Consider the following 134440-nt stretch of genomic DNA (forward strand, 5'->3'; position numbering starts at 1 on the left):
AGCACATGTTGTCTGTCTTTCTCTCTGATGAGAATGTAAGCTTTTCCATCTATCCGGGCACCTAGTACAATGCCAGTGCCCTAGCAGGCCGTTCGAGAAATGTCCATTAATAAATGTCATTCAGAGTCTTGAAAAGTAGTAAATTGATCTGACCAAATAAAAGTAGTTGCTTCGAGAGCTCCCGATAGCAAGTATTGACGGTGCAAAGCTTTTCAGTGATCATGAAAAGAGGAAAAAAATTAAGAAGCACTGTTGAGTTTTCTTTCAGTTTCTTCTCTCCAAAAGCCCAGTAAGAATTCACTATGGCTTTCTCCTTATACTCAGAAAAAATCTAAAAATGAGGATGATCACCTTTCTTTCCGTTTTCAGCAAGGGCTCTTGTTGTGTGGCAAGGAAGATGCCAGGCAGGGATGGCTCTGGAGAACCTGGACCCTTACCTTCTCTTCCAGGTTCAGGATGGCACATTCCCAACTCCCTCCTGACCACAAAAAGTAAGAATCTAGCCTCAAATCTGCAACACCTATCACTAATGAGGAAAACTGTTCTCAAATTTCCATTTGACAGAAATACGACAAAACCACCGGTCTTTGATCAACCTGGCTAATCACAGAAGCTGTAACAGATCCCGGGAGGGAATCCGAGGAGAATATTTGGTTCTACGGGCCAAGCAACCTCGAAATGGAGCTGGAAGCTTTACCATACAATCGAGCGACAGATTTTTTAGTTTTTAGTCCAATCTTTTTAATCAATTGTAAAAGATGGCATGTACTTTTCTTGGAATATTTTAGACAGGGCCTTTTATAAGTATTATTTGTCCCGAAGTCAGGGAGATCTTCCTTCATCCCTAACCCACATTTTACATTTCAGAAAAGAAAGCAGGAAATTACTTCAAGAAAATCCCTGGCAGAAAATCAAATATTTTCAAACCATTCAGAGGAATGGAATCTTTTTAAATTAAAACTTGCCAAGGTGGGGTTGAGGGGAGCAAGTAATGTCCAATCCTTTTTTTTTTTTTTAAGATTTCATTTATTTATTTTTAAGAGAGAGAGAGCACAAGCACAAGCAGGGGGAGCTTCAGGCAGAGGGAGAGGGAGAAACAGGCTCCCCACTGAGCAGGGAGCCTGATACGGGACTCCATCACTGAACCCTGGGATCATGACCTGAGCCGAAGGCAAACTTAACTGACCGAGCCATCAAGCATCCTAATTCTTAATGTCCCAAAGGAGGCGGGTGGGGGACTGTCATTCTGCTATCTATCCATCATAATCAGACACAATTTATCATTTCTATCTGGGAACACATTGGGACCCACTCTGACCTCCTATGTCCCAGCAGTCCAAACGAGGTAAAAAGGCAGCTTTTTGTCTGCATTTTCGGGCCATGGAGAGCGCTCTGGCTGTCACCTGCATCTCCGCTTCTAAGTCTTTAGTGACTGGGGAGGTGCTTAGCTGGTTGCATCTTTTCTGAGTGTGGAAGCTGCAGTAGAGAACCAGAAACACCTTCCAGAAAATGCCATTTATTTGTGCAGTCTGGGTATTTCCTTTCTGGAGGCAGAAAAGAATTCTATGACTTTTACTAAGTCCTAAGATTTTGAGAGGTAGTGAATCTCATTCTCATTTTAATGGAATGAATTCTTATTACTGTATTTCTTTTCTATGTTAAATATATTCACGCTCCTTGAAAATTAGAATTACCGAAGTAATTACTGAAGTCAGTGCAGTGAGTGGTTAACTTTCAGGAAGGTTTAGAGTACCAGTAGAGAGGACTCCTGGGTGGCCCAGTCGGTTGAGCACCTGCCTTTGGCTCAGATTGCGATCCCAACTTCCTGGGATCGAGACCAGCAACAGGCTCCTTACTCAGCGGGGAGCCTGCTTCTCCCTCTGCCTGTCCCTTCCCCCTGCTGTGCTCTATCTCACTATCTCTCTCTCTCAAATAAATAAATAAATAAGATATTTTTAAAAATTCTCCTATGTGGCTTTCCCCTATTTCATTTCTCTCCCTCCTCAGAGGTAACCGCATATTCTAAGATCATATGCATCCTGTGTATGCATATATTTACACTTTTATACATGGGTATCTATAAATAACAGAATCTTTTTCTTATTTTTAAGTATATGGTATCACACATTATGTACCACTCACGTTTTCCACTCGACGAATTTTTGAGATTTATCCATGTTAATAAGTGTCGTTCTAGTTCCTTCATTTTCACTGCTATATACTGTTCCCATTCTTTGCCCCCCCCACTGCTTTTCTGCTTATACAAATATAAATATATAAACCTCCAATTTTTTTATTCATTATTGATTACAAGAAAACTTGAAATAACGGGTCCTAAATTTCTTTCTTTTTTTAATAGAGTATTTATTTATTTATTTTGAGAGAGAGTACGCGCGCACGAAGGGAGGAGGGACAGAAGGACAGGGAGAAAGAGAATCCCGAGCAGGCTTCATGCTCCGCTTGGAGCTTGAGGCAGAGTCTGATTCGGGGCTCAATGTCACAACCCAGAGAACATGACCCCAGCCAAGATCAAGTCTAGCACTTAACCAACAGCGCCACCCAGGTGCCCCTAGGTCCTAAATTTCAATAGCACTTAATGAAAAAGCAGCAGTAAGCTGTTGAAACAGATTTTGAGAACTCCAAGCACAATTCTCTTTTCTTTAGAAAGAAATGTAAGGGTGAATATTATATTTGCATATCAGTTACCAAAAATTTAAAGAAATCTATGTACTTGTTCTATCTTGTCACCAGAAAATTGGTTTTCTTTTTTTTTTTTTTTTTTTTTTTTTAAAGATTTTATTTATTTATTTGACAGAGAGAGAGACAGCCAGCGAGAGAGGGAACACAAGTAGGGGGAGTGGGAGAGAAAGAAGCAGGCTCACAGCGGAGGAGCCTGATGTGGGGCTCGATCCCATAACCCCAGGATCACGCCCTGAGCCGAAGGCAGACGCTTAACCGCTGTGCCACCCAGGCGCCCCAGAAAATTGGTTTTCTAAGTTTGTTTACTGAAAATGGCAAAAAAAACCCACAACAAACCCACACCAAAAAAACCCACAACCCACCTTTCCTGTAACATTTACAGTTTTATTTTAATAGGTAATTGCGTTGGTTAAAATGTGTGCTGTAGAAAACTTAGTTTTCTTTAAATTATAAATAATGTTTGCATAGGAGGTAGATTTTGTTCAATAATTTTGTCATATTTAACCAATTATCACTGATAATCACAACTGATAATGTAAAACAAGCTTTTTCTTATCAATCTGAATATATAATTGATATATAATATATATATAATATGTAGGGGTATTCTTCTTTATAAATAAGTTTTTTGCCTAGAAAAATAAATTACTTGAACAGATTAATTTTAATATCCATGCAGAATCTCAATTTTCTAGGATAAAATTATATCAACAAATCATACTTTATTTTTCATTTCCTTTTTTTAAAATTTTTCAAATGTTTAAAAATTTTAAATTTTTTTAACTAAGTTCTAGGCCCAATGTGGGGCCTGAACTCATGAGCCCAAGATGAAGAGTCACATGCTCTACCAATTGAGCCAGCCAGGAGCCCCAAATTAGTCAATCTTTTTATTCTGTTTTGTAATTTTGTGTCTGAGGTATCCTTCCCTGTTCTAAAGTCAAAGAAATATTTTCTCCCAAAAATATTAAATTTTTTCATCTCACTTGAACATTGTTCATCCATTTGGAATTTTCTGACTGCATATTGTAAGGTAATGGGCTAATTTTGTTTTATTTTTCCATTTGGATACCCAATAATCCCTGCACCACTTATTAAAGATTTCATCATTTCCTCACTAATTTCTTTATTTTTTTAAAGTTTTTTTTTTTTTTAAGTAATCTCTATACCTATGTGGGGCTCAAACTCACAGCCTCGAGATCAAGAGTTGCCTCCTCCACCAGCTGAGCCAGCCCCTCACCGGCACCCCCTCACTGATTTCTAATCAGCCATGATTCTTTCCATTTATGTGCAGGCTTATTCCTCAGCTCCCCATTCTTTTCCATTGGCTGTTACCATCTAGTTGCTATAGCTTTATAGCTCTTTATATCTAGTAGAGTAAGTTCCCATACACAACGTTCTCCATGTTTTAACCATCTATTTTTAGCCACAGATTGATAAAAGACTGCAAACAATGGGGATTTGACTCATCCACGTGATGACATTCCACAGAGTCCAGATGATGGCCAACTGTGAGCACGGACAAGAATATGAGAAATTCTGCTTCCCATTAATACTGAGTTATGAGGAAACAGGAAATTGACTTTCAGGGAGAAGCAGAAAATATGACTGTAACCAACATAGCCAATAGGTAAAAAAGAGTTAAGGTGGTCCTGGGAATCCCGCTTCGTGACCGCTGGATTCACTGGTAAATTTTTTTAAGTGTGTTATCATTGGACAAGAAATGTCTTTGCGAGAATTTATATAAGCTCTCATGTCAACTTTATTATACTGATTTGATTTTTGAATGATTTTTAAGAAATAATATGACGATACTTCTGGATATTTCTGTTCAGCTTTCAGCTGAGGAGAAAGCCAGGCACTGTCATGAAGAGTCATGTTTAACTACTTGGGAAACAATCTCTTCAGGAGCAGTGAAGCCAGAATAACGTGAAGTGGCACCTGTGATTGCACTGGAATCTGCCTGGGGCTCCAGTTCTCGTGTAAATTGATGTATGTGGTGATGCTTGTTCTAAAGCAGCAGAGGCTTCCCAGAGCACTGTTGAACCAAACCGCCACGCTTGTTCTCTCTAGATGACTAACAGAGATACGATGGGAAACGGTCTCCATACAAACCCGAGCAAGACATCTATAAATGGAATGCTTTGGGGGGGGGGGATACAAATGGAATGAAAATTCCATTCCGAATAACAAGTGGGCTTTGTACTATGAGAAGAAAAATATAGGCCAATTTCTTTATGGAAAAACACACATTTATATTTGAGAATATCTTCACTCAGGTTTCCATACAATCAGAGAAAATTTTGTATTTACCTTAGAAGCTATAATTATTTTAGTGAAATCAACAATCTGAACTTTTCTCAAGATTTACCTCTTGGAATATATTTATAAAATTGCTGTTTTGGGGGGGGCGCACCTGGGTGGCTCAGTTGGTTAAGCGTCTGACTTTGGCTCAGGTCATGATCTCAGGGTCCTGGGATCGAGCTCCACTTCAGGCTCCACACTCAGCGGGGAGTCTGTTTCTCTCACTCTGCCCTTCCCTTTTCTTGCTCTCTCTCTCAAATAAATAAGTTAATTTAAAAAAAAGAAATTGCTGGTTTTGTAGATCAAGATGGCCGAATATCAGCAGTAAGTAGCGGTCAATTCTATAGACCAGGCCATAACTCTCTAAGCCTCATAATTTCATTCAACAAACTATTGAGGGGCCTAATATGGTGTTTCTTCTCAGGCAACTTCCATTCTATTTAGAGATTCTAAAATGTAAACAAATAATTGAAAAACAGAACGATAAATACAATGATAGAGAAGGTTCAGAATGACACGAAGGAAGGTGTGGAAGATTCAGCTCAGTCCAATGAGGAAAGGTGTTGAGAAGCAGATGATGTTTGAGCTGAGTAACTAGACAGCTGTTGAGTGAGGAATTGGGAGTGTCTTTCCAGGTGGAGGGAACTACATGTACAAATCTTTGAGGCATAAAATAGGATGACAAGTTCAAGTAATGATGCTGTTAAGTCATTTAGGCTATTTGGATCAAGGATGAGGGAAAGTGGCTGGAAGCTGCAGGAAAACAGGAGCCAGGACAGAAAATACGAAAGGGGAGAGACTGAACGGGTGTGGTTTGTGGAGGGCCTCAGATGTCACACCACAGAATAAGAATTTTGACTGTAGTGTAATCACAAATTTAAATGTCCTCAACTGGATATTGGTGGGCTGGTGAAAGCTTTAAACTGGGAGGTAACATGTTCAACTTATCTTTTTAGAAGGATAACTCTGTAAATGGCATGGTAGGGAAACTCGCTATGCTACAGGTGTGAGGAACTGAGCTAAGGGAACAGTTTGGAGACAGTATGGGGATGGAGAGGACTGGGAGGAGTGAGAGGTGTGATGCTGGGAAGTTCAAAAGAGTTTGGTTTCAGGATATTTTCTACCATTTGAGTTCTTTTTAAAAATGTTACATTTTCCTTATTGAAAGTTTTAATTTGAGTAAAATAACTGGGTCAAGGCTTTGCAAATCTGCTTTGTAAATATCTTAACAAGAGGGGCGCCTGGGTGGCTCAGTTGTTAAGCGTCTGCCTTCGGCTCAGGGCGTGATCCCGGGGTCCTGGAATCGAGCCCAGCATTGGGCTCCTTGCTCTGCTGGGAGCCTGCTTCTTCCTTTCCCACTCCCCCAGCTTGTGTTCCCTCTCTCGCTGTCTCTCTCTCTCTCTCTGTCAAATAAATAGATAATATCTTTAAAAAAAATCTTAACAATAGAATAAAATCACTGCATGATTAATTCAATTATCATCTAATTGAAAAATTAATTTTCTTTCTTTCTTTCTTTTTTTTTTTTTAGACAGAGAGTGCGTGCACAAGCGGGGGTGGGTGGATGAGGGCCGAGAGAGAGAGGGAGAGGGAGAGAATCTTAAGCAGGCTCCAAGCTCAGCACAGAGCCCCACTGGGGGCTTGATCTTAAGACCCTGAGATTACAACCTGAGCAGAAACCAAGATTCAGGCGCCCAACTGACTGAGTCATCCAGGCATCCCTGGAAAGATGAATTTTAAAAATCACTTTAAGGGAGCCTGGGTGGCTCAGTCAGTCAACCGTCTAACTTCGGGGCAGGTCGCGATCTCAGGACCCTGGGATCAAACCCCGTGCAGGGCTCTGCTGCATGCCCAGGGTAGAGTCTGCTTGTCCCTCTCCCTCTGCCCCTCCCCCTGCTCGTGCTCTCTCTCTCTCTCTCAAATAAATAAATAAAATCTTTCAAAAAATCAGTTTAATTGGTCATTCTATGTGGTTTCTGCTTGAGACATAATAGATAAAACCACAGTCTACAAATCTTCCACTCCGAAGGAACGTTCTTCCCCTAATCCTGAGGGAAAGCATTTCTTTTCTTTCTTTTTTTTAGGGGGGGGGGCATTTCTGTTATGTGAGAAGGGATTCTCATTCTTAAACGGGAGTAATAATGTCCACAATATTCTCATCTTCATGTCAACTGATAAAGGAAAAAGCTAATTTTCTCTTCATCCTCTTCCTCCACCCCAGAAAATCATTATCCATAAGAAATAATCTCAGAAAATAATTACCATAGTTTAATCATTAATTTGGACAATGATTACTTAAAATGATATATCGATGTGAAAAATTTAAATATTAATACTTAGCTGGCCAAATTCCTCCCATTTATTCGCTAAAACTTGCCCCAGAAATTAAGTAAAATGAATAAATCTTTTTCTAGATATTTCTTTACAGGTATTTTTAACTGAGGAAAAACCTTATACAATGTGCTTTAATATAATGGACACTGTTGCTTCTGGTCAACAGATGCTATCTGACAGGACAAATACTTGGCACAGAAATTACTAACACATTCAGAAACTAATCTTCGCTGAATTCAGCGTTGCCTCGAAGCTGGCTGTGGAATACATGGCATTGGAAAATTCACGTTTAAAAAAAATGGACAGAGTAGTTATTTCAGGTATGTCAAGACTACTCCATACATTTCTTTCAATAGTAAAAATAATGTTTAAATTTCAGGGGCATGTCATTGATTAAAACGTATGTTGTGTCTTTATAAATTCAGTCCTCTTTTATATCCCTGTCTTCATCAAAAAGAACGTGGTTATCTTATTCTGCTGCCATTTTTTTTTTTTTATTCGACAGAGACAGCCAGCGAGAGAGGGAACACAAGCAGGGGGAGTGGGAGAGGAAGAAGCAGGCTCATAGCGGAGGAGCCTGACGTGGGGCTCGATCCCATAACGCCGGGATCACACCCTGAGCCGAAGGCAGACACTTAACCGCTGTGCCACCCAGGCGCCCCTCTGCTGCCATTTTTAATCTTCCATAATTGGTTTCATATTCTAAGCCCCGCACTCTGTCCCATTTTGATTTTTTTAAGGTATATTTTTAATTTTATTAAAATCAGCCAATGGGGCACCTGGGTGGCTCAGTTGGTTAAGCATCTGCCTTCGGCTTAGGTCATGATCCCAGGGTCCTGGGATCGAGTCCTGAGTCAGGCTCCCTGCTCAGCGGGAAGTCTGCTTGTCCCTCACCCTCTGCTCTCCTGGTGCTGTGTCTGTCTCTCTCTCAAATAATAAAATCTTTAAAAATCAATCAATCAATCAATCAGCTAGTGGTCTAATAATAAAAATGTTCTTTATGAAATACTGTTGTTAAACTTTCATTACATTGCTTGTTAAAGTCTAAAAAAGGCTAATAAAATATAGATTGTTTTTGGACTTGATAGCTGCTTTTTCAAAAGGTTGTTCTAAATAAATACTGGATTTTATTTTTTTTTTTTTTTGAAGATTTTATTTATTTATTTGAGGGTTAGCGCTAGCTCTGGTGGGGCCTCTCTCTGCATAAGGTCTCTTATTCTGATGGAGACCACGTGGTGGTCTCAAGGTCCCAAGGAAGTGAGAGCTCTCACGAAAATCACTTCCACAGCATTCCATCAAAGCAAGCTCAAACTCAAGGAGATGGAAAAATAGTCTCCATCTCTTGATGGGAAGAGATGTAAACGCATACTTCACAAGACCGTATATGTGGAAAGAATATGTGACTGTTTTTTTCCAGTCTACCACACTAACGATGGCTCAAAATTCACAAATAATATGGAAAAAGGTTGATCAGTTTAATTATGCAAAAAGAAAAAAAATTAAAAAAACCTCTCGTACTACCAAAACACCATAAGTAAAGTAAGAAGATGAATGACAGACTTGGAAAATACTTGTAATTTATATCAGACAAAAGTTTGCTGTCTCTAGTACATAGAGAATTACTAAAAAATAGAAAAGTAAAGGACTAACAAGACTATAAAAAAATGCATTGGAGGGGCGCCTGAGTGGCTCATCCGACTCTTGGTTTCATGGCTCAGGTCATGATCTCAGGGTCCTGGGATTGAGCCGCAGGTGGGGTTCTGTGCTCAGTGGGGAGGCTGCTTGAGATTCTCTCTCCCTCTCTCTCTGCCCTTCCCCCCCCCATGCTTGCTCTCTCTAAAATAAATAAATACATCTTTAAAAAAAAGTAATGAGGACTATCTCTATGTACTACAATAGAGTGATCTCCAGGTGCATAGTTAAATGGAAAAAAAGCAAGGTGGAAAAAAAAATATATAGAATGTTACTGTTTATCTAAGAAGGAAGGGTAACTATATATATAGTTTATATATATTTACTATACTTTAATATATATATATATATATATATATATATATTTACTATACTTTAACCCAAAATATGGAAGGAAAAACCCCCCACAAAGTTTAATAGTTTCTTATAGCAGAATGGAAGGAATAAAAAGGTAGACTTCTCTGCATATATTTTGTTCTATAGATTTGACTTTAGAACCAAATAAGTAGTTTACATTGTTATTAAGAACTTTGGGGACGCCTGGGTGGCTCAGCCGATTAAGAGGCTGCCTTCAGCTCAGGTCATGATCCCAGGGTCCTGAGATCGAGCCCCGCATTGGGCTCCCTGCTCAGTGGAGAGCCTGCTTCTCCCTCTCCCTCTGTCCCTCCTCCTTGCTCGTGTTCACTCTCTCTCTCTCTCAAATAAATAAAATTAAAAAAAAAGAAATTTGATATAGGGGTACCGGTGGCTCACTTAGTTAGTTAAGTGTCCAACTCTTGATTTTGGCTCAGGTCATGATCTCAGGGTCATGGGATTGAGCCCTGTGGTGGACTCTGGGCTCAGCGTGGAGTCTGCTAGAGATTCTTTCCCCTTCTTTTCCCTCCCGCTCTGCTCCTCACTATCCCCACTCAGGCTCTTTCTCTCTCTAAAATAAATAAATAAATAAATAAAATCTTAAAAAAAAAAAGGAACTTAATCAAATAAGCAAATATTGACCAACTGCAATTTGCGGACTTTAATTGGATTTTAATTCAAAGAAGAAATTGAAGGAAAGAAAACCCTTTTGAGGCAGTTGAAGAAATTTAATCACTGACTAGAAAATTAGTCAATATAAAGGATTGTTACTGTTATCATTATTATTATTTTACATACAGGCAGTGGTGGTGATGAAAGATAAGTGGGTGGGACTAAAAATACAGGATTTGCCTAGAGTTGATAATTGGTAACTGGGATGCAGGGCATATGAAGGTTCCCTTATACTGTTCTCACTACTTTCATTTGAAATTTTCCACAATAAAATGTTAAAAAGAAAAAAAATGTATTTAAATTATTTTTTTAAGATGAGGAAATTCTTCTTGTTGAAAGACTTCTGGTGGGCATTGTTATGTCTGAATAAAATACTTGGAATTGTGGTGATTCATCCTGTGATTATGAGAAAAGCCTACCGAGGATAAAGCCAAAACACTTTTGATAGCAGAGCAGAATAATAGAAACAACCTGGTTCTTGATGACTGAACCACAGAATAAACCAAGCTCGGAGCAGCTCAACCTCTGGATACCTAGTTAGGTCATTACTGTCTTTGTTGTTCAACCCATTTTGAGCTGGTTTCTGTTCTTTGCAGCAGAAACCATCCCAAGCAAAACAGTGGAGAATAATGTGTTTTTGTGTGGATGTTGAAGTCATGAATGTGGTACTGGGTAGTGTTTCTGCTTTTATCTTGCAGAATGTTCGGTAAAACAGCATCCCTTAATTGTGCTGTAGGCCTTAGGCTTATGAGTCTAAGGCAGAGTTGACCCTGAGACAAATTCAAAACAAACACAAGGTACCGTCCTTATCTCAGGGTGAAACACTGTCCTGTGATGATTAAGTCCATATAGTTACTGTTTCTTTGTACTTCTCAAATTCCAGAGGCATTAAGCCAACAGTGTGTTACCTTCCACCTAAAGGCATACGTCGTTTTATTGTGCTTCATGGATATTACATTTTTTACAAACTGGAGGTTTGTTGGCAACCCCACAACGAGCAAGTCATTCACCATCACTTTTTTCATTTTTCTTTTGTAAGATTTTAAAATTTTATTTATTTATTTGAGGGAGAGAGGGACAGGTCACACATGAGCTGGGGGGAGGGGGAGGGGCAGTGGGAGAGGGAGTAGCAGACTCCCTGCTGAGCAGGGAGCCCAGTGAAGACCTCGATCCCAGGACCCTGGGATCATGACCTGAGCTGAAGGTAGATGCTTAACCATTGAGCCACCCAGGCTCCCGCCACCATTTTTTTCAACAGCATTTACTCCTTTTTGTGTGTCTGTTCACATATTGGTAATTCTTGCAATATTTCAAACTTCTTCATTATTATTAGATTCGTTATGTGATCTGTGATGAGTGATTACTACTTATTGAAAGCTCAGATGATGATTAGCATTTTTTTAGCAAAAAAAAAAAAAAGTATTTTTTTAAAGTAGGCTTCCCACCCAACATGGGGCTTGAACTCACAACTCGGAGATCAAGAGTCACATGCTCTACCAACTAAGCCAGCTTGATTTCATGACCCTGAGATGAAATCAAAAGTCAGACTTAACCAACTAAGCCACCCAGGCGCCCCCAGACACAACTTTATATGCACTGAAACGCCAAATATCCATTTGACTTGGTTTATTGCAAAACCCACTTTATTGCAGTGGTCTGGAACCAGACCCCCAGTATCTCCGAGGTATGCCCATATATTCCATCCTAGTTCACCATGGGTGAAAATCTCAGCAATCACATTGCACAGAATGCCAGGAACCAGCAATCTTCCACCGACCACCAGTTTATGAGGTCCTTGTTACCACCTAGCTGAAGAGTGACACAATTCCTGAATCCTTTTCTTAGTGTCTGCTCCCTAGGACCACATCTAGTACCAATTATCTTAGGTGGAGTTCCCTAGAAACAGAGCCAGAATTTGGGGGCAAGTCATCTATTGAAGAGGCGCTGTTGGGAGAATAATAGGGAGGAAAGCAGGATAGGACAGGAGAGAAGAGCTAAGCAAAGATCTAATCTAGATTGGAAACCAGCTTCAACCTGAGCCCCCGGGGAGCTCTGGAGCATGAGTTGTTGCACAGAGTTGGCCCCACCTTTTGTACCACTGTGGCAGTCAGTCATTGGTTGTGAGCTGCTGGGGTGAAGGAAGGTGTGTGCGTGTATACCACTCACAGAAGCTGGGACTAAAGGGCTCAGTAAGGGGACCCAGGCAGAGCATCAGCAGGATCCACTAGAACACCCCAACTTACTCCAAGTAACAGCCCAAATCGTATAAGACCCTGCATGATACGGCCCATCCCTGCAGAACCATTGAATTCTTTCTGAGATCATCTCCAATTACTCTCTCTCCTTTTCACTTCACTTTAGCCACTTGGCCACCTTACAATTCCTCAAATTCTCTAGCATGTTCATGCTTCATTCGGATCCTTTGCACGTCTCAATTCCCTCATCTGGAATGACTCTTCTTCCCCTATCCCCCCATGTCTTCATGACTAGGTCCCTTGTACATCCTTCAGGTTTTTACTCACTAGACAGCTTCTTAGTAAGGCTGTCTCTGGCCATCCCATCTAAAATTACACCTTCCACCCCCAGCCAACACTTATAAATCCCTTCCCATTCACTACCTCTCTTTTTAAACACCTATCAGTATCTAACATACTATATAGTTTTCTTATGTAGCTTGTTTATTATCTGATCGTATTCTAGAATATAAGCTGGGAAGGTAGGATTTTTTTGTCTTTTTTTTTTTAACCTCGACACTTAAAACAGTGCCTTGTTGGTTATAGGTGCTCACTTAGTATCTGCTGAATACTTGAATGAATGAATGAATGAATGATTCCTGGCACTAAGTATAAATCCTCAGTAAACATTGTTTGAACTGAAATAAACTGAAATCAAAGATGTTGGCACAGTCCCCCATGCAATGTAGACAGAACAGACATGTCCATTGCTATAGGCAGAGCTGTCCATAGACGATATGTTTTCTTTGTTCATGCGCTGCTGTATGTTAATCCATAATCAATACTATAACATATTTTATTATATTATACATGATCTTTAATATTATAGACTATATATATATATATATATTAGCAAATAAAAACAGAGGCACTACAGATTTTCCAATTTTATTTAAATGAGTTCAAAGCAAAACTCAAGAATCCAGATTACCATACACTAAGGTACAGGCGCAGCAAAATTAAAGTGAATGCAGATTGTACAGATAGCTCAATTCCTATGACATAAAACTTAAATGCAAAGATGGGACTCCGTAAGCTCTTTACCGCAAGGTCATAGTCTGACCTCAGAGAGCAGGAAACTATTGGGACATGTAAAACCTCAAGTCTCAATCCCCAAATCTATCTGTAGATACCAAAAATCTTCAAGGCACATTCAAGTTTTCTAGCAAAGAAGACCACTTTAAAACTACGATGACCGAAACTACAAAAGCACCTATGAGACACTCGATGGCATTTTTGCCTGAAGTGTCCATCAGCAAGACATTAGCCTTGGGCCGGGGTGGCGTCGGAAGCGGCGCTGGCTTCCTCCGGTAAAACACCGCCAGTAGAGGCTTCTGATTCCACGAGAGGATTCTTTTCTTCCCGTTCAGCGTTTTCACCAGGGCACTCCTCCTCCGCTGTCCCTTTGTCGTCATTTCCGGCAACAGCTTCAGCCAAAGCTGCATTCTGAGCCTCTGAGGGCATTTCAGGGCCCACGTCTGCGGCGGCGCCCAGCGCGGCCTGTGTCACCTCGGGCCCAACTTCAGCGCCCACGGCGTCGCTCTCGGCCGGGGCGGCCCCCGCATCCGCCGCACTGGCTGGAGCCTCTTCTCCCGCGGCCGCAACTGTAGCGACCGCAGTGTCTTCGGCATCGACCTCCGGAACTTCCGCGAAAGACACCGCGCAGACTTCGGAGGAACTTGCTTGCTCAGCTCCTGCCACGTTCTCTTTTTCACCTTTAAGATTTAGTCCATTAAGTAAAGGGTTAAAGAGCATGAGAATACAGTGGAAGTCTGCGCATTTTTAAAAAATGAGACAAATCTATCGGTACTGATACGAAATGGTCTTCAAGACAGCCTGTTAAGGGAAAAAAGCAAGGAAGAGAGCAACGTATGCCGTGTGGTCCTATTTGTGCTAGGACAAAAGGGGGTAAGATATACCTAGATACTTTTTATTTGCAAAGACTCCCTAGGAGGATACAAAGAAGCTGGAATTATTGATTGCCTCTGGCGAGGGAAAATGGGAATCTGCTTTTTCATAAATGCTTTTGAACCTGTTAAACTTAAAAAAAATTACAAATATTATTTATTTAAATGCAAGGAACATGAAAATAAACAGCCAACCTTGCATGTGAAATAGCATAGAAAAGAAGCCAACATACTAGTTGATGACTGAGCAATCACTAATCCTCTCGCAACCTCAGTTTTATCAACTGTAAAATGGGACTATTGATAATATCTGCCTCAAAGAGCTATTGTGAGGATTGATTAAAATCATGCGTGTGATAAGGGGTTTAAAACCAAAAGTGTGGGGCACCTGGGTGGCTCAGTAGGTTAAGCACCTGACTCTTGATTTTGGCTCAGGTCATGATCTCAGGGTTGTGAGATGGAGCCCCTCAGTGGGCTTGGGACTCCCTCTGCCCCCTCCACTCTAAATAAATACATACATACAAACATACATACATACATACATACATAGTGCTATGGAAATGTTGTATTTCGTTATTATTACAACCAGCCTTCTCATCATTATATTCAGTAATGTTTATTGATGGTATTCCATTTCTTACTATTGTCATGACTAAAAGGTTAAAATTGGTTCATAAGTAGCAAATATCTGTCCCTAAATAATGATCATAGTAATTGATAATAATGGCATTATAATTGAGATGGAAAAGCAAGCAGTTTAAGGCAAAAAACATACATTAGGGTGAAAATGTAAAGTTTCATGTCTAGTAGTTGCCATTTTATCAATCAGATCAACTGCGGGACTTAACAGACAGGATTGATTATGCTAATGTCAAGTGTGCTTTGGGCAAAGACACATGGGTGATCTTAGCCAAAACTGAAACAAAAATTAGTTTTATATGGGGTGCCTCGGTGGCTCAGTCATTAAGTGTCTGCCTTCGGCCCAGGGCGTGAGCCAGGGTCCCGGGATCGAGCCCCACATCGGGCTCCTCCCCTGGGAGTCTGCTTCTTCCTCTCCCACTTCCCCTGCCCGTGTTCCCTCTCTTGCTGGCTGTCTCTCTCTCCATCAAATAAATGAACAAAATCTTTAAAGAAAAAATAGTTTTATGATTTAAAAAAAATGAGGGAAATGAGAGGTGAAGCTGCTGAGAGAGACAAATACTAAATTACGCCCGCCTGAATGGAAGCCTGAGTAGGGGAAAAGTAATATTAGCACACAAAGACTTCAAAGCCACTGGTCAGCAGTACAAATGTAGAATGTTTCATTTATCTAAAGCACTCACCCAAAACATATAACAATGTTCTTTAGGTTTTGTTGGGCTTTCCCTTTCTGAGTGAACTCCTGCCCAGAGCCATTCTGTCAAGTTAGTAAAGAAGCCAAAAGCAAATAGTGTTCATTGCTAGGCTAAGATCGTGGAAATCAGTGCCGCAAGGGAAAAAAATAATAAATTCACTTTACCTTGAAGTGGATGTAACTCTGCTTTGGTTTTTTCTTTCAAATTTGTTCTATGTTCCGTGTGTTTGGCTTGCTCTGATGTGACCGTCTTGTAAGTCTGAAAGTAAATGTGTGCTTAAGTTTATTTCTTGAGCTCTAAGACTCATCATGCCAAGTTCAAAGGCATATACAATTCAGGGGCGCCTGGGTGGCACAGCGGTTAAGCATCTGCCTTCGGCTCAGGGCGTGATCCCGGGGTCCTGGGATCAAGCCCCACATCAGGCTCCTCCGCTGTGAGCCTGCTTCTTCCTCTCCCACTCCCCCTGCTTGTGTTCCTTCTCTCGCTGGCTGTCTCTGTCTCTGTCGAATAAATAAATAAAATCTTTAAAAAAAAATTTTTTTTTTAAAAAGGCATATACAATGCAAAGACGAGAAACCAATGTATACCAGCTATTCTTCTGCTTCCCCTTTGGAAACTTTTGCTATTAAGTAGAACACTTTAAAAAGGAAAGAAACAAATGCTCTAACAGGAGTCAAAGATAACAGAAAACACACAGTAGATACAAAGATGAAGACAAGGAAGAAAAAACAAATTATGCTAGAATCAAAATATTCTGACAGGCATTTGCAGATATCCTCTGGCATTTATCCCAGAGAAATAGGAACACAAGAGTTCATGGTTGCTTTATTTGTAGTAGCCAAAAGCTGGAATCAGGCTGGGTGTCCCACAACAGGTGAATGGTTAAGCAAACTGTGATGCATCCGAACACGGAACGCTACTCGGGATTAAAAAGGAATGAACTGTCAATACAGGTGTAACAATTTGGATGAGTCTCCAGGTAATTATGCTGAGTGAAAAAAGCCAGTCTCAAAAGATTATATACCTTATGATTCCATTTATGTAACATTCTTGAAATGGAAAGTTATAGAACTAGAGAACAGATCTGTGGTTCCCAGGGCAGGAGGAAGGGAGGAGAGGAAAAAGAGACTGAAGGCAGTTATAAAGGGCTACACAAGGGGTCCTGAGTCTTGGCAGTGGTGGTGAATACACAAATCTACATGTCACAGAACAACCTGGAACTAAACACACACACACACACACAAGTGCAAGTAAAAGTCGTGACATCTGAATAAGGACAATGGATTGTATCAATGTCCATTTCCTGGTTGTGATATTGGATTATCACTATATAGGGTGTTAATCACAGGGGGAAATGAAGCGAAGACTATATGAGATCTCTCTGTATTAGCTCTTACAACTGCATGTGAAACTCAATCATCTCATAATAAGTTTAGAAAAAATCTTCCAAAATAGCATATTTGTAGACCCTAATGAAGATTCCTTAAGTAAGCTAAGGTTATTCCTGCAGCACTATGACCTGACCATCGGTTATTTCAGAAACAGAATCGGGAATAAAGCTATCTTCATCACAGATCCAATGTGCAGGCTTCCTTTCATTTCATATTCAAGTAGTTGTCTCTGACCGATATGCATTTTAACCAATGATATCTTAAAAATGGAAATCTCACTAGTTAGATAATATTGTTTAAATTAGCTCAGCTTTAAAAAAAAATAGGTAGGGACTGATCTCTTAGTAGTAGGATTACAGATTTTTAAAATTTGTATATTTATATATAGTATTCTCTAAATTTGTAATAATCAAAACCCAAGCATCTTATTAAAAATTATACTTTGTAAATTATGAACCATTTTATACCATGTTAAAATTAAACTGTGAGGGGCGCCTGGATGGCTCAGTCGTTAAGTGTCTGCCTTTGGCTCAGGGCGTGATCCCAGAGTCCTGCTTCTTCCTCTCCCACTCCCCCTGCTTGTGTTCCCTCTCTCGCTGGCTTTCTCTCTCTCTGTGTCAAATAAATAAATAAAATCTTAAAAAAAAAAAAAAGAAATCTAATCTTAAAAAAAAAATTAAGCTGTGAAAATGGAAAATCTATAACCTCAGGGGTGGAAATGATAACGAAGCGGCCCTAACAAATCCCCCAGAGTTTGGTGAATTCAGACTTGAATCATCTGGGTTTGAAACCTGCAGAGCAAACAGAATCACCAGGAATGAAAGTCCCCATTTCTGAATAAGAGCAGGGAATACTTTTCTAGTAGGGTGGGAGCTCCTGATAGATTAAATCACTATGCTGAGTCGACCCCCTCCGTTCTCAGTACACGAAAGCTGAGTCTGGGCAGAGGTTCGCATTTCTGAAATGGCCATCCCAGCAGTGACATCCCAAAGAACGTTACTTTTTTTTTGTTCAAGGGGCTAAAACACAAGGTGAGAAGAAAGACTAGTTTAGGCAGAATCGAAGAGATGATATTAGAATGATTCATACTCGTGGCCGAAAGAGTCTAGCTTTTCCAAAGCTAACGTGGTCCAAACAGAGTAGAAAAAAAGGCCTATCAGAAAAGGCCTTTGGAAAGCCTCAAATCTAGACTTTGGAAGTTATTTCCAAATGATTTTCACTTATTATATTGTAAGCATTTTAAAATATCCCACAAATATCTCAGATCCTCAAAAAACTGACGTGACCTGGCTTCTCTTAGATTCTATGAGGCCCTCATAGTAGAAGATTTTACTTGGAAACGAAAAACTGGCTTATGAGCATCTGTGCATTCAATTCAGACAGATCTAGTGCAGGACTTATTTCAGTACAGGATAAGGAAGGGAAGGGGGGCTACTTGAATACAGGTTTTCAGGTGCCTCACATTCTGTATTTCGTCCTGACAAGAGCCTAAGATTCTTGGGAATTAAGGCTTCCACCATTCAAGAGTAAATCCACATATTCTTAGAGGTGGAAGTTTTGGAGATTATCGCCTTGTCTAACTTCCGCTCCCATGGTGAGACAACAAGGCCAGAAAGGGCTCGAAGGCACAGCCCATTTATAACCTTCCAGTTTACAATTGCTTTTGCAAAGAAAGATTTAGTGGACTGGAGAGGTTCATGTCTGGCAGTAATAAACATAATTATGGGTATAGTGAGTTCCAGATGAAATTCCATCTTCCAGCTCCCCACATAATCACTTGGCCCAGGCCAATCTCTGTTTCTCAAATGGCCTACATCCAACCATAGTAGCCCTGGGCCGTGAATTCAACATCAAGCAGTAGATGGTAGAAGGGAAGGAATCCGGGTATGAGTGAAAGCTGATGGATCAGTGGAGGACAATAATATAAGTGACATAGTTGAAGTTTCCTAGTTTCTTGAGGCTGTTGAAATTCTGAAGATTAGAATAAGTTATTTTGGTTTGGCCATCTTACATAGAAACTGCTCCTAGTTATGCCTAAAATCCCTTTATGCATATTTCTGTAGGGTCTAACCAAAACGTAGTGACTCTTGTGTACAAGATCTTAGGGTTTCCAAAGAATTTATATTTATTTTGCTTTTATTCACAATGAAGATTAAATTTTGATTTAGAAAGTTTATGACAGGGGCGCCTGGGTGGCTTAGTCGTTAAGCGTCTGCCTTCGGCTCAGGGCATGATCCCGGAGTCCTGGGATCGAGCCCCACATCAGGCTCCTCCTCTGGGAGCCTGCTTCTTCCTCTCCCACTCCCCCTGCCTGTGTTCCCTCTCTCGCTAGCTGTCTCTCTCTCTGTCAAATGAATAAATAAAATCTTTAAAAAAAAAAAAGAAAAGAAAGTTTATGACAAAATGGAGAATGATTTAATAGACTTATCTTATTTAATGCACAAATACGTCATCATTTTAGTCCCAAAATTATACTATCAAAAGCTTTGTTTTACAGTGATTACCCGGGAGGAATGGGTAAAGAGACCAGGAAAGAAAACATTCTTTTAATTTTGCATATGTCTATTTTGAATTTTTAAAAAATATATGAATAAATATTACCTTTTTAAAATAATGAAAGTAAATAAAGATATATAAAACTAGTAAAAACTACGGAGACAGTAAAGAGATTCGGGGAGGAAAGAATGAAGAGGTGGAACACAGGGAATTTTTAGGGCAGTGAAAATATTCTGTATGATACTATAATGGATAGATCATTGTACATTTGTCCAAACCCATAGAACGTAAAATACCAAAGGTGAGCCCTAATGTACACTATAGACTTCAGTTAGTAATAATGTATTGCTATTGAGTCATCAGTTGTAACAAATGTACCACACTAATACGAGATTGTTGATGGAGGGAATGTTGAGAGGAGGTATGAGAAGTCTGTACTTTCTGCTGATTCTTCTGTAAACCTAACATGCTCTAAAAAGAAATAGTCTATTGGGCACCTGAGTGGCTCAGTCAGTTAAGCATTTTCCTTCGGCTCAGGTCATGATCTCAGGGTCCTGGGATCTAGCCCCACATCAGGGTCCCTGCTCAGCAGAGAGCCTGCTTCTCCCTCTCCCTCTGCCCCTCCCCACTACTACTGCTCTCTTGCTCTCTCTCAAATAAATAAATAAAATCTTTTAAAAAATGGTTTATTAATTTAAGTTAATCTTTCAAAACAGTTCTTGTTAAATGTTAATAGTACCTACCGTACAGAATTGCTGTAATTATTAAATGAGCCATGAGTCTGTCATGTGATAAACACTCAAATGTCAACTATTATTATCAGTATTTATAATAACAGCATTTTTACTGAAAGTCACCTGTACTTGGCAGTGTATGTTGTATAAGAAATGCTGATTTTACTTAAAAAAAAAATCTTCATAGGGGCGCCTGGGTGGCACAACGGTTAAGCATCTGCCTTCGGCTCAGGGCGTGATCCCGGCGTTATGGGATCGAGCCCCACATCAGGCTCCTCTGCTATGAGCCTGCTTCTTCCTCTCCCACTCCCCCTGCTTGTGTTCCCTCTCTCGCTGGCTGTCTCTATCTCTGTCAAATAAATAAATAAAATCTTCAAAAAAAATCTTCATAATCTGGTATATTTAATTAATCCCATGTCCTGACCTTGATAATGTTGAATTTTACCATAGGTTGTAAATTATATGAATTCCTGGACATTATGGTTCCTTAAACACTTACATAATATCCACCAGCACTGACTGTGACACCCACAACCAGATAATAGATCATATTTGATCCAGGTGATCCAGGCAATTTGTTAGACGACATCCAGCGAAGAGATGCTAGGAAAACAAGTTGAAACACAGTTAGCTACACCACTTAAGCAAAACTATTTAAAATAATTATATCTTCAAACATTTTCCCCTTCAGTGAACTTAGAGTCTCTTAACATCAAGTGATTTTAGCCTAAGGGAATACGGTATCACAAGGTAGGGTAATAATTCCATTTGACATTTTCCCAATCTCATTTGATTACTTACGAAACCTGTCACCTTCGTGCTTTAGCACCACGCTTTTCTTGGAAAGAGTGCAGGCGTGGGTAGGGAGAAATGACAAAGGCACTGAACAATTTTTTTTTTTTAAAGATTTTATTTTTTATTTATTTATTTGACAGAGATAGAGACAGCCAGTGAGAGATGGAACACAAGCAGGGGGAGTGGTAGAGGAAGAAGCAGGCTTCCAGTGGAGGAGCCTGATGTGGGGCTCGATTCCAGAACACCGGGATCACGCCCTGAGCCGAAGGCAGACGCTTAACGACTGAGCCACCCAGGCGCCCCTCACTGAACAATTTTAATAGTCAAACAAGATGCATAAGAAATCCATTTGGTAGATGTACTCTACCACAGGATTCAGTGGAAAAGATTATTTTTTTTCCAAAAGTTGAATTAAATATATTTGTACTTAAAACTTACATGTTAAATAAAACGTGTTGAAATCCAACACATTTCTGTAAGTCTATAATACAAATGTATATGTAGGCAGGAATCTTAATTTTTCTAACAAAAGCCTTTAAAGATGGGCAGATATAAGCTTGTTTAAGACAAAATGTGACAACATGGTCATGTCTGAAACAGTACAATTCTGTACAGACTAATAGACATAGGTAAGAGTACTGTATTATTACATCTAAGTATATAAAACTTGTATATACCATATGCCCTGGAATTGAAATTTTTATAATAGACTCAGAGCTAGAAAGTGCTTAAAGTTCATATAGCTCAAATTCTTTATTTTAAAGATAAAAAAGTAGACACATTTATTTATTCAGTCAACAGAGTTGAGCACCTACTATGTGTCTGGCCTTGTTAGAATCATTAAGGATAGAACTATGAACAAGACATACAAGGTCTGTAGCCTCAAGTAGTTCACTGCCTAGAAGGTGGGAACAAATGTACAAATAATTGTAGACAAATTACCGCAACGCAGCGTGACAAATATTGGAACAGAAGCAAGTAGAAGTTGCAACAACAGCATGAAAATTCAGGGAAAAACCTCAGCTAGTTGGCCCAAGGGACCTGTCAGAATTGGAGAGACATGACCTGGGTTTTGAAGGAAAGTAGAGGAGACTGTCAGATAAATAAGGGGAGAGAAAACTGCACCGGAGGCAGAAGGCACAGCACTGCAAGAGCCGGAGAGCTGGACAAGTGCAAAGTAATTGGATGTGGCCTGACACAGAGGATGGGTGTGAGGACAAGGAAGACGTTTTGGCTTGCGGAGGGCAAATATCAAGACATTTGCACTGATTACAAACCTTTGTAGTAGCAATACTGGAAAGATTTCCTGTATGTGTTTCCAGTTTGGATATAAGGACCATCTCTGAGAAAAAATCTTTTTTCCCCATAAATGTACCCAAAGAGGCTATCGTAAGGGGGTATGGCTTTGACTTGTAGTGGGGCTTTTGTTGGTTTAAAAATACAGCCATTACTAAACAGGGAATATGTTCTGTAGTTGTCAACCAGACATAAATATCAAAAAGATTATTTTAAATAGGAAGCAAGAAAGAAAATCATCAGAGATTTAAGTAAAGACTTAAACACAAATACAATTATGATAGTTATTTAAAGGAGAAATGAAATGGGAAATAAATATTTAATAAAGATTAATTAGTTAAATTTGAGCATATCCACACAAAGTGAAATAGCTATTAGAAGTTTTGCAGGAGAATATTTACTTACGTGAGAAAATATTTACAATATATTAAATGCAAAGTTATAGCAGAATACTCTATACAGGACTATCTCAGTTTTTGGAAATAATGTGCATAAGAATAAAATCCAAGGGGGAAAAAGGTCTGGACCGTTACATACACTAAAACGTAAATGGTGGTACTCCCTGAGTGGTAGGATTACAGGTGACTTCTATTTTGCCTTTCTGCGTTCCTTCCAGTGATCTATTACGAACCCCAATTATGTACTCATAAAAAGCTAGCTTTAAAAGCAAAAGCCAGAGAACACAATGTGATGAGGCACAGCTAAAATTTTACCCTTCAATAAAACTGAAAGTTTTCTTTTTCGTCAAGACAGAAAGCACCAATAAGAAGGTCAATTAATGTCCATGACCAAAGCCAGATTCCCGGTCAATAATAGTTCTTAAAATACACAAACAAACCAATGCTACGAAAAAAGTAATTAGATGAAAACTAGAGAAAGAACAGTGCTGCAACAGCCAGTATTGCCAACTACCGATTGAGAATTTGTAACCTACTCTTCCCTTACCCCAAGCTGGGGAAGAAATTATCTGAAACGCGTCGCTACAAAAGAGGTGTGTGCGTTTGCGCCTGAAGACGGCGGTGCCTGCGGGAGATAACGCCCAAGGCCACGGTCGCGGGCTCATCTTTCTCCCCTCCCCACCCCCAATCACAACGGCCTCGTTATCTTCAGAACCTTAAAATTAATGGCTTCTCTCTATTTCGTCAGTGAAAAAAAAAAAAAAAACTGCTCTCACTTACTCAGTATAAAGATCAAGGAAAACGAAGATGCCTTATTCTGTTACTAGTGAGGCAAGCATTTTCAGAGAAAAATAAAGCTAGCTGGACAGACCTTCCTTCCCTCCCACCACCACCATCACCGCCACAGGCCTAATCAAAGTGAATTAAAAAATGGCCCATAGAATTTTCCGCATGAGTGTTTCCCTCTCGGCTCGAATGCACGCTCTGGGCGAAACTAACTCACAAGCCTCAGGAAATGAGGCGAAGTGCAGGGAGAACTGAGAACTTTCCAAGAGGCTGTCGAAGAGCCGCTGGGCTAAGCAGGATGGAAAAGACAGGGGCGCCGGAGGAGGTGTGGGAAGGAGCCCCCGGGAGGGAACCGCGCGGGAGCGCAAAGCCGGCCCGCGGGCCGCCGGCAGCAGGGAGGACAAACACGCGTGCCCACACCTGTGAAGCCCCTACGACGTTCCAGGCACTACAGCCGGCGCGTTCGTCTTCCTCAAGTTTTAGCTCAGTAGCTTCCAGCTCGCACTGCAACTTCCCCTTTAGGAAATTTCTGAATACTAGCTCTCTTTCCATGCCTCCCCAATCTGAAGGCGACAGACACCGGGACGGCTGCGTGGAACCGCTGGATAGCTCCAGGTTTCGGCGCGGCCCCAGGGAAAGTGCTTCGAAGCTCAAGGAGTTAGGCTGCCGAGCCCCGGGCAAGCCTTGAGTTTATTTACTCGGGAGCAATTTACCCAACATTTACTGGGCCCGCACTCCCTCCCGCGCCCTGCCTGGCTCCCTCGTGCCACCCGTTTCCTCTGCCTCCTCGTGAAGCTGGAGAGCGCACGGGTTCCTGTACTAATAAAGGAGTAGGCTACGCGGGCGTTAGCCAGGCACTTTTCTAAGCGCTTTTAACTGCGTATTAACTCATTAAAATTCACAACAATTTCTGTCCCCAGTTTCGAGATGAGGACACAGGCGAAAGCACTTGCCCAAGACCAAGATTCGAACCCAGGAAGCCTAGTTCGGATGCCGAAGCCGCGCTGCAAAGGTTCCCTACTTCCCAAGACTTCAAGAACTTCGGGGCGTCTTCCCTGCGACTTTCCTCCATTTCTCCCCCATCCTCAATCCCAGGCTTCTGCAGCTCGGGCCGGTTCGGCCCACCGGGTGCCGGCAGGTACCGGGGCACCGGCAAATCCGCGCGCGAGGCGCCAGTCCTCTCCAGACTTGGACGCCCGGGTCCGCGCGGCACTCACCGTCCTTCCGGAGCGGCGCGGGGCCGGAGGGCACCCTCAGCGGCAGCGCCAGCGTTTTGGACACCGCCCTGCGCAGATACATCGCGCCCGCTGCCCGCCGCCCGCCGCGCTGAAGACTCCGCAGCCCCGCGCGCACTCAGGCGCGGGGAGCCGGGGCGACCCCGCCCCGGGGAGGAGCGCTGACCCCCGCCCGGCCCCGCCCATGTGTCCCCCCCGGGGGGGGGGGCGTTAGTCGCTCGCTTCTTCCTCGCCTCACCCAATCTCCAGACTTTGTTGCTTTCTCCGCGGTCCGAGAAACTAGCTGATGGCGCCTTCTCAGAAAAGGAATCGGGAACCGAGAAGTCACCATCACCTGCCTGCCGCGTACTGTTCCACTGAGTGGAACTCCACCGAATAGGCCGGAATTCGCATCGTGATTCGCACCGTGAATTAGATAGATATGGTTCATGATGCTGGATGAAATCTGAACCCATTTTAAGTCGGACTCCCCGTTAGCTTTCCTGGGAGTGGAAAGGGTAGCTGGAAGTTTCTTGGAGGTGGAATGAAGAGAGCAGTAGCCTCAGCCTTTCATTAGCGCACTGGGTGATGTTCAGAAGCGTATGAAAATCCCCAGGAAGAGTTGAATCTCTAGGCAATTCCTGTTACGAAAACTTTAAAAATAAAAAATGCTGTATATTCTGTACGGGTTGTGAAATTAGTATTTTCACATGAACTGAGAATGCTGAATTAATAGTTTCTTCCCCCAGATTTCAATTTCTTGTTTCATTGTGGCTACAAGAATTTGTCATGATCCGAATATGGAAACCAATAATTTATGCTTATAGCATTTTCTAAATGATTAATTTTTGGAAGGCACATTTCCTCCTATAATAATCCCTCATATGTGTTTGGTACTTGATAGTTTATAAAGCACTTGCACATATATTATCTTCTTTAATTCTCATTTCAACCGTCTGAGGAAGAGGGTAATTATTACCTTTAGCAAATGGCTTGGTGGTAGGGAGGAATGTCCAAGGACTGATGGTCATGAATTAAAAAATAAAGGACATGATCATAGTTCTTCTAGTTTCAAGTTCTCTTGGCATGATACAGGCACATCTGCACATTTGCTATGTGAATAAACACTACTCGGAGGTTCTACTTCTGCGCCCAATTCTAGTAATATTTAACATACTCCCACTTGAAGAACCCAAAGTCAATGGTTAGAACTGGTTTTTTGAGGGGTGCCTAGAAGTTTAGTCAGTTAAGTGTCTGCCTTTGGCTCAGGTCATGGGCTCAGGGTCCTGGGATCGAGACCCGCATGGAGCCCTCTGCTCAGTGGGGAGTCTGCTTTTCCTTCTCACTCTCCCTTTGTGCTCTCTCTCTCTCAAATAAATAAATAAATAAATAAAACCTAAAAAAAAAAAAAGAACTGGTTTTTTGATATTCAGAGTAGCTAGCTATCTCTAGTGATTAAACACTTGAATAAGAGCAATTAGGTAATCTGTAGTTAATGAGCCATCAAATTTAGATTTCCAAGCAGTGCAAGAAGGGGCTAGGCCTGAAAGTAGTAAAATGTGGGTTAGTGCACTTACTACCTTGACCAGCATCAAGTATACATCTCTGGCAACTAGACATGGGCTATCTCCCTGGGGTGTAGAATTTTAATGAGCTGCTAGCAGCTAGGAGTAATGGACAAATCAAACCAAATCGGCCTTCCACTATGGCTCTTTCATTCCCTGGTGTACTTGGGGATGAATTTTTCCTTGGCTGCCAGGGAGAGGAAGTGAATGCATTTAAATGAATTAATGTATGAATTATACCGTTATTTAATGCGTTAGAAGCTCCCCTAAAAAGGATTTTTTCCAAGTAAATATTTGTAAATGATGGTGGCTCTTAGGACACTGTTCAAGGCTCCTTTTCGGAATCCAGTTGTATTCTCGTTCTGGGTGTAGTCTGAGTTCTTCCAGATCACCTCCAGGTTGCATAGTAGCCACCCAATCTCAGTCAGTTAAACTCTAAGTATCTGTCAAAATGCTTACAAGATGCTTGGGACCATGCTAGATGCCGGAGATTGTTATAATTTATTTCAAAAATATTTATCAAGTATCTATTATGTTAGGCACTGTTCCAAGGCATTCTCCAATGAACAAGATAAAATTTCTGCTATCATACGGTTGTTATACTTGCAGGTACATGAGACATGGGACCAACATCTTTTCTCAGAGGTAGGTACCAAGCCCACCATCAATGGGGCAAATGATCACAAACCTCTGATCAGATATTAATAATAAATGTAATCTAAGGCCTTTGGTTAAAACCAAACTAGTTTTAACAATGCAAACTGATTGGTTTAAACAATGCAAGCATAACACACATATACAGGCCTTTAAAAGCTTTTCCCAAAGTATTGTCTCATCTATTTTTATACTTTATCCTCTGAACAATCCCAAGGGATATTGGATAATGCTGATTACCCCTATAACACATATGAGAAAAACTGAGGTAGTATAGTACTATAGTTAAGAGCATGAATTTGGGAGCCAGATACCTGGTCTATTTAACTGGTCTGAGTAAAATACGGACAATTCCTTTATTTATAGGGTTGGTGTGAACTCTAAAGCACATTAGGTATGAAATGTGCTCCCCTAGTTGGAGGAGGCAGTGCAAGATTCTGACTTCCAGCCCAAGCTGGAGCTCAAGGTTCCTTTTACCATATTCTGCTGCCTTTCAATGCACACATGACAGGATCCATTGTATTCCAGTCTCTTATCATACGGTAAGATCTAGTGGGGAGCCTATCATGTCCTCTAGGTTGGATGTGGCCATGCCAGCTGGGAGAGGCAGGAACTGTGAGTTAAAGAGTGACACTTTCCAGGTCGTATTCGTCTTAGTTAAAAGCTCGAAGCATTTCTTTTTTCCTTTTTTTCACATAAGCTCCGTGTGCAATGTGGGGCTTGAACTCACAACCCTGAAATCAAGAGCCTTACGCTCCGCCAACGGAGCCAACCAGGCACCCCAAGCTCAATGTCTCTTGGATCAAAGAGAATTTTCTACCCATTCTACTGCTCCTGTAGAATATGGGACTTTTCATTTTGATGGCAAACTCTTCACATCTTGGTGAAACACTTCCCATAGGACATGGGAGGACATGCCCATGGGTTGTCAAATTCACTCTGTGGCAAGCTGTTTCTCCCAAATGCAAGAGAATTTTAACATAGGTCTTTGCTGTAGAAGACTGAGAAGCTCAGACAATAATTTCCCAGCTGTTGGTTACATTGTTTATAATACTGCCCTTGAGCACATCCTTGACATTTTTCTTGGTCTGGTTGGGAAAACAAGAATCAAGGGTCAGGGACAATTTGGCTTACCTAAGATGGACTCCACCTAATCGTGATTGCTGACAAAGAAGATATTAATCTTGAAAACATACTGTAAGGGTCCTCTACTGGCAATATTAATCATACTTACTCAAGGTTTAAGTGCTATAAATTAAAAGCAATTTTCAAAGACTAAGTGATTTTCTGGGCTCCAACAAAAGTTAGAAAAAGCTTTTTTTCTTTTTTAAGATTTTATTTATTTAAGAGAGGGAGAGAGAACACTAGTGGGGGGAGGAATAGAGGAGGAGGGAGCAGCAGACTCCCCGCTGAGCAGGTCCCAGGACCCTGAGATCATGACCTGAGCTGAAATCAGATTAACTGACTGAGCCATCCAGGCACCCTGTTGCTTTGTTTTTCTTAACACTAAATCCTTGGGGTATAATCTGTACAAATTTGGATGGCTTAGGACAACAGAAATAGATTCTCACAGTTTGGGGCACTCCAAGTGTGAAATCAAGCTGTCAGCAGGGCCACGCCCACTCTGAAACTTGTAGGGGAGAATCCTTCCTTGCCTTTTCCAGCTTCGGAGTTTGTCGGTAATCCTTGGCTTGTGGATGCATCACTCCAGTCTCTGCCTCTATCATTACATGGAGGTCATCTCCCTGTGTGTCTATCTTCTCATAAATATGCCAGTCATATTGGAGTAAGGATCCACTCTAGGCCTGTATGAGCTCATCTTAACTAATTACATCTGCAACTACCTTATTTCCAAATAAGGTCACATTCTGAGATACTGAGGGTTAGGACTACAACATATCTTTTGGGGGGACACAATTCAACCTATTACTTCCTATACTTGAAACTGAGTTTATATAGCCTGTTTTTTCCATGGCAACTTAAGAAAATAATTTAGGGGCACCTAGCTGACTCCGTCAGAAGATCATGCAACTCTTGATCTCAGGGTTGTGAGTTCAAGTTCCACATTGGGTGTACAGCTTACTGAACAATGAATGAATGAATGAATGAATGAATAACTAAATGACTATCTCACAGGTACTAAATCTGAAAAAAGGTCTACCTTTTAAAAAAAATTATTTATTTATTTATTTGAGAGAATGAGTGAGAGAACATTGTGGGGGGGGGGGAGTGGGGCAGAGGGAGAGGGAGAAGCTGACTCCAGGCTGAGCAGAGAGCCCAAACTGGGGCTTGACCCCAGGATCCCCGGATCGTGACATGAGCTGAGGGCAGATCCCAGGACCCTGGGACCATGACATGAGCTGAAGGCAGATGCTTAACCACTGAGCCACCCAGGCGCCCCTGATTTTGATCTGATAAAAATCTTGACTCTATTTGACAAAGGATTTTGTCTGCACCTTCTTTTTTTATGGAAACTCTCCTACATTATTACTAAAGAAACCATAATTTGGCCACAGTTCCTCTTTGGAATTTAGAGTCAGAATGATTCTTGTTCAGTCCAACTACACTCTTCAACTTAGATGTAAATCTAGGAACTATTGACTGTGGCCTCATACAATGTGGATTGGGTTAGAAAAGAAAATTGTGTAAAGAAAACAGTTAGAGGGGCGCCTGGGTGGCTCAGTTGTTAAGCGTCTGCCTTCGGCTCAGGGCGTGATCCCAGCATTCTGGGATCGAGTCCCATGTCAGGCTCCTTGCTGGGAGCCTGCTTCTTCCTCTCCCGCTCCCCGTTTGTGTTCCCTCTCTTGCTGGCTGTCTCTCTGTCAAATAAATAAAAAAGAAAGAAAGAAGAAAGAAAGAAAGAAAGAAAGAAAGAAAGAAAGAAAGAAAAGAAAAGAAAAGAAAGCAAGCAGTTAGGTAGCAGGGCTAAGAGCAAGAGTTTTGATAACATTTGAGTTCCAGACCCCTTATTACTGGGCTCAGGTGCATTCCTGTTCTTGGTGTCTGTGGGTCACTCTGTATGCTCACAACTTTTTTTTTTTTTAGCTTCACACAGTTTGAGTTAGGTTTCAGTATTTAACTTAGAAATCATTTCCACCAGTGCCACTATATGCACAACTCTAGGTTACTCAAAAAATAATCTTCATCTGTGCTATCCAATAAAGCAGCCACCAGCCTCATGCGGCTATTCAAACTAATGAAAATGAAATATTCAAAATGCGGTCACATTAATCACATTCCAAATGCTCAATATCCACATGGGACTAGTGGATAGCAGAACATTTCCACCAATACAGAAAAGTTCTTTTGGACAGCCCGGTCTTCAGGAATGGCTCCCCCTGGAGTCATACAGGCATAGTCAAGATGAAAGTCTGCACAGGGTAGCTATGTTTGCAAGGCCTGACATACAGTTGATATTGTTTATAATTTATTTTCAACTGAGGTTACCAGTTTCTGGAATTTCAAGTGTCTTGGAGTTTTCAATTCCCTTTTGGGAGCTGTATTTTTAAAAGTTTCTTTTAGTGGAATGTGCCTTGATTTGGGAGCTGATACCTGACTTCTTGTTTTTTGTTACCATGTGAGGACATTAGTCCCCTACTGCTGCTACAACAAACACTGTTTCAAAACAACACAAATTTATTATCTTACAAGTTTTGTTTTGTTTGTTTTTTTGGGTGAGAAAGCCAACACACTTCTCATTGGGCTAAAATCAAGGTGTCAGCAGGACTGTGTTCCTTTCTGGAGGCTCCAAGGGAGAATTTATTTGACTTTTCCATTCCTTGGCTCTTGGCCCCTTTCCACCTTCAAACCTAACAATGGCCAGCTGAGTCTTTCTCACATCACATCACTGACACACTCTTCTGCCTCCCCCTTCCACTTATAAGGATACTTGTGATTTCATTGGGCCCAACCAAATAATCCAGGATAATCTCACCCTCTAAATGTCAGACAGTGATTAGCAAACTTAATTCCATCTGTAACCTTAATTCCCCTTGGCCGTTTAATCTAACATGCACAGATTCCAAAGAGTAGGCGGCAGTCATCTTTGGAATCCAGCGTATCTACTACAGTGCTGGGGGGCAAATCATTCACCTCTGGTTTTTGCATTTGTATAATTGATGAGATTGGTCTGTATAACCCCTAAGGTCCTTTCCAACTCTATCAGCTACAGCTCCAAACTAACAAAAGTTCATAGTAACTATTATATCTCGCTTTTCACTGAATTTGCATTAAATAATTAATCTGAAATAATGTTAATTCTGAATTTATGTTCAGACGTGACTTCGAAAGTTATCAGGCCGTGAATCTCCCAGAGTAAGTGTTGGCCACAGGCCCAAACACACACAAAACCAATTCCAATGCTGTCTTTCCACTTAACATCAGAATGGAGACGTGAATAATGAATTTTCAAATGTGGGATACACTAAATGTTTAACTCACAAGTGAAGGAAGTGGCACATAAGTAAGTTCTAGCTGATACACAAGAAAGTTTCTTTTTCTCCCACAAGAAAGGATTTTAATCAGGGATAAATGAATTTTGTGCCTATTAACCCTCTCTCCCTTTTCTTAGGAGTTTGCCAAGTCGTATTTCAAAAAGGAATAACAAACTGGTGCTGTAACTGGAGAGTACAAAAGTCATCCAAACGACAATCCTTCAAAGTCAAGGAAATGGGGTCAGAACACACTAGAAATAAAAGTAAAGGATTCACCTTTCCTTTCTGACTTACCAGAACGGCTTCTCTAGAAGAAAACAGCATTTGGGTTCTTTAGTATTTTGAGTAATAAAGTTGTTCTATCACCCTGACACATTCAAGAATATTTGGAATAGAAATTAAACGTTGATACGAGGAGAAAAAAAAGTTGACATAAGGAGTAAATCCTTCAGCAGTGATTTTAAATCCATCTTCTTAACAAGTTTTCTTACCGATGTGTCCTGAATTACCAGTGACCCTGTTATCAGATGGTACTTTCTACATCAAAATACTTCTGGTGATGCACTTCAGAACTGACATTTTCTACATAGTCACAACACATACAATCTGAAGAATACAGAAGTATTATTTTTTCATTTAATGATGCAAAACACAAACGCTGATTTGACATACATTCACATATAATTTCTTCTCTCATTTTACAACTCAACAGATTGGTGAATCCAAAGGAACCAGTATCATCACTATATGGAGCATACCTACAATGAAGAGAAAAAAAACGAGAACTATAGCATTAACCAGCAGAAATAATATTAAAATTAGACCATTCTGAATAATTCACCTTAGAGAATCTGGGAAAGTCTAGAAAACAAATCCACAAAGAGTATCAAGCCTTCATTTTACTCAAGTTTTAGCAAAAAATACTTCATGTGACCTAGAAGATAGTAGCAAAAGCATATCTATTTCATGTTTATCTCTTGACTGGCTGACCAAAGTAGTGAGAGCAAGGTGATATTAATATGAAAAAAGAAATGAAAAATTTGGATAATTAAACCCTAAAGGGCTGAGTTTGAGAGTTGTTAAATATTTTTTAAAAAGTGTATGCTAGTGATTACTAATGTTACCTACTTTAATCAAACTAATCCATGAAAGCTAAGATTTATAAGTGATTTATTATTTTACAAAAGGATTAATATAGAATTTCTTTAAAAGGATTTTCAGAAATATACTATGTGTGCATATATATACATATATATATAAATATAAAATACACTCTTTCTTTTAAACCACAGAGCATGCAGAGTATAGTATCTTGTTCACAGCTAGACTTTACTAGGAATTATCCAATTGGGTGTTAGTTGTAGTGACAATCATAATGAAATGGTCATACAGTAAAAGATTTACCAATCTACTGCCCTTATACATTCATCCATTGTACAAATATTAAATTACCAGTAGGCCCAGGCACTGAGCAATTTGCTGAGTACATTATGATTAATAAAATAGACAGGGTTTCTGTTCTCTGGAATTTACACTCACTCAGGTGTCATTTATGACAAATTGATATTAAGAAATACATACACAAATAATGGTAACTTGTCTTCAGTGTTATAAAGTCACTGTGTAGAATACCATTAGATTTACAAAAATGATATGATTTTGGTTTCATTCTTTTTTTTTTTTTAAAGATTTTATTTGTCAGAGAGAAAGAGAGGGAGAGAGTGCGCACGCACACATGCACGCGCACATACAAGCAGGGGGAATGACAGGCAGAGGAAGAAGCAGGCCCCCCCACTGAGCGACAGACCCAATGCGGGACTCGATCCCAGGACCCTGGGATCACGCCCCGAGCCAAAGGCAGATGCTTAACTAACTGAGCCACCCAGGTGTCCCAATTTTAGTTTCATTCTTAAACACAACTTTTTTTGAACACGGTCAAAGCGTAATGATTAAAAATGATGCTAAAAGATGATTATGCTGAGAGATGCTTCAGATAAGATATTAAAATTCATAAATTTGTCACAGACAGGAATATCAGTGCTAACAAGTACAAGCTCAATAGGGGTGCCTGGGTGGCTCAGCTGGAGGAGCATGCAACTCAATCTCGGGGTTGAGTTTGAACCTGACATTGGGTGTAGAGATTAATTAAAAAAAAAAACAAAAACACCTTAAAAAAAGTATAAACCCAACAAAAAAAACCCCAAAATACATTATTTAAAAAGAAGTCAAATTAACTTGCATAATTAATTAATCCTATAAAATTGCATACTTACCATATTAGTATTTCAATAGTTTATTCCAACCCATTTCTTCTTTTATACTCTAAAACATCTTCATTATGCTGTTTGATGAGCTAGAAGTAGGTAACAATTAAAATTAGAAATGTAATCTTCCTGGCAACTTAAAGAGGCTAACCAATGAAATTATATTTGGTATTAAAGAGGTATACAAGAGGAATAAGCATAGATTAAAAGAATTACAACTATTCTAGAGGTGAGGGAGGGCATGGGGGCACTGGGACCTGGATTTGCTTTTCTTTTTGTTTTAAAGATTTATTTGTCAGAGAGAGCGAGCGAGAGCACAAGCAGGGGGAGCAGCACACAGAGGGAGAAGCTGACTCCCTGCTAAGGAAGGAGCCGGATATGGGACTCAATCCTAGCACTCTAGGATCATGACTTCAGCTGAAGGTAGACCCTTAACCAACTGAGCCACCCAGGTGTCCCTCTTTTCCTTTTCTTTTTTTTTTTTTTTAAGATTTTATTTATTTATTCATTTGACAGAGATAGACAGCCAGAGAGAGAGGGAACACAAGCTGGGGGAGTGGGAGAGGAAGAAGCAGGCTCATAGCGGAGGAGCCTAATGTGGGGCTCGATCCCAGAACGCCAGGATCACGCCCTGAGCCGAAGGCAGACACTCAACGACTGAGCCACCCAGGCGCCCCTCCTTTTCTTTTTTAAAGAGAGTTTTATTTTTTTTTTCAAGATTTTATTTATTCATTTGTCACAGAGAAAGAAAGAGAGAGAGCGCACACAGCAGGGGGAGCAGCAGGCAGAGGGAGAAGTAGGCTCCCTGCTGAGCAAGAAGCCTGACAGGGACTCATCCCAGGACCCTGGAATCATGACCTGAGCTGAACGCAGACACTTAACCGACTGAACCACTGAGATGTCCCTGGATTTGCTTTTCTAAACAAAGTTGGAAAAGCAAAAAAAAAAAAAAAAAAAAATTACAGCTATTCTAGTTAAAAATAAAAGGCTTAGAGGTGCAAGTCCAAAAACTATGAATGGTATATACTAGTTCATTTCAATCTAACATACTAAATTTGAGAAGGCAGCCCTTACGAGTTTAATTAATTAGCCAATTAGTTAATTAATTTTTAAAGATTTTATTTATTTATTTGACACAGAGAGAGACAGAGAGGGAACACGAGCAGTGGAAAGGGGGAGTGGGAGAAGGAGAGGCAGGCTCCCCGCCAAGCAGGGAGCCTGATGCGGGGCTCGATTCCAGGACCCTGGGATCATGACTTACACCCAAAGCAGACACTTAACTGAGCCACCCAGGCGCCCCCCCCCTTATAAGTTTAAATTCAACTTCTGCCACATAAATTATTTCATTCAGTGGGTAATTAATGTAATAGAATAACTTACCATGGAGGAGCTAAACCAACACAATCAACCAGAACTGAGTTATTAAATGAGGTCTAAGCTGGTTGCTGGGTGTGTTATACTTCTATCTTTATGATACTGTGAGTGACCAACCCCATCCTCCAACTATGTGTATCAATTAGATGTCACGGGAGATAGACACTTTCTTAGGACCACTGTCTGACAGAATATGCAACCAAAACAATGGTTGATATGGGGTGACATTTGCTGCAATCAAAGATCCAATTTCAGTAAGAGTTCTCAGTAGCAATCAAATTTTTTTGGGGAAAATTTTAAATTAAAACTTCATTATGACAAATATTATTTTAAAAAGGATTAGTTACTGTTGTTGTTATGCTGTAAATGACTTTCGACATCTCTTGCTCCTTATCAACAAGACTTTTTCTTTTTTAAAGATTTTATTTTATTTATTTGACAGAGACAGAGAGCACAAGCAGGGGGAGTGGCAGGCAGAGGGAGAGGGAGTAGTGGGCACCCCGATGCGCAGGGAGCCCAATTCAGGACTAGATCCCAGGACCCCGGGATCATGACCCAAGCCAAAAGCAGATGCTTAATGACTAAGCCACCCAGGTGCCCCATCAACAAGCCATTTTAATGGGAAAATCCAAAATAAGAGATCTAAGAATTAGAGGTGGGAGGCAGTGGAGAAAGCCTCTGACCCATTAGATACAAAACAAAATAAATACTAATATAGCACACAGACTTTGAGTCAACTTCAAGAAAATTTATCTACAGAGAGGCAGTATTTCACAATGGTCTATATTGTAATTCTTTAGTCAGGGAGAACTGGGTTTAGCAAACTAATTTCTCCAAGCATTTTCTTTATCTATAAAAAGTCAACAATAATAGTACCTACTACACAGTGTTGTTGAAAAGATTAAGTGAGTTTTTACATGTAAAGCATTTGGCATACTGTAAAGACAAAAAAAAAAAGCTGCTACATACTAAGTACAATTTCCAACAATGTATTTACGTAAACATTGATTAAAATCTTATGTTCTGGAAGTCTAGGGGACTTAATTTGTATAGCTTGTCCATTGATGGTTTGTCCCCTATGGCATTTGAAAAAAAGTGTCTTCATAAAACCCAACCAGCCTCCATCTTCATTAGCAAGTAAAGGACAATTAATAGTAAAATTGCCATTCATCACAAAACCATGCTCATTAACAATGAATGACGTAAGTTTAGGCCTCATCGTACTTTCTCGATGCTGCTGAAATCCTTAATATTTCTTTTTGTCTTTGGGATTTCCCTTATGTAATTAGCAATTACATAAATATCCAATTGGATGGGAGATTTGCTTAGCAACAATCTCACACTGACATTTCTCCTCCCCACGGTGTCGGGGTCGCACGACATCAAGGGAGTAAAAACTCACATAGATCCATAAGAAGACGGAGGTGCCCAAGGTCAGTCCAACTTTCAGCCAGTCAGGTCTGTCATGTGGTGGCTCCCGAACGTAGAATTTCGATCGCGCGGAAGCTGAAAGCGGACAGTGTCTGTAAATCGATAACGTATTCCTTGTACTGAAAAACTTAGCATTTACGTGTGTATTACTGCATTTAATTCTCCCTTCCATCCCTCCCTCCCCCCCTTAAACAGCTACGGAAACAGAGGTTCAGAGAGGTCAAGCTAACTCCCCCGGAGCCACCGGCACAGCCAGACCCAGCCGCCCCTGTCCTCCAGGACGCCCTCAAAGCCTCGTAAACTGGCTTTGCGGAGCCTCAGATGACTCCGGAGTCGGCGGGAAGCGGCCCCAAGCGGGTCTGCAGGACCCAGCCTGCAGCGGGTAGAGTCCATTCGTAGAGACCAAGGGCTGTCCGCACTAAGAGAAGGGTCGGCGGCGGGTGATGGGGAACCTAGAGTCAGGGCTGGGATCTGGGACGCAGGCCGGCGAAGGTCACTACAGGACGGGCCCGGGCCCAGACGCCCCCTGCCCCCTGCCCCCGCGGGCTGGATTCACCCTGGTAGTGGCAGACAGGAAGGTCGGGTCGGCCTGAGCGGAGAGGGACACTCACAGCCGCTTGAGAGCCTGGTAGGAGCCAACAGCTTGGAGAACGGGCGCAACAACGCGGGCGGCGCCATCTTGCTGAGCAAGGCTCCGCCTTTCCGCAACCGCGTCTCCCCTGAAGTCGGCGCGCAGCCGAGCGCCCCCTTGCGGAACGAAGTGCGGGATTCGCCAGCTACCCAGCCGCGCTGCTAAGAAAAGATGTTAACTCGAGAATCCTGGTTATTGCCTGGTACTCTAGCTCTCCTCGTCTCAGCCTTCTGTCTGTAAAATGGGGTTTGGGAGGAAATGATTAAAGGAGGAAAGAGGTAGTTTATCCACTTCACTGTCCCGTGAGAATTTCAGGCACCTCCCCCAAGGATACGCAAGAGATTTACTAAAATCTTGCTACATGAGCCAGAAAACTGAAAATATTGTGTTGAGTAACCACTAGAACTTTGAATTCTGCGTTCCAGACACTGTACACTATGTAGCATATGGTTTACATGCATCGACTCATTTCATCCTCACAACGACCGTTTGATATACCTTATTACCCTCAGTTTACAGATGAAGCTCAAAGGCAACTTACTCATCCAAGGTGAGATACCATATATTTGAAGAGACTTCTCAGAGTTCCCCAAGTCTGCTCACACACACTATCGTGGTAAATCTTCACATCGCCGTGAGGAAGAGAGAACCTTCGTGTTTTGGAAGTGCCCGGACCGGCTCACGCTCAGGATCCCACAGCTGGAGGAGGTGGGATTCAGACTGAGGTCTGCGGACCCCAGATCTAGTGATCCTCCTTAGCCCATCTAACAGACTTGGACAGTCCCCTGAGGCCATGAGCTTTATAACAGGGCACAAAGAGTCAAGTTTAAAACGCCATTCCTGTAGACCATCTTTCAGCTTTTGATTTTTAGGCAAATTACTTAATCTCTCTACACCTCAGTTTTATAGCTGTAACATAAAACCTATCTTTTTTTTGTTGTTTGTTTAAAGATTTTATTTATTTATTTGACAGAGAGAGAGAGAGAGAGAGAGAGACAGCCAGAGAGAGAAGGAACACAAGCAGGGAGAGTGGGAGAGGAAGAAGCAGGCTCCCAGTGGAACAGGGAGCCTGATGCAGGGCTCGATCCCAGCACCCTGGGATCACGCCCTGAGCTGAAGGCAGATGCCTAACGACTGAGCCACCCAGGCGCCCCCATAAAACCTACCCTATATGATCTTTGGGAAGCTTATAAATTGTCTGGTAGTTGTAAACAACTTGTTTTTGCCTACCAAAGACATTGTACTGACAATAGGTTTTATCTTTCGTAATTGAGCCAGATTTTGTGCCTTCACTTCTCAATTCAATCTGATGTCTAAGGACCATGTAAAAATATGTATATAAGTAAAAGAAATAATGAATTTTAATACTTTAATCCTTTAAACTTAATGCCATTTAGGATCATTTTAAAAGCACAATGAATGTTAGTAAATCTTTTTTCTCTATATATTTTCTTTTTCCTTAAAAAAAAGTTTCTTTTTTAAGTAAGCTCTATGCCCGGCGTGGGTCTTGAATTCACCACTCCATGATCAAGAGTCGCGTGCTCCACTAACCAAGCTAGCCAAGTGCCCATCTCTATATTTTCTTTAGCAATATTACTGGGGAAAAAAATTTAACCAAAAATTATTGTACTATGCTTTCTGGTTCATTTTTACATGCAACTGATGGCTAATTGGATTGCTAAACTGTGAGTCACATTATAGTTTGTAACCTAGTTTGAGCCTCCTGGACTCATGCTCAAGTAAGCAAACCACCCAACTAATATGCTGAGTCAGTTGCTGGTTCTCAACTTCTTGTCCACTCAGCAACCTGACAGTTGAATATTCTTTCTACATCATCCCTTGGAAGCTTGTCCTGACACAGCTTTTGCAAGTATACAAGTTGAAACAGAATCCATGTTTAGTCAGAGCATACAGAACCAGTAAGCAAATTACTAATTTCAGTACTGCTGTTGGAAAAAGGCTGTTTTGTTCTTTTGGTCCCTGTATCCTTTTACTAGTGTATATTTTTGGAAAGTGGTGAAATAAAAGCACATTTCTTTCAGCATGTTAGAGCTGATGGAACCCTACACTTAGGGTAGCCGGCTGTAGGTGAAACTGCATCTTGAGAAGAATCCTGATGAAGTAATTCTAGCCAGGAGCTAGTAATGATATTTTGGTAGAAGTTGCTATATGACATTCATTTAAGCATTTCCAGAATCTGAATGCTAAAACTTTATGATATGACCCAGGCAAAAGGAGAGAGGATTTGAGTTAGCAGCTAGAAAACCACAGTTCTGGTCCCAGGTTTTCCCATGAGGCAACATCTTACTCAACTCATACTTCTCATTCCTAGGGAGGGTTAAAGAAGAGCAAAAGTTGAAAACAGTATAAAATATAATGTCACTACATATATGTTTATTGATGTATGATGCATGAAAATATCATAAATCAAATTCAGGATCTGGAGAGGGATGTAGTTCCTGATACATCTGCAAAATTTTTTTTAAAGATTTTATTTATGTATTTGAGAGAGAGAGACAGACAGAGAATGAGTGGTGGGGAGGGTCAGAGGGAGAGGGAGAACTCCACGAAGAGCAGGGAGCCCGACACAGGGCTCATGTGGGGTTCAAACCCAGGACCCTGAGATCATGACCCAAGCCCAAGGTAAACGCTTGACTGAGTCACCCAGGCGCCCCAAGTATCTGCAAATTTTTATTTAAAAAAACAATCAGAAGCAATCACAAAATGTTAACATTTGTTAAATCTGGGTGACAAATATATAAATTTCTTTTATGTTATATTTCTATAAAATTTAAATACTTAATGATTAAGGCATAAACGTGTCAATAGAGAACATCTTACATATATGGAGAATGGAGAATTTTCACTCTACATATCCCTTTTGTAGAATTAAAGTTTGGAGGTTATTTATTTATATATTTATTTATGGTTAACTTTTTTTGGTGAAGAGGCACTTTGGCAATAGTTATATGCAAATACTGAGGGTAAGATGAATGAACTAACCATCATCATCATCATCACCATCATCCTCATCGTCTGTCATCATCCAGACTTGCATATGTTAACTTCCTGCATAGCTGTCATTCACAGCACACAGGTTAAACAGGATCTGTTTGTCAAACAGTGGAGATCTGTGAGAGCAGATATTTTATGATTGAGTTCAGGCTATTAAGTCACGGACTGTACGGTCCAACTGTTATCTATAGGGGCATTTTAACTAGGAAATGACTCATAAATGTTGATGCAAACTAGTATTCACTGAGTCTTAAAATTTTATTTGTTATCAGCCAAAAAGAAGGTAACATTTGCCAGATTATATTGTTGGCTCATCTATTCAGGTACTTGGACTTTGGTGGGGACTACTGTTTTGTTTCAAACATCAGAAATTTTCTTCCCTCAAGGGGGAAATAGTATATTATTCAAAAGCGAAATTAAGAAAACCTTAGCAAATAATATTACTGTAGGAACTTTTGTATATGAAGCCAGAGATCTGGAAACCAAAGTTAGTAGTGAAGCTAAAATTATCACTGTAAGTAAGATAACTTTTCTACTTAATTGCTGAGATGGTTGAAAGAAAGACTTCTTGGGGGCAAGTGAAGTTCAAAGGTTATCATTGAATGACAACTGTTTTTACGAATTTTGTTTGTTCTTAGTTTTATTTAAAAAAAAAGTTAAGGTTAAAAAACTGGCCGTATTCCAAAACTCAAACATGGTTTCCTGTAGATACAACGTTTTTCAATGAAACTTTTGAACAAAGATAACAGAATTTGAAGGAATTGCAGGATTTGATTCATAAAACCTTACTTATGACCCAGGCAAAAGAGCGCATTTGAGATAGCAGCTAGAAAACCCAAGCATTAGTCCCAGATTTTTACAATGGGAAACATCTCACTCACCTTACACCTTCTAGGAAGGGTTAAAGAAGAACAAGCTGAAACAGTAAAATATCTGGGTAAATACATTTAAAAGAGCTAAGTTACTGCACATACAATGCAATGATTCGTGATGCAGAGAATGCTACGGATGGAACTCAGCATCTGGAGAGAGATCATCAAAAATAATCAAGTGTAAAAGTGGCTCATATGAGGGAAAAATTGTAGATCATCAATGGAATGCCAGCTTTAAAATAGGTTTACTGTATATTTTAAATATTTTTAAAAAAATATTTTTTAAAGTAGACTCCATGCCCAACTTGGGGCTTAAACTCACCACTCTGATATCAAGAGTCACATGCTCTACTGACTGAGCCAGCCAGGCGCCCCTTTACTGTCAATTGTTAATGAAATTTTATATCTATACCTATATCTATATCTCCTTATGTGGAAAAGGTCCACTTCGGTATCTAGTTTGATCTACTGCAGCAGTTCTCTGGTATCCTTGCCTGATACTCTGGTGTTTAAGATTTGAGGATTTCTGGTGATGGGAGTTCAACACTCACAATATTAAGCACTAACTTTTAGCCAACTCCAGGGGAGTCAATGTCCCTGAACTCTACTCCAAGATGACTCGAACAGTCATGAACCCTTCATTGTATGGACTCAACAATGAAATAAAACACATTTAACTTTCAGATGCTTCTTTGGCAGGGCAAACATGGCACTTAGGATCTGGCTCTTTCCAGGCTCACCTTAAGTAATAAACCAAATCACCCATACTCCAGCCAGTCCATTTAATTGGTCAAACTCGTGCACGGTTTTCAGACTCCATTAAGCCTCTGCTTTCCGTATTGGTTTACAAGTCCTCCCTGCGGTGAAGTCTTCATTTCCCTTCCGCCTCTGCTGCTTAATTAGGCACTTCATCCACGATCAAACGAAGAACTTCTTGAACACCTGCACTTAAGCACTTCGGGCTCGAAACTGGGAGAATCTACCCAATGAATGAAAGGCCACTTTGGCAGCAAAGAGCAGAAAGGCTACTCCTGAGCAGGAGACCGCCGGAATCGCAGTTAGCGACCCTAACCCGGCGCCTCCAAGACGCTCTGCGACCGAGGGATGGGCGGGGCCTGCCGCGACCCTCGCGGCCTCCGCCCACCCGCTGGCCTCCAGGTTTCCCAGCAAGCTCTAGGACAGAGGAGGTGGGGAAAGGAGGTCATCGCGCCTGCGTGCTAGGAAGTGTGACCCGGGTGGGAAAGCCCTCTGCGTCCGCCATTTTGGCTGCCTCTGTCGGTCTGTTCAGTTACCACGTGAACCGCCGACGGAGACCCGTGGGGGGGGGGAGGCGGCGGCAGGGTTAAGTGAGAAAGGAAAAAAGACAACGAGGGGAAGGGGGTGTCGGGGTTGGGCGACGCGGTGACATTCGAGGCCTGGTGGCGGCGGTGGATCGGGGCAATCAAGGCTGAAGCAGCCCGGGGACGGCGGCGGCGGCGGCGGCGGCGGTCAGACAAACAGACTGACCGAGCCGGGCGGTGGCGGGAGCAGCGGGAGGAGCCGGAACGATGCCGGCCGTGAGCCTCCCGCCCAAGGAGAACGCTCTCTTCAAGCGGATCTTGGTAAGTGTGAGACTCTGGGCAAGCAGTGGGGAGGATTTAGCCGGTACACGGGCCTGTCACCCCTAACCTCGGCCCGGCGGGCACCGGGCCACCTCCGCCAGGAACCCCGCCTTCGTACTCCTAGTCAAGCCGAATGCGCCCCCCCCCGTTCCCTCCCTGTGGTTCCCACTTCACCCCGCGCGCCCCGGGCTTCCTCCTCCTGTCTCCACGCTTCGGAGGCCGTGGTTCCGGAGTAGGCCCCGTTTTCCTAGCTTCTAGACTGCGGGTTTTCATCCGGCCCGAGTGAAGGGAGGACAGGCCCGGCCTTTAGCAGGGAAGGGGGCAACACGGCAGGAGTCGCGGCGGGGGTGGTGCGGGAACACTGCCGGCAGGTCGGGGTGGCACCCTTGGAAGGAACAGGTGGTGCGGATGCGGCACAGCTCATTCATTGCCCAAGCGCGGCTCTCCCTCCATCGTCCGTCCCTCCCTCTTCCTCTCTTGATATTCACCTGTCCCCGCCCGTCCCGGGGTCACTGAATGACCTGGAGGGAGGGAAGGAAGGGGGTCAGAAGAGGAAAGGAAGCTTTCTTAACGACTACCTCCTTGTAGTTAGTTTCATACTTGAGACTGCAGATTCTCGGCCTCTCTTTTTCCCTCGTTTCTGGATGGAGTAGGGAAGGGACCTTTATTTCTTAGTTTCCAAGCGGGAAACAGCCCCACCCCATACCCTGCTCGGGAGGTGGGGCCCACTGCGAGGGGGCGGTCCGGTTGGAAGTGAAAAGTTTATACAGTTTCTGGTTGAGACGTTCTTGACACGGATTTTCTCAGAGACTGAAGTGTATTAACACTGATGCGAAAATTGAGCAGCAAAGACAACTTAAGAACTTTTGAGATGGATCTTATTGACACTAGCTCAAACTCATTTCCTACAGTTCAAACGTGTGCTGTTTGCATTTTTTTAAATACCATAAAATACAGTGATGTTTGGAGGGACTGTTTACATTGTAAAATATATCTTGTGGCCTTGGCGCTATTACTGATACATCATGGCACATTTTTGGTTTGGCATTTAGTGTGTGGGTTGCCCCTTCATGCAAATACTTCTTTATGAAAGAATTAACTGTTTGCCAAACTTAAAACTTTAAAAATTTTTTAAATTTGGAGTGTGTGCATGAAAGTGTTAGCTGTTGCAATTTTAATTTGCTTCACTTACTTGAAAAGTAGAACAATTTTGGGGATCCAGTCTTCTAGGAATAGGAAAGAGTAATCCAAGTTGAACTATGATTTTACAAAAATATCCATATGCCTTACAGATTTAGTCAATTTATGTTGAAAAACTCATGAGAACGTCACATCCAATACCACGTAACTCTTTTCCTTTGAAATCCTTATTGCCATTTTTTTGGTTTAAGAATAATGAGTGTAGATGGGACTATCACATAGTTTTAATAGAACAATTTGTTTACTTTTAAATCCTTTATTTATTTATTTATAAAGATTTTATTTATTTACTGACAGAGAGAGTGCGCATGCGCACAAGCAGGGGGAGTGGGTGACAGAGGGAGAGGGAGAAGCAGGCTCCCGCTGAGCAGGGAGCTGGGACATGGGACTCACACAGGACTCGGTCCCAGGACCCCCGGGATCATGACCTGAGCTGGGCAGGGACCCAACCGACTGAGCCACCCAGGCATTCCTACTTTTAAGTCTTTTAAAAGACTAACTGGTGCGTAGGTTCGACTGTAACATAGTTTTAGGATAAAAACGTGTCTTAAATCTTACTCCTTAACTTTTTTTTGAAAAAAATGCAAGCAGAAAAGTTGAGGAAGAGTACAAGGAGCACGCAAATCCTTTACCTTAATTTAGTATGTAACATTTTGCCAGATTTGCTTTCTCTGTCTTGCCATACACATAAGAGTAAGTTACAGACATAATATTTCATCCATAAATGGTCCAGCAAGCATTTTCTGAGTATAAGGATATTGTCCTGTATATCTATAATACTGTTAACAGTCATTCCCTAATACTGTGGAATATCCAGTTCATATTCAAATTATCCCAGTTGTTAGGGTAGCAGTTTTTTAAAAATCAAACTTTTTATTTTGGATAACTGTAGATTCACATGTAGTTTTAAGGAATAATACAGAGATCCCTTGTACCCTTTACCCAGTTTCCCAGTGCTAACGCCTTGCAGAACTGTAGTTCAGTATCATAACATTGATACACTCTACCAATCTTACTCAGATTTCTTCAGTTTGCTTGTACTAATTTGTGTGTGTATTTAGTTCTGTGCAGTGTTAATCGCAATTGTAATTACATAACCACCAGTACAGTCAGTATACAGAACGGTTCCATCAGCACAAGGATCCTTCTGTTGCCCTTTTAGAACCACACCTTTCCCCTGCTTTCCATCCCCTCTACCCCCAAACTCTGGCAGCCGCTACTGTTCTGTTCTCTATTTCTATAATTTTATCATTTTATGAGTGTTTACTGAAAAGAGTCATACAGCATATAACTTTTTAGGATTGGCCTTGTTTTAATGCAATATAATTTCCTTGATATTCATCCAAGTTGTTGGGTGTATCAATACTAGTTCCTTTTTTACTGTTGAGTAGAATTCTGTGATATGGATGTACCACAGTTCAACCATTCATAGAATAGCGTTTTTTGATTAATCGTTTTACACATTTTTTTTTCTGGTTGTGATAGTGGGGCAGAACCTTTAAGTTCATTGCTAAAGTGGAAGTGCTAAAGGATTTATTGTGATATATATGCAGAAGAAATGTGAAAATTACTAAAGAGAAGGGGATAGAATGTTCTTGTTGTTCTGTTACATTAGGAATGAAGAAAACTTTGCTAACCAAAGTATAGTTAGTATTTGCTTTTTCAAAATTGCTTCTACTTCCCCAGTTTTTATGGTATGTAAACTCTTTTGATTTTAAGCCTCCTAACTCCGAAAAGTTGGGCATACTTTAATGCCTGTAACCAAATTGTTGATGGGTTGGTAACTGTTAAATCATTCCAGTAGTAGTCACTTTTTGAGCTGCTACTTTGTTAGTTGTACCATACTCCTTTGTAGTAAATTCCTTTAGGAAATGAAGTTAGTTTGTATTTTTAAAATATTTGAAACCTCAATTTTAAAGTAATGAAATATGTTTTTGCCTTAATTTTTCAAAGGAAACCCAGAAAGTTTCAGTAGTGGATTTGCCTGGCTTGTTGTGGTTTAGTTGATATCTAAAATTCAGTTTTGGGGGCGCCTGGGTGGCTTAGTCGGTTGGTTAAGCGTCTGTCTTCGGCTCAGGTCATGATCCCAGGGTCCTGGGATCGAGCCCTGCATTGGGCTCTCTGCTCAGCGGGGAGACTGCTTCTCCCTCTCCGTCTGCCTGCCACTCCCCCGGCTTGTGCATGTGCTCTCTCTCTGTCAAATGAATAAATAAATCTTCAAAAAAATAAAATTCAGTTTTGTTGCATATTGGGCCCTTTTTTTTCATATATTACTTAACTTTTCTGACTAAAGAATTGTTATAAGTTGGTCAAAATGTCTACAGAATGTGTCTTGTCTATAATTTGTCTAGAGAAAGGGCAGGGCATGAATTTCATGTAACATATATTATGTAGGAGTTTAGTTTAAAGAAGAGTTATGTGTGTTTAACAGAAGTGGTTTCTCTGCGGGATTTTTGTTGTAATTATACACCATTTTAACAATTTGGAAAACTAAGTCATTAGAAAATTGTGATTTTGCCTACTCTTTTTTTTTTTTTTAAAGATTTTATTTATTTGACAGAGATAGAGACAGCCAGCGAGAGAGGGAACACAAGCAGGGGGAGTGGGAGAGGAAGAAGCAGGCTCACAGCGGAGGAGCCTGATGTGGGGCTCGATCCCATAACGCCGGGATCACGCCCTGAGCCGAAGGCAGACGCTTAACCGCTGTGCCACCCAGGCGCCCCGATTTTGCCTACTCTTGATGCTATTTGTTTAAATAGTTTGAGGACATTACCAGATCTTTACACCACTGTTTTAGGATCTAGGTTAAGGGTAGGAAAAATGAGTTGCTGGAGTGGAATGAAATTCACACCTTTTTAGATTTTAGCCCACTTGCAGAAGTGGATATACCCTAATGCCTTGCAGTCAAGAGTTGCCAGGTTGGTCACTCTTGCTGCTCTTCTCTTCTTAGGTGGTAATGTGAGCTAAAAGGGCAAAAAACCTATGTTGGGAGTACTTAAAATATTTTACATCATTAATCTATTTTTGGACTTTTGCCTGACTGAATGTTTTATGTTGTTAGTTAAACGTGTAGATGGCAGAATTTTTCTTTCCTAGGAAAGTGGTAAGAGAAGTTGTTAGTATAGCATGGTTATAATGTTAGTGATTTACTGAAAACTTACCATTTGTACTATACAATAGAACTTTCTGTGATGATGGAAATGTCCTGTATCTGCTCTGTCCAATATGATAGCTGTTAGTCACATGTGGCTATTGTACACCTGAAATATGGCTAGTGTGATTGAGGAACTCAATTTATAAATTTAATTAAGTTTAAATTCAAATAGCGACATGTGGTGGTGTATGGTTGCAGTTCTGGACAGTGCACTTTGCAGATCCTTCTTTATTCTTAAAACTTCTCAGGGTGGGGACATTTTAATTAAGGAAACAGACTGAGATTAAAGTTAACAGCTCAGTGTTAGATTCGTTAGATTCAAGAATCAGTTTTTTTGTTTGTTAGCTCAGGGCATTTATACCGTACCTGCCTAGTGTTTATCTGTTCGGTGTTGGGGGGGAGGGGAAGCGGCAGCGGTTGTAGGGAGAGGGAGTTAGGTAAAGGTGTTGTAATAATTGTAGGTGGCTAGATGTATTGTAGGTAAATTATTTCATATGATTTATTGTGTTTGGGAAAAAAGTGCTCTTTTTACAGTTAGTGATACTTAGGTTTGATTTAGTTGCAGATGAAAGTAAGATTAAGAATTGTCAAGTAAATTTCCATATGTACATGAAAGCTCTGTTGACTTAAATTTCTATGTGACAATTCTAGTTTTGCAACTGAATGTGGACAGTAACCTTGAAATTGGTTTTAATATGCTTTTGCCTGCCCTGCATGTGTTCAGAATGTAACAAAAAATAAAGAAATGGAAACAAAGTTTTACCTGCTATGAAGTCCTTTTTCTTTCTTTCTTTTTTAAGATTATTTATTTGTGAAGAGAGAGAGGGTAGAGCGAGTGAAAGCATGAGTAGGGGGATAGAGGCACAGGGAGAGGGGCAGAAGGAGAGGGAGAAACAGGCTGAGCAGGGAGTCAGATGTGGGGCCCAATGCCAGGACCCTGGGATCAGGACTTGAGCCAAAGGCAGAAGCTCAACTGACTGAGCCACCCAGGCGCCCCTGAAGTCCTTTTCTTTGTACACTGTAGGTAATCAAATGTTTAAGCTAGAATAAATTTCTTCCTGAAAGTGTACCAGAAAAGGAAATGGAAATTTGCTGTAATGTAAATATACTACATTATAAAATACACAAAATACTTTTTTTTTGAAAGTCCGTAAAAATCTTAGGAGAAAAAACCTTTTGATAATGTGGCAAATTCACTATTTCGGTTTCCTTTATACTTCTGCCCGAAATCCTTTCCGTAGTATGAATGAACAAACTGAGATACGTTTTTATTTAAATTGAAGCGTGTGTGTGTGTGTGTGTGTGTGTGTGTGTGTGTATTTTTCCTTTCTTTTCTTTGCTTTTCTCTTTTCTTTTCTTTTCTTTTCTTTTCTTTTCTTTTCTTTTCTTTTCTTTTTGAGAGAGAGAATCTTACTCAAGCAGGCTCCATGCTGGACATGGAGCCATATGTGGGGCTCGATCTTAGGACCCTGAGATCATGACCTGAGCATGAAATCAAGAGTCGGTGGCCTAACTGCAACACCCAGGCGCCCCCAAATATTTTTTAAATCATTTATTGTATTAGAAACCTGAAATGTTTCAAAAGTGATTCTTTTGGATTGAGAGTAGGTTAAAGTACTTGTATGTACAGATTATTTGGAGAATAGAGTGCTTTGGTTAAAAAAAAAAAAAAGATTAGGGTGCCTGGGTGGCGCAGTCGTTAAGCATCTGCCTTTGGCTCAGGGTGTGATCCCAGCGTTCTGGGATCAAGCCCCACATCAGGCTCCTCCGCTGGGAGCCTGCTTCTTCCTCTCCCACTCCCCCTGCTTGTGTTCTCTCTTTCGCTGGCTGTCTCTCTGTCAAAGAAATAAATAAAATCTTAAAAAAAAAAAAAGATCGACCACAGTTTAGTTTTTAATAGTAGTAAACAACACCATATATTCAGAAAAGCATACAAAACTTTAACAGGGAATCGAATTTAATGTTCGATTCTGTGGGTATTTTAAAGGTTTGCAGTCCTGGGTCATTATTGGCGATTATTACAAACTAAGTTATTTGATAGTTATAGAATTGCTATCCCAACTATTACTTTGAAGCACTGGTTAAAAGACAGTTTCCACAGAGGGAGACATGGTGCCCTGTATGGCTGGAGGACTGGAGAACTACTGGCCAACCTGCTTCAGCTGAAGGGATCTCTTTGTTTAGTGTGCATTATTTCCTTTAATATTTGTGCTTCTGACAATGCAGTTCTCACAGAGCATTGATTCAAATATATATTCTTTGTTCATAAAAGTGGTTTTGGACATAAAAAGCTGGGTTATATAAGGGATCATATGCAAAGGACTGTTCAGAATTTTCTCCCCTATCAGATACCTGCATGGCACATTTCTTCTCTCAGAATTCTGTTCAGATGTGCTCCTCAGTTCAGCTTATTTTCTTCCTTACTTTATGTCTCTCTGTATCACTTTATTACCATATGACACATATGTGCAAGTAATTTATCACATGTCTTCTATAATTAAAATGTAGGTTTTATGATGATAGGGCCTTCTTTGTTAATTAGTGTACCCTCATTGGTTAGAATAATGTACCATAATAGACATTGAATAAGTACTTGTTGCATAAAATGAATGTATAAACAGTGACAAGAGAGAAAGCTCTTTGGATTATGTTCTTATATAAAGATTTTTGAAAAGGGGAGTTACTGGGCCTTTGCATTGTAGAGTACGTTGTTACATGAGGTAATGGTAGGATATCAGGCAGAACCTGTATTACTCGGTAAGACCTTAGAAGTTTCACTTACGAATGAATCATAGTATTAGTTTGTTTACATTGCCTTTCTCCAGTCACAGAAGCATAATAAGAGGAAATTTTATTGTTCTGTTTTGGTTGTTTTAGCACTGGAGGAAAAAATGGCATCTGGATTAAATGAGGATGTTTGTCGTGAGGAGCCTGCTGCTGAATCAGATAGTAACGCTCAGTCATCTGTAGTTTCATAAAGCTCTACGACTGATTACAACACAGATTTGAGGGTGAGGACCGGTGCATATGATACTATAAAACAGGAAGGGAAAATTTTGTAGATTAGAGTTGCTTCGTGAGTGTTTTACAGAAAATGTAAAGATCAAGTTGAATTTTTGGAATTGGAAAGGTATGCTGGGAAGCTGGTGTGGCAGAGCAAGCCACATAACTAATCATTGAGCCTAGCCAGCCATCAGCATTCACATCTAAATACAACTTTGCTGTCTATTTATAGGTAGTAGCCCTACCGAAGGGAGAAAAACTTAGATTCTTAGTGAAAAATAGTTTTGAAAAAATGTCAGTTGCCAGTGCTAATGGTGAGAAGAGCAAGTGAAAAGTTTTAAAAGAGTGATGATTCTTAATATAAATATTAGGGTTTGAAGAGGAGGGAATTTTATACTGTGATTGTATTCTTGACTTTTGGGAATTTCCCTGGAATATCAGCTGTATACCTAACATCTAAGCTGTTTTTTAATTCATGTTGTACAAACTTGTGTTGAAGTTTTAACTTTCAAAAAACTAGTTTAACTTGTTGCTTATGGTTTTTCCCCCTTAAGTAAGATAGGAATTATATTGTTCACTACTAATTCGGAATTAAAACAATTCTTTAAAATTTTAATTTAATAAAGCAATCTTTTTGACTATTTAAAAGTAAAATAAAAATTGTAGTATAGAAATAAATGATGGAGAACTTAATGTTTTTGTTGCCTGATGTAGTCTGTTCCACTGAAATTTTCTTTGGTTAGTATAATAGGAATACATTTTCAGTTGAGATAATTTGAAATTTCTGTCAAAGCCTACTGGGGAAATTATAATCTTACTTCAAGCCAATGATTTTTTTCTTTTTTCTTTTTTAAGTAAGCCCTAGGCCCAACATGGGGCTTGAACCCACGACCCCAAGATCAGGGGTTGCATGCTCTACCCACTGAGCCAGCCAGGCACCTCTAGCCAGTGATATTTTAAATCTTAAAGATTCCATTTGAGTTTTTTATGTAGGAGGTTATTTAAATATTCCTGTGTGTTATCTGTAAGGGTTGTTCTATCTACATATCTTGGTATAAAAGGAGAAATGAAAGTTTGCTTTTGAAAGTATAGACCTAGGAAAAAAACCCTTAAGGTTGGTTGTTTATTTCCACACATGGTTGTTCCAGTTAAAAAATTTCTTTTCTCCTTATAATAATGGCTTCCACTTAATATGGTACTCTATTTTTCAGAGAGATCTCATTGGAGATTACAAGATATCTTTGATTATCAGTGCTTTGGAACTGAGTCAGAATCTTTTAGAAGAGGGGAAATGAAGTAAACTGGCATTTATTGAGTATCTATTTTGAGCCAGATTTTAGGCTAAGCTTTTCTTACACATTAGCTGATGTAAACGTTGCATCTCTCCTTTAAGGAAATTGTAATAAGTATTGTCCATACTTATTATTAAAAGTAGATTTCTGATTGCTTTATATACAGTCAGTTGTGCTGTATCAGGACAGATGGGTTCCTAAAACTCACTGCACTATGCAAAATCATACAATAAAAACCACAGGGCTTTTTACTAGGCACAACACTCAAAAATTTTGTTAGTGAAGGGTACCTGGCTCTGTCAGTTAAGTGTCTGTCTTTGGCTCAGGTCATGATCCCGGAGATTGGGATTGAGCCCTGCATTGGGTTTCCTGTTCAGCGGGGAGTCCGCTGCTGCTTCTCTCTCTCACATAAATAAATAAAATCTTAAAAAAAAATTTTTTTCACTAGTGAAAAAAGCAAAGGTAAGAACCAAATTAAAATGATAGCACAATTTTTACATATGTTAAATGGTTAATAAATACTATAGAATAAATACTGCACTTTACCATGGAAAAGACCAGAAGTGAGTGTCAGAAGGATTGCAGTTTGTGAATTGTTTTGAAGTAATGGAAGGAAAGTTATCTAAAGTCTGAGGGAAAGTTGTAACACCGGAGAGAGATGGGTGTGGCTCTTAACACGGCCAGAACTGATGTAGCTGGTAGATGTTTGAGGTGTATGTCTGTCCTGTACATTGCCTGTGTGGTTTATTTTAGCTGAGTTCAGTTTGTTCACCTAGTACTTCTAGTGGACAAAATTCCACAGAAACAATCATGAAATTTGAAATTTAGTGTGTTTAAAATACTCCTTACTATATCAGTGATATTGGAACAAACATGTGTTTTCCAGACAAGCTTTATAGCAGAACTGACTGTACATTATCTAACTTTGTGTTGTAGTGATCACACAGCTGAGATTTGGGTAACTCTTCTTTACTCTGGCATGGGATTATGTAGATTACTAAACTAGAACTTCTTGAATTTAGGACCTGAGAGAGCGTCACGTTGTTTGCCATCTTAGTTGCCACTGCCGCTATGAAGACTTAAACTTCTTTCAGTGTTTTCCTTGTTAAAGAGAAGCTTTGTTCCAGACTACCAAAAGTTTCAGGCCAATTCATCTTAAAGATTTTTTGTGGGAAGACAGTATTTTAAAAACAGGAAACAAAATACTACACATTTCTTCAGTTTGTGTTTTGAAACAATTTCAATGTTGAGTGGAGGGAGCCTGGTGTGGAAAGAACAATAGAAAGATTCTGGGATTGAATCCTAGCTCTGCATTGTTTTATTCCTTACTCTTTTTAAGACTCAGTTTGCAAATCTGAGTAAAAAAGATAAAACAGTACTTTTCTGACACACTTCACTGGTCATGTAGTGAGATATGTATGAAAGTGCCTGGCAAACGGTAAATCATGTGAATTAGTACTTGTTTTGTTGTAGGTGTCATCTGTTAAGAACTTTACTTTTTTTATTGATCTCATTTTGTTTTGTTATCCTTATCACGTGTCTTATATTCTGTTTGATATTTTTATTTTGTTTTGTATATTTTTTGGTATTTAGAAAGGTTTATATCTTGTCAGTTACCTTTATGTTTTTACCTTTAAAAAGTTACCTTAGTTTTCTTTTTTTTTTCTTATTTAGGCTTTTGCTATTTGATTTGTTAGCTGTGAATTAAATCCACTGAGTCTCATTTTCTTATGTGTGAGGCAATTTATGAGCTTATTCTGCTTTACATTTTTTCCCACGTCTCTTTTCCTTTGACATTTTAAAATTCTTTTTACTTGGTTGAGAGTATGTAATTTATGTACTATTCTTTCATCCTTATCAATACCTTTGTTTTAGATTTAGTTCTATAATTAAATATAGTTTATATTCACAAGGAGACTGTTAGCTGAAGTTTTCCCAATCATCCCTTGGTTGGATGAAGCTCATTGTACGCTAGAGATTCCTCAGCAGTGCTTATGGAAATCTCTTAAATTCATACATGGTTAAACTGTTTTTCTATAGCCTTGATATTTGAAGGACAGTTTGGCTGAATGTAAAATCTTTGATGCATATCTTCTTAATTTTTTGAAAATACTGCCCTCTTGTTCTCTTGGTTGTATATTGCTGATGCCACCATGATTTTCTTTGTGGATGATTTGGTCTTTCTTTTTTATCTTTTCTGTTTTATATTTTCCTATTGTTTGTCCATTATTTAACATTTTTTAAAAAAGATTTTATTTATTTATTTGACAGAGAGAGAGACAGCCAGCGAGAGAGGGAGCACAAGCAGCAGGGGGAGTGGGAGAGGAAGAAGCAGGCTCCCAGCCGAGGAGCCCAATGCAGGGCTCGATCCCAAGACTCCGGGATCACGCAGTGAGCTGAAGGCAGACACTTAATGACTGAGCCACCCAGGCGCCCCCATATTTAAAATTTTGAACATCTGATTTGAGGTGTTCTTTTATGTCTTCATCTGGTATATAATTTTTTTCCAGTTATATTAAGAAATAATTGACATATCTCACTGTAAGTCATACAGCATTATTTATTTTTAATTTGTGATGGAGTTGTATTACATGTTTCTTTTTTATAGCTAGGCTTTTTGGGTGTCTTTTCATCTGCAACAAGGTCTTTTGCTTTTTTTGTTCCATGTAAGTAACCTGGTATAGATGCTGTGTTCTTTTTTTCTGTTCAGGTTGTGATGGATTTTACTAGACCAACACTATGGACCGTTTTATTTTTTATTTGTTTTTTATTTTTTAAAAGCTTTTATTTATTTGAGAGAGAACGGCCAGGGGGAGAGGGAGGGGGAGAAGCAGACTCTCCCCCCCCCCCCCCCGCCAAGCAGGGAGCCTGATGCGGGGCTCGATCCCAGGACCCCTAGACCATGACCCGAGCTGAAGGCAGATGCTTAACCAGCTGAGCCCCTCAGGCACCCCTAGACAGTTTTATTTTTGGTTTGAGGTTTGTGTGGCTTCCTCAACCTCTTAGTTCAAAAGAGCACCCTCTTTTGTTGCTACAGTGAATTGTTTTCAAATAATTATATCTCTTCTATCTCTTTCCAATTGTTCTATCATTATTTTAGTAGAGTCTTCATCTAAAGTGGCTTCTTTCTGTATCAGGCCTTCAAGTGTCAGTTCCTTCTTCTAAGGTGCCCCTTCTCCCTGAATGCTATGCCTTGCTAAAACTGCTATCTTTGGTCTTTTTTGTTTTTCAAGTTTTATTTAAATTCTACTTAACATACAGTGTAATATTAATTTCAGGTGTAAAAATATATCAATTCAGCACTTCCATACACCACCCTGTGCTCATCATAACAAGTACACTCCTTAATCTCCATCACCTTTTTCACACATCCCCCACCCACCTCCCCTCTGGTAACCATCAGTTTGTTTTCTATAGTAAGAGTCTGTTTCTTGGTTTGTCTCTCTCTCTCTTTTTCCCCTTTTCTCATTTGTTTCTTAAGTTCCACATGTGAGTGAAATCATATGGTATTTGTCTTTCCTTGACTTACTTCACTTAGCATAATACACTCTACCTCCATCCATGTCATTGCAGGTGGCAAGATTTCATTCTTTTTTATGGCTGAGTAATATCCCATTATGTATATATACCACATCTTGTCTATCCATTCATCAGTCAGTGGACGTTTGGGCTCTTTCTATAGCTTGGCTATTGTTGATAATGTTGCTATGAACATTGGAGTGCGTCTATCCCTTTGAATTAGTATTTTTGTATTCTTTGGGTAAATGCCTAGTAGTGTAATTGCTGGGTTATAAGGTAGTTCTCTTTGTAATTTTTAAACATTTTATTTTTAAGGGGTGCCTGAGTGGCTCAGTTGGTTAAGCGTCTGCTTTTGGCTGAGGTTATAATCTCAGGGTCCTGGAATCGTGCCCTGACATTGGGCTCTCTGCCCAGCAGGGAGTCTGCTTCTCCCTGTCCCTCTCCTTCTGCCCCTCCCCCATGCGCTCTCTCTCTCTCTCTCTCTCTCTCTCAAGTAAATATATAAAATCTTTAAAAAAACATAAAGATTTTATTTTTGAGTAATCTCTCTTTTTAAAGTAATTCCTACATGGGGCTTGAACCCACAACTCTGAGATCAAGAGTTGCATGCTCTAACAACTGAGCCAGCCAGGTGCCCCTATTTTTAACTTTTTTTTTTTCAAGTGGGCTCCACATGGAGCCCAGGATGGGGCTTGAACTCACAACCCTGATATCAAGAGTCAGATGCTTAACCAACTGAGCCACCCAGGCACCCCTATTTTAACTTTTTTTTTAAAGTATTTATTTATTTATTTATTTATTTATTTATTTATTTATTTGAGAGAAAGAGCATGCATGAGAGCGTGAGTTGGGAGGGCTTGCAGAGGGAGAAGCAGACTCCCCACCGAGCAGGGAGCCTGATGTGGGGCTCAATCGCAGGACCCTGGGATCATGACCTGAGCTGAGGGTAGATGCTTAACCAACTGACTGAGCCATCCAGACGCCCCTATTTTTAACTTTTTGAAGAATCTTCATATTGTTTTCTACAGTGGCTGAGCCAGTTTGTATTCCCACCGTAAGTGCAAAAGGGTTTCTCTTTCTCCACATCTGTGCCAGCACTTATTTCTTGTGTCATTGATTTTAACCATTTGGACTGGTGTGAGGTGGTGCTAGCTCATTGTAGTTTTGATTTGCACTTCCCTGATAAGTGATGTTGAGCATCTTTTCACGTGTCTGTTGGCCATCTGTATGTCTTCGAAGTGTCTTTTTGTGTCTTCTGCCCATTTTTTAATTGGATTATTTGTGTTTCGGGTGTTGAGTTTTGCAAATTATTTATGTATTTCGGATACTAACCCTTTATTGGTATGTCATTTGTAAATATCTTCTTCCATTCAATAGATTGCCTTTTTTGTTTTGTTGATTGTTTCCATCACTCTTCAGAAGCTTTTTATTTTGATGTAGTCCCAGTAGTTTTATTTTTGCTTTTGTTTCCCTTGCCTCAGGAGACATATCTAGAAGTTGCTACTGCTAATGTCAAAGAAACTATGGCCTGTGTTCTCTTCTAGTATTTTTAAGGTTTCATGTCTCACATTTAGGTTTTTCATCCATTTTGAATTTTTTGTATATGGTGTAAGAAAGTGGTTCAGTTTAATTCCTGTGCATGTTGCTGTCCAGTTTTCCCAGCACCATTTGTTGAAGAAGTGGTCTTCACAAGACTTTATAAGCCTCTTCTTCTTGACTCCCAGTAGGCATTAGTCTCATCCATCACGTCTCTTAAGTACTTCCTTTCGGAATGAGGCCTCTTCTGAGTAAATCCTAGTTAATATTACATGTATTCAGTCACAACTTCAACCCTGTTGTATTGCTCTTTTGGACAGTTCCCATTGGAGCTTCCGATCTTGGGTGTTTATGCACATATATGTAAGTTGGCATTTTTTGCTTACCTCATCTTCTTATGATGCTGGCTTTGAGTGATTTTGTTTGCTTTCTTTCTTGGCCTGTATGGTTTTTGTGAGGATTCGTGGAGTGTTTAGAAATTAGAAGGCAGCGATTATGCTATAAAGAATTTATTTTTAGTTTTGCAGCGATTATGCTATAAAGAATTTATTTTTGGTTTTATATGCTATGCTTGACAATAACGGTGTGTGTTTGTTTTTTTTTTATTGCAGTTCGGGTTTTATATATATAAATTGAGTAATTGGTTGTACTTCTGTTTCTGTGTCCTCATGGCCACTCCGTTGTTTCTTTTCAAACTCTCCTGGGAGTATTTATTATTGAAATAATTGAGGTTCTATTATATAATTGACTATCAAACGTGTATATACCTTGAGTTTTACTGAATTTTGTCCTACCCCTAGCATTAGAGCTCATAGCTAACAGCATTTCTTTAGCAGAGTTCTATTCGTATTAAGCAGAATCTGAAATCTTCAACTTTTTTCTCAAGTGACACAGTTTAATGCTGAAAAAAAAGTAAGATAAAACACATTTTACAATGCATTAACAGTGGTGTAGTATCCAGAAAGCAGATGGTGATTGTCACATTGAATTCTGCTTCTAGTAAGACCATGTCTAATTTTAACTTCTGGGTCCAAAACTTAGAGAGATACAGACCAGTGACTCCCACAGGCTGATATGCCACAAGGATATTGGTGTAAAATTCCCACAGACCTTTCTTTGTTTTATTCCGAGACTGTGTATTTGTTACTTTTAAAATACTGAAATGCCTTTTGTTTTGTGAAATATTAATAAGAGATTTTTAAAAAAATGGTTTATTTAGAAAAAAGAAAATTTAGCAATCTCATTTAAATGATCCTTTTTTTGGGGGGGGGAAATTTTACTAGTTTTGAGAAATTACACAGGTATGGAAACAATACTGTATCAACCTCAGAGAGTGGCCCAGGTTGTTAAAGGACGTAAAACCTTCCTATAAGGAACAGTTAAGGAACAAAAATGGTTAGCTTAAAAGAGAAAACTGAACTCTTACAGAGCTAAAATCAGTAAACAGAGGTTAGAGTGAGATAGAGTTTGGCTCAGTATATCTGAAAACATTTAACAGACTGAGCTGGCAGCACACATGAGCTGTGTGACCACTTGCACCAGATGATGTTTAAGGTCTCTTCCAACTAGAGACTATAAAATAGCCTTGACTTGCTAAGTCTTATCTCAGTGGGTCTTAGGTTTTTTTATTGTAGAAATAAGAGAAACATCAAAAAAAAATAGTATAAAACTAGGAGGAGAAAAGTCATCCTTAGGATTTTTCATGGTTTTTGTAGTTTGCCAAAAATTACATGATATGAGAAAGACAACAGATTGTCTGCAGATGGAAGTTCCAACTAAAATAATTTTGGGAAAGGGAGGATATAGGTAGAGATCCTATGTTTTTTGTTTTTTAGAGATTTATTTATTTATTTGAGAGAGACAGAGAGTGCAGCAGGGAGGGGCAGAAGGGGGAGGAGGGAGAATCTGAAGCAGACTCTGTGCTGAGCGCGGAGCCTGACTTGGGACTCAGTCTCATGACCCCGGGATCACAACCTGAGCTGAAACCAAGAGTTGGATGCCTAACTGACTTGCCCATACAGGTGTCCCTCTATGTTTTCTTTTTAAAAAATTTTTTTTCAAAAATTATTGTATAATTTACAGTAAAATGCACAGGTCTTGAGTATACTATTTTATTAGTTGTCTTGAGGGTACTACTGTTCCTTTCATTTTGACAATTGCATATACCCATGAAACCTATGCCCCTTTCAAGATGTAGAACATTTCCGTCATCTCAGACCCCTTTGATTATATAATTTAATTTAATTTCTGCTTTCATATTTCTCTGCATTCAGCCAAGCTGGGTTAGGTCTATATATTGTAAGCTGTAACTGATATCATTTATTTAAACTTAAAAAAAATTTTTTTAAAGTAAACTCTACCCCCAACGTGGGGCTGGAACTCACAACCCAGAGCTCAAGAGTCACATGCTCCACTGACTGAGCCAGCCAGGTGTCCCTATTTAAACATTTTTATTGAGTGCTTATTCAGGTTCTTTATACATGTTTGCATTCAGTTCTCACCTAAACCCTGCATGGTGGTTGATGATATATTTGAGGCTATAGTTAGGCCAGTGATACAAAGCTGTTTATTAAGTGGTTGCTAAGACTTGAACTCTAGACTGTTGTTGTCCAGTAGAATTTTTCATGATGGTGGATGTGTTCTATGTCTTGAGTTTCCAGGACATTAGCCAGTGTTCACATGTAGCTGTTGGACACCTGGGATATGGGCAGTGTGACTGAGGAGCTTTACTGAAGAATTTTAATTTTTTTTTTTAAAGGGAAAAGCAGGGAGGGGCAGAGGGAGAGGGAGAGAGAAAGAATCTTAAGCAGGCTCCACACCTAGCGTGAGCCCACTGTGGGGCTTGATCTCACAACCCTGAGATCATGACCTAAGCTGAAATCAGGGGTCAGATGCTTAAGTGACTGAGCCACCCAGGTGCCCCTAAAGAATTTTAATTTTTATTTAATTATTGATGAACTGAAATGTTAAATGGCTACAGCTCTAATCTCTGACTCCGGAGGCTTTATGCGCTCTTTCTCCATACCTTTCTACTCTACAGAAGTAGAACCACTAAAGTAGCTCCAGTACATTGGCACTAAGTGCCAGTCAGCCTCCTGGTAAGTGAGTAAACGCTTCTTGATTTGATTTTGGCATACCTAAGACTCGTTTTCTTTTTAACTTTTTAATTGTAAAGTTTTCAAACATGTGAAAATAAGGAAAATAATATAATGAACCTATTTCCTAATTTTGACAGTTACCAAATTTGGTTCATTCTTTTTCATCTGTGACCTCTACCCCCTAGACTATTTTGAAGAAATCCCAGATATCATTTCAACATGAGTGACTTTAAAAGCCAACTTTGACTTTTATCATTTAGCTTGATGTGAAGCTGCATTCTTTTTAATCATTTTCAAAGAATGAAATGTTTCTTGGCATTAGCTGAAGGAAAGCAGTGGAAGGATATATATAGTACTAAAGAAAATCATGTAATCTTAATGCCAAATCTAAATTGTATATACAGTTTTTGCCTAGTTTCTCTATTTGCCATGTCATAGTTCTCACTTCTAGGGAACTGTTTTTTTCTGTAACGAGGATTTGGAAAAGGATGATGAACTTTCTTTCTGCAATAGATAACCTTGTGTAGTTTATCTGGGCTTTTCACAGCTTGTCCAGCTATTCTATTCTACTCTATTTTTGTTTATTTACTTTTAAAGATATATTTTAGGGAGTACTTGTGTGAATGGGGGAGAGGCAGAGGGAGAGCATCTTCAAGCCAACTCCCCACTGAGCACCAAGCCCCATGTGGGGGCTCAGTCTCACAACCCATGAGACCATGGGACCTGATCCAAAACCAAGAGTCAGTCGCCCAACTGCCTGAGCCACCCAGGCACCCCCAGCTATTCTATTTATATAAACAGCCACCTGTTTTGGAGATTTCTTAACCGCCTTCATATTCATTTCATTTTATTTTATATATATGTATGTGTGTGTACATATAAATTTGAGAGAGCATGCAAGTGGGGGGGGTGCAGAGGGAGAGAGAGAGAACCCCAGGCAGGCTCCACGCCCAGCACAGAGCCCGACACAAGGCTTGATCCCACAACCCTGAGATCATGACCTGAGCCAAAATAGTCAGACACTTAACCAGTTGAGCCACCCAGGTGCCCCAGCCTCCTTCATATTAGTCAAATTAGAGATCATTTTTCTAGGAACAGCAGTAGAATAATTTTCAATATTATGACAAAAGTGCTGTTACTTAACATCATGAGATTCATTTGCTATAATCTCATGGTACCATAGTGCCTCACGTCAGGCATTGGTGCTGGGCCACTTAGAGAATCCCAGAGGATCCCCTCCTCTGGGATTCCTCTGGCACAAATGCCTAAGGCTATGTTCATTTTTTTTTTTTTTTTAAGATTTTATTTATTTATTTGACAGAGAGTGGCAGCGAGAGAGGGAACACAAGCAGGGTGAGTGGGAGAGGGAGAAGCAGGCTTCCCGCTGAGCAGGGAGCCTGATGCGGGGGCTCGATCCCAGAACGCTGGGATCATGACCTGAGCCGAAGGCAGACGCTCAACGACTGAGCCACCCAGGTGCCCCTATGTTCATTGTTTAAAACTCTCTTTTCTCTGTTCTTCAGATTGGATAAATTTTATTTATCAATTTACCAGTACACTGATTCTTTCCTGTTATCTCCATTCTGGTATTGAGCCCATATGATGAGTTTTCTTATCTTCCCAAAAAAAGTGTTGCAAAGTGTTCAGTAATTGCTTCTTCTGGTATTTTTATAATAGCTAATTTAAAGTCTTAAATTTCTCTCATCTCCACATTGGCATCTGTAAATTGTCTTTTTCATTGCAAGTTGAGATTTTTCCTGTTTCTTCACATGCCATATAATTTTGGATTTTATCCTGGACATTTTGAATATCAGCTTATCAGAGTCTGGGACTTGTTGAGATCCTGTGGAAAATGTTAATTTTGTTTTAGCAAATTTGGTTAGTTTCAAGCAGCAAGTCTCAACTCTTTTCTTTGGGCTGGGGTTCTAATATCAGTTCAGTTTTTAAAATCTTTGTAGTCAGTTTTAAAATCCTGTTGATATGCTACCCAGTAACTAGTCTGAGTCCTGGACAGTGTATATGTTAGTTCATTTCTCAGTCTTTGATGTCGTGAATAGGATCAGATCTATGCGTGTGCAGTTTAAGGGTGAACTGTGGAGTTCATAAATATGTGGTTGCTTTCTCTAGTTCCTCCTTCTCTGTGATATTCTTGGCACTGTTTTCCTGAGTCTTGTCTTTTCATCCTTTGGCTAGAAAGCTGGGATTCTAGTTATTTCACTGTACTTCGCACTTTTGTGATTATGCCTATGTCTGGCTAGAGCTTATCAAATTCATTGATCTCAAAGAACTAGCTTTTGGTTTCAGTGATTTCCTCAGTTTTTCTTTTTTTTTATTTCATTGATTTTGCTCTTAACCTTTTTTGTTTCCTTTCTCTTACTTGGAGTTTAATTTGCTCTTGTTTTTCTAATTTCTTAAGGTAGAAGCTGAGATAATTGGAGACCTTCTTTTATAATACGGGCTTTTTTCCTAACTAGTTCCATAATTTTCTCTTTTGTTACTTTTCAACAGTTGGATTGTGATGTGACTCTTCTCCTCCCATCTTCTTTCAGTTTAATCCTGCTTGGGGTTTGTTGACATTCTTGGCTCTGGGGATTTAGAGTTTTCATCAAATTTGCAGGTTTTTAAAAAAATTAATTTATTTGACAGAGGGAGAGAGTGCACGCGAGCGAGCATACAAGGGGAACGGGAGAGGGAGAAGCAGGCTCCCCACTGATCAGGGAGCCTGATCAGGGGCTCAATCCCAGGACCCTGAGATCATGACCTGAGCTGAAGGCAGATACTTAACCTACTGAGCCACCCAGGTGCCCCAAATTTGCAGTTTTTTGTATTTATCCCACTTAAGTTTTCATTTTCTTTTGATGCTCCTGTTACATGTATGTGTTACACTATTAGACTACTTGATATTGTTCCACAGGTCTTTGAGTTTCTCTGTTTTCTTTCCCTGTCACCCCCTTCATTTTCCTCTTTCAGCTTCCATTTTGGATCATTTCTGTAATATGTTCTCACATCCACTGCAGCCACTTTAAGTTCTCTCAGTGGTTTTATGTTCACTGCACTGGCCTCAAATTCACTGTGGTGTCTGATATTTTAAGCCTTTATGATTAACTCTTCACTTTTTGGTATTTTTTATTCTACAGTGTCCATTTTTTTAAGTTTCCATTTTTCTTTTTTTGTTTTTTAAATATATATTTTTAAATTTTATTTTTAAGTAACCTCTATACCCAACATATCCTTGAACCCACAACCCCAAGATCAAGAGTCACATGTTCCATGGACTGAACCAGCCAGGCGCCCCTCTTTTTTCTTTCTTTTTTCTTTTCTTTTCTTTTTTTTTTGTGTGTGTTCAGGTAAACGCTATCCCCAATGTGGGGTTTGAATTCATGACCCTAAGATCGAGTCACATGCTCTGTTGACTGAGGCCAGCCAGGTGCCTCCCCCCACCACCAAGTTTCCATTTTTCTATTGAGATTTTCTGTTTGTTTTCTGATTGGGTCCATGTTTTCCTTTCAGTCCTTTGATATTACCTAATAGTTAACTGTTTTAAAACCTTTGCTACTTCCATCATCATTATTTTTGTATTTCTGTTGATTTCTTTTTCCTATAGGTCATGGGTCACAATTTTTGCTTTTTTACCTTTCTAATTTTGTTTTTTCATAAGATTGGATATTATAGACACACGACATTGAACATCTGGATCTTATTGTCTTTCTTAATAGAGTTTTGTTTTGACAGACTGTTAATTTGCTTGTGTATCAGCTTCTCTCCAGGGCTTGTTTTAAGGCTTTAATAAAAGTGGGTCTAGATTAGCCTTATTCCCAAAGTGTTGGCTTTCTGGGTCTCTACTGAATCATGGAGTATTTAATGAAGTCTGTAAATGGATGTTAGGAACTCAGATGTCTCCTCCCATCCGTGTATGAATGAGCACCAATAGTTGTTCTGCCCATGCTAGTTGATAGTTGTTTTTGCCTAGCTTCTGTAGATTCTTTCAGTGAACCTGCTCAGCTTAATAATTGACAAAAGATTTCAAGGGCGCCTGGGTGGCTCAGTCGGTTAAGCATCCAACTCTTGATTTTGGTTCAGGTCATGATCTCAGGGTTGTGAGATCAAGCCTCATGTAGACTGCATGCTCCGTGCAGTGGCACTTGAGATTCTCTGCCTCTGCCCCTCCTTTCCTTGCCCGCGCATGCCGCTCTTTCTCCCTGGCTCTCAAATAAATAAATAAAATCTTAAAAAAATATATTTGAAGATTCCTATGCAGATTTCCAAAGCTTTGTCTTTGTACAATTCTCTTTGGTACCCTGCCTCATAAATTCTAGCTGTTGTATCCCTTTCTGACTCAGATTATCTGCTTGTATCAGTGAGACTGCCGTGTTCTGTTTGCCCTCCGCCTCCCATTCTACAGTCTGGAAAATGCCTCTAGGCAGAGAAAAGGATTTTCTTGGGATTTACCTTGATTCCCTTCTGAGATCACAGTCTTGTGTGTTGGCTCTCATCCGACATCTGAAAATAATTATTTCTTATTTACTTACTAGTTTTATGTTTGGCAGAAGTTTCATCTTTCTTTCTTTCTTGTTTTTCCAGAAGTATTATTTGTGTCAGTTATTCCTATACATTTGGAAGCAGGAATTTCAGAGTGTATGGTACCATCATTTAGCACATGGGGTTTTTTATCTATTAGGACAATTTATTCTATTTTAATTTTATCCTATTTTGCTTTACTATTTTTTTTTAAAGATCTATTTATTTATTTTTAGAGAGAGCTAGCACAAGTGGGAGGGGCAGAGGGAGAAGGAGAGAGAATATCAAGCGGACTCCATGCTCATCATGGAGCCCAACATAGGGCTCTTTCCCACGACCCTGAGACCACCATCTGAGTCAAAACCAAGAGTCAGAGGCTTAATCAGCTGTGCCACCCTCATGCCCCATGCTTTACCCTTTCTAGAACATAGTGTTAGTATTTTAAAATTTAACTCCTAATGGAAGGTAATCTACAATGTTCTAGTATTTTTGAAACTATTATGTCTAATTTTGAATTAACATATATCCATGTTATAGGCAAGAGAATAGAGCACTGTGGCATTCATCCCATACCAAGGGAAACCCTTGTAGTCCTGAAATTTCAAGAACTCCTAAATACAAGAGTTTTAGAGATAGAATTGTAGACTTCTACTTTTTTTTTTTTTAAAGCAGTCTCCACGTTGGGCTTGAACTCATGACCCTGAGGTCAAGACCTGAGCTGAGATCAAGAGTCAGAGATGCTCAACTGACTGAGCCACCCAGGCGCCTCTGTAGACTTGTTTTATTTAATTGGATGATTCCACTGTAGAGTACTTAATATGTCTGTCTACCATGTTGTTTTATAAAACCTGTTTTAAATGAATTGAATGTGAAGCTTTTCTTCAAAGTATACTATAAATAGTATTTTGCATCCTTCTTTTCCTAAGTAAAAGTCAGTTCTTTAAAAACTTACTTTTGGCCTATGGGATTGGTTAAGGCATTAAGAATCTTGTCATGATGCCTTCCTTTTATATAGTTCTGCAGAATTAACTTTAGTGTTAGTGTTATGTGGGATTTTGAAAAATAACCAAATCTATTTTTTTTCATTTTGTACATCTCTTTTTGAATGGTTCAAAAAAGGACTTTTTATATATTTTATATTTGTTGTTACTTTTTCTATTAAACTAGAAATACTACTCTCTTGTTGTAGAAGTGGTGCTCTTTTAGGAGAAAAAGAGATTGGGATCCATTTCCTTAAGTACACACTGATTCTTGAGTTGAAGAAATGAGTTCTTAGCAGCTTTTTGGAGGAGTATGCCATTTTGAATTATTTTTACAGGTCACATTGACAGGAGATAATTGGTTTAATGACATTGAGTATAATTTTAATACGGAAGACTGCCAGATTTCATTAATTGAGAACATAATCATTAGGAATTGAAACTTAATTATTATTGGTCTGAAATGTGATAAAAAGCTAAGTAGTATAGTATTATCACATTCAAAGAAAGTGGAGTTTGTTTTTTAATTTTCTTTTGGTAAACTCAATTATTTGGGGTAATTATCCAATTAGTTAATTATTCTGTGTGTTCATTTTTCTCACCTTACTTTTGGCATTTTTATTGCCTATTTATTTGACTATAATAGTAAGTAAGAAATAAGGTGAGGGGTGCCTGGGTGGCTTAGTTGGTTAAGCCTCCAACTGTTGGTTTCAGCTCAGGTCAGGATCTCAGGGTCCTGAGATCCAGCCCTGAGTTGGGCTCTGCGCTCAGAGGGGAGTCTTCTTGAGATTTTGTCTCTTCCTCTGCCTGTCCCTCCTACCCCCCACGCACCTCTCTCTGTCTAAAATAAATACGTCTTTAAAAAATAAAACAAGGTGAGATAATGTTTGAATTTGATTAGAAGATCTGTTAAAAGATTATAGGCTTTAAAAAAATTTTTTTTAAAGATTTTATTTACTTATTTGACAGAGAGAGAGAGAGAAAGTGTGTGCACAGCAGAGGGAGCAAGAGAGGCAGAGGGAGTAGTAGACTCCCCTGCTGAGTAGGGAGCCTAACGCGGGGCTTGATCCCAGGACGGTCCTGGGATTATGACCTGAGCCAAAGGCAGGCGCTCAACAACTGAGCCATCCAGGTGCCCCAGCTTTTTAAATTTTTATTTATTTTTTAAGTAGGCTCCATTTCCAGCATGGCACTTGAAATTATGACTCTGAGATTGAGAGAGTCTCATGCTGTACTGATGGAGCCAGCAGGCACCCCAAAACTATAGGCTTTTTTTTTTTTTTTTTAAAGAGAGGGAGTATGAGTGGGGGTTCGGGAGCAGGGGAAAGAGGGAGAGAGGGAATATTAAGCAGGCTCCACACCCAGCACAGAGCCCAGCATGGGGCTCAATCTCAGGACCTTGAGATCATGACCTGAGCTGAAATTAAGAGTCAGATGTTTAACTGATTGAAATACCCAGTGCCCCCCCCAAAAAACTATAGCCTTTAATAACATTTATGTTAATAAAATTTAATGAAATTTCTGTATATGATGGAAAGAGCTCTCACCTGGGCCTCAGAAGGCCTAGGATGTCTAAATTTTGCCACTAACTAGGTAAATTGCTTGTTTTCTAAATCTTACTTGTACAATAAGCATTGAACCTTTTATTCTTAGTTTACAGGAGTATCATGAAGATTAAATGAGATGCTAGTGTGCAATCCCTTTGAAAAATGTGGTGCTGTAAACAATGTAATGTATTTCCAGTAAGACCAAGAAAAAAACAACTGGAATCCTGAGTATTTTAAGTTCACCTATACAAAATAAAGTCACATTATGCATGTCAAGTAAGAATATAAATGTCTGTGATTTTCATGTGCTTGTTATCAATTATATTTATACAGGTTCACATTTATACTATGGAACAGTAGACTGTTCTGTAGTTTTTGGGTTAGACCTTGTTAAATAATCAGAATGTTAATAGCAATTGCCTCTGTAATGGGATATAGCTTAATTCTTTCTTTCTTTCTTTCTTTCTTTCTTTCTTTCTTTCTTTCTTTCTTTCTTGGCATTATATTTCTTCTGTTAGAGGTTTTCTTTTTTCCTATTTTTTTTTTTTTCTGTGCTACACTACTCAACTGTAGTAGAAAGGTAGTTATAATGGCTAAGTGTAATGGCTCTGAATCCAGATTGCCTGGTTTAAATCTTTTTTTTCATCACCTGGTAGCTGTGTGACCTTGACCAAATTATATAATTTCCATGGACCTCAGATATCTCATCTAAAACGAGGATAAAAAGAATACTTACTTCATACCATTGTTGAGATTAAACGAGTTTTCCCTGTAAAGCATTTAGCACAGTACCTGACATTCACTAAATGCTCAATAAGTATTAGCTGTTAGTATTGTTTTACATGTTTTTTCCTGGCAAGATATCTCTAGGATTTAAAGACTCTTTCTGATACTCAGCAAGGTACTTAAGACTATATAACTAGTTTGTTGTCCGAAGTTAGGGTTTAAAACCAGAGCTATTTGATTCCATAGGTAGCTTTTCACTATTTGACTAATTCCTTGAAGTAAATTTTTCCATTCATAATGTTACTAGTATGTAAAAATTACCTACAAATACAATGCTAGGATTATGTCATAGTGGTCACACTTTATATGATTTGTTTACTTTAGCAGAGAAGACCTACACTCCATTTGTACCATATTTATTGTATTGGCTTTGGTAAATTTAAGCCTTAGGTATCAAAGCAATTTTTAATCCAAAGTAAGTTAAAAGAGATACTAAGTTTTTGCTGACTTACTACTGTTAGTTCAGGTAGGTTATTAATTTTAGGTATTTTTTTTGGTTTCATGTATTTTTTTTGTAATCTCAGTTATTAATATTTTTTTTTCTGTCTTTCAGTGAATATATGTTTTTATTTCTGTTTATTTTGATGTAATTAAGCACCTCTAATGTGTTTATGGGCTGTTAGTATAACCTCTTTTGGGTTCAATTTTTTCAAGACCCCTCCCCAATTATTTTTTAAATTTTTTTAAAAGATTTATTTGCAAGAGAGAGAGAGAGTGCACAGAGGGAAAGGGAGAAGCAGACTCCCTGCTGAGCAGAGAGCACGATGCAGGCCTGATCCCAGGACCTGAGATAATGACCTGAGCCAAAGGCAGATGCTTAACCAACTGAGCCACCCAGGCACTCCTCCTTGCCTAATTTTTTTAATGACCTGTCTTTTTGATATTGACTTATAGAAGTTTTTTATATATTCTAGATGTAGGATCTTTGTTGGGCATTGCATGTCTTCTCTGGCTTGCCTTTTTTTTTTTTTTTTTTAAAGATTTTATTTATTTATTTGAGAGAGAGATAACATGAACAGGTGGAGAGGCACTTGGAGAGGGAGAGACAGATTCCTGCACTGACAGGGAGCCCAATGAGGGGCTTAATCCCAGGACCCTGGGATCATGACCTGAGCCAAAGGCAGATGCTTAACCAACTGAGCCACCCACCTGCCCCTGGCTTGCCTTTTTTTAATATTATCTTAAACATTTAAACTTTCCTGCTTAAGGAATAAGGGAGCTTATCAACCCAACATATAATGAAGATATTTTAAAATGGTTTTTTGGGAAGCTTTATTGTTTCACCTTTTTCATTTAGATTTGTGATGCTTTTGGAATTTTTCTTTTGTAAAGAAGGGTTGTTGTTTGGCCTCATGAAGTTTCACCCTACATATTTAAAACTTAGTACTCAACAATCTTTAGCAACAGATGCATGGGGACTCTGCTAATTTATTTTTCCATCTTTTTTCTCTATACTTCTATACTTTTTCTATACTTCAGTTTGTGTAGTTTCTATTGTCTGTGTTTCTATGTCTTCCGTTTCACTGATTTTTTCTTCTACAGTGTCAATACCTTTAATCTGATGACATTTTTTGTATATATTGTATTTTTCACCTCTAGAAGCACTATTTGGTTCTTTTTTATATGTTGTTTCTCTTTTCACATGTTTATTTTCCTTAAACTCTTGAGCATCTAGTTGTCTTGATATTTTGACCTCATTATTTCATCATTTCTCTAGTTCTCCTGGTTGTGGATCATGTTTTCTTGCCTCTTAGGTTATCTAATAATATCTTATTGGATGGTGGGTATTTATGAATTTTACATTGTTTTATGTGACTTAACTGTCTTTAAAGAGTGTTGGACTTTGTTAATAGCAGACAGTGAAGGTACTTGTATATCAGCCTAGGCCTTTGTTTAGATTGGGTCTAGAGTACACTTACTCTAGGGCTAGTTTTTGTCTTCTTCTGAGTAGACCTTTTTTGCAGTATTTACTCAATTCTGCAGGTGTTAATTGAAGACTTCATTCTGGCTATTTGGAATTCTCAGTACCATGTGAAAATTCTTGAACTTACTGCTTCCTGGTCATTCTTTTTTGGCCTCATGAAGTTTCCCTCTACATTTTCAAGACTTAGCACTCATAGTTTTCAGCAACCAATGCATTTGGACCCCCTGCAGATTTTTAAATTTCTTTCTCTGAATAGTTCCATCAGCATTTGCTTTATCATGTGGTTGGCCTCATTGAACTTCATTCAGTCTTTGTCTCTTCAATTCTCTGTGGACTGTTGTGCTCTGTGAGATCCTTCTCCCTGTACTATGATCTATAAAGTAGGGGCATTTCTAAGTCTGTCATTTTTTCCCCACCTCTCACGGTTCACAGCCCTGTGCTCCCTATTGTCCAATGTCTGACAATAGTTATTTCATATGTTTTGTCTATTTTTGTTGTTTACAGTAAGTAGAAGGGCAAGTTCAACTTTATTTATTCCATCATGGCCAAAAGTGGAAGTTCCTTTACTGTATTTTAAAGAAATAAATTTTCAGAGGTGCACTTGGGTGGCTCAGTCAGTTAAACATACCACTTTTGATCAGTTCTTGATCTCAAGCCCCATGTTGAGCTCCACACCAGGCATGAAGCCTACTTAGATACAAATAAAAAAAAAGTTTTCAGAAAGCTAATTGAGGATTTTAAGAACAATGCCCTTAAATTGTTCTTTGTATGTATATAGTTCCTGGAAAACATTGACACATACAGAGTGTCCCTCTTAACTAGTGTTTACATCATAGCTATACATAATTATTATAAGAAAAATATACTATAGTTAGGCTTTCTGCTGCGTAAATAGGAATATGAAATTTAATTACTTTGTTATGTTTCTTTGACTACATATGGTTAATGATAGCCCTAAGTTACTGCTGCTGCTTTCCCTTCCCTCTTATCCCCCAGATAACTGCCTGCCAAGTGTATAGTTGATTGTGGGGAAGGGAGGCAGGGAATTAGGAAGCTTTTGTAGAGAAATTGGGACTATTGTTACCTACTAGAGGATGGAAGTATGAGTGAAAGAAAGCACCAAAGATAAATAGTTTTGTTTTGTTTTGTTTTCCTTCACATCTGGTTGGGTGAGTTGAGGGGAAAGCATCTACTGAGATGATGAAGACTTGGTGCAGAACATTCTGGGGGAGGCAGATATTCAGTTGTGTTTGGGATACAATAAGTTTGATATGAGAAGCAGCAAAGTAGAGATGATGAGTACGTAGTTGGTTATAGAACAGTTCTGTAGTTGGCTCTAGCATTGAGCTTAAGCAGTTGATGTCTTTGATGCCAAATGTAAAATTTTATGTTTTCATTGTTTTGTTTCTATACATTTTTTTCTGCGGTGATTTTGTCATTTTTTTCATTAAGCCTCCCTCCCAGATTTTGAAAATACTGTTTCAAAAGTTGTGAGCAAAATTTGCTTAAATTTATGACAGTGAATTCTGGCATAGATTATTATATGTTCTAGATGTAGGCTTATTTCTGTAACAAATAGAATGGTTTAAAAATTAATTATTGGGGCACCTGGATGGCTCAGTCCGTTAGGCATCTGACTCTTGATTTTGGCTCAGGTCTTGTTCTCAGTGTGGTAAGTGAGTTCAAGCCTTGCATTGGGGTATGCTGGGCATGGAGCCTACTTAAAAAAAAATTAAAAAATAATTATTATTAGTGAAACCACACATTGATACCTGAAAGTCAAATAGCACTAGAATATTTATGATGAAAAAATATGTCCCCTTCACCCCTACCCCCTCACCCTCCACCTTCCCACTTCAGAATCACGCACTCTCTTAGCCATATTCTTTGGTATTTCCTTTCTTGTTGCTTAATAATATACCACTATTTTTTGGTGCATGACTTTGAGACATTTGTTGACTTCTGGTTATGGAAAAAAAGGACTTAGAAGTTCATCATTCACATATTTGTCCACTTTCCTTTTCCTCATCACCCTGTCATAGTTGTATCACAACATTTTGACAAACCAGCACTGAATATTTACATTTTTATAATTATGCATGTATTTTTCACTGTTAAGGTAAATATTACACTAATACCATACTTTCTGTCTTACACAAGCCTTTATTTCTCCTAGAGATAATACTTGTCTCATTCAGTTGCCTGGTTTTCTGTAGAGCTATTGCTCGTTTTTCCCAAATGTGTCTGAATTTCTGTCATTTGCTCATAAATAATAATTTCCGTATTATGAAATATATTAGTTCCATTTTTGCCCTTACTGGAAACCTATTCCATGGTGGCCTTTGGCTTCCTTTTTTATTTTGAAGTGGTTGTTCTCTAGATCTTTTTTCTGCATTAGATTTATTTACCAAGTGCCATATTGTCTTTTTTGGTTTGTTTTGATTCTTTTAATAGCTTCATAAGGAAAAGTGCATAGAGATAAATTTTTAGCTTTCTGAGAAGTCTCTAAGTCTCATTTTCACATACTTGATTGATAATTTGGCTGGGTATAGAATTCTAGGTTGAAACTTGATTTCATTTTGAATTTTTTTTTTTTAAGATTTTATTTATTTGACAGAGAGAGACAGCCAGCGAGAGAAGGAACACAAGCAGGGGGAGTGGGAGAGGAAGAAGCAGGCTCCCAGTGGAGGAGCCCAATGTGGGGCTCGATCCCGGAACGCTGGGATCACGCCCTGAGCCAAAGGCAGACGCTCAACGACTGCACCACCCAGGCACCCCTCACTTTGAATTTTGAACTGTGTATAGATGTTTTCTGGTTTTTAGCAGTATTCCATTATTACTTTGGAATAAAAGTTCAGTGACGTTCAAATTACAGATCCCTTTATGTGCCTTTCCCCCCCCCCTGGAAGTTTTTAAGGACCTTTTCTTTTTTTTTTTCTTTTTTAAAGATTTTATTTATTTATTTGACAGAGATAGAGACAGCCAGCGAGAGAGGGAACACAAGCAGGGGGAGTGGGAGAGGAAGAAGCAGGCTCATAGCAGAGGAGCCTGATGTGGGGCTCGATCCCATAATGCTGGGAACATGCCCTGAGCCCAAGGCAGACGCTTAACTGCTGTGCCACCCAGGTGCCCCTAAGGACCTTTTCTTTATTTTCAAGGCTTTGAAGTTTCATTATGATGTGCCATGGTAAAGATCTTTTTTTTCCTTCTTCATTATTTTGCATGTAGTTTTTTGTCCCTGTGGCTTGAGAGACTTCTTTCCTTCAGTAAGAAGAAAATATTATTTAAAAATATAATTTCCATACCTTTATTTTCTCTCAGTTTTCATTTTCTATAACACTTGCTGGACATTTTAGGAGTGAGCTGATGATTTCTTATTTTTCCTAATCTATAGTCTGTCTCTTTGTCTTGCTTTTACTTTTTGTATTTGAATCTTCTGTATTTTTTATTGGAATTTTAATGGGATTTAGGAGAATATGGACATAATATTTGATCATTCCGTTGTATTTAGCAATCAAAATTTTAGGATTGAATTTAAAATTGTTTGCATTTCTTGCTAAACTCGATTTTTTCTTTTTTGTTTTGACAGAGATGTTATGAACATAAACAGTATCGAAATGGGTTGAAATTTTGTAAACAAATCCTCTCTAATCCCAAATTTGCAGAGCATGGAGGTAAGTATAAATACCATATACTTGTCTGTATAAGTAAATAAGCTGCTAACTTGTCTGGCTTCACTTATTTCGGTTCTGTTACTCTCAGATGCCCTGTTTTTCAGAGAGAATGGACCTTCTTTGACTGTTGCGTGAAGCTCTTTTAATACTGTAATTTGAATTTCATGTCAAGAAAACTGTAACACTTTCTACTTGATTTCTGGTTTATTCCTGTTTTGAAGATTAGTGCTGTAGGAAAGGCAGAGGAGATTAGTGGGGACGGATTGTTTAAATTTAATAAATAAACTCATTTAAGATATTAGAAAATTTTGCTTTAGAACTCTGTTGAGCTGCAAAAATTTGATTTCTTACATTAAGCTTATTCAGAAAGTGCCTATTTGGTCCTTAGCTTATGAGCTAGCATCTTTTTATTCAACATTGTATCTTAGTTTTTCAAGACAGTCATGTTTAAGACTTGATCCGTATCATGTAATGTTCTGAAAATTTACATAGCTTTTGCTTATGTGAGGGTAGAAGATTGGACAGTGAGATGTTGGTAGGGTAAAAGGAGAGTGTGTGGCTAAACTTGTGAAGACGCATAGGAAAACTAAGCTTTTGCAAGTCTGATTTGTGCAGTTAGGAGACATGGCTCTTCAGTAATTAATTTGATAATCGCTTAGTATCGAAGAAGAGGGAGAGAGCAATAGTTCTCTTTTGGCTCTCTTTACTCCTACATATTTTTACTATAATAATAACATTGGAGGTGGAAAGCAGGGGACATAAAACCACCTAAATTTATCTCTCTTTTTTTTTTTCCTTGTTAAAAAATATTTTTTTTGTTAGGTGCATGGTATGTTGTAGGAAGTGCCATAATTTAATTGAAAGTATTTTAATGGTACATAAAGTGATGGTTTGTTTTCGACTCACTGGCAGTACAGAGTTTCATTAATTAAGGCACTTTAAGATGTTTGGTAAAACTTGCGTGAATAGATTTTACCTATTTGACAACAAAGAACTGTTTTACATGGTATAGTACCTTGCAAGTTTGGCTACTTGCCAAATATATTTTGTTAGCTTCCTTTTCCTTTAAAGTTATATATGATTTATAATGATTTGTACATGATTTTTTCCCCTCTCTTTTCTGTTTCTTTATCTGTATTTTTCTAATAAATGTTGATTTTTTTCCTCAGGGTAATACCTTTCTTTAATCCTTGCTTTTTATTATTAATTTTTCTATAAATTATAAATTTTAGCCCTAAAAGTTAAGTAAATCATAATGAATATTTTTTATTCCTGTGTGCTTTGTAACATGCACATTATAAAATTAGAAATCTTTTTTCTTTTCCTTTTCTGAGAACTTAGTATTTCCCTGAACTCTGTTAATCTTTTGATTGTGAATGACAGATACCTGACATTTTCTTTGTTGTGTGTTTGGTAATAATCCCAAAGAATCTTTTAAAAATTTATGAAAATCAGAAATGTTAGACAATTTATTTGGATGGTTTAACCATTGAACAGTGAATTTAATCTTAATGTAACTGGGGTTCACAGAAATAAAGTCTGTTTTAAGGTAAAGTTTTCCGTATTTTAAAGGGGGATTTTAAGGATTGATTATTAGAGGTGAATTTCCTTGAAGAACAGTAGTAGAGTCACTGTATCTTGTTAGCACATGAATTACCAGATATTCATGCACTTTTGTATCTTTTTATTTAGAAAAAAAAAATTCTGGGATGCCTAGACTATAGAAATGTGTGTTTCCTTGGTTTGTCAAATTTTAAAATATTTTAATTCTGTAGAAGTCCGAAAGTTTTCCAGATAATCTTCTTGAAAGTTTAAATTCTTAGAATAATGTGACATTTGTTTTTGAGATTATGATTACTTTTTTGTTAGCTGTTTTTAATGTTTAATTACTTTCTTTTTTCTTCCTTTTCTTTCTCTTCCCCCCCTCCTTTTTTAAAAATAGAAACCCTGGCTATGAAAGGATTAACATTGAACTGTTTGGGGAAAAAGGAAGAAGCTTATGAATTGGTTCGTAGAGGTTTGAGAAATGACTTGAAGAGTCATGTGTGTATCCTTTTTCAGATATGTTTAAGGATTGGATTGGGGTGTCTTAAGCTAAGACAGCAATTTGGGAGTCAGAAGTCTTAGATTCCTCTTACTGTGTAACTCCAGGGTTATAAATTGAATAACAGCTGTCTTCATGGAACATTTTTATGTACTTACCCTGTTCTAACATTACTTCTGTTCAGATAAATTGGACTTTGCCTTTTAAAATACCGTGGTCCCACCTTATCCGCAGTTTCACTTTCTGCAGTTTCAGTTACCCGAGGTCAACTTCAGTTTGGAAGCACGATCCTGACGCATTGTCAGGTCAGTAGTGGTATTACACTACATCACAGTGCCTGAGTCATTCACCTCACTTCATCTCATCACGTAGGCATTTTATCACCTCACATCACAAGGAAAAAGGGTGAGTACAGTATAATAAAATAGTTAAGAGAAAGAGAGACCACGTTCATATAACTTTTATTGCAGCGTATTATAGTTCTATTTTGTTATTACTTATTGTTGATAATCTCTTACCATGCCTAATTTGTAAATTAAACTTTATTGTAGGTTTGTGTATATAGGAAAAAACATAGTTATATATAGGTTTCAGGCAGTTGTTGGGAGTCTCGAAACCTATCCTTCACAGATAGGGGGATACTATATTTATGAAAGCCCTTCCCTCGATTACAAATAAAGAAGCACCCGGCAGATTTCATCATCATTATAAATTTAGAAAAAAATATACAATAGGAATAATAGGCAAATAGTATACTGACAAAGAACACAAGCTCTGGAGTATGCTTCCCTTAGGTTTGAATTTCACCTCTTCTTTTTGTGATCTTAGGACTTAGTTTCCTAGTGTATGAAATGACGATAACCATACCCATCTCACTGTGGTGTTGTGAGGATTTAACGATGAGGTGTCGTAGATGTTTAACATAGTTTCTGATAGTGCCAAGGTACTGTACCAGATAAATTTTAAGAGTCAGGTGAAGTTAGGAGCAAATACAAATGTCTGAAGGAAGATAGAGAAAAAAATATGGGTTGCTCTTTTTTAAACCGTTTTTAAACAAATATTTCTTATTTTGTGAGCTGACACAATTTTTAGTGCTGAGACACTTTGAATTTCAGGTGTTTACCAGACCTCTGGCATACTACAGATGAAGAAAAGTTAGGGATTTTGCTGTCGAGGAATTTACAGTCTGGTGAAGGAAGGTACTTAGTGGATGCATATACAGAAACGTGTTTGAGTATTACATAAAGCATTACAGCTTGTTCAGAAACTATCACTAATCTAGTGAAGCAGAATTGAGTTGGGAGTAAGTAGAAACGCTAGAGTAATCAAAGGACTAATTAGTAAGACTGTTGTAGATACCTTTTCATCATTTTTAATGATTGCATAGTGTTCTGTAAGTATTTACTTATGATTTATTTGTGTTCCTCTTGATGGACATATGTTTCTTTAAATTTTTAGCATTGTTAAACTCCTTAAGTATAGATTTTTAGGGGATGAAGTTTAGAGGCAGTTAAAAGATAGTTGCAGTGCTCATGAGAGGTGATGAAGTCCTGGTAATGGGGGCCAGATTATGAAGGGTAGTGTGTCTTAGGCTTTTAAAAACGTGTACCAGCCAAATGAGAAGACTGTGTTAAACTTTACTTTGTCATTTTAGTATGAAAGCAAGGATTTTTCAAATAAAATTTATGGTATTCAATAATGTATTTTCAGATTAACGTGTGCCATCCTGGGCATTATGTATTTAACTGACTCTGTTGAGGAGCCCTGACATTCATAGATTGAAAAGTTTATATCTGATCTGAGAGAGAAACACTACAAGTTTCTGGAAAGGGAAGTGAATTATTTTCTTTTGATTTTACGTATTTTTTTTTTTTAAGAAAGGTTACTCGGAAAGAATAAAAGCAGAGAGACTGTGAAGGTAGGAGGATGGGTGACTGTGCAGTACTCAAGATCTAAAGTGAAAAGGACTTGTATTAGGGGAGTGGGATTATTTATGTATTTTCCCCCCATTATAGCGTTTTTTTACAACAACTATAGTTTACTTCTCTGTGCTCTTACTAGACTTCAGATTTTTTGGATGCAGGAAACAATCCATTTTGGTCACCTACACCCTGATTATTAAGATATTTTAATAATTGCTAAATGAATTTTTATCTTATATGTGTTTTTCATCTTCTATGTATTGACTTTTAGGGACTTGTACTGCACTAAGCATTCTACACTAAGAATCTTGTTAGCTAAAGAAAATGTACATGATGTAAAATAATTATATGTTAAGTATATACTCATTCCCTCTTTTTTTCTTTTAAAAGTAAAGATAATTCCAGGGGCACCTGAGTGGCTCAGTCGGTTATGTATCCGACTCTTGATTTTGGCTCAGGTCTTGATCTCAGGGTCCTGAGACCCAGACCAGTGTTGCGGAGCCTGCTTGGGATTCTCCCTTTCCCTCTGTGCACTGTGCCCCACCCCCACCCCCAACTCATGTGCACTTGCATGTTGTCTCTCAATAAATAGATAGATAATTCGTAATATTTATTGAGCATTTATTTTGTACCGATCTTTTCCATTTACTTATGCAACTATGCTGTATAGACTTTCTATTTACATTTTATAATTGAGGAAACATATAAGACCAAGTAACTTACCAAGGTGACAGCTAATAAGACAGGTGAGACCCATTTTCTCTGGCTTAAAAAGCTGTGTTGTTTTCCAGTGTGTTAAACGTCTATCTTTATATTCTCTCCTTTTTTTAAAGCTTATAACTTTATAAATAGCTGTAGTTTTCTGAGTTTCTTGAGGAATGTTATTGGAATATTATTTCTTGACTTGTAGGTTGTGTCCTTAACAAAATCCTTTAGGTTGGCATGTTTATGGCCTTCTCCAGAGGTCAGACAAGAAATATGATGAAGCCATTAAGTGTTATAGGAATGCGTTAAAATGGGATAAAGACAATCTTCAAATCTTAAGGGACCTTTCTTTACTACAGATTCAAATGAGAGATCTTGAGGGTTACAGGGTAAGTAAAATAGCCAATTTTTTTATTCTAAGGGAAAAGTAGTATTAAAATATTTAAAACTTTTTTGAGTACTTACTAAAAACAAAATTTTCCATTCTTAAACAGAATTTAATTGAATCTTATTCATCTCCTCCTAGTAGTGATTGCGTATATGTTATGACTGGACTAATCAGATTTTTAAAATAAATTATTTTACTCTGAGGCAGAATTGGATTACTTTGTAGAATGGAGTTAATTCAGTGAAAATTAGCATTGAAGTTCCTCGAATAGACAATGTCTTTGTCTGCTATTAACATGTAAATACAACCTTTAGTTCTCACATTTTTCTGGAAAGCGTATTTGTTCTTCTTTTGACCTCCATTGTGACAATTCTTTGTACCTATCTTTTAACCCTTAAATTAGTCTATTAATTCAGATCTATAGAGTCCATGTAGTACCTCCTCAGTTGTTTTCTGTAGATCTTAACTCAGTAGTTGGGCCCTGTATTTTTAAAAAAGTTTTTCTTTTGTACTCTTTTCCATCCTGTCTCTCCTTTTTTTTTTTTAAAGTAGTTCAGGAAGTAATAAAGCATATCTGGTCTTAAGTTTTAAAAAAGTTACAATATTATTTTGGAGGCTTCATTGTACTTCTTACCAAATATTGTTTTGCTCCTATAAAGCTACGCAATATGGATGTCTGAAGCTATGTTCTATTATTATTCCCAGTATTATGTTGCAAATTGCTCATCATTGTTGGGTTAATTAATATGATCTTTTTAGGAGCATTTGCTTTCACCGTAAACCTAAGAAAGTTTTTTTTTCCCTTGAAAGGAAACGAGGTATCAATTACTTCAGCTTCGCCCTGCACAAAGAGCATCATGGATTGGTTATGCTATTGCTTACCACTTATTAGAAGATTATGAAATGGCAGCAAAGATTTTAGAAGAATTTAGGAAAACACAACAGGTAACAACCAGGAGCCAGACCTAGTAAACTGGGTCTAATTCTAAGTGTAATGATGAGAAAGAAGTGTATATAGACTTACAAACTTTTTATTTTGAAATAGTTCCAAACTTGAAGAAAAATTGCAAGGAACTCCATTAGGAGTTCAGTCACATTAACTGATTGTTCATACTTGACACATTACTTTACAAGTTCTGTTATCTATTTATCTTTTTAAATTTTTTTCCTGAAACATTTGAGAGTAGTGCAGACACCATGATCTTCTCTTAAATCTGTCAGTGTAATATTTTCTAAGACTAGCTCTATAGTTATTAACTCTATACACAGTACAATATAGATTATCAAAAATTAGGAAATTTAACATTGATAGACTGTTATTATCTAATCCACGACCTGTATTCAAAATGTGTTAATTATCCTATTTATATCCTTTCTAAGATCTTTTCCCCCATTACTGGAATCATACTTTGCATTTAGTTATCATTTCTTTCCAGTCTGATTTAATCCGGAAGTTTTGAAGGCTTTCTTTCTATTTCATGACATTGAAATTTTTGAAGAATACAGCAAGTGCTTTTGTAGAATGTCCATCAATTTGGATTTCTTTGATGCTTTCTCATTATTAGATATAGTTAAGAATTTTTGGCAGGAAACTACAGGAGTTACATTTAGCCCTTCTCCTCAGTTCATCACATTAGGAAGCGCATAAGGTCTGTTTGTTCCATTTAAATACTTGGTTAATGTGGTGTCTGCCAGGTTTCTTTACTAAAAAATTGTTGTTTTTTCCTCTTTGTATTTATTAAACAGTTTGAGATGTTATGAGTAGCCTGTTCTTCATCAAACTTACCACTGGTTTTAACATTCATTGTGATTCTTGCCTGAATCAACTGTTCTGTGATAGTTGCAAAGTGGTGATTCTCTAACTCTCTTATTTTTTCTAGATTTATTATTTGACATTCTACTGTTAAGTAAGAGCTTTCCTTTCTACCCTGTTTACTTATTATTATATGTAAGGACTTAGGGATTCTTACTTTATTCAGTGGGTTATAAGTTAATATTGTCATTTTTTACTTAGTTGCTCTCTAGACAGATATTTAAGAATGTTTAGAAAATGAATTTTGTCAGTCAGTTATTATCCTTTGATTTCTTGTATGTATTTTGAGTGTATAAACAGTTTTCTAAAATGAAAACAAAATTCTTACTGTTAGTATTCCTTATATCCATATATAGACATCTCCTGATAAAGTGGATTATGAATATAGTGAACTACTTTTATATCAGAACCAAGTTCTTCGGGAAGCAGGTCTCTATAGAGAAGCCCTAGAACATCTTTGTACCTATGAAAAGCAGATTTGTGATAAACTTGCTGTAGAAGAAACCAAAGGTACTTTTAAAAATTTTATTTATGTATGTATGTATATATGTATGTATTTTAAAGAGTTCATTTGTTAGAGAGCCTGCGCATGCACAAGTGTGGGGGGCAGAGGGAGAAGCTGACTTTCCGCTGAGTAGGGAGCCTGACAGTGGGCCTCTATGCCAGGACCCTAGGATCATGACCTGAGCCCAAACCAAGAGTTGGACATTTAACTGACTGAGCCGCCCAGGTGCCCCAAAGGTGTTTTTTGTTTGTTTGTTTGTTTTTTATTTGTATTTTATTTTTTGGTATTTATTTGTTCGTATTTTATTTTTATTTGTTTTATTGTTTTATTTTTTTATTATTCTAGTATTTAGTTATCGCAAAGAGCAAGACTAAAAAATCTAGTTGCTGCTGATAATTGCATATAATTCAGCTTTTTTGTGATAGAAAATCTGTTTCTTGCACATACACTGAATAATTTGTAATGTTGGAAAATACGCATTTAAACAATGGCTATTAATATAGGAAAGAATAATTGCAAAAAATAAAATCATTAAATGAAGTGACTCAGAATATTTTTCTTTAAATAAAATGTTCTTGGCTTGAAAATATTAATAGGGTTTGATCAAAACACAGGAGGTAATTGCTTAATTTTATAAGATAGGAATAAATTTCTTAGGAACAGCTTATTAGCAAAACTGAATGTGTTACTGAGTCTTTACTGAAGTATATATGGGGCAATCGTAAGGTCTTTCTAGTTTATCTGGACGTCTTTCTGGACATAGAAGGAATATGAATTGAAACCAGAGATTTGGCTTTATATGTGTGGATTGTGATAAGAGGGGTAGATCCCTAAATAAAGATCCCCAACGCTGCCATTTATTAGAAGGCTGAGAAAAAGGAGTTTCAATTTTAAAAGTTGAGGAACTGATTATGGAAAATGAAAGAAGAATAACAAGTAACTGAAAATAGAAGTACTTTTCTAAGAATTACCATCTGAAATGTCTCTTTGCCTGGGTTAGTCCAGGGAACTGATGTTTGCTGGTTTCAGATTCCTTTGGCTCCTGTTGAAGTTGAATACTAAAAAAGTGCAGTACTTGCTTGTATAGTGGATATAACCATTATTTGCCATATGAGCTTTCAGCAGAGGATAATGCTGCTGGCAAGAAAAAAAATGGAAGTCTCTACCCTGCTGGAGCTCATTTGTGAACTATAGATCCAGAACAGCCATCTTTCACTTGAATTGATCCTCCCTTAACCATCTGTTAGTTATAAAGGGAGGGGATTTCTGACTTAATGAAAGGATCACAAGATTGGAAAAAACTAGTTCAGGTTCTTTCATTGGCTACTATAAGTAGCTGTATGACCAGTCAGAAGGCTTGGACCTTTGTTTCTTTATCAAAATACATGATAGTTTTCAAAATACTCTTAAGTACATTATTTCATTTGATCTTTTTGATAACTGTATTAGCGATAAAGAATGACAGATCAAGTTAGGTGAGAATTCAGAATTGATCAGTGGATTTTAGGAATTTGGAAGTCATTGGAGAGACCTTAACAAAAGCATTTTCTGAACATTGGGAAGGAGGGTGACAAATCAAGTGGAATTAAATGACATTGGATGTCGAGGAATTAAAGATAGCATGCATGGATGACTCATAAAAGAATTTTTGTTGTCTAGGGAAACAGATAAGTGGGGTGGTGCTAGATGAAATGGAATACAGAATCAAAAGGTTTTTTTTTACAGTATGTACTTAATGCTCACTGGAGAATGATCCAGTAGAGACAGAATATTTGATACAACAGAGAAGCTGTGATCTAGTGGATAAGTTGAAAGATGAGCTTTAGATAACAATATGAATAGTTCACAGTAGCAAGTGAGGGTTGAATACATAGGTAAGTAGATATATAGATGTAGTAGATATCTGGGAGTTCTTCTAATTGCTTCCATTTTCTCAGTGAACTAGGAAAACAGCCATCAGTTCATTCCACAAAGTATGTATTGATAGTTACAGTGAATCAGGTGGTGGGGACAGCTTATATAAAGAAAATAGAAAGGAACTGAGAGTAGAACATTAATCGTTGGAAATTCTAGTAATAAAGGCATTGTTACTGGTCTGAATAATTTGCGAACTTCTGGAGTGCGTGAGTGGGCATAGTTAAGCAGGAAGTTTCATTGTTAGTTCTTTACACCACCAGTTCCTTCTACAAAAAAGAGGTGGGAGAAAATTAAGGAGAGGAAATGTTGGATGGGTGTAGTGTAGGGGAGAAAAGTTGCAGGATTTTTTTGTTCTCAGTGAAGTAGGCTTTTGATTAGTATAGAGCAGGTTTGTCAACCTTGGCACTGTTTTGGGACTGAGATGTTGGGGATGGAAGTTTCCTATATGTTGTAGTTCACTTAGCAGCATCCCTAGCTTTTACCTATCAGAATACCAGTAGCACTGCCCCATCCCTTATTGTGATAACCAAAAAATGTCTCCTGATATTGGCAAAAGTGCCCTTGGCTGAGAGCCACTGGCTGATACAGACGTTAAAAATATGGGCTTTTTAAAGCCAAATTACTTGGATTCAAATCCTGATTCCAACAACTAACTATCTTAAAGTTCCTCAGCAAGTTTACTTAAGTTCTCTCTGCTTTAAAATGATGAAAATAATAGTAAACTATCTCATAGAGTTTTGAGAACTGAATTGCCTAATGCATGTGAAATGTTTAAGTCACTGGCACACAGTGAAAACTCAGTAAGTGTCCTTTTTTTTTTTTTTTTCTGATGAGAGCAGAGGGTGACAAGGATGAAGTCATGGTTTGAAAATAATACCTTTGGTGGATGGAAGCCCATTAAGGATAAGGAAAAGTGTACCTGAGCAGTGCTTGAGGCTTATTTGATTTTGGAGCTCATAGATTTCTAGGGAAACCAGTGCCTCTGTCTGTTCATCTAATGACCTGCTTCTTTTTGTGAGAAGGTGTATAGCAAACAAACATTTGGGAGCCTTAGGTTTTGAGACTGATTTTGACATTGGGGCTGTTAATACCATTTAGGGATGAGATTGGCTATGTCACCCAGAGAAAATCAGCAGTGAGTCTGCGAGTTACCGAAGGGTCTGAAGAAAAGGGAATGGTTTTTCTCTAAGATTGAAGGCTAAGTTTAGTGAGACAAGAATAAGCTAGACAAGACAATTAAGCTTAAAGCAAGATAGCTGCCCTATTTGGTAGACTGAAGAGCTAGAAAAAGCAGGTTTTGGATGTGGTCATGACCGTGGGCTGCTATAGCAGAATCCTTTTATAATTGATTCGGAGATCATAAGGTTAGAGTGTTGGATTGGGTCAATAATTCAGATGTGAAATTGTCTGTGTTATGTCAGGAATAATTAAGTAGTAGGTGGTGGCTTGGTGACTGTGTTTAGTGAATTTGGGGAATAGCCTGGAGTTAGACAAATACCTGAATAAATTGAGGATGTAGAGAGGATGGCATTTCTACATAAGAACTTCAGAAAGAGAGACAATAACATGGTAGTCTTGCTGAAGGGTATTAGGAATTTAAGAGGATACCAAATCCACTTCCCAACATTGAAGAGATTTTAAGAGAAAATTCAAGGAAAAGTTAAAGTTATAATCAGAAGATATTTAGTTAATTTAATTTGTTTTTCATCAGGGGAACTTCTGTTGCAGTTAGGTCGTTTGGAAGATGCAGCTGATGTTTATAGAGGATTACAAGAGAGAAATCCTGAAAACTGGGCCTATTACAAAGGCCTGGAAAAGGCACTCAAACCAGGTAGTATTGTGTAAAACTTTTTAAGTTTTAATTGCTCCTTTTGTTGATAAATATTTTTTTAACTCTTTGAAAAGCTTAACTAGAAAAATAGTGGTTAAGAATTGGTTTCAAAATCTGAATACAAAAGTACAGTTGCAGACTTCCATTTAGTATGGCAGATTGAGCATTTTCTGAAACCTCTCTTTTACACATTTATAGAAATAGTTGAGAAAAGAATTTCATAAACAACTTTTAATAATTTGCAAATGGCATGGCAGCATCAAAAATTGAAAGGGAAATTCCTCCTGACAGAAATGTCTCCTTACTTACAGAGATGTCTCCCTAAAGGAAAGAAAGCTTAACTTCTGTGGCCACAGCTGCATGGCCTGCCAAGGGCACATGAATGCAGCCAAGCTGAAAGAGCAGCACTGTTTCCTGTGTGGGAAGAGGGACTAAATTTCCATCACTTAAATGAACTTGGGTCCAGAGACTTTCCCCACAACTCCCCTTCACCCTCTCCCATGAATGGGACTCAAAGAGAATAGTAGAGAAGACCCAGAAACATGTCATCTACAAATAGGGTCCTTAGCGAAGATGATTTGATTTGAGGCTGTGTCTCACTCAAGACTGGTAGTGAGCCAATACTGATACACTGATATATACAAGAGAAACCTTGTAACAAAGAATATTTTACTATTCTGAAACACTGTCACAGGAATGGTAATCATTAGTACAGCAAAAGGGAGTAAATGGAGGAATCTAAGGTGAAAAAGGGAATTGCAGCTATGAAATATGAAAAGTTATGAGAAAGTACTAATTAGGAATCTAGGAAAAGAAAAGCCTACTTACTGAAATAAAAATCTTAATAGATTGAATGGAAGAGAGTCCACAACTGAGGAGAAATTAGTGAACTGGAAGATTGAACTGAGGAGAGCTCTTAAGTGAGAGTGAAAGAAAATACAAAAGAAATATGGAGAAATGGAAGATTAGGGGATAGATCCAAAAGCTCTAAAATAAAGGATAGGCTGAAGAGAATAGTAGAGAAGCTGTGGAAACGTAATAACCAAGCTTTTCTTAGAACTAAACTGAGTCCTTAGATTCTGAAAGATACCTAAAGCAGAAAGGATAGAGAAAATTATATATTTTAGATGATTACAGGCATTTAAAATATGAAAATACTAGAAAAATATTCTAAAATGATTGTTGGTATATTTAGGTTATTAGATTATAAATTTTGTTTTCTCTAATTTTTCTGCTTAATAAGAATTTATATAGACTTTGAGAAATTTATAATTTGCTAGAAAAAACATACAAGTTAGGATTAAATATAAAAAGAATTTTTTTGTTTTGTTTTGTTTTGTTTGCAGCTAATATGTTAGAACGACTAAAAATTTATGAGGAGGCCTGGACTAAATATCCCAGGGGACTGGTGCCAAGAAGACTGCCATTGAACTTTTTATCTGGTGAGAGTAATTGCAAAGGAATGAAAGTGATGTTAGGATTTACAGTTTGTTTCCTTGGTTTTAGATATATGAGTGTGCATGTTAGTATTAAAGTATGTATTTTAGAGTTGTCTGGGTAAATGCAAATCAACAGATTTTTTTTCTTCCAAGGTGAGAAGTTTAAAGAATGTTTGGATAAGTTTCTAAGGATGAATTTCAGCAAGGGTTGCCCACCAGTCTTCAATACTTTGAGGTCATTATACAAAGATAAAGAAAAGGTAAAGCAAAATACCGTTTTTTCCCCACTATCATTTCTTCACTCAGTGTTTGAAATCATTGATTCTTGATTATCTGTGTACATAGTACATATTTTGTGAATCTGGTATCTGTTTTCCTGTCTTGTGGTTTAAATGCTTCTGTACCTCTTACTTTTCATCCCTTTCTCTTTTTAATCAAGTAACTTATTATTTCCTTATTTTCTCTTTTATTTCTGCTATTTACTTTGAGTCAGTGTAGGTATGAAAAGTTGGTAAGGTAGTGATTTCTTCAATATTTTCTCTAATCCTTGTTCATGGTGAAAGTCAGAAGTAATTTTTTAAACTAAGGTTTAGCTTAGTAGTCTTTCTCCTTTTTTATTTGGTAGGAAAAACTTCTGTCAGCAGTTTGTTTGCTGTCCCAGTAAGTTAACTTTTTGAGCTATGTATAATAATGCTCAAATTGCTTATTAAGAGGGTGGTTTTTTTTTTTTTAAAGATTTTATTTATTTATTTAACAGAGAGACAGCCAGCGAGAGAGGGAACACAGGCAGGGGGAGTGGGAGAGGAAGAAGCAGGCTCCCAGCGGAGAAGCCTGATGTGGGGCTCGATACCAGAACACTGGGATCACGCCCTGAGCCAAAGGCAGACGCTTGCCCTGAGCCGAAGGCAGACGCTTAACGACTGAGCCACCCAGGCGCCCCAAGAGGGTGTTTTAATACTAATTTAGATTATTTTGCTTGCAAGTACAGTGACATCAAGGCATGCTGGTTGGATAAAAATAAATCAGTTACAGTGAAGAATCAGAAAGGTGGGACAAATTAAACATGCTAAACACTTTAACCTAAAGCATAGAAGGTGTGCTTATTTTCCAGTCTTTTGTTGAGAGGCCCAAGGTATGGGCCTTATTGATGACTTTCACTCTTTTTTAAATTGCATAAATCAACATTCCTAAAATGTGGTCTGTTGTTTTCAGTATCAGTAGCATGGGAACTTGATGCTTACGAAGCAGTCTTGATTATAGAAGCCTATATATTACGATTTTCCCCCTTATCATTGAAACCTAAATTTGTTAGAAGTATATAATTTATCCTTGAGTCTCTCCATGGTATTCAACTTAAAACAGTTTTTTCTTTTGTTCTCATTTATTGAGTTTGCATAATATTGAATTAAATTCTGTAATGATGATAATAAATGCAACTGATTCAAACAGGTTTGGGAAAACAAAACTCTTAGTAAGCATGTAGCTCAACTTGTGGGAGCGGAAGAACATGGGCGCACCAGAATAACCTAGCTGTGACCATTCAGTCCTCACAATTTTCTGAGGTAATGGAGAGAGCTGGTGTTAATCTGTTGAGTCGGTTAAGTTGAGGTCATTCAGGAGAGCTTCTGTAGTAACAAATCCATTATAGATGGATTAAGTGAAGAAGGGAATTAATAAATTAAAGGTATTCACAGATCTCTTACAAAGCCAGGAGCAAGTGGTGTAGTCATGACTCAGGAGAAACCAGAACCCAGACATCCACTCACTATCCTGGATTTCAGAAACCCACCCACTGTTGTGTTTCAGTTTTACTAATGCTTTCCCTTTGATTCTAAAATTGAGAGTTGATGCTATTATGTACTTTTGGAATTTCTCTTTTCACATAGTTTTTAATTCTTGATTCCTGAAGGGCAGATGTTAATTGTGGATATTATTTATGTGAATTGAGATAAAAATGAACCAAGATAAGAGTCATCCACAATATCACCTCTTTTTATCTACTCTTTTCCTGATTTCTAGCTCAGCTTCATTCATATTCCCTCCTTTCTAGCAGGGAAAGGAGTTGCCAGTAAATTTTTAGAAAGTTGTATCTTTTTTTTTTTAACTTTATTTATTTATTTATTTATTTGAGAAAGCACGAGCAGGGGGAAGGGCAGGGGGACAGGGACAAGCAGACTTGCCACTGAGCACGGAGCCCAGTGTGCGGCTAAATCCCAGTACCCTGAAATCATGACCCTGAACCAAAATCAGGAGTCGGACACTTAACCGACTGAGCCACCCAGGCACCCCGAAAGTTATATTTTAATACCTCCAAAAATGTATGATTTATTTGCTTTTAAGTTTTTATCCATAGGTTAAGAGGTTTATAGAAGGGTGTGTGTGTCTGTGTGTGCGCGTGTCTTGGAATGTTGACGTAGCCTTTTAAAATAGTGAATAACATGTTTAGTACAAAAATGGTAACTGCATTTATATATATTAAAGTATGCTTGTGTGTTTGTACTCTAGGTGGCAATCATAGAAGAATTAGTAGTAGGTTATGAAACTTCTTTAAAAAGCTGCCGGTTATTTAACCCTAATGGTAAGTGCTCAAGTTTTATGTTTTAAAAATGTCTTGAAAATTTCTTAATCAGAAGGTCAATATTCATTACTTAGACAGTAAGCTTAGTATATTTAAATTTTTTTCTTTTTAAGGTGGAGATGCATTAATTTGCTCATTGTGTGAAAATATTTGGTTAAGAAGAGAATCATATTATCTTACTGGAAAAAAATGTAAAATTTAAAACATCTACAAAACTAGGCCTACTCATACAGTGATCCTCCATCATTTACCCAGCATCCATTTTCAGTAATTTTTAACTCATGGGAAAACATTTCATCTATATTCTTTCTTTCTTTTTTTTTTTTTAAGATTTTATTTATTTATTTGACAGAGATAGAGGCAGCCAGAGAGAGAGGAAACACAAGCAGGGGGAGTGGGGGAGGAAGAAGCAGGCTCATAGCAGAAGAGCCCGATGTGGGGCTCGATCCCGTAACGCCAGAATCACGCCCTGAGCCGAAGGCAGACGCTTAACCGCTGTGCCACTCAGGCGCCCCTATCTATATTCTTTCTTACTTCTCTCTTTTCCCATGTATTCTGAAGTAAATCCCAAACATCACATCATTTTATCCATGACTATTTCAGTATTCTAAAAATCATAACCATAATATCATCACCACACCTGAACATTAATACTTTATTAAGATCAAAGAAAAAAGTCCATGCTTACATTTCCAGTTATCTTAGAAATGTCATTTTTTTTCCCTCTTTGGCTTTGAAGTTTGTTTGAATGAGGCTCCATATGAAATCTGTACTTCAAGTTTGCTATGCCTCAGCTCTGTTACAAAGAATCTATAGGTTTTCTGTTTGCTCTGTTTCCTGCAGTTTATTTGTATAAAAAATTCGGGTTTTTTTCTTGAGTTTTTCTACAGTCCAGATTTTGCTGAATGGACGCTCATGGTGTTGCTTAACATGTTATTCCTCTGTCCTCTGAATTTGTTATAAATTGGTAGTTGGATGTAGAGCTGTGCTATCTAGTATAATAGCTATTAGCCACATATGACTATTAAAATTTTTTAAATTAAATGAAATTAAAAATTCAGTTCCTTAGTTGTAGTAGCCATAATTCAGGTGCTGCTTAGTAACCATGTAAAGCCAGTTCCCACTCCCATATTGGTCAGGGCAAATACAGAACATTTCCATCCTTGCAGAAGCTTCTAATGGACAGGTCTGAGTAGAGGATTAATGAGATTCATTATTTTGTTTGTTTGTTTCCTTTTAAATATAGGGGGTGAACATGGTTATTTCATGGCGGGGCTGGTAGTATATTCTTCTATCAGGAGTCATTTAGTGTTTGTTTTGTATGTTAGCAACTGTCAGTAATTACAAATTGATAATAGTCTATCATTCGTCTTCTATTATCTTATAAGAGAAATTTCCCTTCATCTGTTACCTGTTTATCCAGTATTTTGGTTTATATAGGAAAAGCAAGATAAATGCTGCTTCTTTCCCCATATGTCCTACTTTTTGTTGTTATTCTTTACCAGTTTTCAAAATAATGAATTCATATAGTAGCGTCCTTCAAAGGTGCCAGTGCACATTTTAAAGGTATTATGAATTCATGGGTTTAAACATATTTCATGTTTTAAATCATTGCAGTTTCAAATGGTTCCAGCCTTCACATACCATGGTGTAGTAGTTGATAGCTTTTTGGCAGTTTGTTAATGACAAGATACTCCAGTTCATCTGGTACACTGCCCATAGCAGACCTGGAATCAATTGTTTTTCCAAAGGAGCCCTGGTTCTTACAGTGGGAAAGCCCAGTATGGGACCTGGGGTGCTCATTGCTATTGGGTTGATCATTGTTTCTAGGTCTCAGATTAATTTTAATAATACTTTTTAGAAGGCGTTACCATGGTTTCATTGGTTAATCATCATGATGTTCCTTTGATTATCAGCATTTTCCTACATATTTTACAAATGTGGAAGAGGTTCAATGACATGCCCAAGAATATGCAGCACTTTAGTTGCAGATCTATCAGATCGGGAGTTGGTGAGTTCCACTCCTATTGTTTGTCCACTGAGCCATCCTGCTTTTACTAGGATAAAAATAAGCAATCTATTGCTTTCTTTGAAAGCAAATAACAGTTCTTAGATTTTAGATATTGGTATTTAAAAAAGTATTTTATAATGTGTGGGTTGTATATTTAACTTACACATTTTCTTGTGAGTGTATAAAAATTAAATTATGAACTAAAATGTAGAGTAAGCATTTTTACTTATTTCATTTTTTGGGTATAGTTTTTATTTACCCTAAATTAAGCATCATTGCATATCAGCATAATATTAGAATATATTAATATAATCACCCAAAACTCAACCACATCACAAGTATATTTATGTATAGTTTAGTACATTAGCTAGAAATCCAATTAAGCAGTCAGGCCTTTTTTTTTTTTTTTTTTAACCTCACATTAGTGGAAGATCAAAATTTCTTCTGATACCTTTTTTGCCCCTCATAAATAACATCCTGATCTTTACACTTTTGTAGTACTAGCACAACTTGTCTCTCCCCACCCCTATTCCTTTCAGTTTCTTTTTTTAAGTAATTTTTTATGTCTTTGATCTCATTTATCTGCCATATTTATTATATGAAGTTCTTACTAAATTCAAGGTATCGTGTTAGGGGCTATAATGATAAAGAACAGACAACAGGGTCCCTTCCAAAGATCTTATAAATTTAAGGATGGTTTTATAGCTAGATAAATAAATAAATGGTTCAAATTACTTTTCCTTATTAATAAAGATAAAGCCATTTGGAGGTGGGTACTCTCTTAATATATGTAATGACTAATCTTGGTTTATTTCCTCTCCCACCCACCTACCCCACTTTTTAAAGATGATGGAAAAGAGGAACCACCAACCACATTACTTTGGGTCCAGTACTACTTGGCACAACATTATGACAAAATTGGCCAGCCATCGATTGCTCTGGAATACATAAATACCGCTATTGAAAGTACACCTACATTGATAGAACTCTTTCTTGTGAAAGCTAAAATCTATAAGGTAAAATCTTCCCCCCCCTTTTTAATAAGGTAATGAGTCTTATAAAAACTTTTTTCTATAATTTGTAGATTCTGAAAGCTGTAATAAAAATGATACATTTGATGGCTCGTAAAACCTGGAATAAGTATGGAATATTTCTCAGTCTGGTTACTTTTAGATTTGTCATGGTCATAATTTTCTCACTTGTATCTCTCTATAAACACAGATATACATACATGCATATGGTTATTCAGATATGTGGTTATTCATATTACATATTCTTAAACATTCACACACGTATCTGGTTATTTTTTTGGTTTTAAGTAGTAACAGTATAGATACTCAAAAGTAATTTGCTGCGACATATTTGTTTCTATTAACATTTGAGTATGATCAGGATCAGTATCTGGTAATCTTAATGAAATGAGACTGCAGATTTTACTATTTTACTTGACTTCTTAACTTCTTGGTCTCACTTGAGAATCTCCAGTCATATGTTTTAGCATCATGTTAAAGTAAACTTGGCTCTTCTCTTTCTTAATACAAATACAAATTAGTAATAATAGGTCTTAGGGAAGAGACTGAAAACTTACAATTTATTTACCAAAATATAATGAAATTAAGTATTATTTTAAAGCACTTTTCAAAGTCAGGTTATGCTCATTAGTTTTGTGGCTTTGACAGATGGACTAGTAATGTAAATTAAAATGCAGCATGGCATGTCCAGTAAGAGGCAGTAATGGTTCCATGGTTGCTTTAAGGTAGAAATTTGGCCATACCTTTGCTTTTTTTTTTTTTTTTAACTCTTCAATGTTGAAGAATAATTTTTAAAATAAACATTTTTGTATGTTAACAGAATTTCCCTGATACTCAGCCATGATGCCTTTTTTGAACTTTATATTGTTCTGACTTAAAGATTTTAATTACTATTTATTCTTAAATTCAACTATTGTTTTTGAGTATTCATTATGTGCCAGACAGCTGATATAGTTGTATAGTGAGGTAATAAAGTTAACAATATTATTAAAACAAGTCTTTACTGTCAGAGAGCTATATTCTACATGGCCAGAAAAGTATCAGAATGTATATATCTACATTGATTAGGGTCTTAAGATCAGTCAGAAGAATACCTTTTTTTTCATTTGTGTTTTAAATATTTATCAATAGGTAACTAATTACTTGCATAGTAAAATTAGCATACTGACTGGTTTATTTTGCTTTTCTATAAGCATGCTGGAAATATTAGAGAAGCTGCGAGGTGGATGGATGAGGCCCAGGCCTTGGACACAGCAGACAGATTTATCAATTCCAAGTGTGCAAAGTACATGCTAAAAGCCAATCTGATTAAAGAGGCTGAAGAAATGTGCTCAAAGTTTACAAGGGTTTGTACAGCTAGTGTTCTTATGAATAAACAGTTTATACTTGTATACCTTGCTTATTTTTCAAAATTTGTTTCTAGTATTTTTAGTATCAAAATAGGATTTTAATTAAATTGTCTTAGGAGAAAGAAACGAATCAATATTAGTATAAAACATAATTTTCTTTTTAGTTGGTTGTACAGTGGGTTTTTAAACTCTGGTTTATACTGATGTATGTTCAGATGAATTTTTTTTAGGGGTGAAAGGAACTAATGTTAATGACTATCTGCTGTGTGCTAGTGTTGTCTTTCTTATGTTACTCTCCAACCCCAGTTACGTAGATCTTTTGATTATTTACAAAGGTACATTTTTTTTCAGTGATTAGAAATATAATTCAACTTCTTACACATAGTAACTGTTCCCTTTTATTCTGAAAGTTAAGTGATTTTGAAAAAATTTGAATCAGTTGACCATATTTTCCTTCTTAAATTCTATGGTGGAATGGCATATTTGGTAAGAAATGATCTTGAATGCATATAATTTTCATATAGGAAGGAACATCAGCAGTAGAGAATTTGAATGAAATGCAGTGCATGTGGTTCCAGACAGAATGTGCCCAAGCTTATAAGGCAATGAATAAATTTGGTGAAGCACTTAAGAAATGTCATGAGATTGAGAGAGTAAGTACCATATATATATATTTATATATGAGTTTCTCATTTTATTATATGTGGAAGGTTTTAGACAACTATAGTTTTTTTCTTTATAATTCACAGTAAGTGATTTCTAAATATCAGTGCTCACATTTTTTCAGTTTTTAATTGGAAATGTTATAGACTACATTTTCAGCAGACTTGATCCATTGTCTACTCTTTCAGCAAGAATTCATGTGAAAAACTTGATAGAAAGTTTATAGCTTGGCTGTTTTTATTGATTTTTGAATGTTTCAAATTGCTGCTCCATCTTCAGGAATACAAAGCTCATTAAGTTATCTTAGAAAGCTGTTTGTTAAGGGGTTGATTGGTGATGCAATATACCCTTGATAGTCATAAGGTACAAGCTTTGAATCCTTTTTACAGTATTTCTGTAGCCTATGTAATTCCTCATTTTCTGATACATTCATTGTTAGTCCTCTTCTGATTAATTTCTGTCACGACTGGTTAGCTTTCTTTTTTTGTGTTTTTCACAGATAAAGATAATTTATATAATTTCATGCTCTTCTCTTATCAAGTCCAGAACCCCAGAGCTTAGTTGAAATGTGTTAGGTTCTGGTTGCTTGACTTAAATGCTAATTGGTCTCTCCCACATACCAGCATAACATTGTGTAGAACTCAAATTTGTATTTTTAGAAAAATTACCAAAGACTACATATAGTCTTCTCAGGTCATTCTAAATATAAAAACTGAATGTTTAATATGTAAATGTACTACATCATTATGTATACTAATAAATTATGTTTGATTTGTCATGCTGGCTTTAAGTATGATTAAGGAAGGAATAAATACATATATTTCAAATCATGTGTTTCCTTTTCATTCAACAAATAACTCAGTACTTGGTGTATGCCATATACTGTGCTAGGGGATGGCCGATTGTATTTGATTATCTGATATGCAAAACATATGGGTGATTGTGATTTTTAATATCTTTATTTTACTAATTTTTTCACGCATAGGAAACAAGTAATTCTGAGTTTTCTTTGACATTATTACACTTCCATATAATAAAAAAGATAATTTTGTTAGCATTTTATAGAAATCACTGATGACCAGTTTGACTTTCATACATACTGTATGAGGAAGATTACCCTTAGATCATATGTGGACTTATTAAAACTAGAAGATGTACTTCGACAGCATCCATTTTACTTTAAAGCAGCAAGAATTGCTATAGAGATTTATTTGAAGCTTCATGACAACCCCCTTACAGATGAGAATAAAGAGCATGAAGCTGATACAGGTATAATATTCAAAGATTTCTTATTTGGTATGGTGTGTATGTGTGTCTTTGTATTTTTGTGTAGCATAGATTTTACTTGAGCTTTTTAGTAAGCACCTTGTGGGAAGATGTTATATGTGCTTAGAAAATGATGGACAATTTGTGGATTTCCCTAAGCAATAAAAGAAAAATACTGTGTATACTTTGAAAAGTTAAGCAGTAATTTAACGGATCGTTAGCTTTTAAGAAGTTGAATTTCATGAGTTTAACATTTAAAGTCTGGTTTACCCAGTACTGTAAATTACTATCATTAGCGTCGGGACTTTACATTAATGTTGACTGTCAGTATATCTAGTTATTCTTCTTTGTAATAGTTAACTTATAATTAACCTACTGAAAGGTGAATATTGCTTGAACATTAAAAGCCGGCTTGGAATTAAACTAGTAAAATTGCCTGGTGATTTATCATTTGGCCGGTTTTTAAAGTGCTATTTTTATACCATGATGACAAAATGTATAGTCTTCCTTAGATAATTATTTGGGAAAGGATCTCAGAATAAAAATGATACAGACATGTGGAAGGATATAAATACACATCCAAATATTTTGTGAGTTATTCATGGCAAAAATGTTACATGAGGTGGGTGGAAAAAGTGTGTCAGATTTTTTTATTCAGTCTGAGCTTATTCCTCTTCTGAAGTTATGGTTAGTTGTTTTCTGTATCCTTCTTCCTGATAAAGAGCTTTGGATCCTTTTGATAATTTTTATTAAAATTTAAAATCACACGTTGAAACCCTTGTATAGATTTTATTTGACCCTCTACCTGTTGTTGCTTCCTTAAGTAGAAAGAAAATGCCAGTAAGAATCTACAAAACAATTTATAGTTGAAGCTGAGAGCTGTGATCCTGTGGTTTCTTTTGTTTATCTTCCTGTTCACTCCTCCTGCCTTTCTCCACTTCTTCAAATTATTCAAATAATATATAATTAACTCTAATTATACAAAGTTAAAAAAATTCAGTAATACACTAGCAAATGTGAAAATCCCCTTTCACTATTCTCCATACCCATAGACGATCTTCTTTCAAGGTTCTTTGATAGACAATCTTCTTTCATAGGTTACCCTACAAAAGGTTCAGTTGCCTTTGTACACAATTACATATTTCAGTTTTATGTGTATGTAAACTCCACACACACATTTCAGGGCAGTTTTTTGAGGTTGTTTGGTTTTCATTTGTTTTATTTTTTTAGCCCCATAAATGAGTGATATTATCTTGAGTATTCTGCAACTTAGACTTGTTTTTTCATAGTGTTGCTTCATATCTGGACATGACTTACTACAATGATCAGTCATTTTTAAGGCTCTGTAGAAACCTATGTGGGTTTTTTTCCCTCACCATTACAGTGCTGTAGTAAATGTCCTTGTACGTCATTTTGTACTTGTTTATTCAGCATGGATTGTTAGAAGTGGAAATTACTGGGTTAAAGAATATGAGAATTTGAAATAGTGTCAAATTGACTTCCTTAAAAGGTTCATCAGTTTTTATTTCCACAAACACTTTTGAGCTTATCTTTTACTTCATTGCTAACATAAAAAATTACCCATCCTTTACATTTCCACTGTTTTGGGGAAAATACCTGATTTATAATTCCTAGATTATGTAAAAGTTTATTTATTTTGAGAGAGAGAGAACGTGTGTGCTCGCACATCTGGGGGGTAGGGCAGAGGAAGAGAAAGTCCCAAGCCAACTCAGCGCTGAGTGTGGTGCCTTATGCAGGGCTTGATCTCATGACCCAAGATATGACCCAAGCTGAAATCAAGAGTCAGATACAACTGGCTACACCACCCAGGTGCCCCCCTAATTCCTAGATTTTTAAGAATGGAACATCTGTATGTTTTCATGTGGCCTTTGGCTTTCTTGTATGAATTGCCTGTTCATGTCTTTTTCCCATTTTATTTTTCAACTTGGTTTGTAGAAGTTCTCTGCATGTTCAGGACTTTAATGCTTGTTTATGTATTGCAGAAAATTTCTTCCTCTTTTACTTTAGTCTTAACTTTATGGTAGGTATCTTTTATTATGAAAAAGTATTAATATTTATGAGATAAAATTTAGTCTTTTCTAAGTCTTGCATAGAAAGGCTTTTTTTACTTCAGAATTTAAAATATATTTTAGAGGTGCTTGGGTGGTGGCTCAGTCGTTAGCATCTGCCTTCAGCTCAGGTCATGATCCCAGGGTCCTGGGATCGAGCCCCACATCAGGGAGCCTGCTTCTCCCTCTCACACTCTCCCTGCTTGTGTGCCATCTCTTTGTCAAATAAATAAATAAAATCTTAAAAAATAAAATAGAATAAAATAAATTTATTTTAGAAGATATTTATCTTCTGTGTTTCCTTATAATATTCTGTTATGATTACAATCATCTGGAGTTAATTTTTTTAAAGGTTTATTTATTTATTTTGGGAGGGTGGGGGGAGGGGTAGAGAGGGAGAGAGAGAATCCCTAGCAGACATGGGGCTCCATCCCACCACCCCAAGATCATGACCCTAGCCAAAACCAAGAGTCGGATGCTCATCTGACTGTACCACCCAGGCATCCCTCATCTGGAGTTAACTGTTACATATTGATGTGAAGTTGAAGGTAGCTTTTTACCCCCAAATAGACTGCTGACTCCTCAACAGCATTTATTGGTAAGTTGTCGTATTCCCTGCTGATTTAAAAAGGGGTGCCTGGCTCGTTCAGTCTCTGGAGCATGTGACTCTTGATCTCTCGGTTGTGAGTTCAAGCCCCACATTGGGTGTAGAGATTACTTAAAAATAAAATCTTTAAAAATAAAAAAATAAATTGCCACCTTTATCATGAACTAAACTATGAAGTACAGCATAGGGAGATGTGGGTATGGTGTTTGGTTCTAACATACATCAAAACTTCCTGTAAAGACATTAAACTGTGGTATTGACATCAGTATATAGGTTTCTGTTCTTACGATCTCTTTGTCTCTTCTTAAAATCTAATGCTATGTCTTTAGAATTTTCTTGCTTTTATATGAACTTACTTTTATATTTGAACTGTAGAATTAGCTTGTCTGTTAGTAAGATTCTTTTGGAATTTTTAATTTGAATTGCATTTAAGATACAAATTACCATTTGGGGTGGGGATATCTTAATATCAAATCTTTGCATACTAGAATGCATTTTATGTCCTATTTATGTTTTAGTGTGATTGTCATATAACTTTGAATTTACTACTAGCATTATCTCTACATGCCTTTTTTTTCCATTATGATATTCTAAATGAATATTACTATAGTTTTTGTCAAGTTGGTATCCTTATTGAACTCTGATACTAGGTTTAGTACTTTTTTTCAGTTGATTTTTAAAAATTTTTCTATGTAAGCTGTTATATTAATCTGTAAACAGCAGTTTGTTTTCTTTCAGTATTTATACCTCTCTTTCTCATGCCTTATTGCATTGGTGAGGCTTGCTAAAACTGCTAATTACTGGAAACAGTAGTATGCTTGCTGCCTTTTTTAATCTTTAGACATAATGTTTCTAATGGTCCACCATAAAGCTTGTTATTTGTAGTAAATATCTGGTAGTTACCCTTTATTTGGTTGAGAAGTTATTTTTCGCTTCTTACGTTTTTATCTTTTCAGTGAACTTAAAGAGTCTTACTAGTGTGGCCAGATTTCTTTTATTTTGCCTTCCTAACGTGAATGTTGATTTGGCTGTATAGAGTAGTCTAGATTTAGGTGTTATTTGCTATGTATACACATATATGCATGCATACACATACGTATACACACAATTTTTTTTTTTTAAGATAGTGCAGTATTCTAGGATAGTAGAATTTTCCTCTGGCTCCTCCTAATTGAAAATTCTGAGCCTCTATTATGTTCGCACAAATAATAGGTAATTCATGTAAAGTTGAGACCATTCTTATCCAGGTAACTAGTGCTGATTAAGTTAACAGGATTCGAACTCTTAATTTCTGTATTAACTTCTAATGTAGTTATTCCTTTCTCCATTTTTGTATGGCAGCTCTGTTATTATGAACTAGGTGAGTCATTTCAAGGCAGTGGTAGATAATATGGAATAAGATCACAAAAGAGCCAGTGGGCCAAATCTGTACTGTGGTTTGATTTGATAAATGAAATTTTATTGGGACATAGCTGAGCCTCTTTGTTGATGTATTATTTATGGCTAATCTTGTGCTACAACAGCTGAGTTTAGTTGGGGCACCAGAGACTCATGGCTTTCAGAGCTGAAAATATTTAGTTATCTGGCCCATTACAGAAAAAGATTATTGACTCCTGGTGTAGCATAGTGGAAAGAAAGAGCCCAGACTTTGGAATCAGAATGAAGTGGACTTAAATCCTCGTTCTATCTTTTATTGTTACTTGAGTTAATAGTTTTCCTCTGAAACCTCAGTTTTCTCATACATAAAAATAGTATACTCTAATCCATGAGATTATTGAAGATATTAAATAAAATAATTATGCATGGTATCTAGTATGTAGTAAGGATGCAGGTGGTAGCAGTTATTTTACAAGTCATTAAAAGGTCAGAATTTTTGTGGTTACTCAATTTTAAATGTCTTGTATTTCCAGAATGTAATTTTTGGTCCTTGTTTCAAATTTTCTTTTTTAGTAGTAAGGCTACTAGGAAAAAGAGAAACAGGTGTGTATTTATTTTTGATGGTTGTTGTCTATTGACACATAATAAATTTCCCTAAATTTAGCAGCTTAAAACAACTATTTGCATAGTTCAGGAGTTTCGAAGCATCTAGGTTGTTCTAGCTCAAGGTCTCTTACAAAGTTGTAGTTAAGGCGGAGGCGGGGGGTGGGGAGACACTTGGGTGGCCCAGTTGGATAAGCATCTGCCCCTTCAGCTCAGGTCATGATACATGGTCCTGGGATCGAGCCCCACATCGGGCTCCCTGCTCAGCGGAGAGCCCACTTCTCTCTTTCCCTCTCCCACTCTGCCTGCTTGTGGGCTCTCTCTCTCTTTTAAATAAATAAATAAAATCTTACTAAAAAAATGTTGACTGGGGCTGCAGTCATCTGAAAGCTAAACTAGAACTAGAAGATCCATTTCCCAGATGGCTCACTCCATGGATTTTTGGCAGGTGGCCTTAATATGTTAGTCTCTCTAGAGGATTTCTTCAGTTCCTCAAGGCATAGTAGCTAGCCATGAGAGCAAGGAAGAAGCCACAACACTTTTAATGTTCTGTTCTCTTGACATAACACCCCATCACTTCCTACATGTTCTGTTTGGTAGAAGTGAGTCACCAAGTATAACCTATATTTGAGTGGGAGAAGAATCAATTTGTAGACATATTTTTAACTGCCATGTTCTGCATTCTGGACACAAATTTTTACAGTATTCTTTTTTTCATCTTTTTTAAAAAGATTTTATTTATTTATTGGAGAGAGATAGAGATAGCTAGAGAGCAGGAGCAGGGAGAAGAGAGAGAACGAGGTTCCCTGCTGAGCAGGGAGCCTGATGCAGGACTTGATCCCAGGACCCTGGGATCACGACCTGAGCCAAAGGCAGATATTTAACCGACTGAGCCACCCAGGCACTCTGTTTACATTATTCTTACATGCAAAATACACTTGCCCCTTCCAAGGCCTTCAAAAGTCTCATTCCATTACAGTATTAGCTCAGAGTCCAGAATGTTCGTTATATATGTATATGATGTGCTGGTGCTGATGAGATTTCTTTAATATGGTTCTTTAGTGTAGCTCTTCAAGTATATATAGTTCTTGATATGAAATCCTGTGCCAGGGGTACCTGGGTGGCTCAGTCTGTTAAGCATCTGCCTTAGGCTCAGGTCATGATCCCAGCATCCTGGGATTGAGCCCTGCATCACTCCCTGCCCAGTGGGGAGTCTGCTTCTCCCTATCACTCTTCCACTCTCCCTACTCTCTCTCTCTCTCTCATTGTCTCAAATAAACAAATAAAATCTTAAAAAAAAAAAAATCCTGTGCCCAGTGCATGTCCACTATAAATTGATAGCAGAGGAAAAGAGTACCCGTTGTCGATATTCTTGGTCAAAAGGGGGTGGTTAAGGGGAAATGGGAGGTGCACAGGAGTTACTGGTTATGTCGTTCTCAAGTCCAGTTGGGTACAGGATAGCAGTTCTTCGATTAGGACTCACGATTTAGGACTAATTCTCTAATGGTTCCTGGTTCTGTGCTCGCTTTCTTGGTTCCACCTTCTGCATCTTCTTTCCTTGTTCTTAAAAGTTAGCGTTCGTGGGGTGCCAGCCAGCTCAGTTGGAAGAGCTTGCAACTCTTTTTTTTTTTTTTTTTAAGATTTTATTTATTTATTCGACAGAGATAGAGACAGCCAGCGAGAGAGGGAACACAAGCAGGGGGAGTGGGAGAGGAAGAAGCAGGCTCATAGCGGAAGAGCCTGACGTGGGGCTTGATCCCATAACGTCGGGATCACGCCCTGAGCCTTAGGCAGACGCTTAACCGCTGTGCCACCCAGGCACCCCGAGCTTGCAACTCTTGATCTTGAGGTGTGGGTTCAAGCCCCATGTTGGCTGTAGTAATTACTAAAAAAATTAATTAATTAAAAAAAGTTAGCGTTTGTTTACACCAGAGTAGTTTTTCAGTCTGCTTCCAAAATTTGGGGGGTCTTTTATACGATCTCTGTTCCTTTCAGTCCAAATTTGCTGTTTCTGCCCATAGAATTCTTGTTTTTTTTGTTTTTTGGTTTTTTTTTTTAAGATTTTTAAAATTTATTTATCAGAGAGAAAGACAGCCAGCGAGAGAGGGAACACAAGCAGGGGAGTGGGAGAGGAAGAAGCAGGCTTCCCAGCAGAGCAGGGAGCCCAATGCGGGGCTCAATCCTAGGACCATGGGATCACGCCCTGAGCCGAAGGCAGATGCTTAACGACTGAGCCACCCAGGCGCCCCAGCCCATAGAATTCTCTTAAAACCTTTGTGGATCTTTTGTGAATCCAATTGGAAGCCACATGTACAAATATCTTTGTCTGCCTTGAGCTTTTGCTGAGAGGACAGCATCCTTGAGTTTCTTAGAAGCTCTGTTATTTGAAAGGATCAGTGAATCATACCCTGAAAATTTTTAACAGAAAAGAACCTTTTGGGTGACCAGTAACTGAGGCACCATCTTTCTGACTTCTGAGTTTAAAGGATTTTAAAACTCCGGTTTCCCTGTTGATGTATTTTCTTGGAAATTCTCTGAATTTGACCTTTGCTCAGCAGCCAAGAGGTTGAGAATTTTCAAAACTGTCAAGTCCTTGTTCCATTTGTTTTTTTCTCTTGCATTTTTATTATAAGCTACAAGAGGAATTATAAGCTACCTTAACTACCCCCCTTTTTTTTTTAGCTTGGAAATCCCTCCAGATTTCCATAGATCACTCATTTCATTTGATATGCCTCTACATGACTATAACATGTTTCACTTAAAGCCTCTTCAAAATCCAGACTCTATTAAATAGTATAGGGTCCTTCGAGCTTCCATTAATGCTTTTTTCCAAGTCTTCCCACCTTTTGCCATGCTTTGGAACCAAAGTCGGTCCTACATTTTAGATTTTTATTGCAGTGGCACCCCACTTCCAGGTACCATAATCTGCCTTATCTATTGCTGCATAACAGATTGCTTACACATAGCTTTAAATAATATTTATTATCTCAGAATTCCTATGGGCCAGGAATTCAGAAGTCACTTAGCTTAGCTGTATGATTTTGAAAGATGTGGGGTCTCTCAGGAGATTGAGGTCAAGATGGCAGCCAAAGGCTTCTGAAAGGTTGATTTGAGTTGGACAGTCTGCTTCCAAGATGGCTTACTCTCATGGCTGGAGGCCTTTTCTTGGCCACATAGGTCTTTCCATAAGGTTGTTTGTGTATGTTCACAACATGGCATTTGGTTTCTCGTGAGTGGTGCAAGAGAAAGTAGGGAGGAATCCACCATGCTTTATGTTCTGATCTTGGATGTCATACACTTTGAATTCTAGCATATTCCATTCGTTGGAAGTGAGTCAAGTATAGCCCGCAATTAAGGGAAGGGGAAATAGGCTCTACCTTTTGAAGGAAAGACTTTATGGGCATATTTGAAAATCACCACTGTGATGGTATATTTTAAAATGACCTTTTTCATTTCTCACTATCAATAAGTATACCCAAAGTTACAGTTGCACATGTAACTTTCAGATTTATTGCTTGAAGAGGAAACGATATAGATTTTTTACTTTATTATCTCATATTTGTGATTTCTGGTCTTTCTTTTGAGACATTCCATAGTTTGTACCAGAAGAGCTGTTGTTAATTTTCAGTGTCGAGCTTTTAATTTACCATATAGTTTTTTATTATTCCATCAACAAATATTTGAGTATTTTTTGTATATTCTGCTAGGCCCTGAGAATACATAAATTACAAATAAGACAGGGTCTCTTCCACCAAGGAGTTCACGGTCTTAAAAGAAAACCACATATATAAACAAAGTATTGCGACAAGCAAAACATATGTCATAGTGGCAGCACTGAGTAGAGAATGAATAACTGACAAGGTTAGAGAGGCATAACTAAGAAAAAACATAGTCTAAGGCCATAGAAATATCAAACAGCTTGTTATTTCTAGAACTGCAAGTATAATATTGCTGGAGGAACTCTTATGCTTTTATGTTTTGCTGTGGTTGTGGCACCAGGTCTCCACCTGGTTTCAGAACTTTTTTTTTTAAGAGATCACAGTGTTCTCTATTGAATGTGGAACCATTAAATGGCTAGGTACACATAGACACATGGACATGTATAACATGTAATATTTTTTATGGGAGTTTTAATGGGAATGTTAAATTAGTGATCATTACTAACCTGATTAATATGCTTTAAATTAATTAATCCATATTGTCTACAGCAAACATGTCTGACAAAGAACTAAAGAAGCTACGTAATAAACAAAGAAGAGCTCAAAAGAAAGCCCAGATAGAAGAGGAGAAAAAAAATGCAGAAAAAGAAAAGCAGCAGAGGAATCAGAAAAAGAAAAAGGATGATGATGATGAGGAAATTGGAGGTCCAAAAGAAGAACTTATCCCTGAGAAACTGGCCAAGGTACTTAATAATAGTGTTGAGCACAATTGAGTGAAATTTTGTGGCCTGTTATTGTCATTTTATACTGTCTTATTCGACCAATTTGATTATATATTTTAGAATGAAAAATCATTTTAAATCTTAGCATGTTATCCTTCCTTCTTTTGCCCTTTCTTTCTTTCTTTCTTTCTTTCTTTCTTCCTCTCTCTCTTTTTCTTTCTTTCTCCTGCTCATATTTCACATTTAAAACTTGGAATAATGATCCTGATCCAGAGTAATCTAGTATGGTATAGAGGAAAGTTTTGGCTTTTGAGTCATTCTGATCTGGGTCCACATATATCAGCGCTTATACTTCACTGTGTGTCTTGGACACTTCGTCTAACCTCTCTGATGGTTTTCTTATGAATAAAATGGGACTTGGAAAAAATCCCTACTAGGCAGGATTAAAGGAACTATATGTACAAAGAATGAAGCATCTGTTATAAGTGGTAACATGGAACTTTTTATATTTAGACCAAATTGAGCTTAATAAAGGAAATGTATGTGTATATCTCTCACCCATGTGTCAGTTTACAGTATTTCTTTATTGTACTTTGCTATTTTAACCTAATCTCTTTAAAAGTCCCTAAATATTTTCCCCCAAGCCAAAAATCATATCTGCTATTTTTAATCATTAAGCTAAAACCAAGGTATTGATTGTCAAATGAACCATTTTGATTAGTAACGTACTTGTGCACTTTTCTTCTGACCCTTGGTGTTCAGCTACTGCATGTGAAAATAATTTTATAGTTTATTACGTTAAAGCAGTAAATATAGTAAGCACATTGCCCTAGAGTTCAGTAGTAGCCTCCCTAGTAGCTAAAAAATCAAAATCAACTGCCTTATAACTAAGAAAAATTATAATACCTAATAAGTAGAGTTGGAAAATAGTTTTAGGATTATATCAGAGCAGATGGACAATAATATCTCATAGCAGTATTGCTATCTAAGAACCAGAGAAATCTCTCTTGGATTTCAAAGGATATATTGACATCTTTTCACAGATAATTGTATAACTTCTAGGAAGAAAGATACTACCTTTTTATTGTTGGGAGTTTATTGGAAGAATACGCAGAGTAGTGAAGAAGCACAGAAAATTGCCTTTTAGGCCTCATGGAAAATTGGAGTGTTTTTCAAGGATAGTATCAGCTTTAAGGGCCTTCCATCTTTATGCTTCAGCTTTATTACTACCACTTTTAATCACTGTCAGTGACTATCTGCCACTACCATTCTTTCTACATGCTTTCTCTATAGCCCATGACTTTTCTTAATGACTTTTTTCTTTGTAACACTTTGTACCTTCCATTATACTTCTTAAAGAGAGAATTTACCCCCACAGAGCAGAATTCTTATACCAGGCCTCCTTATGACTATTGGGTTTTTCTTGTGTCCAGCTTATCATGGCTTCCTTTGGGCCAGATGCCAAGTTATAGTCTAATTATTTATAGCTAGAGGTTTGTAGAGTCTCAGAAGAAAATAATGCCTACAGAAAGTGCTTTATTTGGAAAGAGCCCAGTGGAAGGTACCCACTTTCATAGGCTGCTATTTAATATATACTGTTCTTACCTGTTAGGCACATAACACACTTCTCTTCCTAGGGTAACTGCCTCCAGGATGCCCCCTTCTAATAGTATCAACCCTTACTTATAACCCCAGTGTGGTGGCAGCATTAGATTACTCCAAGCCATCATAATAAGGTATGACATTGTAGGCAGTTTTAAAAGTTGCCTGCCAAATCTGGATTTACAGTCTCTAGATTCTGATTTTTTGTGATCCTGTATTTTATCATTCTTAATGTTATAAATGGTATATTTAGTGTCACCGATTCAGGATTTTATATATGTAATATAAAATAAAAGCATTATTATGTTAGCAATAATTCCAGTTGAAAAAGGAAAATAGGAAGAGGTTTAGTGAGTTTAATATTCAGTTAACTGAGTATAAACCTGAAGTCTTTGTTTCTCCAACTTATAATGAGGCAGTAATTGGTATTTATGAGTTCCTTCATGTACCACCCATCCTATGTTCCTCCTTGCGTTCAGGTAGTATTCATCTCAGCTGGATTATTTTTTTCCTTCTGTATACCCATATGTTCCTCCTTACATTGTGTTCTTAGTATTCTGTCTGTATAGGGTTTAATAGTTTTAAACTCTCTGTTGCTATGCTGGGAGTATAGGGAAATGTATTCTTATACAACATATTGTAATACGGATTAGACTTCACATCAGTTTATAAATTTAAAAATTACATATGATCAAAACCACCCTTGTAAATCTCTTATATTGCCCATCAACACAATGCAGTCCCATTCTGCATCTCTTTAAACTTAAGTAAATTAAAATCTTCATGACTAGATGTAATTTTTTTTTTGAGAGACAGAAATGAATATGCATAATTCTGGCAATTTCATCCAGTACTCCACTCAGTGAACACAGGACCCCAACTGAGTATGAGACTGAGGAAGTATGATTACCATTTGTTTAGTCCATGTCAGTTCCTGTGTGCCTCTCCCAGTGTGAACATTTTGCTACTATGATTCTCATTTTGGTACTTAATATGGTTTTCATGCACAGAATGCAAACTAGTAATATATATTCATTTCTGTACGTCTATCTCTACAACTTTAGGGATTTTTCAAGGGTAGTTTTGATGATACTTTTTTCCTTTTTTTTTTTTTATCTTAAGCACTGATTTTAGAACTCATCCCTGTTGATATGCTTTTGTATATATAACTCCATACTTCATTATGTATATGAATAGAATGTAGTTAGCTTTATTGTGGTTATGTATATATGTTTAAACACTTAGATTTGGTGTGACAAAAATCTTACCTACACGAGGCACACAAATGTGGGGATAACAGATCCAGATTTTTTGTGGTGGCAAATGTTCTCATTTATTAGAATTGTAGGCAGAATTTCTCTTTTCTTTTTCCAAGTTTAAATACTTGATTTCAATTAAGTATAATGTTTGTATTGACTTAGCTTCCCTATATTCCTTGTTTCCATTTTGTAACAGCAGCCATATCTCCCTGGTAGTAAATTACCCTGGTCAATACAGTGATCCTCATTTCAGTCTGTACTCTGAAAGTCTTGAAAAACTTGATACAGTTCCATTACAGTTTCAGTTTGCAGTTCTTTACCTTTCCCTGGTAGACATTTCTCCCCTGTATAACACAAATCCCAACTCGATAGGACATAGAATCGTGGGAATAAGAAGCAAAATATTTACAAATGTGTGAGAAATGCATACTTAGGAGGGCCCCTCTCTCCCCTTTGTCTCTTGGTATCTACAGCTAGTAGAGTGACAGCACCATATATTGATTTCTTGTTTAGAGCATGTGTCCTTCAGAGTAATGCCAGCTCTTTTACATGCTAGTATAAGGTAGCTTTGCTTAAGGTTTTTCTTTTGTTTTGTTTTTTTTAATGCCGTGAAGTAATTTCCTTAGCCATAATCTGTGTTGGTAAAACCACAATTACCATATTAGCAGAGCCATGTTGGACAGCTGTGGCAAATCTAAATTCCATCAAGGATAAGTTGTTAACTGCCTCTGTGATGAGACAAGGTAAATACAGGCATGGATGTTCAGTGCCTTTCTGATAAATCTGATATTGCTCCCCACCCCGTCCCAGTCTACAGGGAAGAATTTTGTCCAGATACTCAGTGTAGGAATGTAACAATAACACAGTTGTGTAGTAAACGTGCCTGCCCAGGAATTAAAATAAATTTTTTTAAATGCCATCTCACCATTAGTATGGCATTGGAATAAATATGGATTCTATAGAATTTGTATTAGAACAAAGCAAGATAGAATGGATATTGTACTGCCTTTTTTTAATAGCTTGATTGTACTTCACTTTGAATTTAGAAAGAATGTTGACTCATTCTGTAGTATTCTCTCTCTTCCTTAACCCCTCTTCATCCTGTTTAACATCCTCCTCTGTCCTCCCCCTGCCCCACCCCTTGTCTGTCTTACCTGTTCATCTCACTGTCTTTTCCTGGTTCTGTTTTATCTTTCTCTTTACTTGTCAGATAGTTTCTCTACAGAGATAATGTAATATCTATGGTTAAAAACCAGTGAAGATTTCTAGAGTTCAAAATCCCCTTCCTTTAGATTATGGGAGGTTAAAATATGACGGTATTTCTGGGTAATGGGTAAGTGATTTTTACCAAAAAGAAAAAAAACCCAGAAAGGGAAGTGTTTTTAATAGAATAAGATCACATCCTTCCCCCTCCCCCACCTTGCTTCCATTTGTATAATATCTTTTATTTTTGTTAGGTTGAAACTCCATTGGAAGAAGCTATTAAATTTTTAACACCGTTGAAGAACTTGGTGAAGAACAAGATAGAAACGCATCTTTTTGCCTTTGAGATTTACTTTAGGAAAGGTAGGCAATTAGGGTATAGTGGCCCTGATAAAATTGATCACTGTATTTCTTAGATATAGTCACCCAAATCCAATAGTCTCACCACCGTAGGATTTTTCTCCCAATGCAGCTTCTCATAGAAATGCCTGCTACATGTACAAGATACTATGGGGAGGTATAATGATACTGTTAGCTCTCCTAAGACATTAAAATCAACAGTAGATACACATACGTAACTAAGATTAAGGTCAAATATAGTAGTTACCATGTATGGGTGTGAATAAAATTAATGATACAGAGCTTAGATTAGTGCCTGATACAAAGGGAGCATTGAATAAATGTTGGTTATTATTAGCTATTGTTAGAAGGTGTGGTGGTTAAGGTTTATCTTGAAAGATGGATCATATTTCTAAAAGAAAAGATGCATAGAAAGGAAGAGGATGCATTAAGAAAACACAAGTATGCTTAAATAATGTTGAGGTTGTCTGTCTTGCCTGAGTCAGGTAAAAGGTTAATGGAAGGTCTTGGTTGTCTTGTTTAGAATGCCTAGACTACATATAGATACTAAGACTTTGTGGTATTGAATTGCTGTAATCCAGGTGGTTCATTGGAAAAAAAAAAAAAGTATCATTAGGGTGATGCATATGAAGGAAAGAGAAATTAGTAAGATCTGAACAAAGGTTGTTGGCTCCAAGCAGTGTAACTGTTCTAAAAGAGATTGAATAAAATAGTATCTCTATAGAGTATCCATTAAAAAATCATGTTTGTCCAAAGTAATTAATAATGTTGGATAAAGGTTGCTGTATAGCATTGCTTGGAAATATGACACAAAACTATAGTTTGATTTTAATTTTTACTAAGATATTTACATGGGTATGTAAGACAGAAAAAGGGCCAGGAAGAAATACATAAAAAAATAACAGATGGTCTGTTAATGGATTTGAGTGATTACAATGGTTTCCATTGTATTTGTTTTTCAAAATGATTGTGTTATAATTTGTAAAAGAAGTTTATTAAATAGTCCAATAATTTAGAAACTTTTAAAGAAAAGTTAATACAACTTCCCTTTTCTTTTTTTCTTTCTTTCTTTTTTTTTTTTAGAGTGTGGAAGTAGTGGGGGTTTGGGGGGGGGGAGAGGGAGAGAATCTTAAGCAATGCATGGCTTGATCTCACGACCCTGAGATCATGACCTAAGCTGAAATCAAGAGTCAGACACTTAACTGACTGAGCCACCCAGGCGCCCCAATACAACAAATATTCTTAAATGTAATCCTGAAGTATAAAAAACCTGTTCTGCTTAAAGTGGGGAGGGCAATCTAAATTCCTTACAATTGGCTTCTTGGTTGTGTTCTAACCTCTGAAGGGCTCTTCAGCATTTGAAATTCACTGTAGTCATGTGAAATGGGTAGTAACAAAGGGTATGGCAGTATTTTTAGCTTTGTGAGTGTTGGAGTAAGGGGAAAAGACATGTTAGAGGAGCCTGGAGTTTTGAATTTTGTTATTTGGAGAATGGTACCAAATTAGGGAAGTCTTAAAGAGGTGATTTTAGATGGGACTTGGAAGTACAGTGAGTAATCAGGTGAAATTTCCATTCAACAGGTGGAAACACTACTGAAGCTTGGGAAACACGGGGGTGTGAGTGTGGGGATAGTATAGAAAGATATTAGAAATCACTGAAAACATAACCTTGGTGAATATTTTATCTTTCGAGGAGGAAGAGGAACCACAGATTGATTAGGAGAGGACACAAGTAGGAGGGAAACCATTTCACATGAATGTCACAGAACCCAAGAAGGGAGCTAGTTTGAAGTATAAACGATGAAGTTTTATAAGTAGTGCGAAAAATCCCTTTGTTTTGATTAAAGGAGGTTAAGAAATGAAATGGCTTCAAATTTTGTTTATATGGCATTAGTTCAAGTATTGTTGAATGCTGTCTAAATTTTTTGTACTTCACAAAACATTTTTTTCTTAAAAACATTTTTTCTTAAAGAATGTTGTGTGGAAAATATGAGCTAATATTGCTAAATCTGAGGAAATCCTTTGCTTCACTCCTGTTGCAGTTCAGTTTGATTGACTCTAAATTCGTTTCTCTATTTGTAATTCTCTAAATTAGTCCTCCAGAGGAGGGCAGCTTATTTTATCAAATGATCAAAATATATCTTACTTTTTCTTTTTATAGAAAAGTTTCTTTTGATGCTACAATCAGTAAAGAGGGCATTTGCTATTGATTCTAGTCATCCCTGGCTTCATGAGTGTATGATTCGACTCTTTAGTACTGGTATGTTTTGTTTTACATTACTTAAGTATTTGATTACAGTAGTTGATAGTGACTGTATAAGTGATCTATATAAGTTTGTCATAAACTCATTCATTTTAAAGCTTGCATTTTAAATTAGCTAAGGGGAAAAGCAAGGTTTTTTCTTTGTGATAAAGGTCTTCATTTTAAGGTAGAAATGTTACTTGATTCTGATATATAGAACTATTCAGTCTGAATATTTGAGAATCACTTCTGTTTCTAAAACGTTTCACGTAAGTTGGAATTTTGAATCATACTCGTGTAAAACTTTTTAATTGTTCTAAAATTGAAAAATCTCTGAAATTGTCTAGCTATCTCCTTGTCTGTCTTCAGAATTCTTGCAGTCATAAAATTTTTGCTAACTATAGATTTCAAAGAACTTTAAGGCAATCACTACTTTTCAAATATTTTCATTGTAAGATCCATATATTTTAATGTGAGGTAGAACTATAGAATTTTAGAGTGTAAAAGGTGGAATTTTATGCTAATTATTTTTCATTTTATAGTTGAGAAATCTAGGACCTTAAAAGCTTAAATAGGACTTATTTAAGGTCACACAAATAGTAATGAAGCAGGGATGAGAGCTTGGGTCTTTATATTGTTCTTTCTACTACAAAAGCTTTAAATTTAGAGTAAAGAACTCCTATAGTCAAGTGGTGGTTGTGGTTTGATTTTTAAGTGACTGGAGAAGGGAAATTGAATCTTTATAGAACAATCTGCAAATACAGTTAAATTATCTATCTCATTGCTGAATACTCAGCCACATATGAATCCATACATATCTAAATAATGAGGTTAAAACAGTCATCCCAGTCTTTTGAAAAATGCTAAATTGTCCTGATTAAGAACACTGTTTTGACTTCTAAGTAAAACCTTACTTAAATTATATTTATGCTTGCCAAAAAAAGTGATTCCTGTTATAGACACTGAATCATAGAGATGTTTTTCAATTTCTTAAATTATGATAGTAATAAATAACATAACCACCTTATAGAAAATAGAAGAAAGAATTGCTGTATTTAGAGAAAATTCAAAAATTTCTAGTCTCTCTTTTTGTATTAAAATTTTTTTGAAATCATGAGTCAGAAAATAAAGGCCAGGGCTAATGGCTTTTAAAACCATTCTTGGTTAGGATGGAGTGCATTTAAGCTGTTTTCAAAATTAATATACACATTTTGTATAATCAATTCTTTCCTAAAAGGTAGGAAAATAATACATGTAAATCCTATGGATTTAGAGATTTCTCTTTGAAATAGGAATTAAAAGTGGCATATCTAAATATATTTGTTCATAGTATGTGCATGGATTGATGAACATATGACTGTTTTCTTGAAACAGTTGTTTCAGGAGTTAAAATGCTCATGGACTTCAGAAGAACAAAGGCAGGATGGTCCTGATGTAAAAGTAGAATTATTTAGTGTCCCTGTTAGCTATGCCCATTGCTCCAAATGTTTAGCTGACAGCATTGTTAGGAAGAGAGTTACAAAGTAATTCTTATTTTGACTAAATTTAGGCAATAAAGTGGTAATTTGGAGTGATAAAGATGCACTGTCTCTTTAAAAAACCTTCAAGAAATTGGGTAGACCACTTATTACCTTTGTTAAGAACAGGTGTGTACTCTATAAAAATACTTGTGAGACTACAGAAACACAGAGTAGGGGCATCTTTGATATACCCCACAGGGTTCCTTTAGTATATTTGGTACTTAAAAAAAAAAAATTAACTTTGAAGTAAGTTTTCAAGAACACATTTGTCATGTCAAGTTATACTGTACTAACTCCTTCTTTACAAAGAAATTTTCACATAACTCTTTTCTGGGAAGCATGGGGTTAAAAGGTGCGTCGACACCTATTTTATTATGGAAACTTCTCTAAGTAAATATAGTTATATTAGCCTGGTTATCAGTACCCTCCAAATCTTCAGAATGTTGTTATACTACCAAAGTAATTAGTATCTGCTATATAAAGTAATTTCCCATATGGGTCATCTTCCTCTCCCCCTTTTAATTATGAAGATGATTTTCAGGTTTTTCTTCTTTCTTTCTTTCTTTCTTTCTTTCTTTCTTTCTTTCTTTCTTTCTTTCTTTCTTTTTAATTTATAGGATTTAGAGCAATTTAAAATACACTTCTGCTTGGTGCTAAGTAAAAGATAGGAGCTTAGACATTGAATTGTTCTGTTATTCGCTTACATGCTTTTAAAATCACTGGTCATCTTGTTCTACAGTGAATCTTTTGTCTTTTCCTCTCATTTGTACAAACTCCTTTCTTCTTTTATCTGCAGATTTTCTTCTGTACTTATGTATTTCTCTCCTAAAAACTTCGTTAATACTCTCATTTACCTATTCTCCTGTTTTGAGTGGTAATCCCTTAGTAGGTTGTGCTTTAACCTAGTAGTGAGTATACTGTCTTTATCTCACACAGAATATGAGCATTTTCCACCCAAATCATTACGAAAATGCCAGCTAGCCTAGGAACCCAGGGAAATTCTTTTTGCTAAGAATCCACCCCCTTTTCAGTGTGACTTTTAACCATTGATGATTACTAAATTTCTTTAATCTGCTAATAAGCTAATAGCATGAACCAAACATTATTTTAATTTTAAGATGTCAAAAGACTCAAATCAAAAGCCTCTTAGATAAGGTTTTATTACCCTTCCCTCATTCAAGTATTACTTTTCCGTGATTCACAAGACATTATCAGACGATAGGAAGATAAGTAGTCTGGGATTTTTTATTTTCCTGGGACTTCAGTATTTTTTTTGTTAGTTTTAATCACTTTCAAAGGATGTTTAGATTGATCCCGCAGCCCACTAGTCTTTAGCAATAAAAGCTTATCTAATAGATGTGTGACATTTGAGGTTGCCCCTTTCCTTAAAGATACAAGTAAAATTCCATTCTATAGAATTCCATATAGCATTCTAAGTTATACTGCAGCAGATTTTTTTTTTTTTTTTTTTGGTTATTAGTATCTTCCTGGAAATTACAGTTCCAATCTGCATAATGTAGGGGAGCAAACAGAGTCAGCCTCAAACATTTTGTGACTTAGTGAGGAAATGTTTTTGGAAATAGCTATTAATGGAAGTTGGGAGTTATATAAATATTTCTTCTTTATATATTCCGAGTATATGTATATTTGTTTTTAATTGTGTGGACTTTTTAAAAAATCAGTTTTGATTTTTCTGGGGACATCGTTTTAATCTGAGGAAAACAAATTTAATAAAGGTAGTAAAAAAACATGAAAAGCTTAGCTTCCACCTATAACCAGCTCTAATGTTGGTTACTTTCCCATCTGTATATGGTGTCTGGAAAGCACTTCATGCAAACCAACAAAGCCCATGGAAATAACATATTTTATAGAAAACCTGTGGTTTTGACATAATGTCCATTGTAATTGGCTATAATCTATTTTACCAACTTTCTTTTCAGTTCTCTCTGCACTCCTGCTTCCCCTGAAAAACAAATACTGATAAATTGCAAAAGCCAAGTTGAAAGTACAGCCATAATGGAGGTTAAGCTAAATTCTTTGTAACTCATTTAATTGAAAAAAAAAAAAAAGCCACATTTAATTGAACCACTAATTTCTGTAGAATGATAGAAGAGATGTTATTTAACCAACAAAGCGCATATCAATTATTCAGGTACTATTTATGTGTAAAACATTTCATACAGATGTTTACTACTCAAGAGTTCAGTGTTTTTTAATAAAGCTTACGGTAGTGATCCAGGGTAGTGATCCATTAGGGAGATAATGAAGGCAGTTTAGTGAGTCATTACTACCATTTGACTAAAATAGAATGGAATAGAAAATAGCAGATGCATAGCACAAAGTTAGGGTTAGTGTTCTGTGCAACTTTTGCTTCACATAATGAGCTATGTATATAGGGTACATATTCCTCAGTACAACATTTGAAAGTGACCACCATAGTTCCTAACCATAAGGAAAATATATTTTCAATCTATGACAAAAGTAATAACAGTTTATTGAATTATATATTTACCTATTATAAGTTCTTTTATATATAACTTTTCCTTACTGTGATCATTTTAGGTTGGGTATTTCCTTAATTTTACAGGTCAAGAAATAAGTTCAGAGAGGTTGTGACTTGTCCAAGCCTAGATCCATACCCAGGTCTGTCTGGCTCAAAGCTTCAGACTATCTCTCTATACCAAAATAATAATGAAGAATAAGCATACTGAAATTCAGTCAGAGAGGTTGGGGGGTCAGCTTTTCCATTTCTAAATTCCAAGCCCTGGGAATATGATTACTAGCATGTATTCATTACAGGAAAATACTTTGGTGGTCCTTTGGAATTTATTATACAGTGATAACTCAGTTTACATACATGAAGTGAACCACGTTTTCTTTTAAAATTGATAAATTTTGTAATGGCCTTATTTGGGTATGGAAGAAGGAGGTGAGGAAAATTCTGTTGTATTCAGCACTGCATAATTGCTGTGGCAGTATTTATCAGGTAGGTGTCATCAAAGCCCCTATTTGACAGACTTGATTTAAAGTTGAGGGGGGCAGCCCCTCGGGGCTTAGAAGGCTACAGAATTACATCCTTCATTTTCTATTTTGCTTTGTTTTTTTCTGAAAATGAATCATTTATCATAATGAAATGTCTTTGAATGCCATTAGAAAATCATATTATTCTGACACACATTCTTTACATTTATATAATCTCTTTAAATGTTGAATTATAAGTAGGTTCATCTAGTTTTTACATATAATTGCTTTATTTATTAGACTTTTGAGGTAGATAATTTTTTAACTTCTGCAAACTATATCGGAGTATCTATTAATTGAGTTTGTTTTTCATTTGTTCAGCAGTGTGTGAAAGTAAAGATTTATCTGATACAGTTAGAACAGTATTAAAACAAGAAATGAATCGTCTTTTTGGAGCAACGAATCCAAAGAATTTTAATGAAACTTTTCTGAAAAGGAATTCTGATTCATTGCCACACAGATTATCAGGTAATCACATTACTTTCTTTTTATCTTAGCCTCCTCCTTCTTCTTTTTTTTTTTTTAAGATTTATTTATTTGAGGGGCGCCTGGGTGGCACAGCGGTTAAGCGTCTGCCTTCGGCTCAGGGCGTGATCCCGGCGTTATGGGATCGAGCCCCACATCAGGCTCCTCCGCTGGGAGCCTGCTTCTTCCTCTCCCACTCCCCGTGCTTGTGTTCCCTCTCTCGCTGGCTGTCTCTATCTCTGTCAAATGAATAAATAAAATCTTTAAAAAAAAAAAAAAAGATTTATTTATTTGACAGACAGCCAGCAAGAGAGGGAACACAAGCAGGGGGAGTGGGAGAGGAGGAAGCAGGCTCCCAGCGGGGCTCGATCCCAGAACCCTGGGATCACGCCCTGAGCCAAAGGCAGATGCTTAACGACTGAGCCACCCACGCGCTCCATCTTTTTATCTTAGCCTTCTAAAACAATTTCAGTTTTTAGCTAATGGATTAGTGACCAGGTTACACATTTCTCACATGGAAGGGGCATTATGATTATCTCACATTTTAGTCTTATGAAAATAGGCAGCTCAAATATGCTTTCTATAGGGGCGCCTGGGTGGCTCAGTCGTTAAGCGTCTGCCTTCGGCTCAGGGCATGATCCCGGCGTTCTGGGATCGAGCCCCACATCAGGCTCCTCTGCTGGAAGCCTGCTTCTTCCTCTCCCACTACCCCTGCGTGTGTTCCCTCTCTCACTGACTGTCTCTCTGTCTATCAAATAAATAAATAAAGTCTTTAAAAAAAATTAAAAAATATGCTTTCTATAAATCTTCAAATTTTTTAGACAACGTTATTGTTGTGAATCAAGGTCAGTAGTTTCTCCTGGTTCAGCATAGTCTTTACAACAAAGCAAGTATATTGCTTTTATCTGTATATTACATATAATGAAGGAGGGTGGAGCTTTCTGGTTTTTTTTCTTTCTCCCTTCAACATGCTCTTAAAATTCACTTGGATGTGACCATCATCTTCTATTTCCCACGCTTGTGTAAAATATTAAACCGAACAATGCAAAACACCTGAAACCATTTCACAGGCAGTAGTCTGTGCTAGCAGTCCAAAGTCTGGACTTGATGGGACCATGTGGGTAGTGCTTTAGTAGGATGCTTTTAGAAAACCTGGCTAAGAAGCCCAGCAGCTTTGTATGCCTTTGTGGAATTCTGAATTCAGCTTTTTGGCTCATACCATCAAGGTTGGGTATCTCCCTCCTCCCACATCTGCAGCCCCACTTCATTAAGTGGTGTATTCCCCTCAGCCCCAAATTATGTTCATTTTAGAAAGAAGCAAACTATCCATAGTCCTCCTACACAGAGACAGCTATTATTAGAATATTTTATTTCTTCATAATTTTTTTTACTTTAATCTCAGGCTATTTTTGGTCTGTCCTCTCAGGTTTGTTTTTTTTTTTTTTTAATTTTAATTTTTATTTTATTTTTATTTTTTTTATTTTTAAAAAGATTTTATTTATTTATTCGACAGAGATAGAGACAGCCAGAGAGAGAGGGAACACAAGCAGGGGGAGTGAGAGAGGAAGAAGCAGGCTCATAGCGGAGGAGCCTGATGTGGGGCTCGATCCCATAACACCGGGATCACGCCCTGAGCCGAAGGCAGACGCCCAACCGCTGTGCCACCCAGGCGCCCTGTTTGTTTTTTTTTTTTTAAACAGTGTTTCAAATGGCTATTCCCATTTTTCTAATAAAGTGCCACACTCTGTGTGCCCATGTATGTTACATTTTATATTTGAAAGGATAGAGGATAAGATGCTGGTTTTACTTTGGAATAAAGCAGATTTCCTTTTTTCTTCTCTTTTAGCTGCCAAAATGGTATATTATTTAGATCCGTCTAGTCAGAAGCGAGCTATAGAGTTGGCAACAACACTTGATGAATCCCTCACGAACAGAAACCTCCAGGTAAGGAGTTTCTCATAATCTCTCTTTTTTTTCATAATCTCTGTTACAGTACCTGACTACTTTCTGTTTCTCTTTTCACAAAGAGAATAATTTTTACCAAATAATTGTTTTTTGTTATTTATGCATACTGTTTACCAAACCGTTATGAATCCACATCAGAAACTAACCTTATCTTGAATTTATTTAGGATTGTCTGTGTGCACACATACACAGCAGGCTACTTGGCATCCAAGAACTAGTTCCACATCTATTACTTAGAATAATTTTTTCTAGAAATGTGTTTTAGTAAAATCATATATATGTGTTATATATATATGTATTATATATATATGTCCGTAGTTAATTTTAGATTTCAGTTCATTCATATCTGTGCATTTTTTTTGAAGATTTATTTATTTTAGGGAGAGTGAGAGAGCGTGCGCATAAGTGGGAGAGAGGGGCAGAGGGGGAGGGAGAATCCAAGCGGACTCCTTGCACAGGGCAGCTCAGTCTCACCACTCCGACATCATGAACCAAGCCAAAATCAAGACTCAGATGCCCTTCTAACTGAGCCACCTAGGTGCCCCCATATCTGTGCATTTCTGAGCAAGCAATAGTCTCTGTGAGGATTTTTTTTTTTTAAGATTTATTTATTTACTGAGAGACCGCGTGCATGCATGCACGCAGGAGGGGTAGGGAGGAAGAAGAGAATCTTAAGCAGACTCATACTGAGCCCCATGCAGGGCTGGATGTCACCACCCTAAGATCACTACTTGAGCTGAAACCAAGAGTCAGTCACTTAACTGTGGCACCCCCTCACAGTGAAGATTCTGACATTTTGAAGATGTATGTGCCAGGGGTCAAATTAAAACACTCGTTTTATAACTTTTATTGTAACATGAGATTAAGTGGAATAAAAGATATATGGGTGTGTTGCAAAATACAGATTCTAGTTTCAACTAAAAACAAAGGATAGGGGGCGCCTGGGTGGCACAGCGGTTAAGCGTCTGCCTTCGGCTCAGGGCGTGATCCTGGTGTTATGGGATCGAGCCCCACATCAGGCTCTTTCACTATGAGCCTGCTTCTTCCTCTCCCACTCCCCGAATAAATAAATAAAATCTTTAAAAAAAAAAAAAAAGATAGTGCTACTTCCTGTGATAATTGGCCAGATAAAGTAAGCATTTGATATATTCCCTTAATAGCATATGAAGGAAATATCTTGAAGAAACATTTGAACTATTGATTGCTAATTAATACGTTATTTAGATTAGAACATCTCTAGACAGGCAAAGTTGTTGGATACTATGTATCTACAAACTACGTAATGTTTTCCAGGTGAAAAGATGAAGAAATAAAACATGGGAAATGCAAGTCAACATGAAATATTTTAAAATATAAGAAGATATACTAAGATATACTAAGGGGTTTGGTTGAAACAGTTACCAGTTTCATGAACAAATTTTTCTTGTGTATATGCTCCTTTGGTTTGAGACTTCTCCTGCTTAGTTAGTGGAGAAACTTACAATTTGATTACAGTGGTGAAAAGCAATGTTTGGTATTGCCAACTGTCTCTGAGCCTCTTTAAAAAAAAACAAAACTGTAAAAGTTGTAAGTAACCAACATTAGCATGGAAATTTTGACATTCATACACAGGGCTATCCTGGGCTGAGGCAGGGTTGCCGTCTGGGGTCAAGCACTTGTTAAGAGTGGGTGTGTCTTTAAATGCAGCCCCCTACACACTTTGCTTGCCCAACATTAGTCCTGGCTCTGTTTATAAATTCATCCTTTTGTATAAACCCTGCAACTCCAAAGAAATGAATTCTTACGGAATGTGTATGTGAGAGTAAAATGCTTTTGTGTATCTTAAATGTGTACATTTGCCCTTCATTGAGAAAATCTGTGGATAACGAAATGTCTAATGAATTCACAGTGAAAACTTCTTTTTTGACAAGTTATAACATGACCTTTTCTCTTTCTTTAGACATGTATGGAGGTATTAGAAGCCTTGTGTGATGGTAGCCTAGGAGACTGTAAAGAAGCTGCTGAAGTTTATAGAGCAAATTGTCATAAGCTTTTCCCTTATGCTTTGGCTTTCATGCCTCCTGGATATGAAGAGGATATGAAGATCACAGTTAATGGAGATAGTTCTGCAGAAACTGAAGAACTGGCCAATGAAATTTGAACATCATTAAACAAGCAAATGGAATGACTTTGGACCATATCTAGTGTATAATATTTTTGTCACGCACCTGCTGCATTGCTCTAACTTACACAGAATGAGAAGAGTAAATGTTCTTGCCTTCAAATAGTGTTTTACTTTTTTTATCCTGCTGAAAAAGTATATATAAAATATCTAACATATTACAGGATATAGGTTCAGTTTCTTAAAAAATTAAAAGCTGCTAAAATTGAGGGATTAAAAAAAGATACCTTATTCTATTCCTACCTACCCACCCATGTTTTTTAACTAATTTATATAAAATCTGGAGGCTGTTACAGCTAACAAAGCAGGTGTGTGGCAGAAATATTACTTTAAAATTTGTCTTGTGAGATTTTACTATATCTCAGACAGCATAAACGCTGTTTTAGCACTGGATTCTTTCACTGAGCACAAAGAGTTGTTGGGGCTTTAGCATCTGACTGATTTTGTTACGGGGTTGATTCTGACCATAGGAAGTATGCAATGTGAATCACTATTTACAGAGAAAACCTACAACAGATGCTTGATGTTGTAGAAGCTGGGACATATAGATACCAAGCAGAATTATAAGCAACCTAGAGGGTGTTCAATACGCTTGTTGTGTTTCCAAAATTCACTGTACATGATCAGTTTGGTGTTCTTGTACCACAGTTTTTAACTGAAGGAACCAGTTGGAACAATCTCAATTTTAACTAAAACTTGAAGAACTAAAATAGCAATGCAAACCTTTCAGCATTGTTTTGGCCAAACTTGTTAAAACTGTAATGCAAGAACCAAATGCACTGTGATGTGGCACCAACTAATTAGCACGCATGAATTTTTTCACCCAAGAGTGAAAAAAGAAAATCTACCATGGCTTGAAGTTAAAGAGCAGAACTCCTGACTACCATTCTATGACTGATCAAGAGACTAATAGTTAAAAACCTCAGCAGGCCTTGTTCACGATATGCAGAAAAAAAAGTGCTGCAGTTTAGATACCTCTGGAATTTTTCCACAGTGTCACAGGTTTGTAATACTTGAAGCCCTACATTTCTAAGAATATATTTCTTGCTCAGTTGTTTCAGGCAAGCCCAAGACTTTGTAATTTTTAAAGGGCCCAAGATTTTTTTTTCAATAACAGACCAGCTTCTTTTTCCTGCAGTTACAGATGTAATTTCCTTTTTGTTGTCAAACATAAGGTACCAAATATGATGCAATAAATTGTTTTGAAAAACAGTTGTGTGAATATTTCAACTAATCTGTGTTGGGCTTCTGTGAAAATACACAGGTGGAAACAGAGGTGCAAGCCAGAGGCAGTGTAATGTGCTGTACAACTAGTGCCGATGGGAGCGTTTAGAATGGGCCGAGTGCCGATGTCAGGGAACTCCGTAATGCAGGGGTAGTGCTGCTCCTGCATTCAGATTTCAGTGAGGGCCAGGATGGTGGCAGGTACTATGAATGTAATTCCTAACTTATCATTTGAAAGGAAAACTGAAAACTGCAATTTTGATGGAGAAAATGAGCCTTAAAATGTTAAACCTGTATACTGAGAACTGGCCTCGGGCTCAATATTCTCATTACATTTGCAAGATTTGAGCAAATTAAGTATAAAGTGAATCAATTGTATATATAATTGACCTTTTTGTGGTACTTTTAGTTTATAGGAAGTATATTCTAAAGGGAATTTTCAGGAGACCTTGTCCTTCTACTGATTGAACAGTTGTGCTAAACTCAACCTTTCATAGTACGTGACCTGCATTCCGCGTCCCAGTCTAACGATTTAGTGATGTAAAGAGAAGTACAAACTGAACTCCAGTGCTTTGTTATGTTTTCTTAACTGGCCCTGTCTCAGGAACATCTTAACAGATGGCAAAAAAAACAAACAAACAAAAAACAAACTTTTTTTCAACTTCTCCTATGAGTGGCAACTGAAGTTCTTATTGTTGGGAAAGAACACTAGTGCTACCTCTGCCACTACTGAGGTGTTGGGAGGAGGCACCAGCCATATAATAGGGGGTGTATGTGTGAATTATGTTTAAACTCTACTGTATATTGAAATGAAATTCATATATTTGTCTTGATAATGTTCAAATGATGTAGATTGTCTTAGAATGAAAATTCATAAATACTCAGAACTCTTGATGCAGATGCCACCCGTGAGGAGCTAAATTCCTAACATGTATATTGTACTCCAACCCAATTTTACTGGAACTATTGAATAAATATTTTATTTTCTTTCAGGTTTACTTGATAGTGGATACATTGTCTGGTGTCAGAGGACCTTGACAGGGTTCATTTTATGTCCAGACAGCACCCCTACAACATTGTACTGTACTGTCTTGCTCTGAGTAGTATCAACTGGATCATCTCACATTTGCCTCATTCACTCTATTAATTCCAAATGATACTGTGGGGGAAAACAGGGTTAGAAAAACAAGTGGGGAAAAAATGCAGTGATGTTGTATTCTAAACAAGTGCCTTATGTTTATTGCTGAGAACTGGTGTTATCAACCCTTTTCAGAAGAAAGGGTCCCTTGACCTGTATTAACATAGGAAAGTAAAGTTATTTTTGTTTTTCTTTATATTTACTACTCTTGTCATTTCTCATTTAAAAATTAAATTCTGACTAGGTTAGTTTATTCAGCTTTAATTAGATAGTTGAGTCCTACATTTTCAACATTTTTCTGTATTTATTATGCACAAAAATAAAGTGTGATCTATAATAGCATGGCTAAAAGTAGTCCCAATATTAGTGAATAGCTTTTCCATGGGTTTTATCAGTCCCTTGTTTTCCAGTGATGTTTGTACTCCATGGTGTGTTGCTGTTAGAGCTGTGAAATGAAAGCTGTGATTGTAAGAAGAGGCCAGAAAAGTGTGGTCTAGTTTCAGGTAGGTGGTGATAAATTCAGGGAAGTCTCCTGCACAATTTCTAGGAATATTCCAGTTGCCACGTGTAGCGTCTGTTTGGGAAAAGGTAAAAAATGAAGTGTTAAATTTTCTTACAAGATACATATATACGTAGTAATTACTAGCCTTAAATTTTAAACTAGCTGAAATGAGTTCAGAGAAAGACTGACCTGTCAGATGGAAGGTGTAGTCTTCCTCTTCTGGCTCATGCTCCACTTTAAGTTACAGGCAAGGTTTCTTGATGCCATCCAGCTACCATCTAAACTTTGTTGAATCCACTGATGAAACTAAATTAAAAAGTCACATGAAATGGCTGTATTGCCCCATAGGGAGCTGAAGCCTTAAGTTTTGTTTCAATTTTGATGATTAGAAATCTCACTACTTGTAGCAATAAAACATTTTTGGAAAAGGTTATTCTTTATTGAATTGCACTTTCACCTTTTTTAGTATGCAACCTACAGGGTTAAAAGTACTGGTAGTGTGCAGGAGGTTCTGGAGAAAATGCACATTTCAATAAAGCAGGAGAGTATCTTACATACGGTAGGTTATACAGCTGAATTAACACTGCTACCTCCGGCAAGACCTACTCCTTTTATGATGACATAAAGATGGGCAGGAGGAAAGGGAGCAGTATGTGGCAGAAGGCAGGTCTTCAAGGTTTCCAGCCTCAGTTTATCCAGTTGCCTTGGAAATGACACCATCTTGGGATTGTAGCCAGAAGAAAAAATTGGTACTGTTTAACATAGAACTCTTACTAAATTGTCAATGATAGTCAAGCTTGCAATATTAATGTTCAGTGCTCTTTATAGAGTTCTAGATGCCAAAAACAGAATATGGACTTTGTTTCAAGGTGGCTTGTAAAGTTGATGCTTGGCAGTCTAACAAAGACTGTAATGTAGTTCTTAAATTTTTATATTAGGCCTTGTGTCTATTTTAACGGTCTATTATTTCACCCAAGTGGTATAATTCTTAACAGATAATGATCTTGATCTTGAATATGTGATGAAAAATTTCCTGTGATATATAAAGACTCTGCTGTTGCTAAGTCAACTTCGTCTCAATAAGTACAAATTATCCTCTCGTTTAGAAACAACATAGCAAAGAGACTTTTGGAATATGATTTAGGTCCCCTGGCTTGCTTTCAGCTAATAATTACGTCTGCTTTCTATATCTAGTTTCTTGTGCATTGTCTAAACAAACAAGAAGCCTTTCTCCATGCATTTTATGTTATCTTTCTAGTCTACTATAATTTCCTAATGGGCTTTTATGAACTTGCCACTTGTTTACTTTTATCTGCAAGTTTATCAGGTCCATTGCCTAGTGCTTGATACTTTATCACAATTGAGATAGGTGCTGAGTTTCGAAAGTGTTCTTCCAAAACTCAGTGTTTCTTCATTAATAATGAATAATTAAATTAGCTACCACTTTTTGTCTTTCAAATTATTTTGCCAGACTGCTGGTTGATACCTTTAAAAGTGAAAAGGGAGCCCTTTAAAGAAGTAAATAATAAACATCTCCCAGATCCTTTAAGTTCTGAACTGTGGAATACAAAATACTAATTCTTCCCTTCATTAGCTTAATTAAAAATTTTACTATGCCTTAATAACAGTAATAGGTATTCAGAAACATGTATTCAGCCAGCATTGTTTACTGTTGGCATAACTTGCTTAGATCTGACTTAGAGTATTCCCGTTCACCTTCTTGTGCCTGTCTGTTGATCTTCTGCAACTTCCTCAAAATACCACAGATCCATTATATTTTGCCTAAATGTTGAATACATTTCTCACGTCTAATTTTTGTTTTTTTCCTATAGTTTGTCAATGGAATGGTTGTGACTGGCCTTGTAGGAAGCAGATGACTGGAGGACCATCCTCTAACTTTTTCAGTTGCCTGTTCATTGTCGCGTAAATTGGCAGTGAATCTACTCACCTTCATGTCTTTAGCAACCAGCCACCCAGGTAACATCACATCCAGTGGAATTAAGCCGCTACGGAGACTGTCATTCAGTAGTTGCTTCTCATCTAAAGAGCATGAGGGGATTGGTAACACACACACCAACCACGTACCTAGGAAGCTCTGTTGTCGGTAGCCTATCTCTAATTTTAATCAGTACGAGTAAGGAGACGCTGGGTAGGCTCTGCAATGGTTATTTCTAGACACATGACCTATAGCCAGTGTTCATCACAACCAGAAGCTGTGCTCTACAGTTGATCTTTACGTAGGCGATTGAATCCTTTTACGTCATTAACTTAACCCTGTTTATTAAAATCCCAGGGGAGCTATTTTAAAAAACAAACAACCTTCAAAACCTGGGCGTACCTGCAGAGATTCTGATTTGAATGATCTGAAGTCAGGCCTGGGCATGGGTGGTCATCTCCTCTTCCCCTGTACCCCCAGGGATTTTAAGGCTTATCCAAAGTTGAGACCCATTGTCCTTGATGAAATTTGAAATATTTTATAGTATTGACTTTTTTCCTTAGATTGAAGAAGCAAGCAACTATGTAAGTGCAAAAAGATTATCTTTCCCCCATCTTAACATTTGGGGGAAGAACTTAACGTTTGAACTTTCTGTCAAGACTTTCTGGTTATTTTCAAAGTCCATGCTTTTCCCTACTTAAATCATGCTGCTACTATACTATCGGATATGCTGGTGTTCAAAGAAAAAAAAAATCACTTCATAGATTGGTTGGATGTCATGATAACTTGTCTCCATTGAAGCAACTTTTCAAATAATATAATTGTCATGGATAGATAGATGCTCGAGTTTTTGAGTAGATGAGTACCAAAGCAGAGTATGGACTTTTAAATAAGAATGGGTGCTAGATAGTACTCCCTGGAAATCCATGCATACCTAACTCCGAAATACATGTTTTTTCTCCCTAAAGGACTGCATTTTACATAAACAAGTAGATTACTGTTACAGATCTCAGATGTGAAAGGAACCATGATTCTTGGACAGACAGAATTCAAAGCTTAATGTTGGCCTGTTAGTGTAGAACCTGGAAAGGAGATTTACATAATATACAGTCCTATATCAAGCTAAAACCTGCTTTGTGAGATCTGCTGAAGTAACATTCTGGGTAGATATCCCAAATCTATCCAGTCTGGTGTTTTTCTTTAGTAAAATAAGAGTTTTATAGACAAGCCTCTATTCTGTCTAGCTCGTTCTTGGCTGGTGAAAGGATTTAATCAATGAGTCTGGTTTTGATAGTGTTCTTACCTCACCTTGGCAAACTGGAAAATCTAAATTGTTTTAGTTTCTTCACATAGAAGCCTGGTTAGTTACTTTTCTCTGATCCTTGTGACTAAATGCCCACTTTGTGGCTTGGTTCAATAGTGTGATGTAGTTGAAAACATAAGCTTTTAGGTGACAGAACTAGGTTTAACTCCTGGTTCAGGTGCCTTAGGATAATAAGAATTTCTAGTTCATAGTTCTTGGAAGGATTAAGTAACGTATATACTGTATAGGAAGTGATTAGCACAAGGCCTGACACATAGTAAGCATTCATTATAAATACTAGTATTTGCAAAAGGATATTCTTTTCTGTTTGTCAGTATTCGACTTGGTTGTCTTTACTGACTGCAGTACAGTGGGCCAGCATATTCAGGAAATAGTTTATAATCTTTTCCTAGATACTAACAGCTCAGTGTTTTTCCCCCTAGTATTTTACTTCACACTTGTGAGAACTTTACATTGTTTTGTCTTTTCTCACGGTAGAGAAAACCACCTTTAATATATCCATCCTTCGTGATCATTTTTACATTCATGGAAACTTGTACTAGTGTTAGCGAACTTGACAGATTTCTTGCTGTTGCAGTTTATTTAGAAGATGTGAAATTAGGCCAGTCTCAGTGTCCATCCTTCTGTCCATCCAGTAGTTAATGAATGCGTGTTACCCCCAGGAACTGTGCTTCGTATTGGGAATAGATGACATAGTCCTTGCTCTCACATTTTTTACAGGCTAGTAAAGAAGACAGACAAATCAAGAAATGAGTGCAGCCGCAATTTATAAACCCCTAGAGTCAGTACTCGTTTCTTTTTGGATGGACTAGGAAAAGCTTGACAGAATATTCACTAGAGCTTGGAAAGATAAAGACCAGTTTCCTAGACAGACAGTAGGTAGCACGTACCTAAAGTCACAGATACATGGAACATATATCCAGGGACTATGTAAACCAATGAATCTAGGAAATGATGCTAGGGCTCAGATGCAAGTGTGTTAGATGACTTATTAAAAGACTGGACTTGGCTTTGTGTAGACAGAGGCCAGTTATTGAAGAAATAGGGAAGGGTGGGAGAATTCTGCTAGCAATGTAATCATGAGGGTGGGGAGCAAGATTGGAGGCACCAGAACTAATCACAAGACTCAAATTGAGCTAATGAAGAATAGCTATTACTGAGCTTTTACTGTGTGACAGGCAGTGTAGTGAGCACTTGGCATTTGCTAGCTCATTTAATCCTTGAAGAGACCACATGACGTAGGTATTGTTCCCATTTAACAGAAAATTTGAGGATCATAATTTGCTCATGGTCACACGGTTTATAAGTGATAAGAATCTGCATTCAAGCCCAGGTGTGTCTAACTCCAAAGTGCTTGCTTCTGATCAATATAACCTCTGGCAAAAAGTGGTAAGGACAACAACATTAAGTATGGGGAGGAGAGCAAGATACAAGAGATGTTAAGAAGGTGGGACCTAGAACAGCTGACTTGGAGGGGAGAGGTCAGTGCATGGAGAAGTAAAAGTTAACGATGTCCAGGGCTTGGGCATAAAACACTTGTCTTTGACAGTATCATTAAACAGTAAGAGTTGGGAAGAAGAAATTGAGGGAAAAGAGAGGTCTTTTCAGAATGAATTTTAGATGTTTGTAGGACATGTAAGTCCCATAAGATTAATAGGCAGCTAGGCATATGGGTCTGAAATTTAAAAGAGAGGTGACTAGTAGTTTTTGAAAAATTAGCTGTGAGTAGTGTAGCCTGGACAAGACTGCTCAAAAGGGAATAAAGTTGATGACTTGCAATGCCGAGAAAAGTGGGTAGAGGAAGAGAAGCTAGCAAGAGACCAAGAAATGATAGAAAGTTAGGAGAAGTAGAAGATAAAAATATTGGGGAATCTAAATTTTTCAACAATTAGGATCATTGGTCAAAATCAAGATAGAATTCACGTCAGTCAAGGTGGTAGGTAACATTTTAGCAGTTTGAATATCAGATGTTGGCAAGGATGTTGAAAAGCACCATAGGACTCTCAGGTACCGTCTTTGGGAGTATAAATTGGTATAATCATCATGAGGGCAATTTGGCAATATTTATTTGCTAAAATTAGATATATGCATACCCCTATGAACCAGCAATTCCACTAGGATATATATATGCCCTGTAAACGTTCCTACATATTTGCCAGAGAGACATGGAAGAATGTTCATCACAGTATTGTTTATAATAATGAAATTTGGAAATAAAGTGTCTGTGACATAAGAACGGATAAGTTGTGCGATATTCATTTAATGGAATGCTGTACAGTGAATAAGCCAGCAGTAAGTGAATCAAGAATTACCCTCCAAAACAGGGGTGATTTACAAAAAAGCTAAGTTAAATGGCATATTATATTTCTTGTATGTACATTTATTAATGTAAGACCATCTTGTGTGGTTTATGGATATATTCATTTAAAATAAAGGTTAAAAGGGGTGCGTGGCCAGCTCATTCAGTGGAGCATGTGACTCTCGATCTTGGGGTTGTGAGTTTGAGCCTCACGTTGGGTATAGAGATTACTTAAAATCTTTAAAAACAAAATGAAGGTTTAAAAACAGGTTTGGGAATTATTAAGATTCAGGACAGAGGTTCTCCTTATAGGAGGGAAAGGCACATAGGTAGCCTATAATTTTTATTTCTTGAAAAATAGTCTTAAATGTGGCAAAGTGTTAATTAAGATTTGATGTCTTTGTTAATTTGGGGTCTATATAGGTTACTTTTTAAAGTTAAATAAAACAATTTTATTTTTTTACCCCACTAAAAAGATAGATAAAAATGCATCTACAATTGAAACAAAATTTCCTTTATTTGTTTTTAGGGTGGGAGGGGTAGAAGGAAAGGGGGAGAGAATCTGAAGCAGGCTTATGCCCAACACAGAGCCTGACTTGGGGCTCGATCTCACAACCCTGAAATCATAACCTGAGCTGAAATCAAGAGTCTTAACTGACTGAGCCACCCAGATGCCCCAGATTTTGCTTTGGTATTTTTACTGAGTTACCAAGAATGATGAGAAAATGAAGGGAAGATCACCAGGATGTGTGACATAATTTTTCAGGAGGAAAAGTAGCTCCCATAATATCTAAAACATTATTACCCTTTGTAATTACTTATATGTAGGTATTATACCTTCTTTACAGATGAAGATACATGTCTCAGAGATGTTAAATGACTTGGTAAAGAGCACCCAGCTAGTAGTAGTGCGAGCACTGAGTTAGATGTTCAGATTACAGACCTGTAGATGTTAGAACCGGAACTTGAACCCAGGTTTTTTGTTTCAAGGCAAACTAAACTATGTATGGTGCGTTCCTGGGTCCTGCTGTTTTGCCCAGAGAGCAATTAGTGAAGTCTTGTGCTATTTAGAAACTCCCTTAGAAGAAAAAATTGTTGAAATGAAATATGGGTATTTTTCTAAACTATGCATTTGTATGTAGTATCTGTATATCCCCTTTGATATATACAACGTACTTCATGCTGACAGTGCTTTATGTTTCAAACTTCTCTCTTTTTTTTTTTCATAAGCCCCTGTTATGCTGGCGTTTGGATTTCCTTTTGCAGTGAGGAAGTGCATCTTTAAGATGGTAAAGATAAGTGTTTAAGATCACTTACCAATTCCATGAATTAGAACAACCTACCATCCCTGTATCCCTCAAGTGAAATAAAGTGTTCTCCAAAGGAAACCACTCTAGTGGATAAGATGCCAGTAGTAAAGTAGCCAAGAACTGTATGTTATAGATGTATTGATTATCAGAGATTGCCAGGTTTTCTTATCTTTGTACCTGGATCATGTTAACCCTTCAGATCTCAGTTTATTTCATCATTTTCTAGGAGATGTCAACATTCATGTGGGTGGTCTGTCAAATACCCAAGTATCACAGTTCCAAGGCCACTTCGACCCATCCCTTGGCCATACTTCCCACTTTGTTATAGAATAGTTCTGAGTGATTTCAGTACCCTTCTCCCATCCATATTACCCCCAGTATGCCTGATCCAGAATCTCATCAAGAGCTCTATTCCTGTAATATTGCCTTCCAGTTTGTTCTTGGTCCCACTTCCTTCCATATCTGGCCTTGAGCTTTTAATTGGTTACATGAGCTGTTCTCTCACCAGTGCTTTCCATCCCCTTCCATATTTTTCCTTTCCTGGTATCTCTCTCCCAAAGCACATTTCAAGGACAGCGCTATGTTCTGTCTGGCATCAGTGCCCTCAACTCCATCCTTTCTTTCTCCGCTGTCTGTCATCCAACTCACAATTCTGGATCAGTCCTATAATATGCCTGGTCCTATAAGCCGTTCAGCCAAGATACTAGAAATAATCATAAAACCGCCATACTTTCATGATTTCCAAACTCAGTTTAGTAGTTAACACCACAGTGAATGCCTTTGCCTTAGTCAGTGATCTATTTCAAACTGTCTTCATTCTCTTTAATGTCTGTTTTCACTTCCTCCTACTTCACAATAACATCAGTTATTACTTCCTACTTCACAAAAAATAATGAGGCCATATAGTAAAAAACCTCTCCTCTCACAGCTATAAATTTATTTATAACCATTCCCTTACTCCCTTAGTTTCTGAGAAAAGGTATTTTTGTCAAGGCCCACCTTTTCAGTCTCCTTTGGGACCTTGCTCCATCAATTGTCTTTCTCCTTCTCTGCAAGTTCCTTTTCATTCAAATTGCAGTCATGCTCAGATCTGTCAAATATCATGACCCTTCTCTTCTTACCCTTTATTTCCTTCTGGTTTCTGCCCTCCATATCTCCTTTCCATCTTACCTCCAAAGCATTTTGAAAGAGTGACATTCTCTTGAAGTTTATGTCCTCATCTCCCATTCGTTCAACTTGTTCCTTGGCTTCAATTCCCACTACTCTGTGAGACTAGTTTTACTAAGTGGTGAAAGACTTCTAATAGCAAAATCTGAAAACTTTAGAATTTATGTTTATAATAGTTTTCAGTATTGGTAATGTTTTCCCTCATTTTACTCATTTATTATACCTAAAGTTTAATATTGTAATTGGGGTCTAAGGTAAGTGCAGATAGACCCTCTATTCTTGGTTTCAAATTATAATACTTCAGCAAGAAAGAAAGCCTGGCAATTCTCATCCCTTTCCAAAGCCCAGTGTATTTTTCACTTTCTTTGTGAAACATCCCTTGCCATTTTAAGCCACAGTGATGCTCCCTTCCTGGAAATTCAACTACTGTCTTACTACTCACATGAGAACATCTGATTGTGACAGCTCAAATTTGTATTTCGTTCTCGATTTAGCTTTGCTACCAAACTGGGTTTTGCACCTAGCACCATGTATTTTTCTTTCTTACATACCTTACTACTCCGACCATAAGGCCTTGCACAAAGGAAATGCTTGCTGAATATTTATTAAATGAATGAGTTTTATCTCACCTTGAAATTATTATGAACACTTCATATAATTCACACAAACATCTGAATAAATTAGACTGCCAGCTTAAATGTATTAACTTACCATAAGAAAGGTCATCATACAGGGTGACTAATCTACTTTAAACAAGCCATAGGTCAGAAGATGGCTCAGTGAGCCAGATTAAGAGACCAGAAAGTGCTCAAAAAAGATCACCAGTCTTCAATTTGCATTTTGGACTATAGGAGCTTTCCTGCTGGAGCTTAACAGCTGGAAAGTCTTTTTTTTTTTTTTCTTTAAGATTTTATTTATTTATTTGACAGAGAGACAGCCAGAGAGAGAGGGAACACAAGCAGGGGGAGTGGGAGAGGGAGAAGCAGGCTCCAAGCAGAGGAGCCTGATGCGGGGCTAGATCCCATAACGCCGGGATCACGCCCTGAGCGAAAGGCAGACGCTTAACGACTGAGCCACCCAGGCGCCCCAACAGCTGGAAAGTCTTAACAGTTGACATAAGGTTAGAAATTAGATAAGTTGTAAAAGAAAAAGCTCATGCTTTTTAGAATTTGCCACAAAGTCAAGCGTATCATGGGCCATTAAAAATTAAATCAATATGTGAGTACTGCTCTAGGCCAGACATTTAATTGGTAATTCTCCATCCCTACTTGTAGTAGCTGTATGTCATGGGCCATGGATCCTACAACCTAGAGGAAACCCTGTGTTTGCTGAGGAGCAGTATCAGCGGCATATGTGGTGTTTCTGTAGTCTCCAAGGCACCAGTTGTTTTGTTTTTCATTTTGAATTTGGTAGTTGTGAGAGAAATTCGGAGGCTATTGGTTAGGTTCAGTGAAATTTTTAAAACAATTCATGGTTATAGGATCTTTCCAAAACACACATCTTTACTGCTGTTTTCAAGTCCTTACAGACAACTCGAATTCTTCTATTATGTAATAGCCAATGCTTGGAAATGGCGAGAACTGAATTCAAACCTCAAGGACCAGATGAATTATATCCCAGGGTTCTGAAAGAATAATCAATCCAGTAGGACCACCAAGGAGGCAGTGGAAAAGGTAGTCTTCTCAAGGGAAAGCAGTTTTCTGTTTAAAGCCAGGAGATGGGAGGAGTATTTTGTTGCAAGGATGAGAAAATAGGTGAGTTTGTTTCGAATACTCAGGATTTCCATAGGACACAGGGAAAAAGCAAGAAGAGGAAGGGTTTGGGAGGATCGCAGAGCAGAATGGGAGAGGATGGCCACCTGGAGAGTCTTGTATTGGGGAAGTGCTGAGTATGATAGGGAAGTGAGGACTAATGGGCCTTACAAGTCTCAGGAAATTCCTGTGAAGTGATATTTGAGAACTGGCCCAAGCGAAGGCCTAGGAGACATCAATTCTGAGGAAGGGAACAATTGGCAACTAAGTCTGGGGATGCATCTCTTTCCACCCTAGCTGGTGTTAGAGTCATAATGCTACTAGCAACCTTTAATCAAGTTTCTTTCATTTATTCAACATATACTGACTGAGCATCTCTTATGTGCCAGGCATGAGGCTTGATTCTAGGGATGGGGTTACAGTGGTCTGAATGTGTTCCACCCACATTCATATGTTGCAATCCTAATCCCCAAGGCGATAGAATTTGGAAAAGAAGCCTTTGGGAAGTTATTACTCGTGAGAGTAGAGCCCTCATGAATGGGATTAGTGCTCTTACAAAACAGGCCCTGGAGAGAGCTTGCTTACCCTTTCCACCAAAGTGAGGTTACAGTGAGAAGTCTGCAACCCAAAAGAGGGTCCTCACCCACCGCTGGCACCCTGACATTGGACTTCCAGTCAGAACTGTTAGAAATAAATGTCTGTTGTTTACAATCCACCCAGTCTGTGATGTTTTGTTATAGGAGCCCAAATGGACTAAGAAAAAATATAAATATAAGACAATTATGTTTTATGATAGAGGAAGTGCAGGGAGGGTGTAATGGGAATATGAGTAATTGGGGTAGGACACATACCCCTGATTTAGGAAGATCTAGGAATGCTTCATGGAGGGAAAGCTGAATAAGCTGGAACCTAAAGTGTAAGTGTGAAGCAGGCAGATGAGGAGAGGGGGCAAAGAGCAGGTGAAGAGGAAGTAAGATTATTTTAGGCAGAGGACAGCATATGCAAAGTCCCAGAGCAAGAGGGAAAAAAGGCTGAGACATCGAAAGAGGCTTGTTCCTGTCTTATAGGGTTGTCGTGAGATTTAGCTGTGCCTGAACAGAGAAGTGTCCAATAAATACCAGAAATTATTACTGTGCCTAGAGCATAAAACCAAGGGTGAGTGTGAAAAGAAGTGAGAAATAAAGGCTACGTGAATAAGCAGAAACCAAAGTGGAAGTCCTGTAAACCATGATACCAGGCATTTAGACTTAATCCAAGAGTCACTGGTAAACCACTCACAGATGGTAAATAGGAAGGTACATTTCATGCATTTTAGAATGATGGGCCAAGACTAGCAGCAGGGAGACAAGGCAGAAGATTGTTGCAATTGTGGCCTGAATTAGATAGGGGCAGGGATGATGGAGAAACATGGATGGATTTCAAGAGATAATTAGAAGGTAGATATATTAGTTTTCCTAGGACTACATAACAAATGACCACAAACTTGGTGGTAAGAACAGAAGTTTGTTCTTTCACAGTTTTAGAGGCCAGAAGTCTGAAATCAAGGTGTTGATAGGGCTGGCAGTCCCTGGAGCTCTTTGGCCTTTGGCAACATGACTCCGGTATCTCCTTGCATCTTCTCAGGGTCCTGTACAGGGCCTTCTCTCCTGCTTTTGGGTCTCCGTTCTCCCTCTCCTTCCCCCTCCTCTTTCTCATATAAGGATACCAGTCATATGATCTCATCTCGAGATCCTTAATCACATCTATAAAGATCCTATCTGCAAGTAAGTTCACATTCACAGGTACCAGAGGGTTAGAACTTGGACATCTTGGGGGGGGGGGCACAGTTTGAGCCAATATAGAATTAATGGAACCTGATGATTGGCTGGACTGGGAGTGGGGAAGTTGAAGGAGAAACCAAGAGTAAAATCCACGAACACCTGGTTGAGAGTGATGGTACCCATTCACTAAAATAAGTTAACAATGGAGGAAAAATAAGTTTGGAGAAGGAAGATGACATCTTTATTTTAAGGCACTTGTGGAAGTCCCAGTGAGCATCAAGTAAGCACTACGTCATGTAAACTGTGAGCCCAACAGAGGGAGATGGGGGCTGGGCATGCAGATTTGGGTGGTAATTGAAGCTATGGACATGGGAAAGATTGCCGCGGGAGAATGTGTAGAATAAGAAAAACCCAGATCATGGGGCGCCTGGGTAGCGCAGTCGTTAAGCGTCTGCCTTTGGCTCAGGGCATGATCCCGGTGTTCCAGGATCGAGTCCCACATGGGGCTCCTCCGCTGGGAGCCTGCTTCTTCCTTTCCCACTCCCCTTCTGTGTTCCCTCTCTCACTGGCTGTCTCTCTGTCATATAGATAAATAAAATCTTTAAAAAAAAAAACAAAACCCAGATCAGAACCCGAGATACACAGAATTTAAGGGTGGGACAAGAATAATAGCAGGGAAAAACAATGTCTTGAAAAAGCTCAGGGAAGAAAATTAGCAAAGCAGGAATGAGCTGTTTCTAAGGACTTCTGGAGAAACCAGAACGATTGAAAGATGAGGCAATGCAAAGATGGTAAAGAAATATTTCAAAAAGTTTGGCTTTGAAAAGCAGGGGAGAGAGATTGGCGGCTGACTGGTGATGCAATACAGAGGATTTTTTTTTTTCTTCTGAGTTTTATTTAAAATGGGAGAGACTTGTGCCTTCTAGGAAAAGTGTCTGTAGTCAGATTTGAATGTAAAGTCTAAGTCAAGATCATTAAGGAGGCAGAACATACAGGAGACAAATTCAGACAGGAAAAAAAAAA

General features: G+C 37.8%; 3 protein-coding genes across 4 annotated transcripts; 1 reads left to right on the plus strand and 2 right to left on the minus strand.

Annotated features, from left to right (window-relative positions):
- Window positions 1-13198: 13198 nt before the first annotated feature.
- LOC103658072 (mitochondria localized glutamic acid rich protein) lies at window positions 13199-24773 on the minus strand. The gene is made up of 4 exons (XM_008685561.2): window positions 24642-24773; window positions 20649-20752; window positions 15693-15786; window positions 13199-14002 (listed from the first exon to the last, which is right to left on the minus strand). Exons 1-4 carry the CDS (start codon window positions 24721-24723, stop codon window positions 13551-13553), a joined length of 732 nt encoding a protein of 243 aa, XP_008683783.2. The 5' UTR covers window positions 24724-24773; the 3' UTR covers window positions 13199-13550.
- A 7139-nt stretch (window positions 24774-31912) lies between these two features.
- On the minus strand, window positions 31913-37109 carry NDUFC1 (NADH:ubiquinone oxidoreductase subunit C1). The gene is made up of 4 exons (XM_008685412.2): window positions 36971-37109; window positions 36331-36434; window positions 33564-33643; window positions 31913-32048 (listed from the first exon to the last, which is right to left on the minus strand). The coding sequence occupies exons 1-3, from the start codon at window positions 37035-37037 to the stop codon at window positions 33584-33586; spliced, it is 231 nt and encodes a 76-aa protein (XP_008683634.1). The 5' UTR covers window positions 37038-37109; the 3' UTR covers window positions 31913-32048; window positions 33564-33583.
- A 3517-nt stretch (window positions 37110-40626) lies between these two features.
- On the plus strand, window positions 40627-121226 carry NAA15 (N-alpha-acetyltransferase 15, NatA auxiliary subunit). Of its 2 annotated transcripts, none has more exons than XM_040626323.1 (20): window positions 40627-42478; window positions 72625-72709; window positions 74652-74756; window positions 77612-77769; window positions 78579-78713; window positions 79938-80091; window positions 83715-83834; window positions 85181-85276; window positions 85427-85533; window positions 87779-87851; window positions 90709-90878; window positions 92087-92239; window positions 92767-92895; window positions 93961-94174; window positions 103036-103229; window positions 107527-107635; window positions 109794-109892; window positions 114740-114883; window positions 116727-116824; window positions 118785-121226. In XM_040626323.1, exons 1-20 carry the CDS (start codon window positions 42425-42427, stop codon window positions 118983-118985), a joined length of 2598 nt encoding a protein of 865 aa, XP_040482257.1. In that variant the 5' UTR covers window positions 40627-42424; the 3' UTR covers window positions 118986-121226. The 2 variants fall into 2 exon arrangements, with proteins under 2 accessions (XP_040482257.1, XP_040482256.1); XM_040626322.1 differs by having other exon boundaries at window positions 40628-42478; window positions 114737-114883.
- The last annotated feature ends 13214 nt before the right edge of the window (window positions 121227-134440 follow it).

This window comes from Ursus maritimus, unplaced genomic scaffold, assembly GCF_017311325.1.
Source record: "Ursus maritimus isolate PB19 unplaced genomic scaffold, ASM1731132v1 scaffold_11, whole genome shotgun sequence".
Lineage (NCBI taxonomy): Eukaryota > Metazoa > Chordata > Mammalia > Carnivora > Ursidae > Ursus > Ursus maritimus.

Bases quoted from the DNA above. Each gene is read 5' to 3' on its own strand.
- NDUFC1 (XM_008685412.2), bottom strand. From the start codon at position 37,037: ATGGCGCCGCCCGCGTTGTTGCGCCCGTTCTCCAAGCTGTTGGCTCCT. The intron at 36,435-36,970 runs GTGAGTGTCCCT...GTCCGCTTTCAG, and splicing joins TACCAGGCTCTCAAGCGGCT to CTTCCGCGCGATCGAAATTC. The intron at 33,644-36,330 runs GTGAGTTTTTAC...ACCTACTTCTAG, and splicing joins CCGTCTTCTTATGGATCTAT to CTCATCAAACAGCATAATGA.
- LOC103658072 (XM_008685561.2), bottom strand. From the start codon at position 24,723: ATGTATCTGCGCAGGGCGGTGTCCAAAACGCTGGCGCTGCCGCTGAGG. The intron at 15,787-20,648 runs GTAAGTGTTTAA...ATTTACTTTCAG, and splicing joins TCAGTGCTGGTGGATATTAT to ACTTACAAGACGGTCACATC. The intron at 14,003-15,692 runs GTAAAGTGAATT...TAAATCTTAAAG, and splicing joins AGAGTTACATCCACTTCAAG to GTGAAAAAGAGAACGTGGCA.
- NAA15 (XM_040626322.1), top strand. From the start codon at position 42,425: ATGCCGGCCGTGAGCCTCCCGCCCAAGGAGAACGCTCTCTTCAAGCGG. The intron at 85,534-87,778 runs GTAAAGCAAAAT...TTTGTACTCTAG, and splicing joins TATACAAAGATAAAGAAAAG to GTGGCAATCATAGAAGAATT. The intron at 92,240-92,766 runs GTTTGTACAGCT...ATTTTCATATAG, and splicing joins TGTGCTCAAAGTTTACAAGG to GAAGGAACATCAGCAGTAGA.